Source organism: Eschscholzia californica, unplaced genomic scaffold (genome assembly GCF_041429995.1).
Source record: "Eschscholzia californica isolate CP2 unplaced genomic scaffold, dmEscCali1.0.p SCAF_1, whole genome shotgun sequence".
NCBI lineage: Eukaryota > Viridiplantae > Streptophyta > Magnoliopsida > Ranunculales > Papaveraceae > Eschscholzia > Eschscholzia californica.
Window position 1 is genome coordinate 7,417,478 of NW_028238198.1, and position 139,877 is coordinate 7,557,354.

Genomic DNA, 139,877 nt, shown 5'->3' on the forward strand with positions numbered 1-139,877 from the left:
TTTTTTATTGGGTTATTTCCCTAATGGCCCCCTACTTTGTGACCAGTTTCCCGCCTGGCCCCCTACTTTACAAGAAATACCCATATGGCCCACTTCCGTTATAACACCGTTACTCTCTTTCCTCCATCTCCTTTCTCTCTCTGCCATGTCACGCCACATCATCTGTAACGCCACCTCATCACCTTCTCCGACAGAAGTCGCCGGCCGGCCAAATTTCCGGCCGGCGACCTTCAAACCAAAAAAAAAGAAAAAAAAAATTCTTTTCTCTTCTTCTTCTTCCTCTCTCCCTCTCTCCTATTTTCTCTCTCTTCTTCTTCTTCTTCCTCTCTCTCTCTCTCCTATTTTCTCTCTCTTCTTCTTCTTCCTCTCTCTCTCTCATCTTCTTCCTCTCCCTCTCTCTTCCCCTTTGTCCTCTCTCTCTCTCTCTACATACTCCGGCGAAGGGAAAACCCTTCGCCGGAGTACCTCGATCTGTTCAAGGAACAGACCGGGATCTGTTCAAGGAGCAGACCTTTGAAGGTCTGTTCCTTGAACAGACCGGGATCTGTTCCTTGAACAGACCGGGATCTGTTCCTTGAACAGACCGGGATCTGTTCCTTGAACAGACCGGGATCTGTTCCTTGAACAGACCGGGATCTGTTCAAGGAGCAGAGCTTCAAGGTCTGTTCCTTGAACAGACCGAGATCTGTTCAAGGAGCAGACCTTCAAGGTCTGCTCCTTGAACAGATCGAGGTACTCCGGCGAAGGGTTTTCCCTTCGCCGGAGTGTGTAGAGAGAGAGAGAGAGGAGAAAGGGGAAGAGAGAGAGAGGAAGAAGATGAGAGAGAGAGAGGAAGAAGAAGAAGAGAGAGAAAATAGGAGAGAGAGAGAGGAAGAAGAAGAGAAAAGAATTTTTTTTTTTTTTTTAGTTTGAAGGTCGCCGGCCGGAAATTTGGCCGGCCGACGACCTCTGCCGGAGAAGGTGATGAGGTGGCGTAACAGATGATGTGGCGTGACATGGCAGAGAGAGAGAAAAGAAATGGAGGAGAGAGAGTAACGGTGTTATAACAGAAGGGGCCATATGGGTATTTCTTGTAAAGTAGGGGGCCAGGCGGGAAGTTGGTCACAAAGTAGGGGGCCATTAGGGAAATAACCCTTTTTTATTTTCTTAGACTTCTTGGATTAAGGTAAAAAATTGAATTCAGGCCCAAGTCATCCAATGAGGGCATGAGAATAGGGGGTGACTCACAACCCTAGTACCTACTTTTCCAATCCATCTCCTCCTTTTTGGTTGTATTCTCTCTCTTATTATCTTTTCAACTGTCAGCTCTCTCTATATAAATATAAGTATTAAACTAATAACTACTCTTGTCTACTACCTTCGTTTCTTGTTATTAATAATAGAAATAGAGATTATTAATTAAATTGAAAGACCAAATTCGACTACGAAGATTTAGTTGATAATTGTGCTTTGAAAAATGCGAAGAGAAATTTTTTCAAAATAGAGATATTAATTGAATCATATAGTTCAAAATAGCCACGGAGATTCAATTCGTCCATGAAATATTTTCTTTTTATAGTTAGATCATGATTTTATGTTTATTATTCTATTTAAGAAAATTTGAATATGTAATAGGCGTCCGTTAGTATTTGTTATTCTATTTAAAAAATGTGGATATCTAATATGGCCAGTTAGTATTTTTGGCACCGGACCCCCAATTTCCCAGCCATGCCACTGACAGCCATACCTGAAAGAAATCAAATATTGAGTAATAATAATAAATGTATTATATTTTGTTTAATAAACTTTTTTATTATAAAAGTTTAACAATTTTATTTATTGTGTATTTATTATACAATATTATAAGTTTATTATTATTATAAACTTTTGTGAAGAATAAACGTTTTTATAAATTAAAAACTTTTGTTAAGAATTAATGTTTTTATAAATTAAAAGTTAATTTTTTTAAAACTTTTTTTTAAATTTAATCTTACTAAAGATTTATCTCAATTAAAAAAAATTATATTAATATTAATATAAATTAAGTTTTATCTTCATAAAACTTTTATAGATAAAATATATCTTAAAAAAGTATAAACTTAATTAAAATTGTATTTTGGTAATAATAAACTAATAAACTATCTATGTTTGTAGAGATAAAGTTTAATATTTAATTATTATTAATTTATTGTACAATGAAACTATAATAAAACTTATATTTTGAAGCTTTAAATTTTAAGTTTATAATTACGTACTTGAAACTATCTATGAAATGCTTAGCCTTTCGAAGTTGTTTGTATTGCTACCACTTTTTTCTTTACTTCTATCTCACTAGTCAGAATTATTCGGCTTCATTGGTATAAGAAACTGTGTATTTGTAATAGATTACCTCAGCCGGTGATTATACATTTTCCATCACCAAATATTTGAGGCACGAGATGAGTTAACTCTATCTTTTGAGCCATACCTAAAAGATATTAAACATTGAGTAATTAACAAAACTTAAACTTATCTGACAAAACGTTAATTCTTCACAAAAGTTTATATAATAATAAATGTATTATATTGTAGTTTGATAAAAAAAATTATTATAAAAGTTTAACAATTTTATTTATTGTGTATTTATTATAAAATATTATAAATTTATTATTATAAACTTTTGTGAAGAATTAATGTTTTTAAAAACTAAAAACTTTTGTGAAGAATTAACGTTTTTATAAATTAAAAGTTAATTTTTTTTTAATGTTTTTATAGATTTAATCTTACTAAAGATTTATCTCAATTTAAAAAAAATGTTATATTAATCTTAATATAAATTAAATTTATGATGATAAAATTTTATATTAATATTGATAAAATATATCTTAAAAAGTATAAACTTTATTAAAATTATATTTGGTAATAATTAATTAATAAACTATCTATATTTGTAGATATAAAGTTTAATAAAGTTAAGGTCGCGACTTTGGGGAATAAAGAAAATTCTCCGGGGAATAAAGACTAAAGGAGCATATTTACATTTTAGACAAAAAATTTACAAAGTTGTATCTTCCCCCCCCCCCCCCCCCCCCCCCCCCCAATCTTCATCTTCCACTAAGTTTATCTTCTTCTTCTCTCTAAAAACCCTAATCCAAGAAACCTAATAGTAGTACTACAAATCAGAATCCCGAATAAATCAAGAGAAGAAGATTGAGGAATTTAAAGACCAACGGGGTTCTTCTTCCATCAAATTCGTGTTGGAATGGATACTAAATCATTGTCAGTCAACTCACCCAATTTTGATATAATATCACTTTGTAGGTTTCAAACAAATTGGATTTTTGAAGGTGTATGAATATTACTTCTAAATCTCAATTTGTAACCCTAATCCAAGAAACCTAATAGTAGTACTACAAATCAGAATCCCGAATAAATCAAGAGAAGAAGATTGAGGAATTTAGAGACCAACGGGGTTCTTCTTCCATCAAATTCGTGTTGGAATAGATACTAAATCATTGTCAATCAACTCACCCAATTTTGATATAACATCACTTTGTAGGTTTCAAACTAATTGGATTTTTGAAGGTGTATGAATATTACTTCTAAAACTCAATTTGTAACCCTAATTCCTCAATCTTCTTCTCTTGATTTATTAGGAATTTTGATTTGTAGTACTATTATTGAGTTTCTTGGATTAGGGTTTTTAGAGAGAAGAATAAGAAGATAAACTTAATGGAAGATGAAGATGAAGATTAGGGGGCAAGATACAACTCTGTAAATTTTTGGGTTAAAAGTAAATATGCTCTCTTAGTCTTTATTCCCCGGAAAATTTTCTTTATTCCCCAAAGCCGTGGCCTAAAGTTAATTATTTAATTATTATACAATTGAACTATAATAAAACTTATACTTTAAAATCGTTATAATAAAAGAGTATATTGTAGTTTAATAAACTCTTTTATTATAAAACCTTAACAGTTTTATTTATTATATATTTATTGTACAATATTATAGTATACTAGGTATAACCCGTGCCCATAGACGGGCATTAGTGATAAATCACCAAAAATTATTACAAAAAATTTATATAAATTACTCATACGAAAAAAAATTGCTTAATTATTAGGTAAAGATGTCTCTAAAATAAATAAAAATTATACGTATTTTAGCATCAATATTATTATACAAATCACCAATAACCCATGAAAATTTTCAAACAACAAACACAACCAATTTTGATAGCAAGACTAAATTAAAGTAAAATCAAAATCTGAATAAGGAGATTATCAACTCAGAAATGCTACTACTCTGTTCCACAAATTCAAGCCGAATATGTTTTCCACACAATTGACCTTGACAGAAACATTCAATTGGAGCATTTATCTTCAATGCGTAGACACATATCAAATTGCCTAAACTCACAACCGAACCTGACATATCACAATTACAGTGAAAAAGTACGTCGTTGGCTCATGCAAAACATCTATGATGCTATGCTTCGACAAACTAAAAGAAGATTATCTTTCACCGTTAAAGCATGTTTCTTCTCACTTTTCAGCTGACGACATAGGAAAAAAAAATCTGCAATAGCATATATACTTCAAACAAAAATGATAAAAACAATAACATCGATTTTGAATATCAAGTAGTATTTCAAAAACATTTGTATCCACACATAGATGAGTTAACTGCTAACACCAATGAGAAGATGTTCAACTCATAGTCCTATGAGGTTGAGAATTTGAGATGGTGAAATGAAACACCCAATGCTTTACTTGCGATTATTGGGTTAAATTTATGTGGAATGTTGTTTCCGTAAGGAAATTCTCAAATGTAAAAAAATAATATATAAAAATAAACCCATTTACATTTCTAACTAAAAAAACTACAATAGAAGTTAAAAATTTGATTGAAACTACTTGCCAAACGTCAAAAGTTGAAGTCATAATTAAGTGTGGATCATCAATCTGATCAGTCCAGCCGTCCAAGCCTACTGTACATGAACGAAAGAAATTAAAAGACTAACACGCTTATATCAAAAGGTAAAATCAACACGTATCCACTTGAAATCATAAGGTAAAGCTCGAGCCTACTGTCAACAGATGATATGGGTTTTCTTTTTTATTTGTAGCGAAAAATGAAAAGATATGAATCCATTCCCTGACGTGGAAATGCAGAATGATGACATTACCTTCACCATAAGCCATGATAGCTCTGGGTACCACTTATCCATTTATCAACAACATACATCAAAAACTCGTGAACGATAAGTACGTGAAATATGTATGATCTCAATGAAGAAAAGAAGATATCTTTGAAATTTTAGTTTCCTTGATTTCTTGTACAACAACCAGCACACCTATATATAGTGTGTTCTCAAGGATTTACAAGATCTCAATGAGATATATATGGATACAAATAATACCATAAGGATTTACAAGATGTCAATGAGATATATATATGGATACAAATAATACCATAAACTAAAGAGATAAGATTGACAGCAGGCAAGGATAATATATCTTGCTAATTCAAATTTTAAATCCTTCAGTTACTCCTTCATACGTTATCACCCACCCTCAAGCTGAACTTCCGGATCGTGAAGTGAGAGTTTGGAGCAAAGAAACTGATGTCGAGATTTAATTAATCCTTTTGTGAATATATCAGCAATTTGATGGTGTGTAGGAATGTAGACAACACGAAGTGCCCCTCTTGTAATTCTTTCACGAACAAAGTGATAATCCAGTTCTATATGTTTCGTTCGTGAATGTAAAATAGGATTATGTGCCATGTAAGTGGCACTTATGTTGTCACAATGCAAGGTTGGGGGAGATTTCATAGTAACACCCAAATCTCGTAAAAGAAATTGTATCCATGCAATTTCAGCCGTGGCAACTGCCATGGCTCTATACTCGGCTTCTGTACTTGATTTTGAAACTGTGGGTTGTTTCTTTGAAGACCATGCAATGAGATGAGAACCCAAATATACACAATGACCTGAAATAGATCTTCTTGTATCTGGATCTCCTGCCCAGTCAGCGTCTGAGTATGCATTAATTTTTGGCTCAAAACCTTGCACTTGTAAGTCAGACTTTGTACTAAAGAAGAGACCGCGACCCAAAGTTCCTTTCAAGTATCTGAAAATTCGCTTAAGAGCTGCATAATGTGTATGTGTAGGAGAATTCATAAATTGACAAACTTGATTGACCGAATATGTGATATCAGGTCTCGTTAAAGACAAATATTGTAGACCTCCTACCAAGGATCGGTATTGTGTAACATCAGAATATCGTTCTCCATGAATCGACATTTTTGTTCCACAGACACTTGGTGTTGAAACAGGTTTGGACTGTAACAGATCCAATTTATTTAATAACTCAATGGTATACCTTGTTTGTGTTAAATAAAGACCTTGATCTGTTCTTTTGATTTCCATACCCAAAAACTGATGCATATCTCCTAAATCAGTCATAGAGAATTGTCGGTGAAGCTTTGATATTAACTCGGAAATTATAGTGGAATTTGAGCCAGTAATCAAAATGTCATCAACATAAAGTAATAAAATTGTTACCGAGTTTGGAGACTGTAGAGTGAATAAAGAGCTGTCAGATTTTGATGGTAAGAAACCCAACTCCCGAAGATAAGTGGTGAAGCGATGAAACCAGGCTCGAGGAGCCTGTTTAAGGCCGTATAGAGATTTGTGCAAACGGCATACATGATCTGGATAGTTTTTGTCTACAAATCCAATTGGTTGATGCATATACACCTCCTTATCAAGAAAACCATGTAGGAAGGCATTTTTAACATCTAATTGTTTGATAATCCATCTTGAAGTTACTGCTAAGCTGAGTACTATACGAATTGTCACTGGTTTGACAACTGGTGAAAATGTTTCATCGTAATCAAGATCATATTGTTGTGAGTAACCCTTCGCTACAAGTCGGGCTTTGAAACGATCAACTGTACCATCACTCTTTTGTTTTACACGATAAACCCATTTACACCCAACTATATTCACAGAGGGATTTCTTGGAACTAAAGACCAAGTTATGTTTTGTAAAAGTGCATTAAATTCTTCAGCCATAGTCGTACACCATTTAGGATCCTTACTAGCTTCTGTAAAATTTTGTGGTTCAATTGGTAAAGCAGACAAAGAAGATAGCAGTGCAAATGAGACAGGATGCTTCGTAGCAATCATGGAGTTAATGATTTTGGGTTTAGAAATATCTGCCTTTGACCTTGTTACCATTTGATGTGTTGCCTGGATCGGTTCAGCAGAAACATGGTCCTCCGTAGATACTGGTAAAGGGTGCTGAATATCATTGCTCAATTGATTAATTTCTTCTTGATTTTGTGAAGTTGAAGAATTTTGATGTGCATCACTTATAATAGGTTTTGCTATTGATAGTGTTGGTTCTAATAAAATTGGAGAGTGGGGGGTTTCTAGGAACACCCATTTGGGAGCATCAGACACTGTGACTTCTTTCTTCGTGTTATAAAGGTCAGGTAAAGCAAAAGGAAATAAATATTCATCAAACACGGCATCTCGTGATATATAAATTCTTGAAGATTTAGGTTCTAAACACTTATAGTCTTTGTGTACCTCACTATATCCAATAAAAACACATGGCAAAATCTTATATTCTAATTTATTTTTCCGATATGGTGTTAAAAGAGGATAGCATCTACACCCAAATACTTTCAAAAATTCATAATTGGGGTTCCGATTATATAAAACAAAGTACGGAGTTTTATTTTTCAAAACCGGGGTTGGCATCTATTTATCAAATAAGTGGCAGTACTAAAGGCCTCATGCCAAAATGATTTTGGTAAATGACTTTGATGCAAAAGTGCTAATCCAGTTTCAACGACATGTCGGATTTTCCTTTCAGCCACTCCATTTTGTTGTGGAGTGTGAGAACATGAAAACTGATGAGAGATACCATTTTCAATAAGATAATTTTGAAAAGATTTTGAATTGAATTCCCCACCACCATCACTCTGAAGTGTATGGATTTTGTGATTAAAACGATTTTCAATTAATTTCTGAAAATTTTTGAAACACTCGTGAACCTGAGATTTTTCTTTTAAAAAATATAACCATGTATGTCGTGTATAATCATCAACTAATATCAGAAAATACCGAAAACCCGAATTAGAAGTCACAGGTGCAGGGCCCCACAAATCTGAATGTATTTTTGCTAAAGGTGCATTAGCTCGAGAAGTGGATAAAGAGTATGGTAGTCGGTGGTGTTTTGCAAGAACACAACTATCACAAACACCAACATTTTTAGAAAATTGAGAAGTATTATTATTCAAATTGATAAGAGAAAATGCTCGAACATGAGGATGGCCTAATCGTAAATGCCATACATTTATTTTTGTTCCTAAAAAACCTGAATGTAACTTCCTAACAGATTTATTGAAATTGGAAAGAGCAGATGCCGAACATTGATATAAACCCCCTTTATTAGGACCTTGAAGGACCCGTTTCCCTGTTTGCCGATCCTGCACAAAGAACCAATCACGATAAAAAACAACATAACAGTCAAGATCCTTTGTTAATTGAGAAACAGACAGTAAATTTTTCGTAATTGATGGTACATGAAAGACGTTCTTTAAGGTTATAGATTGGCCAGGAGAACCAAGTTTAACATTACCAATATTTTGCACGGGCAATAGGGATCCATTTCCAATAGCGACTTGATTTGGACCATAATACGGATCCATATTTGCCATTATGGAGGAATCATTTGTCATATGATTTGATGCTCCAGAGTCTGCATAGTAATTAGGATCTAAAGGAGTCTCATTTGGTTGATATGCGGCAAATGATTGAGGTATATCATTAGGCTGAAAATTCATATCTCCACGATGATAACAGTAAAGAGCCAAGTGCCCTGGACGACCACAAATTTGGCATATAATTTGTTGAGAGTTAGATTGAGTTGGAGAGTCAATGAGTGAACGTTGAGAAGGGTTCTTAGAGTTGTACCAATTTTGTGAGTTTGCCCCACCATACTTACCACGACCTCGGCCGCCTCTGCCTCGATTTGTAAAGTGTCCACCACGACCTCCTCCTTGTGAAGGATAGGACGGACGAAGTTGTTGATTTACCTGAGTTGGTGTTTTGGCTATTAAAGCAGTGGACTGAATTGAAGAAGATTGAGATTGTTGTTGAATCAAGCGCATCTCCTGTGTAAATAGTAATGGTAATGGTTGAAGTTGTGCAAAGGTTGGCAAATTTTCTCGAGTCTCAATTGCCGTAACAAATGCAGCATAATCTTATCCCAATCCTCTTAAAGTGTGTAACACTAGTTCAATATCAGGAACGGGAGAATGGGAGGCAGCAATGGCATCCGCGATTTCTTTGATTTTCCCTACATAGTCGGACATGGAAAGAGATTGGTTTTGTATAGTTTGAAGATGGAGTAGAAGTTGTGACTTACGCGCCGTGTTCTGGGCTGAAAATGTCGATTCTAGATATGCAATGTAGTCCTTTGCAGTATTGAATTCTGGAGTTTGAGAAAGAACTGAAGCAGATAGAGTTGTGTTAATCCAACTGATCAATGTCTGATCAATACGAGTCCACTGTGAAAAAGTTGGATTAGGACGTTCTAGACTTGTAACTGGATCGATAATAAAAGGGGCAGGAGCTACTGCATTTGAGTCGATATGACTGTAAAGATCCTGTGATTTTAGGATTGGAAAAATCTGCTTCCTCCATGTCAAATAATTTGTGTGATCAAGCTTGATTGACACCAAAGGGACCAAGTTGGTTAATGAGGGATAGTGTTGAGTTGGCAAAGTAGATGGAGATGGGTTAGTGGTTGTTGAAGATGTTGGATTAACGGAAGCCATTTTAGAAGAAAACTAATGAAATATTAAGAGGAAAAAAATTTTAAAGAGAAGAACCAAGAGCTCGTGATACCATGAAGAAAAGAAGATATCTTTGAAATTTTAGTTTCCTTGATTTCTTGTACAACCAGCACACCTATATATAGTGTGTTATCAAGGATTTACAAGATCTCAATGAGATATATATGGATACAAATAATACCATAAGGATTTACAAGATGTCAATGAGATATATATGGATACAAATAATACCATAAACTAAAGAGATAAGATTGGCAGCAGGCAAGGATAATATATCTTGCTAATTCAAATTTTAAATCCTTCAGTTACTCCTTCATACGTTATCACTCAACTGGTATAACATATAAGCTATCGTAAAGACTAAATAATTAATCTATGGTAGCAATGAAAAGAGAACCGTAAGTATTGAAGAAAATAATTGTCACCTTTTCATCTAGTAGGAATTCCACCAATGATTAAAAAACAGTCAAAATATAAACGTTAAGACGGAAAAAAATTGCAAGAGAGATAAGGAGAAAAAAAATCTCGACTTAAACAGGACATTATGAACCATACATCCATTTTGTGGAGTTCAAAGAGAAGATTGTAATCTTGATTCTACAATATCCCATTCAACTATGTAAGACACAATGAGAAATTAACCTGAAAAGACAAAAAACACAACAAGATAGGAAGCCTTAACTTCATGACTTACCTTCGTTTAGCCAAATGCACTGTAATGAAGCCAGAGAAAGAGAGTAGAAAAACAGTGATTAAGATATTCCTTTCACCGACAATGTTCATCTTTCAAAAGTAAGAGTGACGCATTTCTATTACGTAACAGAATACTTTTAAAAGAAGAAACTCTGTTGTTTGAAATATGTATGGTGCTTTTAAACAAGTGAAACAAAGGCAAAACCTGAATTGATTAATATAATTTCAATAAACCATATTTTGTGATAAAAGAGAACCATCATTAAACACTCCCTACACATAACTCTCATCAAACACAATCCAAAATAATAATCCACGACAAATTATGTTCATTAGGGAAATATTATCGTTCGCAAAGAAAAGTCAATCAAATACAACTTAATTAAAAGTTGAATGTGGACAATAGGTCTAGTCTTATTCGTTAGAATCTTAAGGTTAGGAAATATGATTGGTTAACAGCTCATAACTTAAACAAGTAGAAGAGTATGGTTGGTCTTTTTCTAACTTTTTAGTCAATTGGACGGAAAATCACTGTCTAAGCTTGTTATTGTATAAGTTCTCTTTGGATTTGAAAACGACTTACATGCTACAAGGGTCTCTCTTTTCTAGTAGGCCAAGTGGCCAACTACTCTCTATCTCTAATATTTTAAAGTTGGCAAATAATTAGGGTTAGGTTACTAAGAATTACGGTAATTCAACTTTTTAATACTATCTCCAGTGACAATTAACTAATCTATGATTAAGGGTCAATTTTACTTTCTAATTGAATCCGTTCATCATTCTAATTTCACTTTGCCATGATGCCTTTTAGCTAAACCATTATTTAACTTTCCCCAAGGTAATGGTTGAAGTTTACAACTCGACAAACACAATTGATTTTAGTTTGATCTTCATTATTTTTCTACCTGTTTTGAGTAACTATTTCAATAAACTTTTCAGTCCTTAAAGTAGAAGGCTTACTTTAAGGACTTGAAAAGTCATTATTTTTCTCCATTCCCTGATGTGGAAATGCAGAATAATGGCATTACCTTCACCATAACCCATGATAGCTCTGAGTACCACTTATCCATTTATCAACAACATACATCAAAAACTCGTGAACGATAAGTACGTGAAATCTGTACGATCTCAACTGGTATAATATATAAGCTATCGTAAAGACTAAATAATCAATCTATGGTAGCAATGAAAAGAGAACCGTAAGTATTGAAGAAAATAATTGTCACCTTTTCATCTAGTAGGAATTCCACCAATGATGAAAAAACAGTGAAAATATAACGTTAAGAGGAAAAAAATTTGCAAGAGAGATAAGGAGAAAAAAAATCTCGACTTAAACAGGACATTATGAACCATACATCCATTTTTTGGAGTTCAAAGAGAAGATTGTAATCTTGATTCTACAATATCCCATTCAACTATGTAAGACACAATGAGAAATTAACCTGAAAAGACAAAAAACACAACAAGATTGGAAGCCTTAACTTCATGACTTACCTTCGTTTAGCCAAATGCACTGTAATGAAGCCAAAGAAAGAGAGTAGAAAAACAGTAATTAAGATATTCCTTTCGCTGACAATGTCCATCTTTCAAGAGTAAGAGTGACGCCTTTCTATTACGTAATAGAATTGTTTTAAAATAAGAAACGTGCAATCATTTCAAAATTCACTCTTCCGCAAAATTGAAATTCACAGAATACTCGGGTCACAAATGAGGTAGCATTACTTTTCGAAAGTTAAATGATGTGAATAATTATGTGAATGAAAGGGATATATATTAGTGTTACCATCTTTGATTCATTAAATCTATATATTATGCGTCTCCTTCATATCTTTGAATCTCACCAATATGATTCTGACAGACTGACACACCTACAAGCAAAACAACAGGTAAAATATTCACACTAGAACAGAGAGCAAACAACAGAGTTTATTTTTCTACGCGACAAAATTTTAAGCATTCCTAATTGCAACCATAACCATAACTTTGTTTCGCTCTTTTGTTATAAAAATAGTGAGATCCATCACCAGGAAAACAATAAACCTCATAAAGATGTGAGCATTAGGACTACCCCACTTAGAGTGCAATACGATAGAAATATCTAGACCATGAATTTAGTTAGGGCTTAAGTTACAAATGAGCATTTATAATATTTTCAGCAAATAGAGAAGTACTTAGTAAAAGGTCCAACAAATTGTTATGATGGAATAAATAGTAAGATTCAACTCCTTTAAATAAGAAAGACAAGTAAAAATCTAAACCAACCCTAGAATGTTGCACTTCCATTATTGGTTTCTTCACGTAAATCCAGTTTCAGCATAAGTTTCTGTAGGAAAAAAAAAACACAAACAGTTAATGAGCAATACTAAATTGAAACAATTCAAGCTTATAAAAACTAAATCAATTAAAACCCCGACGAAAAGAAATCCAAGAAAACAGTGCATAACGATTGATATTAAATGTACGAATTGATTCTGGACAAAAAATATTTTCTTACCTTGATGCTACAATATGGATGGGCCATGCCCATTGAGTCCATATGGCTTCACCTAAGCTAGGCTTCCATGTATAATTGAAGTTAGATATGTCAATCTATGTCTCCTAAGTCCTACCTATACTTGCCCCACCAAATAAAATTAGTAAACAAGTAGGGCAACATAAATCTCTTCTTCTTATGAAGAGCTGAGGACACTACTTACCAACGGTAGGGCTATTTTCCGGTCCTCGTGTATAACTAACTCGTTAATTCAACCCCTTACATTGTCGTCCAACGTGTTGTTTGGGTTTTTTTATTCCCGAAGTTTTTAATCACTCTCTAATCTTTTCTTTTTCTGAATTTCTCTCCTTCCTTTTTTACAGTGGTGCTCTGAAAAATACTGATTTGGTTGGAGGGCATAAAGCATCATAAAGAATTCTAATGGAAATTCGATGTAGGGAGCTATTTTTCTAAAGCCCAAAAGAATCTTCTTCATCTTCAACTTCAACACCACCAGGATCACCATGTTTCTCTCTCCCTCTATGCACATTTCCCTCACTTTCCCGTCTCTATCTCTCTCCCCCTATATCTCTATCTTTCCCTCCTTGTTCTGTCAGAGAGCACCAAAATTTTGAAATATTATGGTGCTTAAACAAACGAAATAAAGGCAAAACCTAAATTGATTAATATAATTTCAATAAACCATATTTTGTGATAAAAGAGAACCATCACTAAACACTCCCTACACATAACTCTCATCAAACACAATCCAAAATAATAATCCACGTCAAATTATGTTCATTAGGAAAATATTATCGTACGCAAAGAAAAGTCAATCAAATACAACTTAATTAAAAGTTGAATGTGGAAAATAGGTCTAGTCTTATTCATTAGAACCTTAGGGTTAGGAAATATGATTGGTTAACAGCTCATAACTTAAACAAGTAGAAGAGTACGGTTGGTCTTTTTCTAACTTTTTAGTCAATTGGACGGAAAATCACTGTCTAAGCTTGTATTGTATAAGTTCTCTTTGGATTTGAAAACGACTTACATGCTACAAGGGTCTCTCTTTTCTAGTAGGCCAAGTGGCCAACTACTCTTTTTTTTTTTTTTTTTTTTTTGTTGAAAGGCCAACTACTCTCTATCTCTAATATTTTAAAGTTGGCAAATAATTAGGGTTAGATTACTAAGAATTACCGTAATTCAACTTTTTAATACTATCTCCAGTGACAATTAACTAATTTATGATTAAGGGTCAATTTTACTTTCTAATTGAATCCGTTCATCATTCTAATTTCATTTTGCCATGATGCCTCTTAGCTAAACCATTATTTAACTTGCCCCATGGTAATGGTTGAAGTTTACAACTCAGACAAACACAATTGATTTTAGTTTGGTCCGTCATTATTTTTCTACCTGTTTTGAGTAACTATTTCAATAAACTTTTCAGCCCTTAAAGTAGAAGGCTTACTTTCAACAAAAGAAAAAAAAAAAAGTAGAAAACTTAAAATTATGAATTGTTACTCCACCGTTATGCGTTGTTATCAATTTCACTTCCTAAGATGGCCTAAAGATGGGCAACAGTTTCTCAATCGGCTACGAGCCACTCTTAGAGCATCTCCAATGCAACACTCAATCTTAGAAACTCTGAGTGTCACCTAAGATTTTTAAAAAATTTTCTTAAAATTCATCTCCAATGCAACACTCTATTTGGATCTCTAAGATGACGTGTCGAGGGTGGAATAGAAATATCTCTAAGTTTTAGAGTGTCCTCTTGAGATATCTCTAATTATCCAACTCATCAATATTTGATTGTCAACCAATAGAAATCGAGTCTTCTATATTTATAAAATAACTAATTATTTATTAATAAAAATAACTATGCCACATAAGTAAATAAGATAAGTTTAGAGTTTTTCATTGGAGACAAAAAAAAAAATGAGGACCTCTATTAAAGTCATCTAGGAGTGAGAATCTCACTTGAAACTTGACACATAGGATGAGTAGAGATTTTTGTGAGTTTTGCATTGGAGATGCTCTTAGTCTTTATATTTTATACCCCTTTTCTTTATTGGTCTCAGGCTTAGCTGCCTTTCATAAGCCGTCATTATCTTGGCTCGCTCATATCGACTATGGTCCAAAATCGATGAAGAATATCTATTGTATTAAGTTCAAAAGAAGAACAACTAAAGAGAACAAAAGTATGTAGTTGATTGTGACATCAAGTAAGATTCTACTGTAGTATATTTTTTTCCTTTTCCGCTTTGCTTTTTTCAAGCGTGCATGGATAATCTCTAGAAATAATTATTAGGTTTTTGCTTTTTGTTAAATCCAACTTGTATATTATTACGCTCGTATTTATTCAACACAAAATCAGTCAAATTTAGTAGTATAAAAAATTTTATATTTATTAGAGCATGAGATATTTTTGGAATTCGAACTATTTTCTAGTTCATTGATTTTTTTTTTTTGGAAGACGACTACGGTCTATCTAAGTACATCGTGATATGCTCACTTAAACACTAACAAGATATTTGGCATTTGATACAACATAGATGTGATAAGTTCGATAACCGCCCACTTAAACACTAACAAGACCGGACCTATAGCCACCTTCTTTGGGATTCGAACTTGTGACCTCCAGGAGGTTCTAGAGTTTATATCAACACCTTGAAACCACTTGGGCTATCAACTGTTGACAACTGATTTTTGTTATAGGAAGTACGTAGCTCTAAGGAAACCAGCAAAGGAAAACATCAAAATTTGAGAGTGCCCACAAGAAATATGTCACTGCTTGTGGAGGAGTTGGACCAGTTCACGGGCGGAGCCGCGGAGGTATGTGAAGACTCTTGGTAATTTTTGCAAGAGAGTTGGGGTAGTTTAGGTTTTTAGCCTGATGAAAAAAATTTCCCCTGATTTGTGGCGGGAAAGAGAAAGGGAAGTTCTCCGAAATCGAGAGCAAGCAAAGAGCATCCGAGAGTTCTAGGGTTTTTAATCTCCACTTTCTCTTAAGGAGTTCTAGTGAGGGGTTATTTAATCATCTTCAATCGAAGATCTGAGCAACTAGGGTTTTTTGGTTTTATCTTAAATCTTCACTTTCTCAAGGATTTGGTTAGTAACTTTCTCATGTTTGATGTTTCTAAAATCTTCAATTTTCACTTTGTTTTATCAAAAGACTCGTGGAGGTTAATGATCCTTATTATTCCATGTTATAGATATAATTTTACTTCCCCTTTAATGAAATTAATCTTCTCTTTTTGAGAATTATAGTGTATTGGATAAGTTTTAGGATTTCAGGTTGTAGTCTTGTAGACCAACTGTTTGATGAAATTTCTCTTACTTTATTATAATGATCTCGATGTACTTTATTAAATTTTATAATAAGTTTAATTATTATTTAACAGTCCGAATGGAAGTGTCTATACCACTATTTAGTGTGAGAAAGGAGCTAACCATAGGCCGGTGCTATATATGGCAACTCCCATTGAGTGGGTCACTTGTCGAATGGGGGCGACCGCATCAGCTTCGTAGTTCGTCTCTTTTTCTGACTAAATAACATTTGTCTCTTTTTGAGGCTAAATAACATTTATCTTATGCCTAGTTACATACTTACATTTCCTAACGGCCTAACCCCTATCGTTAAAGATTTTTCCGTGGTGGAAAACTGATTTTCCTTGATGTATTTGAAAATCGTGTATTCAGTGTTTCTTTTTTCCACTCATTCTCGTCGCTCTCGCGCGCTACCCTCTCTAGGCACAATTGTCTATTTCTCAGTCGAGACTACTTTAAAAAGTTTTACCCTCCAAAATTTTGAATAACTTATCTATTTTTAGTTTAGGGTTTTGCAGGAGCAGGACTACCAATGGCGATTGAATGCCTCGTTTTAGGTCAAAATCTCTCCCTAGTTCCTCCCAATATATTATGTTTGTTTGTGTATTTCTCTTCTTAAGCATTAATTTCTTCACCAAGTTGTTGATAATTGTCATTAACAGGAGCTGGTCAAGAAGTTGGAAAGAGTTGTGTAGTGGTTTCAATTGGCGGGAAGAGGATCATGTTCGATTGTGGTATGCATATGGGGTATCTTGATCACCGACGATATCCAGATTTTTCTCTCATTTCCAAATCCGGTGATTTTAATGATGCCCTCACATGTATCATCATCACTCATTTGTAAGCAAACTATTAGTAGTACCCTTATTGGTTTTATTCATCGATTTGTTTGTTTAGTTAATTCGAGTTCGGATATCAAATTAGACTTTGATTATGATTTTTGCAGTCACTTGGATCATGTTGGAGCTCTTGCCTACTTTACTGAGGTCTGCGGGTATAATGGGCCAATCTACATGACTGTAAGTTGTTAAAAAACCCCTCTATTGAATGTTTCTTCTACTTTTATCGACTTCTTTCCTTACAGCTTCAGCTTCTTTCATTAAAATTTGTCCATTAAAACAGATGGTAACTTTAGTGGTGGTAACAACTACTATGGCTGGTTAGAATAATTTATGGATATTGTATGGTTAGACAATTTGAGTTGGTAGATATTATTTGTTATGAAAGAACTTAGTTGGTTATGGTGGGTTACTCAGTGAAATGATGCTTACTTGAAGTATCTGGATATCATAAGCATAGTGTAATGGTCGTAGGAGTTAGGACTATAACATATAATGTCAATTATATGATACTCTTTTGCCTATCGTTTTACCATGGAATAACACAAGCACTTTGAATGTGTAATCTTTGCAGTCACGAGTCACAAGCACTTGTAGCTCTTGAGAGTTAAGATGTAGACCTGTAGAGTAGGTACATGAAGAGATGTCCTATACAAGAAATATGTGCCTATGTTCTGTCAATTTGAGAGGCAGGATTCTATAGGCCTTTTTTATTAGGAATCGAGTTGTGTAATTAAGAAACTCATCCTAGGTTTAGTAGTTGACACCCATAGTAGCATATAATGTACTTGCCAATGTTTTAATATACGTTTTACTCCTCAAGGCGGTTTGCTCTTGCAAGGCGGCGCCTGGATGCGTAAACTATTTTTTGATAAGGAAAATGATATCAATCATGTAAAACAAAGCATAGTTTTTCTACTTTTACCATAATATAAAGTCCCAAGTGTTTAATAAACAAAAATAATACAAATGCCTTAAAGCGTATCCCTTGAAAGAGTTATAAAATATAGGTACTTGTGCTATCAAAGCATATTATATATATGGTCATATTGTTATTAAGTAGAGCGTGGTTTCCTTTGAGTAATATCAAATATAGATAATGTGTGGTATAGGCATCTGTCGCCTTATGTAGCTTGTGTTATACAAAATACTAGATAACTGTAACGATATGCAGTTCCAGGTGGCGACTTTGTTTATTTTTTTTAATAGAAAAATCATTTAGGATGATGATGGAAACATGGGGATTGTTTATTTTTTCACACTAGCTCTTTCATTTTATCTTCCTATTGAAAACTTTGCTTCTTCTATAGTACCCGACCAAGGCCTTGGCTCCTTTGATGCTGGAAGATTACAGAAAAGTGATGGTAGATCGAAGAGGAGAGCAAGAACAATTTACTTCTGATCATATCATGGACTGTATGAAGAAAGGTAAGCTTGAAACTTTTTATATGTTCATAATTCTGGTGTTTGATAATATCAACATTGTTAAGTTTATTTTCTTTTTCTCCATGGAATACTCGTTGACGTTCTTTTTCAGTTACCCGAAATGCTCATTTTGCTATTTTAATATTCTATTGTATTGATGATATAGTAGGAGTCTCTACTTAAGAGGATGATTTATCATTTATCCTCCATAAGTCATTTATTTCCTCGAGACAAGCCAGCAGATTAGTCGCATTGGTTTCTCTCTATAAAATTTTCATATGGTTACGTTGGCTGATGTTGGACTTTGGTCTAGGATGTCGGGTGTAACTACTGGATGGAAAATCTCTCAATGCTTACTTGTTTATGCAGGATAAGAAGAAAATCTAAATATTGATGGCTGTGAACTTAAGTACTTAGCTTGCTTTTGTTGGCAAGGTTTTTTGGTAAATACGTTGTTCGGTGAAAACTAATCATGCGTGAGACATGATATGCGAAAAAAGTTGTTTGAATGTTTGTTCAATCAATATTTTTTTTTGAAAACTTAGAATGAATATATTATTGAAATAAAATAGCTATGTACATAGGGAAGGGAGGCTATAGGTGATCTTTCACGACATCCAAGCCTCCCAATTAACTACTACATCCAAGTAAGTAACATTCTTAAACTTATCAATTCTCCTAATCCAGGAATAGATGACACCCTTGACATCTTCAATGTCAACCAAAGAGTTCATATTCTTTTCCTTAAAGATTTTACTATTCCTGTCATGCCAAATACTCCAAACAATGGCAGCTGGGATTATCTGCCAAACCTCCTTTCTATGCTTCCTTTTAGCCAAACCATCCCACTGAGTTATCATATTATGAATGGAGTCCGGGTGACACCACTGAGTTTCCAACAGCCTAGTAAAGTAGTTCCAGATACCAGCTGCCACCCTACAATGGAGGAATAGGTGGTCAGCCGATTCCTCCTCTTCCTTACAAAGGATGCATCTGTTAGGAACTTGGAAGCCCCTTCTTTTCAACGCATCCACAGTGGGAACTTTCTGTACTAGAATGGCCCAAATGAAGAACCCCACTCTTGGTGGAATAGCCTTAATCCAAGCAGATTTGGATACGCAAGGCTCTAGAATGGTACCATCTATATCCAACCTTCTATAACAGTTGGCAACTGTCAAAGGGTCACTCTCCCCATTGCACCAAACTCGAGAGTCCGGCTCATCTGAAAAATTAGCTTCTTGAAGGATTTGCAACAGGTGGACATATTGCTGCAACTCCCAATCATTAAGGTTTCTCCTGAGGATAATATCCCAGGATTGGCTGTCAATATTATACATCTCTGCCACAGAAGCCAAGGGCCTGACTGCCACTCCAAAGATATCCGGGAAGCTTATACTTAAGCTATTCGACCCAATCCACTTATCCGTCCAAAATTTGATTTTTCTTCCATCCCCCAGGACCCATTTAGTGATAATATGAAAGTCCTTCAAGTGTGCCACTATTCCTTTCCAAACCCCACATCCAAAAGATGTGTTCTTGCATTTTCTAATCCAAAGGTCACAGCTCGAACCATACTTACTATATATAACCTTTTGCCATAACTGGTTTCTCTCCTGATCCATCCTCCAAAGCCATTTAGTGAGGAGTGCTTGATTCATGTATTTTAAATTTTTCACTCCCATGCCTCCCTTACTTCTGCTAGTGCGAACCTGGTTCCAGTTCACCCAGTGCATACTCTTACCACCAGTAGTTTTGTTCCATAGAAAAGAGCACATTTTACTATCAATAATCTTCAACACTCCTTTTGGTATAGAAAAGAGGGATAAGTAGTATGTGGGTAGGGCCTGGAGGACTGATTTCAACAAAGTTATTTTCCCCCCTTTTGATAGTAATTGACCCTTCCAGGCAGCTAGCCTTTTGTTAATCCTCTCTATTATAGGATCCCACAGCTTTTTGGATTTGTAGCTTTCACCCAGAGGCAGTCCCAGGTAGGTGGTGGGAAGGGAACCCACTTGGCAACCAAACTCCTTAATCATGTCTTGACTCATATTATCCTCATCTACCTTGGTAGCACTATAGATGAGAGAAATGCGGGAATTGGAAGATTCTAATTGATTATTCTGCATGTTACCATCGGACAGCTATCCAAGTTCCTTGCTGTTATGCTAATTTGTTAATTCACTAATTTGCTTCAACATAATGTGGTGGTTGCCTTTGTCTATTTGCTTGCAGTTACAGCTGTTGATTTGAAGCAGACTATTCAGGTTGATAAAGATCTTCAAATCCGTGCATACTATGCAGGACATGTATGTGTTTTACACCTTTGGTCCGTTCCCTACTTTTCCAATAGCCATGCTATCTAGTCAAAGAATGTTTTAGTTGAGCTTCTAGTCAATGATTCTGACTCATGTAAGAAGAGGTCCACATGTTTGTCGTAGCCGAACAGCCACTAATTACGTATCAGTGCATTCCACACTAGGCTTCACCATTTAGCAACTTTTGTATGTACAAAATGGTTCTCCGAGTTCTAACTTTAATAATTAATCATCAATTTGTCACTTAAGTTATGCTGGAAGTTCTTATAACTATTTACAGTTTTATAAATGAAAAGGAGAAAAGAAGCACGATATAGGTTTGTGTACTGCTTCTCTCAAAGCAGGATTTTTGTCCGTTAATGTATTTTTTGACCCCATACATTTGTATTTGTCATAGGTACTTGGGGCTGCAATGTTTTATGCAAAGGTTGGAGATAGTGCTATAGTCTATACAGGGGATTATAATATGACACCTGATAGACATCTTGGAGCGGCTCAAATAGACAGATTACAGTTGGACCTCGTCATAACAGAGTAAAGACAAGAACCTATCTTAAATGGCTATTCCGTGTGTGTTTGATTGAGATATTACTTGTTTCTATTTTAGATATACCTAGTTTCTGAACGAGGTGGTTATTTATTTGTTAGGAGACTACAATGTTACTGCTTTGGTCCTTGTATTTGCAAAATTCTTTTCTTCTTGTCTTTGTATTTGGGAGTTGATATAGACAATTCATCCAGTTAGATATGCAATTTCAAGCTCACCCTTCTCAGTTGTAGTAAAACCAGTGAACATCACATGATTTTTCTGTTTACCACATTACTTAGATCAGTTTCAGACTTTGGGACTGCCGAGAATGGCTACCATAGTAGATATGGCTGCAGGTTTGATTTTTTTGTTAGAGCTGTATATGTTTCAAATATTAAAGCTAGTAAACATTTACGATTAGTTTATATAATTCAAAGCCAATTTATTTATATTATGACTTAATCAAAGCTGGACAAGCCTCAAGTTTGTTTAACTGTTTGACATGTGCGACCCTGTGAGAGATGTTCACTTCAGCCTGAATTCCAATATTTAATATAAGAAAGACTCTGAGAAAGATGAATGTTGGTTCTTAAAGCCGGAATGGTACATTTATGGATTTAATTTGTTTATATTTACCCCCTCTTTTTTCCCTTCTGCTAGCTAATTAGCTCTCTAAATCCTCATAATTGTACGCTTTCCCATCTATAGATGGACTTAGAATTATTATTTTGAATGTCTGCTAACTTGATGTAGAGGATTTTCACTTTCCGATCTATATCATTTTCAGTAATTTTTTCTTTCCTTATGTGAAGGTCCACATATGCGACAACAATAAGGGATTCAAAATATGCTCGTGAGAGGGAATTTCTTAAAGCTGTATGTAATCACATCTACAAAATAACCATTTGTTTCTGTTTTATGTAGTGTGTTCATCTTAGTTTTAAAGTAGTAAAGTTATTTTCTCTTATATCAGATCTGGTTCTAGTGTTTATGCCACAATATAGCAATGCATTATGCAATATCACATTTCCTCATACACAGTAACTGTTTCTTAAAAGGTATATTGGGCAATGGAGCAAGCTATCAGGAAATTGTCTGACATATCTTAGTTATATTTGAGGGTATGTTAAGATTTTTTAGTTATGCTAATTTAAAGTCATGGTTCTGTAAGTGGTCCACTGTACTTGAACTTCTGGGACTATATAATGATAAGGAGGCTTTCAATGTAGTTAGTACTTATACTTGAGCTATACTAGTTTATAAAGTGATATGATGGTCTTTATTGACCTTAAATGGAAATCATGTTGGCTGTTGAGTGACAAGTAAGAAGGTACTTTGAATTTACGAGCTTATGTACCACCATGCTGTCAATATCTCAAGTATTACACATATACTGGCCATCATGACCACACTAAGCATATCGACATCAAGGCCTAGTAGAAGAGCCCCACAATCATATCAATTGTAGTTACTGGCTTACTGCCCAAACAAGTAACAATACGTAGAAGCCGTCATTGAGATAGATTTTGGAGTCGTTCTTAGATGGTTCTGGAGTTTTCTGTTGTGGGACAGGTCAGAGTTAAGCCTTCAACTCCACATGTTTTTATGAAGTTATAAATGAGTGATAGGGAGTTCGAAAGTCCCAATCTGACTTAAGAACTCTTTCTCTCCCACAACATTATGGATCCTGACTGCTTTTTTGGTTACATTTTCTATTTGTTTAAATAACTTAACTTAGACAAAATTTTAGGAGGTGGGCAGGAGAGATCTACTGAGTTGTTATTATTCTATATATAAAACAAGTTTTGTTTCGCATATATATTTATATATTTCTTATGTATATATATTCTACATTTGCTTGTTTCGTAACATAGTTACATTTTATTGGTTCTTAGGTTCACAAGTGTGTTGCTGGTGGAGGAAAGGTGTTAATTCCGACATTTGCTTTGGGACGGGCCCAGGTAATTGCCGATGCTACAATCTTTGTCCGAGTTTAGGAATTTCGTTCACTTTGAATTTTTTTCATACAAAAGAATTTTGTTTCTTGTTTGATATGGAGGTGGTTTTTACTGCTATCTTGTCAGTGCATGGACATCTATAGATTCTTAATTTCTCTCATGTGTCATTATTTTACCATTTCTTTAAAGCTGGTTTTTCGTCAACGATGAATTAATCATTCTGAATTCTCGTGTTTTGTGAAGTAGGAGCTATGCATACTATTGGATGACTATTGGGAGCGGATGAATCTGAACATTCCTATCTATTTCTCTGCTGGTATGCTTGTTGAGAGTTACTGATCTTTGCCTTTTCAAATGCTACCTTTATTTCTAGCTGCTTTGTTAAATGCTGTGTAACATGGATATTCTCCTTTTAAATTTTTGCCTTATCGAATACCATGATGATACTAGGATACTCTTATCTGGTAGTCTTGTCAGATACTCGAAGCACCTCTATAGCTATAAGATTCTGAATGGACATGACTTCATCGGTACATATGTATGCGCTTGCACATAATCCTCTTACCAGCATAAAATGCAATTCCACATTTCACGTCTTCTGCATATAACTTAAAAATGGTTTGTCATATATGTACAACCGTGTAAGTGTACTCGTCTTCTCCACTAGGTTGTTCTTGACCATCTTTTTTTTTTGTAAAGAAAGATAAGAATCTATATATAAATAACGAGCAAAAACATACAGGTTTAAAGCTAAACCCAAAGAACTAAACCAAAACCAAAACCCAATAAGGAAACTTCATGCTTAAAGTATTGGTCAGGTTTATAATGTGTCAGTCATTGTCTCCCAACGAGTGAATGCCTTAAGGGCATACCTTGTATCCACTTCCGCTTCTTTCACCAAAAGAAAAGAAGAGTTAGGCAGTTTGATCTGATATTAGTCTTATAGTAGTACTCCTTAGCCCTATTTTTTCCTTCCCACAGCCTATCTTGGTGTCAGAGGAACACCCAAAAAGTGAAAACTCAGTAGGTGTCAAGTGACACTACTGAGATTACACAGAGAGATCCAAAAAGTTACATTTTCCATATGACTCAGTAGGTGTGAATAATTAATGACGTTTCAGGTTTGACGATTCAAGCGAATATGTATTATAAAATGCTAATTGGGTGGACCAGCCAGAAAATTAAAGATTCATATGCCACACAGAATCCATTTGACTTTAAGCATGGTAATTTTACATCGTTTATCCACTTCTTTCATCATTGAATAATACAATAACCTAATCTTTTGTTTGTCTGTCTTCACTCGTCACTGTTCTTATTTTGTCTCGTTATGGGCTCTGCAGTTTGCAGTTTTGAGCGTTCTCTTATAAATGCTCCTGGACCTTGTGTCCTCTTTGCCACACCTGGGATGATAAGTGGTGGATTTTCACTTGAAGTTTTCAAGCAGTGGGCTCCATCAGAAACGAATCTTATAACTCTTCCTGGGTATATTCCTGCCGCTGCCTTTAACTGTTTATTATGTTCAAGACTCGTAATTTGGTATAATATAGGTATTACGATATCAGAAACAATCCTTAACAGGAAGCAGTATCAGTTTCTCACTCTATTTAGTAACTCATACAAACTGCATCAAATTGCATCACTACTCTATATCAAATGAAATCACCCTGCCCTGTTTTTTACTTAAAAGTAAGTATAGAATGTTTTTGTTACTTGATTGATGTCTCTATTTTGAATTTTATTAACTTGAACTGCAATGAGTCCCAGTCAAGTCCTTGAAATGTAATTAGCCAATTACCTGGAGAGTCCGAAATTTAGAGTCAATGGTTACTAACTTTCTTTTTGGTCAAGATACTATTCGCAAGTTACTTTCCACAATTCCAGGATAATAGGTGTCGTTTTATAGGACTTTATGAGTAAATGATAATTATTTTTTCTTTCGTTCAGGTATTGTGTTGCAGGAACAATAGGACATAAGTTGATGTCTGGTAGGCAGACAAAAATAAATGTGGACAAGGATACTCAAGTTGATGTTCGCTGCCAGGTTAATAACTTACTATTGATTACTTACTGTTTTTTGTTCTCTTCGGCATCATTTTCAATCAAACTCCGGTTGAAGCAAAACTAGGAATTAGCATGTGAAGATATGGATGATTGAATTACTTAAGTCATAAGACAACAGAAGGGCTTGTATGTCATTGAAGTAAAGCAAACTTGACTAGTCCCCTGAAAGACATAAAATTGCTTGGTGTAATATTAAATGCTGCCTGCAGTCTATTAGTTATAATTCCTTCTGATCAAAATAAATTAGCATTTTGATTATCCACACTACACGACTTGCACCTTTATAGTTGTTTATATAAGAAAATTTGCAGTATCTGATGTATACGAGGATTTTAATCAAGTACTTATACAATTTTGACTGGCTTGTTTCTCTATACATGTGTTATTTTTTCACTTCTAATGTGGTCTATATGATTTTCTTCGTTTTGATTAGTGACTTCTAAGTAAATTTTGTGTGTTGTAGATTCATCAGCTGTCATTTAGTCCACATACAGATGCCAAAGGTATTATGGATCTTCTCAAATTCCTCTCTCCAAAGCACGTAATACTTGTTCATGGCGAAAAGCCAAAGATGGTAACACTGAAAGGGAGAATACAGTCTGAATTGCAAATTCCTTGCTATGATCCTGCAAATAATGAAACTGTTCGCATTTCTTCGACTGAATATGTGAAAATAGATGCTTCCGAAACTTTTATCCAGAACTTCTTATATCCGAAGGTTGACTGCCTTAAAGGAAGTGAGAAAAGCAGCGTGGGTTCAGAACGAAAAAGCACAATCACCAGTTTCTTACCAATGAAGCACGTAACAGAGAAAACTGACTGTGAAGGGGTTCTGATAATGGATAAAACTAAAAGAGCTAAGGCAGTGCACCAACATGAACTCTTGCCATTACTGGGAGTTGAAGAGCACAAAATTCAGTTTGCTTATTGTTTTCAAGTTAGAGAGATTAGTTTGGTACCTTCTCCTAAATCAGATGCTTCATCAAATCCTTTAGCAATAAATTCCGACTCGACTTTCATAGGGAATGAGCTACCTTCATTAGAAAGACATCCTTCGCTTCACCAATTATTTCTGAAACTTTCTAGTGCTGATATTGGAGTAAAAATACAAGAATGTTCAGACCATTTAGAACTAGAATCATTTCATGTTTATCTCTGTGAAGATAACAACTGCCCTTACAAAGTCAAGGAATCTTCAGATGGAAATTCCGTAGTAAATTTTTGCTGCAAATGGTCATTAGCTGATGAAAAGTTGGCATGGAGAGTGATTTCAATCATGAAAGGTTCGGGTCTGAGTACAGTTCAGGAACGTTCGTCAATCAGTTAACATGGGAAGAAGGTATCGAGTAAGCTCCAATTTTGACACTAATAAAGAGGGCTACTAACTTATCATATATAGCTTTTCTTTTCGCCTTTGAGTTCGACAAGTTCCAAGTGACAACTCAAATGAGCTTCATTTTTATTTTGCCCACTTGTAAACTTGATAATTCTGATAATTTTAAGTAGCGGGTTTAGGTTAAAATTTTTGAAAGGCTAATTTAATGTAAGCTTACAACCTTTGTTTTATCCGCGTTATTGTTTCAGAATTTGGTGAGATCGGGTTTCACTTCACAAGAAAGAATAGAATTCTGTTTTTGGAAGTCCAATTTCGTATTTTGTCGGTGGTGTGTCACGAATTTGATCATTCCTTGGGTTCTCTTATGATAAGCTCTGTTCTTGTCAATTTGATCATGGTGCTTTTTGAGCTTCTTGTTAGATAAGATTAGTTCCCATGTGATTTTATTAACAAAAGAGTAGGCTATGTGGTCTTATCATGAAGTGATGTTATACAATGAAAGAAAGTGACTTTTGAATGCAACACTCGTAATATAGATACCGACTTGATTTCCTAGATACATGGAGTTATCGACACCATAAGTTTTTGACAAATTTAGATATATAGTAAATACACATATGAAAGGACCATACTATGGGCATGCACCAAATCCTATTTGTATTCTAAGGTATAGTTTTGTGGATGGATCTTTGAACTGGTTTTCTACTTTGGTAAGGTTGAAAAGTTAAAAAAAAAGAATGAGAATTTGGTAATGGATGACTCATGAATTTGACATTAGCTCTGCAAAAAGTTCACGTTTCTTTTTAACTTCAAATTTAAATTAGGCATGTTATCCATTTATAGCAGATAGTCCAAACTTCATATTCTTTGCTACAACTACACTCTCCGACCTTCAGATAACCACCACCACCTCCGCCACGGCGCCACTACTACATGGCGGTTGCCTGGCTGCTCATGCATAAATCACCAGCCGGCCACACTACAACCACCATATGGCAAGTGGCAACACCACACCCTCTGCGTGCTACTTAGCCAACCTACCGACTAGGTCGTGCTCGAAATTTTGTGAATATGTCTGGTGTGTTTGCTACAAGTTCCTCTTGAACCCAACCTACCTACTCTGGGCCGTGCTCGAAATGATATAAAGAAAGGTATTTAGCTCATGGATCTGTGCCTAAATTTCGCCACATGTGTTTTTTATTATCTCCAGTATAGAGTTGGTTGTGTAAAAGTAATTTCGCAACCAGACAATAGAAGAGGACATGTGTGAAATTCACTTTTGTTGAGTGGTAGCACATTTGTTTCCGCACAAGATAATATAGTTTAAAGTCTTAACCACCAATCAAAAAGTAAAAGGAAAAAACTTATTACAATAAACGACAACTGATGTTCAGATTATATATATACTAACATAATAGCAAGAGCTTCTGCATACAAAGTTTCAAATTCTTTCACTGACAAATGTACGTATCTAACCTTTTTAATTTATAAGGTATTTTGCCGACAACCTTTTTTTCCTTTTAAATTAATTTTTACTTTTGTATTCAACATGCCATTAATACTTTAGATAAAGTGAAACAAAGTAAAATAAAAAGAAGGGGAAAACAAAGAAATTATGCACGTTTAACTTGGGCCGGCCCTAGATGACTAATAGGCCCATGCATATGTCGATGCGACCCACCACTCGGTCTTGGTTCGACCACGTCATTTATTGCCCTACAAACTGCGGGATACTGTAACCAAGTCCGATTTGAACCCGACTTCCTCCCGAGATTCTTTCCTCCCTTCAACTTTGAACGATTTCCAGACCCAGTGACCGATTCATGTCTTAACTCACCATTTTTGCTATCCTCTATCAAATACTCTAACTGCCACAATATTCTTTCAGTCTCATACTTGTCAAGTAATGAATTATCCATTCGATTCTGACTCATTAATGGTTTCAATTCATGGTTCGTTTCGTTTGTTCTAGTTGATTCGAGCTTGAATCGTGTTGGTTTAATGGGTTGTTGAGTTCTAGTACTATTGGGATCGGATTCTTGAATCGGTTTAACATTGTCTGATCCAGACTTGTGTTGGTACCATGCCCATGCTGCTGATTTTACGATGGCGAATTCGTCATCACCTTCTGTAGTTCTTGAAATATTCTTTCTCTCCATTGATGAATGAAGTTTAGAGTGAGAAACTCTATTGAAAAAGTTTAGAGTGTTTATCTTTCAAGTAGTTGTTTGTGTTGTTTTTAAAGAAAAAAAAAGTTAGTTTTGTGTGTCAATCATCACCATTAGGTACTGTCATTTTTTCAAGGAAACATAGAATAAATACGAAAATTGTCGTGATCAACTGAAAATTGAAAATACTCATCATAATAAATTCAAAATCTATGATAAATTGGTAACAATTTCATTCAAATAGGATCCGCAACTAGAAAAATTGTACCCACGAATCCAAGATTGGTAAACTTTGAAACCACGAGGGACTCTGAAATTTTTGGGGATCAATCCACACCAGTGGCCTAGAACTCCTTATACATTAGATGGTATAATATTGAAGATTAGGTGACATTGTATTATCAGATTAAATTAGACATTGAAGAAAGTGGCCCACCATGTCCAAGAAAGTTTAATTTTTTTGTGAAAAGTGTGGTCTCAAATATTTGTGAGAAAAATAAGTAGAAAGACTCAACTCATACATCTTCCTTTCCTTACTATTAATATGAGGTCTTATCCTAACATAGGTAGACTTTGTCTTATTAGAACCATTCTATATAGGTTTGATAGATAGTAAACCGACGTGGAAAAACAATTTTTTGGGAGCAGTTTCAACATGAAGGGTTCAAGCAGTTACAAATAAACCGACACATTTTGATGTAGATTGTTGCGGAAGCATAAAAGTAATGGAATCCACCATTATAATAATGATAAAATACGTAAATAAACTGATAAAATATGTAAATAAACTGATAAAGTAAAGAACAAAACGATAAACCTGATTAATAATAAACTCGATTGATAATATTCTCTGATCTGAATAACAAGGACATACCTGACTTCCTTTTATAGGAACTTAGAAACTTCTAGATAGATCCAAATTCGAATTCCTAAATATCAAAGATACTCAAATATAGAAACTTCTAAACCTAGACTTAGTAGGAAATACCAAAACATGGAAACTCCTAAAACTCTAACCCTAATGGACTCGGTCATGAGGCCCTCTAACTAGTTCGGCCGTGAGGCCCATCTTGATGGTCTCCATCACATTTGGAGCAGTTACAAGTGTATTTTTCAAGATTATACTTAGTAGGTTTCATAGTCGATCTTTTCATGATTGTGATTCGTGGAGAGGAGAAGATAGACTTCGCATATGGTTCGTACATGAACATCACCGAAGATCTGGGTCAAAACTCAAAAGAATACAATCAAACGACGGGAATTTACTAAGTAATCTCTTCATCGGATTGGAATTGATACTTGTATCATCATCTTAGTACTTCTAATTTTCAATTTTATTTGTATAATATTATTCTATGTTGTCGACCTTTAGGTTCTTTAACTCTCGATCTTTAGGATCTCTTTTGTCAATTTTTAGGGTTTTTTTGAGTTTGTGTCTGGTCAATTTTTTTCCCTTCACGAGACACTTTACATTCGAAAGTTCTATGAACATGTCTTATGTAACTCTCATGTACTTCTCAAAGGAATAACAATTATCATCTATGTAACTTTGTGATTGTATCAATTATGAATGAAATATGGTTTCGCTTGGTTTCAAAAAAAAAGTAAGATATTCATACACCAAATTTATAACTCACTATAACATGATGTCATGTCTTACTTTTTTAAGGTTAGTTTGCGAAAGGGTCGCACATAAGTACCGTATTTTGCGGAAGGGGCATGACCGTTTATTATTTTGCAAAAGGGTCATGGACTAGGATTGACCGTTAAATAAATGTTAGATTTAACTTCACGTTAGATGAAAAGTTAACGCCGTTATGTAGATGTAACGGTGTTACCTCAAGTAAATCCGATGAACGCTATTCCTCCACATAGATGGCTAAAATCTATTGATAACACGAAAATAACTTATTCAGTTTAGCTTCTTTCCTTTTTATTTCTTCAACCTTTGATTTTCACCCGATAATGAATTTGGTTATACTTTAAGTAGTTTGAATATTTTGACGAACGAGTTACAAACCATATCTATACTTTTAATCAAAATTTGGTTTCTGGTCAATCTTAATGTATGTGGAATGTGTACTTATTTAAGTTTTTATATATGAAGTTATTAAAAAAAAAAATGGAGTCAACAAGACACAAAAAATGAATGTCGTACACTTTAGATGACTGCACTGGATCTGTAAGTGACTACAATGCAGTGTAGTGGCACAACATTAGGGCATTGTTGTGCAGAAAATGACCAATTTATTAACCATTTTCATGGGATCATTTTGTTTGATCTGATAATTTAGAAGAAATTCGAAGTTACCTGAGTTCTTAATAGAAGTAGCTAAGAAATCTAGAAAAATAATAGTGAAGGTCATAATTTGTTACTTTCACGAATTAGTGTCAAAATTGTATGAAGTTTACTTAAATATAACCTTAAGTTTTTAAGTAATGTAGTTAGAACTAAGATCATCTCCAATGCAAAACTCATAAAAATCTCTATTCGTCCTATGTGTCAAGTTCCAATTGAGATTCTCACTCCTAGATGGCTTTAATAGAGATCGTCATTTTTTTTTGTCTCCAATGCAAAACTCTAAACTTATCTTATTTACTTATGTGGCATAGTTAATTTTGTTAATAAATAATTAGTTATTTTAGAAAATATAGAAGACTCGATTTCTATTGTTGAAAATCAAATATTGATGAGTTGGACAATTAGAGATATCTCAAGAGGACACTCTATTTTTAGAGTGTCATCTTGAGATATCTCTATTCCACCCTCGACACATCATCGTAGAGATCCAAATAGAGTGTTGAATTGGAGAGGAGTTTTAAGAAAAAACTCTAAAAATCTTAGGTGGCACTCAGAGTTTCTAAGATTGAGTATTGCATTGGAGATGCTCTAACGGTGTTAAAACTCACGGCGTTAAATTTAACTGGCCAATCCTAGTCCACGACCCCTTTACAAAATAATAAACGACCATGTTCCTTTCACAAAATCCGGTACTTATGTACGACCCTTTTGCAAAATAACCCATTTTATTATGGGACCGTGTTTAAAAAAATAAAGACTTATTATATACATGGTGTAATATTTTCGTAACAATAATTGTTTCTTTGATATATATTAACCCATGTCTACAATTGGGATCTTGGTTATAGAATCAAACATTAACAATCCACTAAGGTGCATTTTTCTTCGTAACGGTATATACCTAATAAAAGCGGTTTAAACCTTGCTCTATTACTTAATTAGGTCGAACATTTCAATAAAAGAAAGTATTTGGATGGTTCACAAACAATAGCACTAAAATGAAATGTATTAAATTGAATACAATAAGGATTGAATTTGATTATATATGATTTTAGTTGATCATAATGTTAGGTCCGCCAAATAGGTTAGTTTGATGCTTGAGTTGATATAGATATCACAAACGGTCCCTATTAGGCAACCAAACCACATCCTCCCCTTATTTGGTAACATACAAATTTAATCAAAATACAGAACCAGTTTGTATGGATACCTTAGTGAGGTATGTGTCTTCAAATTTCGAAAACCAAAAGGGCAAAAGGCTAGACGTAGGGTATAGGTGGAATCAGACAGAACCTTTTCTAAGTCCAGCGGTTTAGTTTGGTTTCAACTTTCTCTTTTTCAAAATGATCGAATGGGCAGATCCTAGTCTCCTAGAGGACTTATAGGCCTATGTCGAAGCAACCCACTTAGTCTGGGTTTGACCACGTACATCGTCCTTCAACCTACATACAGCAGCATAGCAGAGATCGGGATGCTTTTTGAACTTTAGTGCCACTAATACTCCCTTTGCGTTACAGCAATTATCGGAGTCTAATGCATATTTTTTCGAACTAAATGGGTGACAAGTATGCCTGAGCCGAGTATTGACTGGCCTCTGGGTTCGGGCGGGAACCATCGGGTAGCGAGCTTTTGAACCATATTCCTACCCCTAGGATGACTATAAGGATCATCTTTAGTAGGTATGTAGTATTATCAAAATTGAATGAGAGTGGCCCAACTTGTCCTACGAAAATAAGTTCACTTTTTAGGTGAAAATTTTGGTCTTCCGTTGACTACACAAGAGACAATTGATCACGTTTGGAGTCCGGGCTAGTCTATTTTAATTGTTGATTTCACATTTTTTTTTTCTCGCACATCTAGAAGGAATGTGCACTATGCATAAAATCACATATCTAAATATGTACTTTTAGAAGAATACAATATATTGTAGTAATAATGAGATAGTGATAAAAATTCAATGAGCCAAAACGAGGATGTTGTTGGATAAGCTCATGACTTAGTGACCTCTTTTTCACTTATTGGGTGGGTTTCACTAATCGAAACGATGACACGAGTGCTTCAATTTCAAGCTAAAGTTTACATTAAAACAATTCCATTTATGTGTAAAATATTAAAGGCATGTTATTTGTTAAGACTTTTTTACTATATCTTTTTTTGTTCCGGACATCTAAAAATCTCAGAATTTATAAGCGTTCTTACGCATAAGTGTTTAAAACTTTAAATATTCCGAAACTTTAAATTTTTAAAACTTTTAAAGGTCTTGGACATTAAAAGTCTTAGATCATTAAGTTCTGAAACTTTTTTATTAAAATTTTGAAGATCCTAAACTTTTTGTTAGAACTTTAAAGGGTCCGTTTTAAATCTAAACCGTTCGTATTCATAGCTTAGATTAAAGCGAAAGTTATATTATAAGAGTTAAACTTTAAATACTAGTTATTTACTTCTCTTCTTTATCTTCACCAGACACCACCATTAAAATTTTAAATGATTAAAAGGAAAGTTCTATTTACTTAAAAACTTTAAATATTAAAACGAAAGTGATATACTTTAAATATTAACTTTTAATATTAAAACTTTTAAGATTAAAAATTTAGATATTAAAACTTTTAAGATTAAAACTTTTAAGATTAAAACTTTAAATATTAAAATTTTTATGATTAAAACTTTAAACACTACAACTTTTAAGATTAAAACTTTAAACATTAAAACGTTTAAGATTAAAACTTTAAAATTTCAAATTATTCTTGAATGTAGAAGTTTTTTTTATGAAGGTGATGAAACTTTACATATGGTATATGAAAAATATTTTTGTAATTTACAGAATTTAAAATGAACTATAAATATCTGGTTGAAATACTCAACCACCCGCTTTTCTTCGATGGCATCTTAGCGTGTATTTGCCCGAATGTGGTTGAAATACTAAATCACCCACTGTTTTTTGACGATGTAATGTGGATTGAGTTCCTTTCTAAATTTTAGATTTTTTAAGTGTATCAAATTTGACGTATATGATCAATAGAATGATTCATTTAAAAACTATGACTACATTTTATTAAATCGTTTTTGTTCTAAACCTCTAAAGATCTCAGAATTTATAAGCGTTCTGACACACAAGTGTTTAAAACTTTAAAGATTCTAAAAATTTACTGTTTTCAAACTTTTAAAATATTGGACATTAAAAGTCTTAGACCATTAAGTTCTGAAAAAAATTTATTAAAATTTTGAAGATCCTGAATTTTTTGTTAAAACTTTAAAGGGTCCGTTTTAAATCTAAACCGCCCAAACTTATAGCATAGATTAAAACGAAAGTTATATTATTTTAAAATTTAAACTTTAAATATTAGTTGTTTATTTCTTTTCTTTATCTTCACCAAACACCACCATTATTTTAAGATTAAAACTTTAAATAATTAAAAAGAAAGTTCTATTTACTTAAAAACTTTAAATATTAAAACGAAAGTTATATACTTTAAATATTAAATTATTTTAAGATTAAAATAAGATTAAAGCTTTAAATGCTAAAACTTTTAAGATTAAAATTTTAAACATTAAAACTTTAAATAATTAAAACGAAAATTACATTTACTTAAAAACTTTAAATATTGAAACGAAAGTTATATTATTTTAAGATTAAAATTTTAAATAATTGAGAAGTAAAGAGTACATATGTTGTTACTTGTTAGGATTAAAATTTATGAGTAAATTTGTCTCGAAAAGTTCCTGGGCCAGATCTTTAATCAAAAGTTCTTAATTTTTCATAAAAAATGAATAACGCGTTCTTTGAAAGTTCTTAAAAAATGTTGGAAACCAATAACACTAAACTTTGAAGTTTTTAAAAAAAGATCTAAACGAATAATGAATAACATTAAAATTCTTAAATAAAGGTCTAAGCAATTACACAAAACTTCGAAGTTCTTAAAAAAAGTCGAAACCAATAACACTAAACTTCAAAGGTCTTAACAACTTTAAAGATCTGATAAAAGTTCCGAGTGAATAACCCCCACTATGAGTTAAAGTTAATAGTAGTATAAAATGATAAATGAGCTAGCTAAAAGTTAGGTAATTCTACATCTAAGTCGAATAAAGAAAGTATCCTTCCTTACATTAAACTCCTCACACATAGTTTACCTTACCGAAATCAACTCGAAAAACGTCAGCTAAGCCACAAATCAAGGGCTATAAACTGATCTGCCTATACAATGACATCAAACTCATACTACTAGGCAGGGGCGGGCCCACATAGGGGTCATGGGGGCACGTGCCCCACAATCCTAATGTGGGTCATTTATTTCGTCTCTTAAACAAAATCCTCGTCTAGCGCAGGCGGTAAAAGACTTGACTGGTTAAGTTACATAACTAAAGTCATGGGATCAATTCCTATACGCCACCATTTTTTCTAAAATTTCTACTACTCAGCGTTGAATGAAAGACTTTTTTGGTTTAAAATGACTGCTTAATTTGGTTCTTACTAATTTGGCTAATTCAATTTTGACCTCCTCAAAATGATTGACTTATTAAAATAGTCTAGCAGAGATGATAAATTTTCTACTGACCTCTAACAAATTAATCTCGTTGGATTTTTCTTTGACTTGTATTTTGGAATTCAAAATTATCTTTTCTTTGTGTCTGTCAGATTTGTCATAGTAAACATGTTATTAAAAGGAAAACTATATTTTCATCTTTTCTTCCATTACGATCACTTCCTCTTCATCGTCTCCTCCATCGTTTTATCTTAAATCACCACTGTCTCTTCATTTTTCTCTCCCTTTCTTTGTTTTCTATTTTAATATTTTTTGGGAATCTAGTTGGAGGAAAGATACCCGAACCACATTGGTGAGAAAATTAAAAATATAGTTTGTTATACGTCAAAATTAACATGAAATATCTTAATTATAACTAAATTTTTTCGATAATTTGCTTTTTGATTCTTACCTAATCGTATATTATGAAATTATTTCATTAACTCTAATAAAAAATTGTCCTCACAAATAAACATTTCTGGCTTCGCCGATGTTAGTAGGCAAGACTAGGGTGTGAATCGAGCCGAACAAACAATCGGCAAACAAGTACCTTAACGGTCCGGGCGAAACAAACCCATTTATAACTTGAGCGGCCATTGTGGAATTATCCATGCACATATGTATTGGAACTCCCAAAGTCTAATCAGTTATCGATATTGTCTCTGCTTTGACCACCCCGGACCCAAGTCCACATGTACGGAGTTTTGTTCTTGGCGAAGGCACCACGAGCCTACCTAAAAGGCCTCAGTACTCTCTAAGCTTAAGCTTACACCTGTAGCTTAGGCTCCAAACACTCTCGCGAGCGATGTGGGACTATCACAACCCCCACCCTCAGCGAAGAGTCGTCCTTGACTTCGATACCACTTTCTAACACCCCCAATCCCCAACAGTTATCGATATTGTCCCCGTTTTAGACACCTCACACTCGTGGAGCCTTCGCCAAGAACAAAACTCCCTACCTGTGTGAGGTGCCTAGGCTCGCGACTTGGGGCGTCACATGTATTCTTCAGCCATTAGATGCCCATGTACTCTTCATGTTCGGGCGGCTTACGGACGGATCTAGGCTCGCTGACTTTTCCCACCCCTAGGCAAGAGCAGCTTTATTTGAACTTTGCAGGCATATCTAGGACGGGTTTGTTCACGAGAGACGAGCATCAGATTGGACACTCTAGTGAGCCTATTCCGAGTCCGGCCCATGATTACTTGTCGTGTGGGCTCAGAGTAAGCCCGAATCTGGCTTTGTGTTACTCCCAACTAGGGGTGGGATTTTGGTCCGGAAACTCGGAATCCGTCCACGACCGCCCGAGTCCGAAGCGTCCGTGACCGTCCGTTGCCGGAATCGGTTTGCACCCGCCCGACCGAAAGAGCTTAAGCGGACGGACGCGGGCATAGGTCCTTACCCGGTGGTCTGACCGAATCTGCCCACTTATATTGCCCGCCTGACCGAATCAGTCCATACCCGTTCGTTTATCCTACCTGTTATACCCGCCCGCCTATATGATTGATTTTAAGCCTTTAGATTTGTAGGATTAGCTACAACCGTTAGATTCAAGAGTAAAAATATATAACCCTAGGACTCACTTTTCTCAATCTTATCTTCACTTCTCTACTTATCTAGTCTCTCTCTCCTCCAAAATCTCAATATCTCATCAGTAACCCTTGAATCTACAATACACCGTAGAATCCACAATGCACCGATGGTAATCCATGTGAAGAAGAATACAACCGATCGTAATCCATGAGAAATTTCAATGATTATCTTTTAATTTTGTATTCATATACTTTTTGGAATTGTAAAGTGTGAGTTTAGAAAGTTGTATTTAGTTACTAAACATTTTTAATTTCGGATAAACTTTTTTTATTTGTTCATTAGTAATCGGTGTCCGACCGACTGATACTCGGTTTGCCCGACTACAAAACGGTCACGGACGGGCACTATGTTAGAGAAAAATCCGAAATGCCCGCCCGTTTTGTCGGGATGTCCGAATGGACACTTAAGACTTATGCCCGTTCCGCCCGTTCCGCCCGGACCGATTGACTTAGTGTCCATTTCCCGCCCACCCGAACCGATTCCCACCCCTACTCCCAACCGATGACTCAATCTGCCATTCAACGCCCAATCCAAAAGCCAAAAAGTAGAGAGAGAGAGATAAAATTACGAAGAAGAAGAAGCCCTAAAACGTTCTTCATGTAAAAATACTACTAGTAATTCTCTGCAATTTCGTATTAACAATGGCGGAAACATCGATTTCCATATCCGAGGCTTCTGAGCCTCTTATCCGATCAAGGCAGAACGATAACGGAACCGGAGGAGATTCATCATCTAGGAGGACAAGCAGGCTATCTCTCCTTCTCGGACGTGCTTCTGGTCGTCGTGGAGCTTCAAATCTAGTGAGAGAAACAGCAGCGATGCAACTTGAAGAGAGACGTGCTGATTGGGGTTATTCCAAGCCTGTTGTTGCCCTAGATATTATGTGGAATCTTGCTTTTACTATTGTTTCTATTGTTATGATCGCTTCTACCTTGAAAGAAAGACCTAATACTCCAATTAGGGTTTGGATCTTGGGATATGCTTTACAGTGTCTTGTACATGTAACTATGGTTTGGTTGGAGTATAGGAGAAGAAGTTTGAGGAGGAGGAATAGAAATGTTGAAGATGGAACTAGAACATCAGATTCTGATGTTAATGATAGCGAGGAGGATGAAGGTGTTGATTCTGATGGATTTCGATCTGGAAATCGTTCTAGGTAAGTTAATTTCAATTAGTATAATTCAAATTATCAAATCCATCATAGTTAAATTGCTATTGAATCCAATTTAGTACAACTCTTTCATAGTGTTAGGGAGTCTTCTAAATTTAGACCATTTTCTTAGCTCCTTAAAATTTGGGATATTTGGTAGTGATGGGATCAGTAGGAAGCTAGGTAAAACCCCTTGGTTGTCCCTTAATATCAAAGTATCGATTTTGATTAGGTAATAACATGAAGTGGTTACGCTTAGTTATACTGGGTTCCATGGTTTCCTAAGAATTAGAACTTAAAATGAAGAGGGTGTGATGATATCTGTATGTTAATTGAGGGAGGTAGATGAATTATTACCTGGGCTGTGTATGTAGATTGGGATGCCAATTCATCATGAAAGACACTTTGTGCACTAACGACACCTTCAACTTCAAATAAAAACAAACAAATTATAGTCTTTTTGAATTTTGAGTTGATAAATGACCTTGTTGGGATTAAATAGATTCCGAGTGAGAACACAATGATTACAAGGTAGTAGATTGACAACCTGACTGATACGCTAACAAAATGTTTATGCAAGATGTTAAACACGCACATGGGATTAGAGAAAGATCGAAAAACGTAGTAGATGTAAGACATTTACAAATTTTACATGAACTTATCTTCAATTTTCTTATTGTTCGATAAACAAGTATACAGTTATCACTGCCTTAACGACTCCCAAGATTGTTATCCTTGTGTTTGGAAATGGGAACTCAAGTTCCTTGGCCACTAGAAGAGTAAAAGAGAGGAAAAAGTGGTCTCGAGGAGGTCCAGTTTCAAAACTTCTTTCTTTCTTATTGTTCCTCAGATGACTATTATCTATAGTCTAACATGTCACTGTATGTTTCATGTACTATGTTATAAGATATTCGATCTTCCTATTACTTGTCATGGCTTTTACTCTTGAGGGACTTAAACAGCACACAATACTAAAAAAAACTTAGGACCAAACTGATAGTTGATACTTCAGTGACTGTAAGTGATTCTCCACTTCTAATTATCCATTCCTGTCGTGAATTCATTCTCCAGCATTGCTAAGCGATGTGAATCCGTTAACACAATGGCATCCTTCTTATGGTGGATTGTGGGATTCTACTGGGTTGTCTCTGGTGGCGAAATCCTCTTGCAGAATGCTCCACGTCTATACTGGTACGTGCCTTACACTGAGAACTTTCCAGAAGAACTCCATTTGGTTAACAAATCTATCTAATTTATTGTTGTAGTTTAACTAAAACTTCGACATAGAAATCCTCAGTTTTGGCTACTCACTTAATGTGTTCTTTTATATGCTCTGTGAATAAAATGAACTGATTGAATATTTTTTTCACCAGTAGGGGAAAAGGAAAACCTTTATTCTCATATGGCATGTTACACCATGCTGAAAGTACCTAAATAGTAGAGTCCCACATTTATATAGTCTATTTTGGTGTTAACAAGAAATGCACCGTAATGAATTTATGCAGGCTTGCTGTAGTATTTCTGGCGTTCGATGTGTGTTTTGCCATCTTTTGTGTCGCTTTGGCATGTGTGATTGGGATTGCTCTCTGCTGCTGTTTGCCTTGCATCATTGCAATTCTTTATGCTGTAGCAGGCCAGGTATGAAATTGGATTAAGACCAACTGCCTCCGATGCTATCAAAGAGTTGGAAAAGATTTGCCCTTTAAACATCTAATTCTTTTTAACAAAACAGGAAGGTGCATCAGAAGCAGATCTTAGTATGCTTGCAAGATATAAATTCCAGATCTCCAACAATGAGGAAAAAGCTATTGAAGGAGGAAAGATGATTCCAATAGCAGTGCCTGTCGAAGAATCGGTAGATGAACGAGTTCTTTCACCCGAAGACGCGGTAATGTTATTGTTCGGCTATTTCATTTGGTCTGAAACTCCGATAACTAAATAAAAGTGAACTAGGGGAACTCGTTTCCATCACGGAAGACAATATCTCTTTCAATATCTGTAATTAGTATATAACCTAACTTTCTTATTTATTAATACAGGAATGTTGCATCTGTCTGACTTCTTACGATGATGGGGTTGAGCTTAGTGGACTCCCTTGCAACCATCATTTCCACGAAACATGCATTGTTAAATGGCTGAAGATAAATGCGTCTTGTCCACTCTGCAAGTATAACATTCTCAAGGGAAGCAATGAAACTTTCTGAAGGATAGAAAGAGGAAACCCTAAATTATCAGTATATGTATGTATCTATGTACATAAGATTACATCAAATCAGGTAATCTGAAAACATATTTGAACATTAACATATACAAGAGTGTGCATTCTCTCTCAACTAAATTTTTTTGCTTCATCTCCATTTTGTTTTTTCCTCTCAAAATTGACATATATAACTTCAAGTGTAAAAGAGTATGAAACAAGTGTTTTTTTCCTTCATAGATTTATATATATGGTTGTGAAATGTATGTGTAGAATAAAAGATCAATTGTTTTCTCTAGTAGCTTACAGACAAAAAGAAAATTAACTGTCACTCAGATGAAGAGCGCTACAATGTCTTATAGTTGGCCTTAAAATCTTATTTTGATGGATCGACTGCACATTTTTGAACCTTTGGTTCAACAGAACGATCGATAAAAAAAAATGTGGTCAGAAAGATATCAATTGAACTATTGAGTTAAACTCTGAAGAGGTGGATCGATGGATAAAATACTTGTTCTTTTATGAAATATAAATATTGTAGTCTTGTTATGTATGCAAACTAAACAAGTATTTTATACACTTAACGCAATTGCATATAGAGCCGCGCATATAGAGCCGATAGTGGTATTTGCCTATATATTACAGAAGTAAAATGTCACTCTAATGTAGTGTCCACATTGAGTTTACATTAACGGAGTGCCATTGCTGGTATAAGGGCGGACTTTGTCTTGCATTGTACGTGAGGGTCTTACCAGAGTGATTCACTACTTTTAAGATTTATCTCATGTAATATAGGTGTTAAAATAAAGGAAAACTACATCCTCTTAAAGTCTATTAGGACAATGGTTGGTATATGACTTCCAAAAATTCATGTCTCAAATCGGGTTTAGTAGTTATCCAATTCATGAATCTTATTACATTTACAGATTAGTGAGGTATATCAATGCCAAAATCTATCTTCCTAGAGTAGCCCACTTAGTTTTTTGTTTTTGGAGCATCTATCGAGCCACAAAGGAAATGTTTATTAGATAGGGGATCCTGGAGTTCAAAATCCTTGCTTAGAAATTACTCCTCTAAGCATAATGTTTTCGAAATTTAAATTCTTTACCGAAAAATCCACCCACCCTCAGGCTCAATTATCAATCTAAGGAGAGTATTATCGGGGTTTCTGCACAATTTAATCAGAAAGTAAAGAAATTATTGGTTAATATTTTGATCTACAAATTTCTCTCACTCAATGCTATTGTCTGCTAATGTACACATCAAAACCTGTGGTAATGATCCAGTTACAACATTTTCAGATAATTACTAAAAGATATAACTTAATCTCCATCAAAACTGCCCAAACTTTAGCGTTCATAACTCTAACCTAGATTCTGTTTGCTCCAAAAGGCAAGTATGACCCTCAAGGATAACATCTGTCTAGAGAACTTCGAGAAATGTATAAATAACCCTTCAACATGTTCAGTTTTTCAGTAATGATTGGCTTTCTGCGACGTAATTGCTGTCCACCTCGTCTTCCTTGAATGAAACACTTGATAATCGTCGAGCTAACTCAGTATGTAGGTAATGTCCTCCCTGTACAATTGATTCACATAAAATTTTGAGACAAAAGCTGAGGATCTAAAACTCAATTTTGATTATTGGCTTTGTTTCGACTTTCGACAAAATTTTCTGGCGATATAAAGAGTCACTTCATTTTTCTAGAGTAATTTTAGTAAAGTTTCTTGTGCTAATGGAGAAGTCATTTCTATTACTTCACTATGGAGGAGCCTATCTCGCTACGTTTGCTTGCTTTAATGTTTCTCTTCCATTGTTAAGCAACATGGGAAGTGAAATTGTGAAAGAAAAAAATAGAACATGAAAAAGAGGAAAGACATTACCTTATAAGCAACAATATGTGCAACAGGAAGACCTTGATTACCATTTTGCGCAATAAGAGAAAGATCACCCACAAGATCTAAAACTTTGTGACGACAAGGTTCATCATGGAATCTTAATGGAGGATTTAACCAACCTTTACTGGTACTGAAAAGTAATAATTGAAGTAAATAACCGTATAATTGTATAAACATAAGGAATAGCTAAGAAACACTAAAAGATAAATAGAGATAATTCAGGAACTTTCTACGAAATAATAAAATGGAAGGAGATATACAGAGAACTGTCTTAGACTTCGGAAAATTTTGTGACAAGGGACAAGAAAAACAGCAATGGTACCTTCTCTAGTACCAAATGCCTGTAGATATATTTCAGTGCTAAAGAATTTGAACTTGAGCGAGTAATCGTATCTTCTGTACTTTTCATGTTACGAATGAATACGAAATAATAGATCTGGATAGAGCGATATGAAAGCTTAATGTAATATGCTTGAAACATTAAGATTAGTTTGAGCATGGGACCTCATTGATGGTGTTAACATAGTTCTTTGCTGTCAGGCAAAACATGATGGAATGATATCTCAGGCGGTGTTTTAGAATAACAAATAGTGTTGGTGATCGAGATTCGCAGTTCTAAAGCTAAGCTCTGCATGGAGTCACCAACACAGAATCTCTTTTCTAATCAAGCATGGGATACTACAGAAGTCGAATAAAACAAAGTCTTGTGGATGTTGAAATACATACAACTAGGGTGTTTGGGTCCAACAATGGATAAGGCACAAAACACTCATCAAGGAGAGACCAACTCCAGTAGTCTCATAGCACAACTACTAGAACCCAACCAGCATTTTTTGGGGGACCTCGCAAATTGATCCATATGGCAGGCACTTACACAGCTACGTGTAGATGATGAAGCATGAATATTAAGCATACAATAAACCCAATAATGATAAAAGATAATAAAAATTCTTAGCCGAGTGCAGACAGCCTACAGCCAGCAATGCAAATGTATAGCATATCATCTAAAATGACAAGCTGAACAGTCATCTGACGATGTAGGAAGCATCTCACCTACAAACAATGGCATTTTCTGCTGATCCACCCTTAATGAGTCCAGCTTCACGCAGTTTCTCCACCTTCAATAATTTATCACATGGAAAAAGGTGTAAGCATCATGCTAGAAGCAAACTAATAGCCTAACCCCTCCTACATTGTTTGAATCAGAAAAAGGGACGTTATAGAATAAGTTCAAGATTTCTGTAAAGGGTGGATATGCGTTGAAAGTGCCCTTGTCAAGTGGTTGAGCTTCTCAACTACAGAGAGTTGAGATCAACTAGTTAGTTATGAAAGATAGAGACAATTGTTTTTCTTGGCAAAGGAGAGTTGTGTACAAAAAGTTGGGTACGCTGAAGTTGCATCTTCATTCTTCATTAATTCCTGCTTCTTGTTTCTTTAATGGATAAACTAACCAATCAGGGAGAAGAAATATAATAAATGGGATCAAAAGATTTAGATAATGGATAAGAATGAAGAATGTTTACAAAGTTGTGCGAACTCGAAGAAGGAATGCAAGAAACACAAGGAGATTTATGAGTTGAGAGATTCCTACAAGTTCTATCGTATGCAGTTTCATACACTGCTTGAGTTGGAAGGCCTACATACAGATAATTTTTTGGCAGACTTTCAATGTGAACTATTATTATGGAGTACATTTCCTAAAGATCAAAAGTGAGAAACTGCTTAACCCATTCAAGATTAAAAGTTAGTGGTGAAACAGATGTTCCTAGCTTACCCACTTTTGCCCATAAAAATCCAACCTGCGAAGTTAATATTATAATATTCATATGGACAATGTACACCCTTATCCCAACCAAATTCCTTCCTACCTGTTTTTAGTTATTCTCCCTGTTACATGTCTAGAAATGTTCAACCATAGAATGCTTAGACATATCTGTCTGATGGAGGTTAGAAATGCACCTCTTCATAAATGCAGAATGTTCTTGAAGAAGCGATTTCCTTCTTGTAGAAAGAAGACTCATGCATCGGAATAGAAGAGAACCATTGAGAACCAATAGCTGGCACCTGCAAGAATAGTTTACTTAGTTGTCTATATCTAATGAACTCACGTAGTCCCCTGCCTGTGTGTCCTATTCCTTCGAAACCATCTGACCAACCATCTTTAGCGTTAAAGTCATACAAAGAAATGTGACCAATTATTCATTCCAATGTGAAGTCAACCTTTTCTTTTTTGATAATTATAAATTGAGCATACTCTGTATAAGATTGACTTCATATATGAGAATATGCAACTATAAAAGAAGTTAAGCACAACTGATAAAGCAAGACAGGTGTACCTGGGGGAAGTGTATCCCGTAACTGATACAGACATTTGGGGAAGGAAAAGCAGCTACAAACGAATCATTCTTCCAAACATGAACAGGTTCCCGAAGAAAAGGTGCCAATTTCTCCATGCTATTGCCATCACCATCCTCGGAAATAGATAAGCCAGCTTTCTCTATTGCCTCCACCCATTCTTTTGCTGACCCATCTAGCAAAGGAACCTGTATATCAGTTACTAAGAGGCATCCATTACTCTATCGTTCTACATATTTAACACAGGCTGGACTCCACAATTTGTCATCTCAGACTGTACTTGAAAAACCTAATAGTAACTAGCAAGATGAACATATAATACTGTAAATCCGTGTTCCTGTTCAGGTTGTTACGAACAATTCAGGCTGACATCTCCAATATCCAATGTACCAACTACCAATAATTCACAAAGAATTTGATTCCCAATTATTGAAAAGTTATTAGATAACCACCCCCATTTTCTTAAGAATTAGAGATACATCTTGAAGTTACTCCTCAACAATCTATGAATTAGGTAAATCACAAAAACATGAACATAGCATGACAAAAATTCCATCAAGTATAAGCCTGCTATTACTTGTGTTTAGAATATTTTCATTTGAAAGTAAAAAACATCTACCATAAGGACATGCAATTTTGAACGCATTAATATGAAGATAGATAAGCAATAAAAACTTAGAATTTCTCAAATTCAAACTTCTAATACTTTGCTTCCACGAGTGATCCACATCGTTCAATAGGAAGGTGGTTTCTCTAATTCCAAAGTAAGGGTTCTTGAGACTTATGTCAAATTCAAATGATGCAATACTTGATTGAGAGTATTTTCATCTATCACATAACAGTTTTTTGTTTTGGGTTTTTGATAAATTGGGGATTTTTATCTGGTTTTAATATAAATGTAAAGAAATGTCTATTTGCACTAAATCATTGAAGAGTCATGTCAAATTCAGAGAAAAATCATTCACTTCTAAATTTAACTATCTAAAAGGATTTGGGCAAAATAATTCCGGTTTCAAATTATTGTTATTTGGGGAATCAAAAACAGGTCTTTGGGCATTAATAATCAACAGTTCCAATGTGAAACAGTACTTATCTGATAAAGAAATTTGTCTATTGGATTTCAATAAATATATATATATATATATATATATATATATATATATATATATATATATATATACCTCATCAGCTCCAACAATTTCAATTCTGCAATTATCAACTCCCATTGCTTCCAGAGCTGAAAGCAAGTGTTCGACTGTCCGAACCCTAATTCCTTGTTTGGACAAAGATGTGCATAGAAGTGTTTCGGTGACGAAATCAATTGATGCAGGGATCTTGATAGGGGGATTACCACACATAAAGAATCTTCCTTCCCCAGCCATGGCTGGAAATAGTTTTACAGTTGAAGAAGCACCTGAATGAAGTGTCTTCCCTGACTTTTCAAATTCAGATGCTAGTGTTTGTTGAAGCTTTCCTGTCTGCAACAAGAATCAAAATAACAAGACATATGAGAGAGAGAGGTTGTAGAGAGAGAAAGAGAGAGAGAAAATGGTTGTAGAGAGAGAAAGAGAGAGAGAAAATGGTTGTAGAGAGAGAAAGAGAAAGTACTGGTTTCCATGAGATGGAAGAGGAAGATCGGAGAGACTTCAAGAAAGTGGAGCGACTCATGTTGTTGTAGTAGCGGGGAAGAAGTGAGAAAATGAGAGTGAGATTTTTATAATCTTCACTCTTTTCTTTAGGCAGTGTTTGGTTTGTCAATTACTTTTATGATCTCGAATAACAAAAAAACCGCCATATATATATATATCATCTTCTCTCTATTCTGGCGAAAAAGAGGACCTCCTTGCCTGGTCTTCAACACGAAGGCGAAGTAACCCTTCTTTCGTCTCTTCCCACATTTTCTTCTCGCCCCAAAATTTAATATTCTCCACAACTAAAGCACTATCCTGTTTAGGAGGGCTTTCATCTTGTTATTAATTCTAGTTTGGTTGCTATAAATTATTTCTTATAGCTTCATAAATGTATGACAGTTTGTTTTAACTCTTCATTTTGTTTACCTTCCAATTTTGTCCTCTACTATGTCTTTCTCCCCTCTGTCTCCACCCAAAGGTGTTTCGGGTCCAAAATGGCCGCGTGATCAAATATCTTATGTTTTAGATTTTGAGCGTTACTTTCAAAATAATAATTAGTTTTCAAACATCTTTAGAATATGATTTAAGTTAATAATTTTGTGGCTAAAATTTGGATCATATACAACACGTCAAGTGTTCAGCCCTTCCCATACATAGTCCCAATTTTTAATTTCGTTTGGGACTTCCAAATATTGGGCCGACCTTAAATCTTCGTCCACAACCACCATCAGCAGTCTAATTTTTCTCAGGAAATTGCTATACAAATTAAAAAGCAAGAAATCCCAAAATCAAAAATAGTAAATAATGAGGGAGATAGTGTTGCTTGAGAATATTTAGTTTTTACATGTAAGACAACCAATGGATATCTATATCATAAAACACAAACACATTGGTTACGACGAGGACAAAATTAATGCTCGTAAATGAAGTCTATTACAGGCTGATTAGGCATATGATTTGCTGACTAGGACAAAGACAATGAAGTTCAACAAAAATCAAAAAAGGACAAAGACAAGGATAAATCATGATCTCCATTCATGAATCAACATGTATCTCATTAGTAATGAACCTATTAAACTTCTCAACTAACGATTTAGAAAGATAAACAATTCGTATTGATCTCAATTGTTGAGTCAACATGTATCTCATTTAAAAGGGAATTATACAAGAATAACAAGGACACACGCGCACACACACACATATATATATGGCCTTCCCCTGATTTACAGAACTAACTCCACTGACGAGGGATCGCGTGCTAGGAAGTGAGAACGGAGGGCCTTTGCGGGAGAAATTGGGTCATACTCGGACCACCCAATTTTGATGAATGAGCAAATCGTTATTTTGATGAATGAGCAAATCATTTTGTAAAATGCCCGGCAACTAATTGGCCGAGTAGCCGGACTAAAGAAACTCGCTAGTAGCTAATTAGTCATATCATATTTCTTACAAATAAGAATTTTTTTCTTTAGAACTTGAGAACAAAACTTGAAAGCCAGAGAAACATAATAGAATAAAATCCCCAGTTTTCCTCTTTGATTATTTTCTGCTCAGATCGAATAAATTGATTAATGGAAATAATATTTGAAACAGAGCCATCTAGGATGGCCTTGGGCTAGATCAAACAACCAGGTATACAAAAGGTGTTGTTGCATATTGACTACGGCCTTCCATTGAATACATAGTGTACAAACTTCCATCGAACACTACGATTTTCAAGATCATAGAGTAGAAACAAAAGTAACTTGGATGACCGGAAACTTGTTTTAGAACAGTGTGTGTATGGCACACCAAATTCAAACAGTAAACAGAACTCTTCTCTTCTTCTAAAAGACTAGGAAAACAGAACACATGAAACCACAGCTTCGAAACAAACATTCCATGCTAACAATTATATGAGATCTGATAGAAAAGAGAGAAGAAAACCAGTGTTCCTAATGTAATTGGTGTGATGTAAAAGAAAAAAGTTATACCCTAAAAAAGAACGAAACAAACAACGAAAAAGAAAGCCAGCACAGCGTGCATACCCATCTCCAGACTGAGCGGAATAACTAGAACTTCTCTTTCTTGTCTGTCTACCAACAAACGTACTTCGATGAACATCTTATCTACCTCACTTGCCCTTCCGAGTCACATGCTTCCTCCCAATCATCTACTACTTCAGACACCACATTTTCTTCGGCAATGCCATCTCCTGGTTTCGATTCCTGATTGAAGGATCTAGGTTCTGTAGAGGATGAACTACTTCCAACCTGATGATTGCTTTGGTTCCCAAAACCACCAGATGATGATTTCAAGGTTAAATTCGAAAATGGAGTTGAATCATGGACTAAAACAGTATATCGATTCGTTGAAGCAGAAATAGGAGCTTCCTTCATTTTCCATGCAGAATCCGGAACATCCCTTGCACCACGACCTAAGTCTTGAACACCCCATGAATCGTCAGCCCAGCAAGATTCTTGTACAACAGCCTTCTTCCAAGGATTATTAGTCCTTAAAACCCCCCCTCCTGATCCTCCATCTTTAGCAATTCCAGTTCCCCCCACCCAAGCATTTGGTCCTGGGACACTGTTCTTAACTACAGACGCACCTTGATAGGCCGACCCGTGATCTAATCTTCTCATAGCAGTTGCCGCACGAGCAGGATCACTAAATACGGCTAAAGCATTTTTGTCATTCAACCAGACCAATTCACATTCACCACCAAATCGTAGGACCAATGCACTTACTTCTGCTTCTCTTGGTAGATCAAGAAGAGCCACCACAAGCCTCTGATCCATATCAATTGAAGGATCAAAAGCCGGTGGATTTGACGATAAAGCAGAACCCTTGAAACCGATAATTCGAAGTGGAGCTTTGGATTTCGGCGTCACATGAACCACTAGGAACCGTTTCGGCTCCCATCCTGCTGCGTGGACTGAAAGCTTCCATCTCTCTGCAATTTGTCGAACTGCATCTCTTTTCTCCTTCGACATTGGGATGAAAACATGCACCTTTAAACCGTTTGAGTTACTTCCCCTACTCTTGCCAAGAACTAAAAACTTGAACCTGTCTTCTAAAGCCCATACCCACTTCGGCTCTCTCCTACATAGATCTTTAAGCAAGTCCGGAAAACTGTTTTCACCAAAATGAAGAGCATCCAGATTTGTTGGGGTAATATCGAACGCATCTGCTAGAACCCGTTTCCGTTCAACCTTTGCACAATCTCCATCACATACTAACTTTCTCTGTCCAAGAGGGGTTTTCTTACCATTTGCTTCAATGGGCTGAAGCGGAACTGGCAATTTCTGAATAATAGAAGCTTCAAATACAGTATCACAGGCAAAACCACCATTGCTACCTCCAGCACCACAAGGAACTTTAGTAGTTATCCTCCCGCATGAACAAGTGATAGTCACAGGGAAATCGCATCTTAGATCAGGACAAGGAGACCCAGGGTGACAAGAAGCAGTGCAAGTGTGCCTGCAGTCTCTTCTTGGAGCACCACAAACCTGAGAACAAGAGGACTTTGCACCAGAAACAGATACGCACGACGAATCACATGGAGGTGGATGACAAGTTCTCCCACAAGCGTGCATTCCACATTGCCGGGTTTTTCCACATAACTGGTTGCATCGAATTTCCTTTGACCCGCAAGGAATATTTCGCAGAACAACATGCCCTCCTGTGCATTCTTTCGCCACAGGAACTGAACAAGGTGGGCAATCCCCAAAATGGCAGCCATGAGCGGACGAATGACCACAAGGCTGAGGCACAGAACATGGGTACTGGCACGAGGGAGGAGGAGTACCACAGGGCAGTGGAGGAGGAAGAGAAGTTTTCCCACAAGCACAAGTTAGATCAGTGAAGATAGTTTCCAGACAAGGTGAACAATGGCCACTATGACAGAGAGATTCACAAAAATGTTGCCCGCATCTTAGCTTCTTCCCACAGATCATAGAACACAAATGTGGATCCCATTCACCAGAAAGCATATAATCAGAGTTAGAGATGGGACAGCACCTCTCGCTGCATCTATGCCTACCACAACTTTTCTTTCTCCCACAAGGCTTCTCACAACAGAACTTACCATTCTCTCTGGTTGTCATGTGGCACACGCTTTTCCGTGAAGAAGACCCACAACGACATTTTTGATCAACCATAAGTAAACAACTGGGACACTTACCAACATGACATATCTCCTTACATCGATGAATCTTACAAGGTAGAAGCATGCCACAGATGTTACTGCAAGTAGGAATAGGATCCGTACAACATACCCTTTTACTCTTTATTTTCGTTTTACCACAAGGGCAGTTCTTAATCTTGCATGGCATCAATTCACAGTCCCCACATTGCCCTGGATGACAAGTATCTCCACAAGTATGATTTCCACAAACAAGGGTCTTTGAGCAAACTGAATTACACGAGAAAACACCGTCATTCTCTATCAATTTTCCTTTAACTGACATTTCACCACAGAGAACAACCTCCATTTTCTTCTTGCAGAAACAAGAAGCATTTGTAGGAACCACACAAGGTTCACAAGGTCCTGTGTGACAAACTTTCCTGCACTGATGCCTTCCACAATCGAGAAACTTCTCACATTGCAGACCACACGTAAGCACAGACTTTCGAACAGAGCATCTCGTTGTGATCATTTTCTTCCCACAAGGACATGAACGAGGAGGAGCAAAGGCTTTGCAAGGAGGACAAGGACCTGGGTGACACTGCAATACACACAAATGAGGGCAGCGGTCACCACCGTCCAGCTCGGGTTGCATCTGTCTCTCCACTGACCTACCACAAGGCTCACCACATGAGTGTGGTGTCAAATACAAATCTGAAGGTGGGTCTGGCCTCTTTCCGCAGAAACAAACATATCGGATATCCTTAGGAGCTAGTAACTGAACAGACTGACAACCAGGGCAACGCCAATTCAATCCCTGATTCTTCTCCGCCATCAAATCCGCAGAGGTAGGTGCTCGAGCCCATTTCTTGATACAATTGAGATGGAAAATCGAGTAACAACTCGAACAAGACCAAATTGGAGCTGATCTGCGAACCATATCATAACAAATCATACATTCAACAGTCCCTTTCGCAAGCTTCACTTGGATTTCTTGAACAAGTTGTGGAAGAAGATTAGAATCTAAATTCTTATGCACCTGATTTTTCCCACGATCATTCTGTTTTCTAGGGTTCAAAGGTCGTGGACCGATATTTCTCTGATGAACAAAATTCCCACCTCTTGGTCGAATCTCCATATGCGGTGGATGATAATTGGAATTCCCACCACCATTTCTCATAAAAGAATTCAAATAAGCATACCCATTTGGATCCAAATTAGGAGTCGGTTGCTGAGGAGGAGTTTCAAGAATCGGAGTGGATAATCCACCAATAACACCACCACCTCCTCTAGGAACCCAAGCTTGACGATTATTACTATTTGGACGAACAGGATATCTAGGTCCCTCCCTACGATCGGTACGAAGTTGAAGGCTCATTATCTGATAATGAGAGGGAATCCTAAAAAGAAAGAAAGAAAAAGAAAACCCTAACCCTGAATTATTTGTTCTTTGTTCCAAATTCAAAACAATAATATATAAAACTGATATGAAAAACTAGAAGGCAGATAGATGAAACCCTAATCCTAGAACTCAGAAATTAATTTTCGATAAAACAAGAAAGAAAAGTGAAGTACCTGAATAATGAGAGAACTTGTGAGAGAGAACCAACTCGATAATTGACTCAAAGCTCTCTTTCTTTCTTTCTTTCTTTCTTTCCAAGGTAGAGAGAGAGAGAGAGAGAGAGAGAGAGAGAGAGAGAGAGAGACGGAGGTATTTTGGTGATGAAAGGGGAAGTTTTAATGAGAGAGAAATATATTTGGCGGTGGGCGGTATTCAAAGTCGGTACGCCACAAGAGAAGGCTTGAGATCCAAACTAGGGTTGTGACGGGCCAAGTGAAGGTGGTTAAGGGTCCGTTTGAAACCCGTGAAAAAAGAGTGGGAAAATCTAATTTCCTGAGAAAATCGATTTCCACTGTTTGGTTCAAACCAAAACGTGGGAAAATCGAATTCGTGGGGGAAAAAAGGTTGGAAAAACTTCAAATATATTTTACCACAAACAAGGTGGGAAAACGGTTTTCTCATTACTTGGAAAACACGGTTGTTCCAGTCCCGACTCCCTCTCTTTCTTTCTTTCTTTCTCTCGATCGTCTTCTCTCTCTAGAACCTGGTTCTTCATTTTATTTTCAGATTGAAGTTCTTCAAGTAAACGAAGTTCTCCAGATCGAAATAGCAGGTTAGATTTTTCCCCTAATTGCTACTCATTTACCTGCTAGTTTGCCAGAATAATTAGGTCAGATTTCCCCTTTAATTTGCTTATTTTGACTACTACCTGCCAAATTTTCTTTTCAAAATGGGTTTTCATAGTTATCTGGTTCTGAAATTTTGTGGGTATTTAGGGTACTTAAACTGTAAATCATGAACAAAATGGTGGGTGAATCGATTGTACGACCCCACTTCATTAACAGGCATTAAGTTGATTCAAACTTCTTGTTCATAACCCCACTTTATGAACAAGAAGTTTGTTCAAATTGCTAATCATTTTGAAATGCAGAATGAAGTCCTATTGATGAAGTTTAGTTTACTTTGATGCTATCTTAGCAATTGTATCACCAACACTTTGGATATGAAAGTAAGAACTTTGTTTCTTGTTTGAGCTCCAATTGAGATGCACAAGCACATATTGAATGTAACATCGAACTTTTTTTAGATCCAATGGAGACTTACCGTTGTTCGTCTCTTGGATAGGTTTACAAGTTGGTAAACCTTCCAATCATTCAGAAATACCCATGAAAGTTATCTCCTTTATTGGTAGGTTTAGTGATATCTTCTTGAGAGAAACCACCATTACATCTACAACTTATCAAAAGAGAGTTTCTGTCTATATACAAAACTGAGATCCGGAATGCTCCATAAAACAGGTTGAAAAACCCGAACAAGAGAGGGAGATTTTTCCAACTGAAAAAGTTTGTTGCAAGGAGACAAGAGATCTCTTAGATTTTTCTTCCATCTTTCAACTTAAGATTCTAGCTTATTACATGTACAATTCCGTCTTCTTCTCCTTATTTGATTTTACAAATGAAGTGGTGAGTCTAGTTAGAGATGGTAGTTTCGTCGACAGAGAATGAGAGAACATGTTCGCTCCCATCCGTCAAGTATATGACAAAAGCCTTGGAGAAGAAGGTGAGAAAAAGAGAAGGAGACAAAAAAAAAGTACACTTTTAATAGAAAACCAACCCGTTCTGTTCATTAGGATGAAATGTTTTAGCTTGTCAAATATGAGGGCTAAATTAACCCAATTGTTCACATATTGGGGCCTCAAAACGAAATTAACCCATTATATTAGTAAAGGATTTATTTTCTTCAATCTAAAGTCACCGAGAACCCTCATCTTTTTCTCCTTTCAGCCTGGATTTATCGTCTCTGTAAGTTCAGTGTGCCCTAAAATCCCTTGTAATCTCCATGTTTCAATCTGTATATCTTATAGAATACTAGTTTTCGAGACCATTGTTAATGGTAACTAGTTCGAACTCAAACTAATAAACTGTTGCTGGTTTTATTTGTTTCTAGGTGTAAAAGTTACTAATCAGAGATGGTTCAACAATCTACAATGGATATTCCTTCAAAAGTAGGGTTTAACTTCGATTTGTGTGTTAGAAACGAAATGCTCTCGAAGAAAGGTCTTCATCCACCTTCTTACCGTAAGACTGGAACTACAATCGTAGGTCTGGTTTTCAAGGTAACTTTTTTTTTAACTTGCTTTGTTCGTTAATTTGTGTTTACCTTTTGGATCGGGTTTCAATTGGAGCTCTCTGAGCTAATGTTTGTATTGTGAACTAATAACCTACAACAATCACACTTGCGTCCTCTTGGTGTGCTAGAAATCAATTTTTCTTTCAATGGTTTATGAAAGGTTAGGTTTGTTTTTGTAAGTTGAAGTGATGAATTATGAACTTACTATCCTCGACATCAAAAGATTACACTTATTGATGGCTCCAGAATATATGTGTAGCGCAATAAGTTAGATTAGTGGATTTACCTTCTTCGGTTTAGTGATTGTTAATCGTCAGTTTTATGAATGGCCGCTGTTACTTGGGTCAGTTAGGGCTCTTGGTTGAGAGTCTCGACTCTTGAGACTATGGGAAGAAAAGTTAGACAAGTAGTTTGTTGGGTGTGTGATGATGCATAAGCTGTTGTGGTGGAACACGTTGTGTAATTAGATGTCAAATAGGAATTTGTGCGTAGTAAGTCAAGAATTTGGATGTCATTATAGGGAAATGTTGATAAAACGGAGAAGAAAAAAGATATATAGTGGGTTAATGAATGGTTATTCTTAGAGAGTGAAGAGTAACCATTCAGACCTGTTCGCACCTTCTCATACAGAACACTAACATTGGAATTTTTGTTGCAAATTATCCATATAGGGTTATTACAAAAGGTCAATACAACTGATTCATATCGGGTTCACCTATACTACTAAAGAATGAGCTTCCATAAATATAACCTGAAGGCGTCTATGTAACTTAGAGAAAGAACAAGTGACATACTGCTAACAGAATCATGCTAATACCGTAAAGGTCCAACAATGTCATGCATTTCGTTGTGTTTCCAGAACAACTGGCATTAGGCTCAGTCCCATGAATAGATAGTATCTATGTTTAAGAAAATGTTTTACTGTTTTTACACCTCAATGCAGTTGTCTTTGACAATGGGTGTGGTGCCTCGAGGTGGTAAAGAGGTGTAGCTTCAATTTCATGTATTTTGATGTAGTAATAGTATTTTATTCTATTAATAGTATATTTTCTTGAATTTATTTCTAGGACTCCAAAAAATTAGTTTTTTAATAGTAAAAAGTTAAAGGATATGAATGTTTTTTTGTCACTTCTACCCGTTTAACTACCTCTACAAGTTAAAGAAAACACAGGAACTCACAATAAAACCTAGGCGTAATTCCTGATCCAGTACAACTATACTTCGACTCGAGGCATCTGCAACTCTGCGCATCTTATGTGCCTATTTAGTCTTAGTATATAAAACATTTGTGTAGTGTTACTCTTTGATGATGCTTAAAGTATATAAAGATGTTATACAATTAGCCTTGAAGACAAAACTCAGTAGAAGCTTGTGACTGTTGCCTTTTCAGAAATCTTTAAGGTGCGAAACAGACTTCCAGTTTAGTTTTAACTTTTTTGTGTAGACTCGTTTGTCTGACTTATTGCAAACCATTTGTTGTACTGATGGGCAGGAATATATTTGTATGTGCTGTCTCTCTTTCTGGATGACCATTTACCTTTGTATTAGTCATATGAAATAATCTTTAGAACATATAATGGTTTTATTGTGCTTGAATCTTCCTGAGAAAGTAGATAAAAAGAACTCTCTCGGAACTAATGTTTTTGGCATTCTGTTTCTAGTATTATGTGCCAAGTATTCTTAGTAAAATTTAAGTTGTACTTATTAATTCTTGTCCTAATTGGGTTGTGCAATGCGGGGCATTAATCATGTGTATATGATGATTCATAGCTCATCATTTGACTAAGTTCTTGAAGTTTCAATTATTTATGCCCATGTTTTCTGAACTTTTTTCCTCAGGATGGTGTTATTCTTGGGGCAGATACGAGGGCTACTGAAGGTCCCATTGTCTGCGATAAAAATTGTGAGAAAATTCACTACATGGCTCCAAACATTTATTGTTGTGGAGCAGGAACTGCAGCTGATACAGAAGCGGTGACAGGTACTCCGTCTCTCTCTAATGATGTTCTAGGTCCTCACCATGTGGCAGCAATTAATTGAAAGAAAATGCGCTTTCTGGCTCCAAGCTATCTATGTTCAGTATGAAAAACAATATTTTCTTTTTAGCTATGACCTCAAAAGTGCTTCTTTTTCAGACATGGTCAGCTCCCAACTCGAGCTACACCGACATGCAACTGGACGTGAATCAAGGGTTGTAACAGCTCTTACGCTTCTAAAGTCTCACCTTTTTAAGTAAGTTTTAGTGTTTTACTGGGTTTTTGGTCGACGATCTTGACAAAGTGTTTAAGCAAACAAACATGGAGAATACTAAACATTTGAAATTTTGAACTCTTGTCTAGATACCAAGGTCATGTAAGTGCTGCTTTGGTGCTTGGAGGAGTTGATGTAACTGGACCTCATTTGCATACTGTAAGTCAAACTACTTAAAAAAATATTGAGAAGTCAATCGGTTTGGATATTTTATTTTATCGAACATGTTAGATATTCTGAGCTAAATCGTCTCATCCTTCTGTGTAGATCTATCCTCATGGTTCCACTGATACTCTTCCATATGCGACAATGGGTTCTGGTTCATTGGCTGCTATGGCAATGTTTGAATCGAAGTACAAGGAAGGCCTAACAGTAAGTTGGCTAGCTGCTATTTGGTTATGCACTTGTCTAAACTCTAGAATCTAGATGACTGCATTTGCTGCTAATTCTGACTTTACACTATCTCTCACTTATTACCACTTGAACGATATCTATCGTTCCTTTTCTTTCTGCATCCTTACTGTTGGACATGCACGAGATCTTAAATAGTTTCTCATAATAATTACAGTGAAGTACTCGCCGTTAGTCTTCGGTTTGCAAAGAAAATTAGAATTTTGGTTTTTTGTACTTGCTTTCCGAATGACCTCTATTAGTTTGGAGTCCTATGTTTTTTTACTGTTTTCTTGCAGAGGGAAGAAGGTATTAAACTTGTAACTGAGGCTGTATGCTCAGGTATTTTCAATGATCTCGGAAGTGGTAGCAACGTTGATGTCTGTGTGATAACCAAGGTATGTATGTCGATCTCCTACTGAATAAAAACTTGTCTTGGCACTCGGTCGTCTGATTAACGCTTGCTATTTCAGGGGGGCAAGGAGTACCTGAGGAATCATCTCTCTCCAAACCCTCGTACTTACACAAGTTCGAAGGGTTACTCTTTCACGAAGGGTCAGACTGGTTAGTAACTTATCGCCCCCATTATCTGTCACTTCTTGTTTTCTCATTTCTAAGTCGAAGTAGAGATTTTTGTTGTTCTTGTAGTTTACTTGATTTGTGCACGTATTAAGTAGTGAAGTTGATTTAATTATTCAACTTAAAAATGGTAATGCTAAAATCGCATATATGATGTGGTCCATTCTGTTTGAGACCTAAATCTTGAAGTCCTGTGAGTGGACCATCACCACAGCTCAGTAGAACTTCAGGGATTCCCGTTCATAGATTTAAGGTTTCAAAGTACTTGACCTAAGTTCTACAATCGTTAGATCATTTGATTTTTGATTTTATGTTTGCAGAGGTTCTCTCAACTACGGTAAAGCTGTTGAAAGAGAGAGATGTTGTGGTTGAAGGAGGCGACGCTATGGAAGAGTGAGACTTGCCTTCTCATATGAGAAGCCGGTTGATGAGCGTGGAATTTGGATTTAATGTTTAGAGGAACTATGAAGTAGTTATAAATACTCTATTCACGAATCCAATATTTGATAATCTCAGGATAAATATTTTTCTGTTTGGTTGGTTGCTTCATTACCAGAATCATCTAAAATATATTTTCATCTATTTCACAGTGGCTGAATCTTGAGACCCACTTGTGCCCTAGTCTTTTGTTCAGGTCCCCAAATGTTATTTTATCCTCATTGCGCTCCCCCTGAGCGGCTGAGCCTAAGCACAGCTAGCTACGATAGATTGTTATTGCTATTCTTTTCTACACATCTCAGAAGATATTAACTCGAAACGAAATCTCAGATATTAACTCAACATCAAATCCTCTGAAAAGTGGATGTGTACAATTGGGCATGCACTGCTTGACATCACTACAATAGTACCATTTCGATTAGTTCGTCATTTCCAATAGTATAATATAATAGGTTGGAACAACACTAGTACAGCAAACAATCACTGCATTTTTAAGGGAGAAAAAAAAGTCAAAAAACATCCTAAACTCACTCAAAGTTCCCAACATCGTTACACTCAGTCACCATACTAACAATTTTGAATAAAACAATTCAAATTACTGTAAGGATTCTCTAATTCTAGCACTGATTTTTGATGATTTTGGCGATGAAATATGATTATGAAGACCCACCAAATACCTGCAGATAACATCCATAATGGAGTCAGTGAGATCGAAATCAGAAATCTGTGAGTGGTTAAGAAATGTTTTCAGAAATACTAATAATCAGAAGGTTACCCCAGCCAAGATGTCTTTAGACAACTGAGATTTTCTCTGGGTTGATGTATTTCCGACTGGTTTTGTTTGCGGGAATTGGCGAATAACCTTTGGTTCTGGTATCACAACTTGAGACTCAGAATTCAGGTCTAATTCTTTTTTCTGCTTCTGTAAATATAAAGTGTAGAATTGAAATCTTTTAGAAAATCTGCAGGTCTATATAAAAACAGTACCGAAATGCAAGAGTAAAATCGGATAAAACATACCTTCACCAAACGATCCTGTATTTCACTCAAGGCACGAGATTTCTCGACCTTTGACATGTAGGAATCCCGCTCTCTCTTGGCAGCCGATAATGCCATTGTTAGTTTCTGCTCCCGAACTGCGTGCTTGTAAGCTGCATTAATAACGTCCAAAGCGATTAGTTTTTCTGACATACATCCTTTGGTTAACACAAAAAATCAGGTGATGCTTACCAGTTTCTTCCGTCAGATCATCCCATTTGAATTTACTTAGATACTTGATGTTCCAAATGTCGTAAAAGAATGACGACTTCTTCTTGCCACCTTGATTTTAGGAAAAATCATGACAATGTAACATCACAAAAAAGTACAATGCCCATTTCGCCACAAAATTCATGTAAAAAAGCATTAAAATATGAAGGTGCAGAACTGCAATTTCAGAAATACAAACCTATTTGTTCCCCATTTAACATATCGGCCACCCTTTTTGCAACATTTTTCTTTGTGAACTCAACCCACCTACACACATGATAGATCGTCACAAACAAATAAGAAACTAAAAAATGTAATTAACAAGACATAAGAATATTTGGAAAAATAGAAGATACACAAAAAAGTGAAAGACTGTAAGATAGTTCATACTACAAGCAAATGGAAGAATCGGGTATGTGGTATTCATTAACATAGTATTTCAGTGTACATACCCTTCTGAAAACACTTGACCTCGAAAACCAACTGCCTGCTTACGCTTCACTTGAACAGCCGCTTCTGTCAAGAAGAAAAGCACTTATTTTCTTATTTGGTTAACAACAATCAGAAAGCCGTCTTGGTTGATAGCATTCACAGAGAGGCTCGTAAAGAGTTCAAACTATATATGCAATATAACAGAATGAAGGTTATAGATTAGTTACTTTGTGGAGCAAGATAAATCCTTTCGATTTCCCCATACTGAGAAAGAATCTGACGGAGATTTGTCGGGTCCATACGAGGAGGAATCCGGCTTAAATAGCAAACTCCTCGTTTATCAGCAGCACTAGAAGCAACTTCCTTCAATATAAGTTTCTTCTTTTTGTTAAGACGAACTTCCACTTTTTTACTATTAGCTACTATATCACCATATTCTTCCTCTTGTGAGCTGGTTTCACTTTCATTTAGCTCTTTCTCGGTCATCTGAAATAGTGAAAACAAATTCGGAACAGTCATCCAAAATTCACTACCAAACTACAGGGAGCTTATTGATGAATGACGATGAAAACAAAAATTGCAATCATAGCTACAAAAACATTCAAATTGCAATTTTGAACTAATAACAATTCCGAGTTCTTATAATTTCAAGATATATACCAAGAAACAGTGAAGATTTGTTCACAAGCAACGGGCACAAGTTCGAAGTAAAATGAGCTCGAAAATCAAAAAGGGGGACTAGTGACAGGTCGGATTTTATAGGATTATATACATATGACTGACATTTGTGTGTTTTGGAGGAATTGAAATTGGAACAAGCCAACTTACTTCTTATAAGGTTTAGGGTTTCTCCTAAGTAGCTTCAGTCGCCTGTTTTCTTACTTTCTCTCTCTAGCTTTCTTGTATGTTTTAACAAATCTAGGGAACCGACTAGCTTGAGATGAAGGACAGTTAAAATTAAGAAAAGGGTATCTTAGCTGTTCTTCCAGAATCAATAATACATTAATTAAGAACAAAACTCTTCCAGTTCATTAGATGAATGAGGGAAAAAAAAAAAAAACATACCTTGAAAATCAGACGATGGGAGTTCCAGTTTTTTATGATGAGACGGAGGAGGGTAAACAATAACCTGATGTTAACAGTAAAATTGATTAGTCTAAAAGACTCTTATCTATGGAGAGTAGTAAATTAGGGTTTTGATTGAAAATATATGCAGATTGAAATTAGTGTTTGAGGGTTTCGGAAACACTAAACTTACAGAGAAAAGAAGAAGAGGGAGTTCACGAATCAGGTTATAGCCTAAGGCCTAAGGCCTAAGGCCTAAGCCCTAAGCCGATTGCTGTTGTATCTTTCGACCTCGGTCAGTCGGGTCGGGGGGTCCACGGATAGCTAAAACCCATTAATAAAACTGAAAAAAAGAAACGCCGCTGCCGGGGATCGAACCCGGGTCACCCGCGTGACAGGCGGGAATACTTACCACTATACTACAACGACTTTGTTGCAACAAGTTATCGATATCACTTTAATAACCACTACTGTAAAGGATTAATTCTCATGCATTTCCGAATGTTTAAGAGTAAGTCAGTCCAACCACTATAATATTATTGCTACTTATCTTATACCGATTGGGAATATAAGTAGTCAATAAGGTAATAAATAATTTTAGATTTGAAGTTTTCAAAAAGAAAAAGTTCCAAAAATTAGAAGATGTTGATTTAGTCTGGGTATGTCACAAGACACCCGAGATTAAAGGCCCAACACTAATTCAGTGTCTCGACTGAGTCTCGTCCCAGGGAGGACCGAGACTCGATATTCTCAGCCAAGACCAACTACATAGTTGTCTCCTGATTACTCTACTGGTATACTAGACCTGTTTCAGATACTTCATATCTACCCTTTTGACAACCTCTAGAAGTTAAAGAAAAACAAAAGATGTTATTACAACATCGAGGCGTAAATTCTGATGCGGTATACATATATTTTGCCTCGAGGGGTACGCCTCGACGGACATTTTATGTGCCTTTCTAAACATAGTAATGACATACTACCTGCAAAAATTATACTTATTATTCTTATCATGTTAGTTATCCATGTACTATTCTTATCATGTTAGGTATCCATGTACTTGGTGTGCATAGAACAGTTTAAATTTCTCCCTTAATACGTAGTCATGTTTTTGCCACACGACTTAGAGGTGATTGCTTTACAAAGGAGTTCGGTATGACTTCACTAATACTTCTCACGATCCTCTTAGAGTTGCATTATTTTCTTGTGCTATAAAAACTTCACGGGTTGCTTGAAGCTGATTTGGTATATTGTGGGTTTGGCTTGCAGAATGGACTTGATACCAAGGTGGAGAAATCAAGGAAACAAATGAAAGAAAGGAAGAATAGAGCCAAGAAAATCTGAGGAGTGAAAAAGGTCTGCTTGGAAGCAGGGACCTTTCGTAGTTGAATCGTTTTTAAATAGTTCTCGTTCAAAACAGGAACCTTAAGGGACTAAAATCAGAATTAAGTTCATAAACCAGGAGCTATTTAATGGGAACTCTTCATTTAACTTCTCTTCTGATACAAAATGAAAATCTTCTATGCCTAACAATTCAAATTTGTTATTATCATACATTCCATTGATTTGGACTCTGAGATTCATTGGAAATACCAATAAAACTCCAAAACTTCAAAAATGATGGACAAAACTGAAACTTCTGACCCACTGTGTCATCATCTCCGCGTAGAATTCAGCATGTTCCTGCTTCCCCAATAACGAATTCCAAGTCATTAGACCAAGTTAAGGTCCAAAAGGCGAAAATTTCAAATAAACCATGGCTGGCAAATATATACAACGACAAGCAATCTGACTACTAAAATGTGATTCTCATAATTAAACTAGCACAATATAACAAGCAGAAATATACCTTAACAGCTACTATAACAACTGCTACACCGTTAAGACAGGATTGATGAAAGAGGTTTCTTGCATCGTCAGGGGTAATTGATGGAACAACTCTTGGTAGGACGTCCGCGACTAGAAACCAGCAGGAACGAATAACCAAAAGTTTAAGTAAAACGAGTACTTGAATCTAAAAAACATGGTATAACTATTGTAAATGCTGAAGATGATCTGTTGGACTGCTACCTATATCTCGGCAGTCCACAGGCGGCCAAAGCCCAAAACAAAGATACTCGACCAGGCCAAGCAAACCGATGACAATTGTAGTACTCATATTCCCAATACTCCGCAAAAAATATTGTAAGAGGAAGTACCTAATTTTTCGGTATGGAGTTTGTCATCAATTAAAAGAACCTTGTAACCATCTCCAGTCCCAACAATTCTCTTGTTTCTGAGCCAATCCCATATCACCACCTACAGTTAAACATAACTATTTCAATGTGAACTAGCATTTCTTTTCAAGAAACACAGAGAATACAAATGGAGTTATAGTCTTGTTTCTAAGCCATCCCATATCACCCACCTCTTGCGGGGCGACAAAGTGGTGGAGAAAAATACACGAAGTTGCCATTAATATTATCTGCCAACCGAAGTTATTCGGCATTAAAAGAACCCGAGGTTGATGAACGGTACCCTGATCTTGAATTGGCAGAGCCAATTCAGGATGGAGAAACAAGCATCAAATGATACATTCTGTCGGCTTTTCAGCCTTACACATGCATCCTTACTAGGTCTGATACTCCTTCCAAAAGGTCGAGTTTTGGTATGAATATCAATAATCGGGCATAGGAACCGGTAAGCCGTGACATAGCTTCTGGATCTGTCGGAGGATTCGTTGTCAAGTACGGACCTGGTTTTTTGCTAAAGAAAGCTGTCTGGACCTTCGTCGTCAAAGCAAATGACACTTTCCGGTCCACAAAGTCTACCTAATGGTGTCTTTCTTAATTTATGAAGCATAACTAGCTGAATCGATCGGTCAATTCTCAAGAAGACTGTTCTCTTCGCAGATGTGCAAGAAGATTCGTACAAGAAGAAGCAACTTGTGGATAAAGATTGCATGCTCTATCATTCGGGGTCGGGCTATACGAAAATTAGGGAACGACTGCATTTTTGCATTTTTAAGAAAGAGAACGACACGGGGAAGCCAGTGGCCATGGTCATTCTAAGATTCCAAGTCCAGTTTCAGAGGCGATATCTAATTCGACAAGCGACATTCCTTTCTCTTTAGGCAGTTCCATACTTAAATGTTAAATACAACTCAAAATTGGTGGGTGGTAACCTAAATGGAAACCTATACAGGTTCTAACTAGAAAGTACACAAAATATTCAATGTCAACCCAAAAAACAATGGGTTAATTCCGTTTTGGCCCCCGATTTGTGACCAACTCGCCGTTTTAGCCCCAATAAGTGTCCGACAGTTCGTTTTGGCCCCAATTTCCTGTTTGGCCCCCACATATTTTTATAAACTTCCCCGTTCTACCCTTATGGCAATTTCGTAATTTAAATGTTGTTATTTCTCTTTGTCCACCTCACCGAACAATTTCCTTTCTCTCTCTTCATGTCTCTCTCTCCCTCCTCTTTCTCAGTAACTTTTATTTCTCTCTCTCTCTCTCTTCAACTTGATTCTCTCTCTTCTTTCCACCAGAATAACTTTCATCTTCGTCCACAACCTCTACCATCCACCATCTCTTCTCATCTTTTCCCAAAAAAATTCAAAACTAAAAAGCTTTTGCCCAAATTATTTAAGTCTAGATCGTGGAGAAACCTCCAAATTACCAACATCAAACATAAACAATAATCTAAATAAAATACAACTATACCATTCTACATCTCCTTCGTACCCACCGGAAAATTAGCCTGAGTTATGCACACACCGAGACCCATTCCTTCAAAAATTTAATAAAATGCTAAAGCTGTGAGCAGCAAATGTTTAATCATGCACAAATTTTTAGAAATTCATGTTACCCCAATAATCAATGAGTAAAATATTATCCCAATTTCTAGAACATGAGAAGCCAATTTCTGTTTCAATATCATAATTGATTCTTCTTCATCATCATTTTGATGTGAAAAATTAGGATCTTGTAATTTCTTCATCTTTGGTGATGCTCTTGTTTTTGTTCTCTTCTTCTTTAGTAGATGTTGTAGATCCCTCTTTCTCTTGTTCTTCACTGGAAATATTACCATATTCACTTTGTTGTTTCATATCACCTATGTATCTTGTTGGATCTGTTGTTCCCGATAGTTGTTGGTAATCTTTTGGGCTTCAATCTATGGTAGTTGCATAGACGAAGAACAAAATCTCCCAAAATACAAAACGAAATGGAAAACACAGTTTCTGTGCTAGTAAAAACCCTAATTCGCAAAGGATGGTGTTTAAGAAACACATAAGAAATCAATGATCTAATTCAAACCCCTATATCTATAATAAGCAGCAAAGTTCTACCGATTCCAATGAGTCGGAGCTTCTCTTGAACTTGTTGTTCTTCTCCTTTTGTTTTTTCACCCCCTTTTGATTTTCATTGTTATTCTCCTTCATTATCCAAAGATTAATATCCAAAGATGAATAGACCGATGAGGATCGATTGAAGATGGTTGAAATTAGTAAGAGCGATTTGAGAAGAAAAGATCCATTGGGACTAGAATTAGGAAACAACCATGTTATCCAAAATCGATAAACGGTTTAGGTAAGAGATTTGTGGTTTTGTTATAGTGGGTTACAATGGAGGTATAGGTGGCAGTGGTTCGTTATTATCACAAACTCAGATTTAGGATGGGATTTCTCTCACTTTAATCAATAGTGGAGATAGTGGTTCACAGTGAGTGACCATGATGGCACAAAAAGAAATGAAATCTCTCCCTTTGTGAACCCATCACTTTTGAAGGATTTTGATGGTGGTGGCTCTACCCTACTTCAGTTCAAATTTAGGATAGAAAGCGGTGTGGTGGAGAGGGTAATGGTTGATGAATAGGGGTTGTAGTTGAGAGAAGAGAGAGAAATAAAAGTGAGAGAAGAGAGATAAATAAATGTGGAATTATTAGGGTGAGGTGGACAAACACAAAAAGAAAAAAAAGTTTAATTACAGAATTGCCATGAGGGTAGAATGGGGAGGCTTTAAAAAAATTTGGGGGCCAAAATGAACTGCCGGACACTTATGGGAGCCAAAACGGTGAGTTGGTCACAAATTGGGGGCCAAAACGGAATTAACCCAAAAACCATTTTGGAGGTTAATACGGAGTATAAAGAATTAAATGTACCATCAATCAATTTTATACACGATAAGAACATGGGTAGACAATAATCAATCAATTTTATACAAGATAAGAACATGGGTAGACAAGAATCAATCAATTCTTTTGAATGCATAATATCCATTAAAGAGCTTAAGAACTGAATATGTGGTAAAAAGAATAGTATTAAAGATGACATCTTTTTTGTATTACCTTCTTGGGTTTGGGGAGAAAGATCGAACTGTGGAGCTTCAAAATTAGGGCGTTCCAAGATACCAGCACCACCACCACCACCACCTTGATTCAAAATGCATTGATATAGCTAACTGTTTAATGGTTCTCTTTACAGGAAAGGACTTGAGATTAGTTTGTTTGGGAAGAAGAGGCAATGAGAATTGCCCTGGTTTTGTTAGAGAGAAGAATGCTGTTGTTATACTTTCACAAACTGCCATTTCTTTAGGTTTTTCTTTGGGAGAGAAAAAAGAAAGTTGAGGGGATAAAAAGGGTTCTAGGTTTCTTGAAATGGGGAAGACAGCAATTATCTTGAAAGAGAACAGAGACGCAAATGGAACTCTAGGGTTTTTGGAGTTAAACCTACTCGAAAGTCAAACAGTCAACAAGGACTCCATGGCCCAATGGATAAGGCGCTGGTCTACGAAACCAGAGATTCTGGGTTCGATCCCCAGTGGAGTCGATTTAAGTGGAGTGTAGTTCTCTTTCTCTCGGAATATATGAGCGCATTTTGCAAGATAAACTGTACACGGTATCACGTTCCTAACCTTTTAACACCGCATTCTGAACAAAACTTCGATGTTTCTCTCAAATATGGAGCTCCACATTCATCACAAAACTTTGCAGGACTCGCAACCTAGAACAGTATGAAAAATGGATAATGTGGGTCAGTAGAGGAAGCCAAAAAAAAAAAGGGAGAAAAACTCTAATTCAAATATATGGCCTATTCTAGAACAAAGTAAGAAGAAGATTGATCTCTTTGCTTCTTAATGCATAAGATAAATCAGCCCCGAACTCGATTTCATCTGTTTATTGATTAAAACTCCAGAGAGGGTTTTTAGCTGATGAGTGTCAAAAAACAGGGAAAGAAATGCTTGTAAATGTTGAAAATTCCTCACCGATACATGCATGCGGCCTCCAATATGACCGCCGGGTAGGGTTTGCAAGCAAGTCAAGTGTTGAGCCACAGTCGAGAGTTGATGTGTATGAGAGATGTCAGGCAAGTGCGATTGAGAGAAGTGAGATGTATGTTGATTCTGCTGATGCAAGGATTTATGGTTGGTTTGTTGCAAGTGATGAAACTGTGGTTGGTGTAAAAGAGATTGAATGTGATGTTTCCCTTGAGGTTGTTGTTGTTTCGTGGAAGCAGGACAAGTAAAGCATATAAGTTTACTTCTTTCAACATTTAAATTAGCTATACGTTTAGAAGGTAAATGAGTTCAGCATTGAAAATACGAAACCTAAATGAGCTCGGAGACGAGAATCTTACTTCATTAAGAGGACGAAACCCTAGAGTAGAAGCCATTATAGGAGAACGGTCCGAACCAGAGAATGGTTGGGTAAAAAACATGGGGACACAACGAAAGGCTCGATTATGCACGTGCTATGTGGCTTGACTATCACAAAATATTGAAACGGGTGGAATTGATTTTTTGATGAACAAAATCTCAATGAGTAGGTCTCTTAACCACTCAGCTTCTTTTCTCGTTGCCGCTAATGCTATGAATTCGGATTCCATAGTTGAATGAGTTATACAAGTTTGTTTGTTGGATCCCCAAGAAATTGCTCCACCACCAAAAGTAAATATCCAACCCATGGTTGACTTTTTATCATCTCCACTAGATATCTAACTTGCATCTGAATATCCTTCCAAAATTTCACATTTTTTTGAATATTGTAGGTTTAAATCTTTAGTCTTTTTAAGATAACCTAAAACTCTTTTGATTGCATCCCAATGTGCAATAATTGGGTTACTTGTATATCTACTTAATTTACTTACAACATATGCTATATCTGGTCTTGTGCATTGTGTCACATCCATAAGACTTCCGATAACACTTGCATACTCAAGTTGAGCAACCGCTCTTTCACTATTTTGAATTAATTTGATACTTGGATCAAATGGGGTATTAGTCTCTTTTATATTAAGATGACTAAATTTGTTAAGTACTTTTTCAATATAATGAGATTGACATAGAGAATAACCCCCACTATTTTTCTTAATTTTTATACCCAAAATAGTGTCAACTTCTCCAAGATCTTTCGTTTTAAAAGTAGAATACAAAAATATCTTAGTTTCTATAATGCCTTCTAGTTTATTATAAATTAGTAACATATCATCAACATACAAACAAATAATAATTGTATATCTATCACAAGTTTTGAAATACAAACATTTATCGGCATTATTATGTTTAAACCCATTTAAAGTAATAACACTATCAAATTTATTATGTCATTGTTTAGAAGCTTGTTTTAAACCATATAAAGATTTTTCAAGTTTGCATACTTTATTTTCATTTCCTTGAAGAATAAATCCTTCTGGTTGTTCCATATAGACCTCCCCATTAAGGTCTCCATTTAAGAATGCGGTTTTTACGTCCATTTGATGCACATGAAGGTTATGAATAGATGCAATAGCAAACATTAATCTAATAAAAGTAATTCTAGCTACTGGTGCATATGTATCAAAATAATCTATTCCTTCTTTTCGTCGAAAACCTTTGGCTACTAATCTAGCCTTAAATGTTTGAAGTGTGCCATTGGTATGGTATTTCTTTTTAAATACCCATTTAGAACCAATTGCTTTTGAACCGGGTGGTAAATCAACTAATTTCCAAGTATGGTATTTCTTTTTAATCCAAACCTAAATCTTTTTCTTTTCTTATTTTTTGACTTTTTCAAGGTTCATTCGGAAGTTCATGAATTTTTGAAGATATCTCATTTTGAGACTTATTTTGATGAACATCTATTTGAGAATTATTATCACTAGATAACAAGTCTTCAAAAAATTCTACTTCTCTTGATTCAATTACAACATTAGACTCTAAATCCAAGAGTCTATATGTCTTGCTATTTTGTGAATATCCAATAAACATACACTTTATAGCCCTAACCTCCAACTTAGTCCTTTTAGGATTAGTAGTTCTACAATAGGCAAGACACCCCCACACTTTAAAATAGTTAATGTTTGATTTTTTTCCTCTCCAAATTTCTTATGGAGATATTATTATTAATTTTATTTTCCATAGTACATAGTTTTACCATTCCATGACAAGAATAATCTGTCCCAACAAATACATCATTTTTAGACAAAATTAATTTGCCCGATTCATACACCGACTTTATTCCAGGTTTTGTCAATAAGTCCCCACTTACTAGGTTTCTATTCATATCAGGAACATGAAGTACATTTGATAAAGTAATTTTCTTTTCCGATGTGAATACAAGTTCATATTACCTTTACCAAATACTTTAGAACGCATTTCATTTCCCATTTGAATTTCTTGACCATCATTTATTGAATCATAAGTTTTGAATATTAATCTATCATATGATATATGAACCGTGGCACATGTCATCCTAGAACATTTTCATGAATTGCATTGATTTCGCTTAAAACTGCAACAAACTCTTCATTTATTGCCTTTGTCTCTTGCATTTGTTCCTTACGAAATTTACAATCTCGAGCATAATGTCCCACTTTTCCACACACAAAACAACCTTTAGGTTTCTTAATGGCTTGGAAAGTCTTTTTAAATTTTCCTTGAACCCTCTTCGAACCCGAAAATTTTTCTTTATTCTTCTTGGGATGATTTGATTTTTTCACCATGTTGGCTTTAGCTATGTCAATATCATTCTCCACCTTGTTGTCTCTTGACCTTGATTCTTCTTCTATCCGAAGATGTTTTTGGATTTTCACCAATGTAAAATCTTCGGATTTGTGAAGAATCTTATTCCAATAGTTTTTCCAACTTGGTGGTAATTTTGCTAGAATTCCACCAACTTGAAAAGATTCAGGAATGTCAATTTTGACAACTCTCATTTTATTCACAATAATTTGTAATTCATGAATTTGGGGTAAAATAGGTTTATCATCAAACATCTTAAAATCAAAATATTTAGAAATAAGAAATTTTTTCGTACCTTCTTCCTCAGCCTTATATTTAAATTCAAGAGCATTCCAAATATCTTTTGAAGAACGATTATCAGTATAGAGATCATACAGTCGATCAGACAGAGCATTTAAAATATGACCTCTACAAATAAGTTCATCTTCTTCTCTCTTCTTTCTTTCATCCTTCAATTCATTAGTGTCTTCTTCACTTGGTTCAGGAATGGATTTCAGTGTAGGGTCAAGAATATAGAACACTTTCAGAGCAGTTAAAAGAAATTTCAATTTGTTCTTGAACAGACCTTCTCCGGCGAAGGGGTTTTCCGGCCGGCGACTTTGGTCGGGGAAGAGAGGAGTGACTTGGAGAGAGAGAGGTGATGTGGAGAGAGAGATGAATTGGAGAGAGAGAGAGACATAAGTTGTAGAGAGAGAGAGGTGAGTTGGAGAGAGAGGTGAGTTGGAGAGATATGTGTGGTGGAGAGAGAGAGGTGAGTTGGAGAGAGAGGTGATGTGGAGAGATATGTGTGGTGGAGAGAGAAGTGAGGTGGAATTGAAGTGGTTTTTTTAGTTAATTCCTATATGGCCCCCTACTTTGTGACCAGCTTCCTTTATGACTCCTTTTTTTTCGTAAATTCAAATATAGCCCCCTATTTTCAATTAAATGTCATTACTACCCTTCTTAATTCTAAATTTAAAACATTAAAAAAAATTATTTCCACCTCACCCCTCTCTCTTTCCACCTCATATCTCTCTACAACTCATCCCTCTCTCTCTCTCCAATTCACCTCCCTCTCTCTCCAACTCACCTCTCTCTCTCCAACTCACCTCTCTCTTCTCCGACAAGATCGTCGGTCGGTTTTCGGCCGACGACCTTCAAACTTAAAAAAAAAATATCTCTCTCTCTCTCTAAATTTTTTTTTAAAATCTCTCCACTCTCTCTCTAAAAACTCCGGCGAAGGGATTTCCCTTTGCCAGAGTTTTTAGAGAGGGAGAGTGGAGAGATTTTAAAAAAAATAGAAAGAGAGGGGAGAGAGATTTATTTTTTTAGGTTTGAAGGTCGTCGGCCGGAAAATCTTCCGGCCGGCGACCTTGCCGGAGTAGAGAGAGGTGAGTTGGAGAGAGAGGGGTGAGTTGTAGAGAGAGATGAGGTGGAAAGAGAGAGAGGGGTGAGGTGGAAATAACTTTTTGTTAATGTTTTAAATTTGGGTTAATTCCGTTTTGGCCCCCGATTTGTGACCAACTGGCCGTTTTGGCCCCGAATTGTGTCCGGCAGTTCGTTTTGGCCCAAAAAATTCCTAAATGGCCCCAAATTTTTTCAACCTCCCAATTCTACCCCCCTGGCATTTCTGTAATTATTATTTTTTTCTTTTTCTTTGTCCACCTCGTCTAACAATCACCACATCACTCTGTCCACCTCACCCTTCTTCTCCGGCGAAAAGTTGCCGGTCGGAATAAAAAATTCCGGTCGGCCACCTTTACAAAAAAAAAATTCTTCATCTTCTTCATTTCTCTCTCTTCTTTATCTCCTTCTTTCTCTCTCTTCTTCATCTCCTTCTTTCTCTCTCTTCTTCTTTATCTCTTCTTCCTCTTTCTCTCTCTAACCCCTCTCTCTCTCTAACTCCTCTCTCTCTCTCTCAATATAACTACAGAGGGGTTAGAGAGAGAGAGGTTAGAGAGAGAGAGAGAGAGAGAGGGGTTAGAGAGAGAGAGTGAGGGGTTAGAGAGAGAGAAAGGGGTTAGAGAGAGAGGGGTTAGAGAGAGGGGTTAGAGAGAGAGATAGAGGGGTTAGAGAGAGAGGAAGAAGAGATAAAGAAGAAGAAGAGAGAGAAAGAAGGAAATGAAGAAGAGAGAGAAATGAAGAAGATGAAGAATTATTATTTTTTTGGTAAAGGTGGCCGGCCGGAATTTTTTTTCCGGCCGGCAACCTTTCGCCGGAGAAGAAGGGTGAGGTGGACAGAGTGATGTGGTGATTGTTAGATGAGGTGGACAAAGAAAAAGAAAAAAAAATAATTACAGAAATGTCACGGGGGTAGAATTGGGAGGTTGAAAAAATTTGGGGCCATTTAGGAATTTTTTGGAGCCAAAACGAACAGCCGGACACAACTCGGGGCAAAACGGCCAGTTGGTCACAAATCGGGGGCCAAAACGGAATTAACCCTTTAAATTTAGAATTAAGAAGGGTAGTAATGACATTTACTTGAAAATAGGGGGCCATATTTGAATTTACGAAAAAAAAATGGCCATAAAGGAAGCTGGTCACAAAATAGGGGGTCATATAGGAATTAACTCTTTGTTTTTATGTTGAAAAAATATTTATAAGAAGGGTAATTAAGACATTTACATCAAAAAAGTGGGTCAAATTTGAATTTACAGAAAATAGGGGGCCATAAAGGAAGCTGGTCACGAAGTAGAGGTCCAAATAGGAATTAACTCAATTAAAAAGTTAGTAAACATAAATTGAAATTAAAATATTATTTTTCAAAGTAAAGCATTCAAATTAATCAACTTTACATAATAAATTGTTCATTTTTTCCAACAATTCAAAGAGAGAAAGAAGAAGAGAAAAACACTATATGGGAGGCTAATTCATTAGTTAAACTAGGTTTACAAGATAACAAATATATAGTGACAATAAAATACTTAAAGACCATTAAAGGGCAAAATACTAAACTAACCCCTAACTATTATATATATTATTCTAACAAGGATCACCTTTCTTCTTTTGTGAAGAATTAACACTTCCCACTCATTAATCAAGCTATGTGTCGGAGGCACGGGTTAATCTAGTAACTTTATAAATTATAAATTTGTAACGTTCTATAAATTTAATCTTATTAAAGATTTATCTCCATTTAAAAAAATATATTAATCTTAATAAAAACTAAATTTTATAATGATAAAAATTTATATTAATATTGATAAACATATGTCTTAACAAAAGTATAAACTTTATTAAAATTGTACTCTAGTAATAATTAATTAATAAACTATATATATTTGGACAGAGATAAAGTTTAATAAAGTTTATTATTTAATTATTATTAATATATTGTACAATGAAACGATAATAAAACTTATACTTTGAAACTTTAAATTTTAAGTTCGAAAATACTTATTTAAACATATCTATGAAATACTTAGTCTACTCTCATTTCTTGGTGCCTTCAAATAGATATTCAACCAGTTTCTTTACATGAAAGTATCCTTCAAACAATATAGATTTGTATTCTTCTTGAACTCTTGAAGAGTAGAGAAATATTCTTCAAATGTTATGTGTAAAGCTCTATCAGCTTCACTGATAAAGAGACCTCTATCTTCTAATATATTTGTACATTTCTAACCAATGTTTATAGATTTAATTATTATTAATTAATTGTAAAATAAAACTTTAATAAAACTTATAATTTAATTGTTTTAATAAAAGAGTCCATTGTATTATATTGTAGTTTAATAAGCTTTTTTATTATAAAATTTTAATAATTTTATTTATTGTGTATTTATCATACAATATTATAAATTTATTATTATTAAAAACTTTTGTGAAGAATTAACGTTTTTATAAATTTAAAGTTAACTTTTTTAATATTTTTATATTAATTTTAATAAAAATTAAATTTTATGATGATAAAAATTATATTAATACTTATAAAAATATATCTTAAAAAAATATTAACTTTATTACCATTATACTTTGGTAATAATTAATTAATAAACTATCTATATTTATACAGATAAAGTTTAATAAAGTTAATTATTTAATTATTAAATAATTAAACTATAATAAAACTTATACCTTAAAATTGTTTTAATAAAAGAGTATATTATAGTTTAATAAACTTTTTTATTATAAAATTTAACAATTGTATTTAGAATTTTTGGGCTTATAGCCCAAAAAACGGGTCCAAATAGGACATTTAGTCCTCTCTAATCCTATAAAGGGTTTCAAAACCAAAAAAATAATACAAATGGATATCTAGTCCATTTGGTGTCATCTAGAGAAAACACAAATCCCTATAATACATATTAATTTATAATACCTATACTAACCTTTTTTATATATAAAATCTGATTTACATTCTAAAATCCAAAATATCTTTTTCCATTTTTATCTCCCACCTTTCTCTCTCCAATCACGTTTATAAACATAGTAACCGTGATCTTCATTATCTTTAGTAACCGAAATCTGCTTATTTTCTCTCTCTCTCTCTAAATCAGAATCGTTTGATAATCATCCATTAATCTCAGAAATCTTGTTTCTTCTTCGTTAGAGCAGCTGAAATCATCTTCTTCGTCGTTTATCAGGTAAGACACATTACAGAAGTCATTTTTCGTTCCATTGGAACAGATTCTGAATCAGATTTAATATTGTTTTTCAAGTAATGTTAAAGGTTTTGATTTCTTCTTTTCCGTTTAATGTTTTTCATCTTCATCTTGAACTTTGTTCATGAATTTCATTATAATTGAATTTCTCTCTGTATCATCTAATCAAATCTTCATCATTATTCAGTATTTTCTCTCTCTAAGATTCACAACCGATTTTATTATGTTAATGTTAAATCCGTCTTTACTGAAGATAATGCGATTAAGAAGTGTTTGTATCTATGTATTTTGTTACTTTTTAGTAGTTTTAGGTTACAGATTTTTAGATCATTTCTTCAAATCTTCATCAAGGTTTTCGTACAATTTTTTATGCAGAGAAGATCTCGTAAGATTTGTTATAACTGAATGCAAACGATATATAATTTAACATAAATTACGGATCGTTTACGATAAATTACATATCATTTTTTATCCAGAGTAGATCTAGTACGATTTGGTTGTAACAGAATGTAAACGATATATAATTTACACGACATTACAGGATGTTTACTGAACATAACACATACATAACGCAAACGTCTTTTGTACGATGTTTTTATAACAGAATGTAAAATATACGTATTTTGTTACAAATTATACATACTTTATAAATAATATCAAAATCATCTTATAAATCTGCATAAATTATATATAATTTATTCAACATTACGCGTACTTTTTCCTCAAAACAGTTGTCGTTTATAGTACAATAAATGTTCCAAAAATTATATGTAATTTATTGCACTTTATATATATTTTTTCACATAACAATGACCTTGTGATTCGAACTAACGTTATGTTTGTCTTCTAACACATTATGAAGTTTAACAAACAGTATGCACATTATAAACGACAACTGTTTCTAGTAAATTATATGTTTTGTTAACAAATGTATATGTTTTCTTTTTGCAGTTTTGTTGTTACTTATAGAATTTCCTACTGAAGTTGGTCATTTGTTTCCTGGTGGTGCAAAATCATTTGGATATGCTCTTCGACAATATAGTGTAAATGTTGTTTGTCCTGCTCAAGACTACATATGCTCTTCGACAATATAGTGTAAACGATGTTTTTGTAACAGAATGTAAACGATGTGTAATGTAAAAGAAATTATGTGTAATGTAATAGAAATTATGTGTAATTTACTGAACAAGACCCAACTACATTTGATAAATTACATTGTATACTTGACTAATGATGGTTTCTTCGTCATAAATAATACATAATTTACGTATTTGTTTCATAATTTTTATTCGATGTGTTTTATGTATGAGTAAAAATGAAAACAAATGCTGCTTTAATGTTCCCAGAAAAATATACTATTTCCAAAACTGAAAGTTAAGTGAGAGAAAGTGATATATATGTTTTGTATATTAACCCCCAAATCACGCTAAATTGATCCTAGATTGATTCGGATAATAGGAAAGAGAAAATTTGATTTCCAAATCTGTTTAGAGGAGAGAGAAATTATGATTTGTTTCTATCCATTTTTTTCTAATAAATCTCCATATTTTTGGCTAATAAATCTCCATATTAAATCTGTAAAGAAGAGAGAGAAAATTGATTTGGGAAAGTTTAGATTTTGTTTCTAAACAGATTATAGAAGAGAGAGAAATTTTCGTGAGAATCTAACCGTTTTTTCCTAAATTTATCCTTAAATCAAGGTACATTAAACCGTTTGAAATTTTTGTGCATTAAAATCCCGTGAAAAACGACTGGGACATGGAAGGAATTATGTGATATATATTAAGAGTTTTTAGTCCCAAGAGCAAAAGGACTAAAAATCCATTTTTTGGGAAGATTGGACCCTAAACCGTTTTTGAACATTATTTTGGGCCATATACCCACGGACCCTTGTATTTATTATGTATTTATTGTACAATATTTTAGTTATACTAGTTATAGCCCGTGCCCGAAGTAGTGATAAATCACCAAAAAATATTACAAAAAATTTATATAATGTACTCATACGGAAAAAAAAATGGGAGGATGGATTTTAAGCCCAAATCGAATGATCAATGGGTCTAGAGCCCAAAGATAATCTGAAATAGAAAATAAATTCACTTAGAGTAAATTACATGTCTAACTTTTGATTTTTTATTAATACCTAACCTATCCTAAGTTTAAAAAAAACTCAAATTAATGATTAACTAAATTATTTCCTCAAAGAAGAAATTTTCTTCCACAACAATAGTTTCTTTTTCCGTTTATCGTAATGACCACTTTTAGTTATACTTTTTTTTTATACAGATTTGGTTAACATAATATAATTCCAAGAGAATTGTGTCAGAATAAATAAGATGCTAGAGAAATATAAGTATGGCAGGAGAATCAATGAAATGCTAGAGAAACATAATTTAAGGCATGTGCAGGAGAATCAGTGCAATGCTAGAGAAATATTAAAAATTTGGTTAACATAATATAATTTCAGACAAATTTTGTTAGAATCAATAAGATGCTAGAGAAGTATAATTATTGCAGGAGAATAAAGAAATTCTAGAGAAAAAAATGGTCCTTCTTAAAAAAAATTAGAATGTTGTTAGAATCAATGAGATGCTAGAGAAATGCAATCATAATTTCAGAAGAATTTATTTTTATAAGTATATTATTGAACTTTTTAAATAAACAAAATGCTAGAAAAAATTTGAGAATTCTGCTATATATAAGAATGTTGTTAGAATCAATAAGACGCTACCGAAATAATAAAATAATTATTAACCTACTTCTAACATATTCATAACAGATGCTAATAGAATCAAGAAAATGCTAGTAAAAATGTAAAATACTGAAAATGTAGCAAAAACAAAATCAACTTATATTTTTTTATGAGAACAAGATTATAGTGATAGAGTTATCAAAATTCATTGTGTACGAAAAAGTGTTACATTTTAAGTTTGTTGTTATAATAAAATAATTTTTGAGTTAATTCCTATATGACCCCCTACTTTATGACCAGCTTCCTTTATGGCCCCCTGTTTTTCGTAAATTCAAATATGACCTCATATTTTCAAGTAAACGTCATAATTGCCCTTCCTATTCATAATTTTTCAAAATAAAATTAAATACATTCCACCTCTATCTCCACCTCACCTCTATCTCTACCTCACATCTCTCTCCACCTCACCTCTCTCTCTCCACCTTTCTTTCTCTCTCTTAACCTTTCTTTCTTTCTCTCTCTTTCTCTCTCTTTCTTTCTTTCTCTCTCTCTCCACCTCTCCCTCTCTGTCTTCTCCGGCAAGGTCGCCGATTGGAATTTTTCCGGTCGGCGACCTTTAAAAAAAAACACCTCACCTTTCTTTTTCTCTCTCTCCACCTTTCTTTCTTTCTCCCTCTCTCTCCACCTTTCTTTCTCTCTCTCTCTTTCCACCTCTCTCTCTCTCCACCTCTCCCTCTCCCTCTCTACCTCTCTGTCTTCTCCGGCAAGGTCGCCGGCCGAAAAAATTTCGATCGACGACCTTGCCGGAGAAGACATAGAGGGGGAGAGAGAGAAAGAAAGGTGAAGAGAGAGTTGGAAAGAGAGAGAGAGAGAGAGAGGTGAGGTGGAATGTATTTAATTTTATTTTGAAAAATTATGAATATGAAGGACAATTATGACATTTACTTGAAAATAGGGGGTCATATTTGAATTTACGAAAAACAGGGGACCATAAAGGAAGCTGGTCATAAAGTAAGGGGTCATATAGGAATTAACTCATAATTTTTAACAAGATTTTAAGTTTAATCGACATGTATACAATTTTCTTAATGATTTCCAAGGAAAAATATGTTTTAGAGATGGAAATATCGAGGTAGAGACAAAAAGCCAATCACAAATTTACAATTTCTTTAAGTTCGAAGAACATAAAGTTAGAGAGAGAAGAACTCGTTTTAGGTAAATAACTATTATTTTGGTAGGTTACTTTAGATAAATATAAGTTTTGAAAATAAATATTGACAATAAATATCTAATATAAATATTTCTCTTAAAATTTATGGAAAGAATAAATGTATTAACTCAACCACTAAAAACCTTTAGTTTATCTAGGGTTAAATATATATTTATAAGAGGTAAGAATGGAGGAAATAAATGGCTTGATACATGGGGTCCACTAAGTAGTAAATTTTTGGATTGATTTTTATTTTCTGTTTATTTTGATTTTATATTATTTATTAATTTAGGAGTGGATATATGAATAATCCTATTTTTGGACCTTAGACTCAAAAATCGAAAAAAAAAATTGCCTAATTATTTGGTAAAGATGTCTCTAAAATAAATAAAAATTATACGTATTTTAGCATCAATACTACAACTATACAAATCAGATCCTAATGCACCAATAACCCATGAAAATTTTCAAACAACAAACACAACCAATTTTGATAGCAAAACTAAATTAACGTAAAATCAAAATCTGAAAAGGAGATTATCAACTCACAAATGCTACTACTCTGTTCAGCAAATTCAAGCCGAATATGTTTTCCACACAGTTGACCTTGACATAAACTTTCAATTGGAGCATTTATCTTCAATGCTTAAACACAGATCAAATTGCCTAAACTCACAACTGAACTTGACATATCACAATAACAATAAAAAGGTAAGTCGTTGGCTCGTCGTAAGACATCTTTGCCGCTATGCTCCGACAAACTAAAAGAAGATTATCTTTCACTGTCAAAGCATGTTTCTTCTCACTTTTCAGGTGACGACATAGGAAAAAAAAATCTGCGATAACATATATATTCAAACAAAAATGATAAAACAATAACATCGATTTTAAATATCAAGTAGTATTTTAGAAACATTTGTATCCCATACAGATGAGTTAACTGCTAACACCAAGGAGGAGATTTTCAACTCCTACGAGGTTGAGAATTTGAGATGGTGAAATGAAACACCCAATGCTTTACTTCCAATTATTGGATTAAATTTATGTGGAATGTTGTTTCCTTAAAGGAATTCTCAAATGTAAAAAGAATATAAAAATATAAAACCGTTACATTTCTAACTAAAAAAACTGCCAATAGAAGTCAAAAATTAATGTGAACCAACTGGAACTACTTGCCAAATGTCAAAAGTTGAAGTCATAAGTAAGTGTGGATCATCAATCAGATCAGTCCAACTGTCCAAGTCTACTCTACTTTACATGAACGAAAGAAATTAAAAGACTAAGGTGCTTATATCAAAAGGTAAAATCAACACGTATCACTTGAAGTCATAAGTTAAGGCTTCCAATCGTGTTGTGTTTTTTGTCTTTTCAAGTTAATTTCTCATTGTGTTTTACATAGTTGAATGGGACATTGTAGAATCAAGATTAGAATCTTCTCTTTAAACTCCACAAAATGGATGTATGGTTCATAATGTCCTGTTTAAGTCTGAGATTTTTTTCTCCTCATCTCTCTTGCAAATTTTTTTCCCTCTTACCGTTATATTTTCACAGTTTGGCTCGATACCAAGGTGGAGAAATCAAAGAAACAAATGAAAGAAAGGAAGAATAGAGCCAAGAAAATCCGAGGAGTGAAAAAGGTCAGTTTTAAAACAGGAATCTCACTTTATAAGTTTCAAATTTGTTATTATCATACATTCCATTGATTTGGACTCTTTGAGTTTAATTGGAAATACCAATAAAACTCCAAAACTACAAAAATGATGGACAAAACTGAAACTTCTGCCATCTTAAATGGCATTTGAATCTGATTCAATTGCTGCGGATAGTCCCCACTGTGTCATCATCTCTGCGTAGAATTCAGCATGTTCCTGCTTCCCCAATAACGAATTCCAAGTCATTAGACCAAGTTAAGGTCCAAAAGGCGAAAATTTCAAATAAACCATGGGTGGCAAGTATATACAACGAAAAGCAATCTGACTACTAAAATGTGATTCTCATAATTAAACTAGCACAATATAATAAGCAGAAGAATACCTTAACAGCTACTATAACAACTGCTACACCGTTAAGACAGGATTGATGAAAGAGGTTTCTTGCATCGTCAGGTGTAATTGATGGAACAACTCTTGGTAGGACGTCCGCTACTAGAAACCAGCAGGAATGAATAACCAAAAGTTTAAGTAAAACGAGTACTTGAATCTATAAAACATGGTATAACTATTGTAAATGCTGAAGATGATCTGTTGGACTGCTACCTAGATCTCGGCAGCCCACAGGTGGCCAAAGCCCAAAACAAAGATACTCGACCAGGCCAAGCAAACCGATGACAATTGTAATATTCATATTCTCAATACTCGGTAAAAAATATTGTAAGAGGAAGTACCTAATTTTTCGGTATGGCGTTTGTCATCAATTAGAAGAACCTTGTAACCATCTCCAGTCCCAACAATTCTCTTGTTTCTAAGCCATCCCATATCACCACCTACAATCAAACATAACTATTTCGATGTGAACTGGCATTTCTTCTCAAGAAACACAGAGAATACAAATGGAGTTATAGTTTTAGAATAGATTTTGAAACAAGAAGTTCTGATTTTGAAGGGAAAAAAATGTTAGAATTAGGAACCTCTTGCGGGACACAAAGTGGTGGCGAAAAATACACGAAGTTGCCACTAATATTATCTGCCAACCAAAGTTAATCGGCATTAAAAGAACCCGAGGTTGATGAGCCGTACCCTGATCTTGAAAAGAATGGTGAAACAAGCATCAAATGATACATTCTGTCGGCTTTTCAGCCTTACAGATGCATCTTACTAGGTCAGACCGTCAGATACTCCTTCCAAAAAATTGAGTTTTTGGTATGAATATCAATAATCGGGCATAGGAACCGGTAAGCCGTGACATAGCTTCTGGATCTGTCGGAGGATTTGTTGTCAAGTACGGACCTGGTTTTTTCGTTAAAGAAAGCTGTCTGGTCCTTCGTCGTCAAAGCAAATGACACTTTCCGGTCCACAAAGTCTACCTAATGGTGTGTTTCTTAATTTATGAAGCATAACTAATTGAATTGATCGGACAATGAAGACTCCTCTCTCCGCAGATGTGCAAGAAGATTCGTATAAGAAGCAACTTCTGGATAAAGATTGCATGCTCTATCATTCGGGGCCGGGCTATAACAAAATTAGGGAACGACTGCATTTTTGCATTTTTAAGAAAGAGAACGGAGACACGGGGAAGCCAGTGGCCATGGTCATTCTAAGATTACAAGTTCAACTTCAGAGGTGATATCTAATTCGACAATCGACATTCCTTTCTCTCTAGGCAGTTCAAGACTTAAATGTTAAATACAAGTCAAAATTTGTGGGTGGTAACCTAAATGCAAACCTATACAGATTCAAACCAGAAACTACACAATTTCTTCAATGTCAACCCAAAAAACAGATTTTCGAGGTTATTACTATTGAGAATTAAATGTACCATCAATTTTATACTACAAGATAAGAACATGGGTAGACAAGAATCAATCAATTCTTTTGAATGCATGATATCCATTAAAGAACCTAAGAACTGAATATGTGGTAAAAAGAAAAGGATTAAATTCAAGAAAGTAAAAAAGATGACATCTTTTTGTTTATTACCTTCTTGGGTTTGGGGAGAAAGATCAAATTGGGGAGCTTCAAAATTAGGGCGTTCCAAGATACCAGCACCACCACCACCTTTACTGGGTAATCCTGGAAAACTTGATTCAAAATGCATTGATATAGCTAACTGTTTAATGGTTCTCTTTACAGGAAAGGACTTGAGATTAGTTTGTTTGGGAAGAAGAGGCAACGAGAATTGCCCTGGTTTTGTTAGAGAGAATGCTGTTGTTATACTTTCACAAACTGCCATTTCTTTAGGTTTTCTTTGGGAGAGAAAAAAGAACGTTGAGAGGATAAAAAGGGTTCTAGGTTTCTTGAAATGGGGAAGACAGCAATTATCTTGAAAGAGAACAGAGACACAAATGGAACTCTAGGGTTTATGGAGTTAAACCTAGCCGGAAGTCAACAGTCAACAATGACTCCATGGCCCAATGGATAAGGCGCTGGTCTACGAAACCAGAGATTCTGGGTTCGATCCCCAGTGGAGTCGAATTTCTTTTGTTCTTTTTTTCTTTTACTTCGCTCGTTACTCGTTAGTATTATCTTTTAAGGCTATGTTTGGCACATTAATAGACCAGAAGTGTTCTAACAAAGAGTGTGATTCTCTTTCTCAGTCAGTCCTTACGGACAAATTTAATCTCTATCGATTCTTTTTCATATCAAATCAACAATAACATTGACTTTCGTTGGAGTTGAATAGAATAGCAATTTAATAAGGTATTGCAGTGTTAAGTTTGTGGTCATCCAACTCAAAACCAATTGGCAATGAGTGGAGAGGACCTATACTTTATATTCTTGATTGCTAGTTACTCATTCTCCAATGTGGGACTATTCTCACAAGTATGAATTGCATCACATTATACTAGTCCTTCTTTGGACTTTAACAAATATGGATCGTTGTAAACCTGAAAGTATAGTTAAGACTCTAAGGGGTTTCTGATTAATCGATGATACCCACCATCACAATCACCACATGTTAATATAAGCACATTTTGCAAGGTTCCAAGGCCAATAACCAAAAAAGATGAAAACAAAAAATATCACATTTGTAGATTAAAAACAACCCGATAAAACCGAACTTATTTTCCACAAAAATAAGGGTAGGAAGTTTATCACATTTCACCTCCTTACACTCGAGAATGCAAATACAACCATTTCCGAAACAAGGATAAAAAACAGAGATCTAGACAAGCTTGAAATATTATCAAACCACTAAAAGTGCTTTTAACAACAAGGCTCTAAAACAATCCAAATATTTACAGTTAACTAAGAAAATAAAGTACAACGGAGCTGCTATTTAGTCGGATAAACTGTACACGGTATCACGTTCCTAACCTTTTAACACCGCATTCTGAACAAAACTTCGACGTTTCTCTCAAATATGGAGCTCCACATTCATCACAAAACTTTGCAGGACTCGCAGCCTACAATAGTATGAAAATGGATAATGTGGGTCAGTAGAGGAAACCAAAAAAAAAGGAGAAAAACTCTAATTCAAATATATGGCCTATTCTAGAACAAAGTAAGAAGATTGATCTCTTCGCTTGTTAATGCATAAGATAAATCAGCCCCGAACTCGATTTCATCTGTTTATTGATTAAAACTCAATGGGGTTTTTAGCTGATAAGTGTCACAAAACAGGGAAAGAAATGGTTGTAAATATTGAAAATTCTTTACCAATACATGCATGCGACCTCCAATATGGCCGCTGGGTAGGGTAAGGGTTTGCAAGCAAGTCAAGTGTTGAGACGCAGTCGAGAGTTGATGTGTATGAGAGATGTCAGGCAAGTGCGATTGAGAGAAGTGAGACGTATGTTGATTCTGCTGATGCAAGGGTTGATGGTTGGTTTGTTGCAAGAGATGAAACTGCGGTTGGTGTGAAAGAGATTGAATGTGATGTTTCCCTTGCGGCTGCTGCTGATTCGTGGAAGCATGACAAGTAAAAGAATATACGTTTACTTCTTTCAACATTTAAAATAGCTATATGTTTAGAAGCTAAATAAGTTCACAATTGAAAAAATGAAACCTAAATGAGCTCGGAGACGACAATCTTACTTCATTAAGAGGACGGAACCCTAGCGTAGAAGCCATTATAGGAGAATTGTCCGCACCAGAGAATGGCTGAGTAAGAAAAATGGGGATGCACAACAAAAAGCTTGATTATCAACAGAAGAACAAATCAAAAAGAAAACAAAATAACCTTCTTGAATTAATTATAAAAGCAGACAAGGCAATTGGGTATGTACATAGAGCATAAAATCTTACCTGCAATCCAGTGATGTTAGATGCTGAATGTGATGAAACACGTCTAAATTTATGCCTAGGCGAGTAAAACTTATAGTCCCGAGCAGAAACAGCCATTTCGTTACGACCTGTTAACCGTTTGAACCTGGAATTCATGTGATTGTCACAACATTGGACGATTATTAAATTCTGAATCAAAATCTGATCCAATTATCACTAAAAATTACTTACAAACTACACGAGCAAACTCCTAAGTCCTAACTTACCACTCAACATCTTCAACTGGCACGTTATTTGGTTTTTCAACAATCACCAATCCATTTACAACTACAAAGCGAACCCTTTTCTCTTCTTGTATTACTAGCTCTGGAAATTTTGTCCTTGTTTCAAGAGAAGTTGCAAGTTCTCTCCTTTTAAAAGTGCATGGCCCTAACAAGAATAGATATATGAGTCAATAAAAAGTAAGCGACAGTCAAAAATATTAACTTTTATTACTTACCGACAATAACGTACAATTTGTTATACCTTTTTTCGGAAATTTCTTTGCTAATTTTCTGTACAACCCACCAGATGCTTCGAGAGCAACACCAATGGTCTTTTCACGAATCCCGGTCATAGAAGCAAGTCTTATATTCACGTTATCTACTAAAGTCTCGTATAAATTTGCCACGTACATCAATGGCAACGCAAAAGTTGGATCACCTTCATATTGAGTTTCTGTCATTTTCCTCTTGTTAAGTTTGTCTTCCCCGTTTTGTCCATTGTAATCGGGCTCAGAATCAGCCACTTCAATTACGTGCTCGTTGATAAAATTATCCACTATAATTTGTAAAAATCTTGCTCGTGTGGTTTCAATTGGTGATACGTCTGTTTTAAAGATGGTTAATATTCATCAGATTCATGCCTCAAATGAACTAAAATGAATAAATAACCGACTTATTTGACATGGGAGTTACCATCAGAAGTCAGAATGTCATAGGGAGTCCTCGAAGACCCACTATTTTCAAGGGTAGATCGATCCTCGACCACTCCAACACCATGAAGTGGTGGTAGTGAATTTCTATATGATTCATGTATGCAATCCTGTAAACGATAACTCGATAAATAAACAATCAAATTATCAACTACAACTGCATAAAAATCACCCCTTATGTTTCTTTCTTGAGTTTAAATGGTTTTCTATTGAAAAACAAAAACAGGTGAAATTCAGAATTCCCAATTCAATTCTAAATGAAAGCTATATAGAGAAAAATTGAATTTAGTTTAAACTTCAAACTTACAACAGAATTCGATTCATCTTCGTTATCTAAGCTATCTTCAGTAACAGCATCATGATCAACATCACTTATTCCTTCAATCTCACCAGGTCTACTACCATCAACAGTATTAAGATCATGTAATGAACTCCCTAAATATGAATTTGCTGATCTTAGATTGTAATGCTGAACAGGAACCCTTGTTCCCATTTAAACCAACCAGAAACCCTAAATCCAACAACAACAACAACAACAAAAAAGAACATTTCAACAAAAACTATAGTCATGTAAATTTGAAGTAGAAAAGTAAACCCTAAGTGATAGGCAGTGAAGAAATTTGGGTAATTTGTAGCCATTGAAGTGAATTGTGGGGAAGAAGTAGAAACCCTGAAAGTAAAGTGAGAATTTTGGAATTTGAAAATTTTGGGGGAAACCAAAGCTGAAACCATACCTGAGCTTTTACCAGACAAAACAAGTCTCCAAGCCTCGTTCAGAACTCCCGCACCTAATAATCTCCCCGGAGCTCTTGCTTTACTTCAAGTAGTTGGCTGGCACGTGTGAGTAACCATACTTATTTTCTATTTGGGTTAATCACCATTTGGGTGACCAACTCACCTAGTTGGCCCCATTTTGCCCCCCTTTAGTTTTTTTTTTTTTTTTTTTGTTAAGGGCCCCCCTTTAGTTGGAACTTGAGTTTGTTTTCATTCTCCAACTGTCTATTAATGTTGCGTGAAAATGTCACATTTATTAACATGCATGAAGCTAGACATGGATTTCGAAATAACACGAAGCAAAACATCACTTTTTCCTCTCACGTGAAGATTAAGTGCAAATCAGAAAGTAGAAAAAATCAAGATCAAAATCTTATGGAATCAAATGAAACCCAAAGAGAGGAAAAGGATAGAAAAGAACCTAGCAAAATCAGAAGGAAACATAAAGCAAAATAGTCTAAAAGACATCTTGGTCATGTGAAGAATCAAAAGTGTCCGCGGGCATTTTGGTCAGTTGGCTTATCAACGGAAAAGAGAAAAACTTCAGAAAGTTAGGGCTTATATAGGCAAAAATCGAACCAAACGTGTCAAAGAGAAAATTAGGAAGCATTTTGGTCATTTTGAGAAATTAGATAAAGAGGCATCACATGAACAAGCCCAAAAATTCCTAAGATAAAACCCAAGTTCAAGCCCAAGACAAAAGAAACCATAAAAGGAGAAAAGAGAGAAATAAGAAGGGGGTCCTCCAGCCCTCTTTGCTGGCCTAAGAGGGGAGTAGCTCGACCCAGTTGCTGCTGCTCTTAGGCACAGGCGCACGGCCAAGAGAAAGCACCCGGCAGGACCTTGTACTTCTTCAGAGCAAGTGATAGAAACTTCACTCAGAGAAAATCTGTTTGTAAATGAAAAATATATCTCAGACTAACAAAACAATAAAGTATGCATGGAAATTGGATCAGCCTGTTTAGTTGCCAAAATTTTGGTACATTGGATGATCTAAAGCATTCCTCAAGTGATTTGTTACGAAAGAATATCCGTGTCAATCGCGGACTTTATACAAACTTATTTTGCTAAGTTCAGAAGTTCGAAATGAACAATGCTTGACCAGACATTGAAAAAACAAAACAAAAAACTACTGCCATGTCATCCATGTAGAGAACTCGAAGGACATTTAACTATAATCTAATGCATTTTGCTCCAAGATCAACAATTCATACACATAGTAACACCTAATATTTTTTTTTCGGGTGTTCATTTGGAGTTTGTTAACATTTTTCCCCATAAAACTTACCGGTCTATCACACCTACAAGAAAATCATAGACCATGCCAAGAATTCTAATAAAAAGCAAATGATACAAGAACTTGACAAATAGCGTAATATGGTTCTCAAAATCAACAAAAACTTAACCATCAAAGGAATGAAATGCTGCAATAAAATTGTATAAAAATGAAACCGCGTTGTTTTGTATTGAGGTTACTTGCTTATTCTCATCCTGCAGAACAATTACGAGGTTAAGATAGGAAAAAACTAATCTCTGTTAGTATTCCAAATGGAAAATCCCACTACATGGCACGATACAAAGAAGATGGGTACTTAGACAATCGTTCCGAGTTGAAAGAGAAACATAGGAAAAGGAATGGACATGATATCGATATATTTAGTTGAGTTTGTTTTCAAACTTCTTCACCACTTTGATTTTCTGCACCATCTAAAGCCTTCAAACTTTCGGCCAACATTCTTTCCCTGTTCTGAGCTTGTCTTTCTACACCAACCATCCACAAACCTGCAACATGTAGTTCTCTAAGAAACTTAGCAGACGACAAATGGATGAAGCGCGTTTATATATATATATATATATTCATCTTAAGGAAATAGAAGTAGGAAGCTTTGTACCTACACCGCTACCAAGAGCACAAAACCACAAAACTCTCATGGACCATTTATCCCCAACCACACCTCTTCCCATCTTCACTTCTGCAAAACAATAGCAAGATATAGAGCAAGATTAACTAACATAGAAAGGCACGAGACTTTTGACTAAATGGCGGGTCACACATACGAGTAGATTCTACGTTAAAATGTAAACATGAACTTAAGTAGCTACTTGCTTCAGCAATGGAACTCATACAAGTGAAATAACTCTTTTCCTTCAAAAAAAAAAAGCATAAACCAAAATTCATGGATTCTGCATAATGCTCTTCAGAAGAACTGAAGACAAAAAAGAGCGTTGAAGTTGAAATGGAGCGGAGATAAAATCAAAAGTTTATTTTCTTAAACATTATGATTCGGACACTAGTCTCTCGAATATCTCAGTAAGGATATATATATATTGTTACTACTTCCCCAGAGCGAGCTTCGTTTATAAGCAAATGTTTATGTCACGCTAGTCAACCAATGACACACAACATGAAATAGAGAGTGAAGGTTCAGATGTCTGTTGTATTCATCACTCCGTTATCATAACAAACTGTTAAACTAAAATGTATTCAGGTGAAGGACTGATAAAGAGCAGTCTATTGGAGAAACCCTTGATCTCAAATTATACACAAGACACACTAAAAGTTCTTACAATCTAGATTTATCAATGAACACTCAAATCATAATTACCCATTGATCCCACAAATATAAAGCACTAATTTTTGGTATTTTGAGCATCTTAGCTACTACTATTCTCAGTATCTAGATTCATAATGGCTCTTGAGATGAAAACCAAATCAAATTGAAGTTTTTTACACAACCCAAGAGGCAATTTACTACAGAAATCAAACAATATCCCTAAACCATCTGACCACTTTTATACTAAATCTTAACAAGTCTAGAGAAATTGAAATACTCAGTAGCATTAATCTCTAGTTATAGAATTGGTGTAAGGTTTAATGGGGATGCACAATTTGTCACATCATTAATTCCCTCAGATCCAGACTAATCCACCAATTTGTATTAATTTAGAAAATGTGAATAAAAGAAGACATCTATGAATAAAATTTTATAATGATTATTCCCAAAAACTAATCTAACAAATGGTAGTAAAGGGATACTAGAATGATTGCTTGATTTGAATCTTAAAAAAAAATAGATGATTAAAAGAAGAATATACCTTGGGTAGTTTCTTGAATTCTTCTTGAAAATCTTAATCAAACCCAACCAGATGAAGAAGACTAGAAGAGATCAAGAGAAAGATATCTCATAAACCCTAGGCAGGTCGGAGAGTCAACATGAATTAAATCCAATGGCTTTGTAACGTGATTAATAAGTTTCATTCGTCAAGCTTTCATAGCTCAGTTGGTTAGAGCACCCGTTTAGTAAGCGGGAGGTCATGAGTTCAACTCTCATTGAAAGCATTCTTTTCTCTTTTTCTTATTCATTTTCTGAAAAGCTTAAGTTTGATATTGCCCTAAAACTTTTCTTCTCTTTTTTAACTTGGTGAGTTCATCATCATGCTAGAATTTCCCACTCTAAATCCAAAGTAAGTTGTATTAAATTTGTGGCATCCCACTCAAAACTAATGGACAATGATTGGAGAGGAAATAGACATTATATTCTTCGTTGCGAAATTTTCTTTCTCGTTTGTGGGACTATTCTCACACGCCCCCTCAAGTGTGGCGTTCTTTGAACCTAGACGTGTTTCTTTTTCTTTTCGAGTAACGTAGAGTACGTGTAGTTTTTAAGTCTATCACGTGTGGGCTTAGCTCTGATACCATGTTAAGTTTGTGGTCATCTAACTCAAAATCAATTGACAATGAGTGGAGAGGACGTAGACATTATATTCTTGGTTGTTAGATACTCTTTCTCCCTTGTGGGACTATTCTCACATTACAATTGTTTAACTAAACTATTTAATGGTATGAAAAATGTATCTTTTTGTTCGAAATAATGTTGATTAAAAATAGTTATTCGCTTGACAATAAAAGATATATTTTCTATAAAATAATAATAAATTTGGAAAAACAAAATATTTTTTTTATTGTAAAGTCTTTTACGATAAATAAAAATACACACTTCTGTCCACAAGCACGAGAAATTTTTTAACAGTGATGGTAATGTCCGACACGAGTCCCTACCGAATCCCGGCGGGCTGACGTGTCGGGCCAGGATCTAGAGAAGAGATTCTTTTCACTTTCTCTCTCTAGATCATGACCCGACATGTCATGCCGCTGGGATTCGGCAGGGACTCGTGTCGGGCATAGTCTCATTTTACTTTAAGGCAGAGAATTCGATCAAAATTCCCTCTAAACATGCAACAGCTTTGCTGCAGCTTTGCAACAACTTCCAAGAGAATTACGAAAAATATTAGATTTTTAACGAAACAGAATACAATCAATTAAGTTTTTAGCCATACAAAACAAATTTTAGATTTTTAACCAAACAAAATGCAATTTTTTTAACTTAAAAATAAAATAAAATCGGGTCTTCGGTCCAAATTTCTGTTTAAGACGTGTTGTGGTTAGTTATTCTTGTCTGATTTTGTTATCGAGCAAAAATTAGGTTGTATAGCATCGTCCTTATAATTCGAATCTTTGGAGGAAATGTACATCCATTGGCCCACAAGCCCATATATCTCTATTTGAGTTTTATTTCCTAGCTTTAATTGGTTTGGGCCTGTGAACAATATAGTAGGAGCCCCCTCAAAACTTCTGATTTGAATATCCCAAAGGTACCTAATAGCCCATGCAGTACATGTCAGAGAAGCCCAACCCATGCTAAATGCAGAAGGCGAACGGTTAAAGACTAAAGTTTTGAGAATTCGACTACGGTCTAGTTTAGTCGTTACACGCATTGATACATCATGAAGATGAAATAAGCACGATAACTGCCTAATTTAAGCCAAAAATGTAAGAGACCTAAAGCCCTCCAACAAAGATGCCTAAAAACCCGACAAATCGTTACATTATTTATAGCCTAAATTACATGGAATAAATCTTGATGGCAAACTGCTTCCACCAAGACTCGATCCCACGACCTCATGGACTTAAGAGGAGTGTCCAACCACTGCACCAAGGGCTAGTGGATAAAGACTAAAGTTTTGGAAAGTAAAAAATCCTCTCAATAACCAAAAGAAAAGAAAAATAAAAGTTTCGAGAAACAGTTTAATGATAGATTAAAAAGAATAAGTTTGGGTCGACTGAAGGCACTCACATGACCGTCGGGGACTCCCCAACTGTCATGTGAGCTCCTTTCTGACCACATCCAACGGCCAAATTCTTTTTTTCTGTTTTACAGAAAAATGTAATTAATTTTTCTTTTATCTTTTTATAAATCCAATGAGTTTTTGTTTTAAATCCAATAAGTTTTTTGTTTTTTTAGATCTACTTAGTTTTTGTTTTGAAAAAAAAAAATTCTTCGAAAATAGTTCACACACGTGATTCGCACGTACAACGGATCGCACAAAATTTTCTCATACCTACAAAAAATTCACACACGCGTTTTCCACATGCACAAATTGTAGGGCAAAACACAGACTGACATTGGAGCTGATTTTTGAAACTGAACTGAGACTTAAAATTTTGGATTGAAAAATAATTTTTTATGCGTAAATTGAACTGGCATTGAATGAATTTATTCATAATAGTGCTTTCTTCAAATGAATTTATTCATAATCGTTTTTGGCTTTTTACATGCATTAAGTTGTGGATTTAATAAACTAGGCCCTTTTATAGATGCTTATTGTTTGCAACTTATTTTACACCACTTGAAAATGTTGTATTCATCTATCTATGTTAGTCTAGGTATTCACCTATCTACGTTAGAGCATCTCCAATGCAAAACTCAAAAAAATCTCTATTCATCCTATGTGTCAAGTTGCAATTGAGATTCTCACTCCTAGGTGGCGTTAATAGAGATCCACAATATTTTTGTTTCTCCAATGCAAAACTCTAAACTTATCTTATTTACTTATGTGCATAGTTATTTTTGTAAATAAATAATTAGTTATTTTAGAAAATATAGAATACTCGATTTCTATTGGTTGAAAATCAAATATTGATGAGGTGGACAATTAGAGATATCTCAAGAGGACACTCTAGAAATAGAGTGTCCTCTTGAGATATCTCTATTCCACCCTCGACACGTCATCTTAGAGATCCAAATAGAGTGTTGCATTGGAGATGGTTTTTAAGAAAAAACTCTAAAAATCCTAAGTGGCACTCGGAGTTTCTAAGATTGAGTGTTGCATTGGAGATGCTCTTAGAGTGGGAACAACAACTCTTCTGTTACAACAATCTATCAAGTCATGACAAAATAGTGCTTTCTTCGAAGAGTCTTGACAAAATAGCATTTTTTTAAAATGAATTCATTCATAATCGGTTTTGGCCTTTTGCACGCACAAAAAGTTGTGGATTTAATAAAGTAGGACCCTTTTATAGTTGCTTTTGTTGTGCAACTTAATTTACATAGTTAGAAAATGTTGTATTCATCTCTCTACTTAGTCTAGGTATTTTTGAGGTATTTGCATGGGTTGAATTCGTATTATTTTGGAGTTTGCCGTTTATTTATTATGTTGTTTTGTCCCATGCTAACTAGTTTCTTGTTATCAGCAGGACGAGGTTAGCAAGGGACATGTGGGTCACGTGCTTCTACAATTAGAGATAGATTCGGGATTTTGATTTCGGGAGTGCGAAATTATATACGCAAATAAAAAAATTCACAAACACACACTACAGAAAACATTTCCGTTAAAGACAGACGAAAACTATCCTTAAAAAAGCAAGAAATCGCCCCTACTAATCGTTTGAGACGGTTTTATATATGTCGGCAATAATGGCATGGCTAACAAGTCCCGCTAATTAGTTTCTTGGGGAGGATCCAGGGGTGCGATCGCACACCCTGACACTCTCCTTGGATCTGTTCCTGCCCACAACTCAAAAATGGTTTCTCTTAAAATTAAGTTGAGCCCAAAAGAGATATTTGTTTTCATTTAAGTCTAATTACTAAAGTGGCTCATCAATTTTATAGAAAATTGATAAATGTGAAAAATTCTTAAGCATATGAATGGACACGTCAAGAAGTGGTCAGTCTCCAATTCTACAATTCTCCAACTCCAAACCTTCAATAATCTCTTAAACCCACACGCCACTTTAAACAATACTAAAGATTGGGATGAGAAGATCTAATTTCTTTAGCTATTCCCTTGCACTTGGTCGATTTTGTACTCCCTTCTTAGTTCATACTTTTTCTATTTAGATAACACTATAGAACTATAAAAGAAAAGCAATTTAAACAATCACTCATTTGGAGCTTGATATCTTATAATTATATTTATTTACTCTCTCTAAATTAAAGTATTTCATCTATCCCTATCTTCATTTTTTGCAAAATTATAATGATATTTATAAACTACATTCTAAAATATATTTTCGTATGTGTTACTTTATTTGTTCTACACAAGATTGATTAGTTTATGTGGTTCGTGCTTGATATTTACCTAGAAGCATCCAATGACAACATAAGGTTGCCATTAATTAATCTTGTATAAGAATGGTGAATGTTGATTTGCTAGCATCTATTGAGATTTGAGAAATATATATTTTATATAATTGATAAAGAGTTTATTCTTGCAACAACAGAAAAAAAAAAAAAAAAAGATAAAGAGCTTATTCTGCAATGATGTGAGAAGATAAAAACTCGTCTTGAACTACTATAGCTATGAGTATTTGATATTATTCGAATGAAAAGAATATGATTTTATTTCGCTATAAATATATTTCCTGGTCTCGCCACTGGACTTATCAATATTCAGTATTGCCCTTGTGTCATCTTTAAAAGTGATTTTTTGCTTCTTCTGTTTATAGCAGTGTTAAATGTCCTTATTTCTTTCGTTAACCGTAGTTTGTTCCCTTAGCTTTACGAGGACGACTACTTAATTTTAAAGGCCAAAATAGTTTTGTTGTTGCAGTTAAAGGCCAAAAGAATTAGTACAAGCTTATAATTTGACTTAACTATGGACCACTAGAGAAGCTATTGTCCTCTCTTTCTCTGTTCAACGACCAACCACTGAAAGTTCCCCATACAAAGTTATGTTGTTGTCACTTGTGTCACAAGTTTAGACACATACCCTAACATGGATAATGCCGATATGGTCACCATTCTGCCGCAACTCTCTTTCTATTTCTCTCTCCTCTTTTAATTCTTTCAAAAGTGATGAAGTAGTATATGTGTGATAGGAAAGAAAGTCTTGTGTGCTTTTATTCAGGTCAACGGACGGTTTGCAAACCCTAGACCAAATATGAACAAGTCCTACAAAACTTTTGCTTACTTACCAAGTAATATATTTGGGTAATTCACTTGATCCATCTTTTTGGGGTCCATGATGAAATAGGCTGGTTCAAATCAAGTTGGAATCCAATAACTATTTTTAAGAACTTTGATTCTTAATCGATAGCTGTGGATTTTTGTTAAACGATCTTAAATTATTCAAATCAGATCTCAGGATAATTGTTTTTGTCTTATTAGTCTGCTCGTCTGAATGGCGGACCCAAGATTGGCTTGGGGTATTAGAGTGAAAAATTAATTAAGTTTATTTAAGACCCATTGTCTAATATAATCTGAAATGATTATTTACCCACGACAAAGACAACTAAACAAACTGAATTAAGATTCAAATTCAGACACTATCCCTAATCTAGGTTCAATCTCCGAACCGTGATGGATTAGTCACGTCTAGCTTTGTAGTGAAAGAAAATCTTGAGAAGATACGCACCTCATATGGAATTTGATTCCTGGTTACCACAAAAAAAAATTCTTGAAAAGAATTTTGATCTTTACAATATATTATTAGTATATTATTCCTCCTTACCATTACAAAGTATATATAAGTAGGAAAACCCAATATAGAAAAGTTGAACTGAAGTCTATCTAATATATATCAGACTATTAAACGATATAAAAAGAAAAGTAATATCTGCCGACTTACTTGATTTGTCAAAGGTGATGATACTCTTGACCAAATATGAAAAAAGGAATCTAATGATACTACTCGACATCTTTGTGAAATATCACGTGCACCACATGTGAAACTCTTCTAATTAGTTAAAATTAAGTGTTAACTTTACGTCATTGCATATAAAAGTTCTCCATTAATTACCACTAATTAAATATTAGTTTTTTAATGTTATTTAACCTGACAAAAAATGTCAATAAACGAAGTTAATCGTTGATATTATAATAACGTCATGCTGACCTATGTGCAAAATTTACAGTGGATATTTGGGGTACATTTTGTTGGGTTAATTACCTTATTTTTTCCAAAGACAATAGGAGTTAGGTTTGCCTTCCCAAAAAAAAAAGGAGTTAGGTTTGGTTTTGTACTTTTTAAGTGAACTTGTGTAGACTTGGTTCTTTGATTGGTCAACTTTTCCGATAGAGAAACCCTCTTGCATTCTCACAATTGTCAACATTTCCTAATGTTGCTCTTTGGTTTCCTCTATTCTCTCTCTAAAACTAGTCACTTCTCTATTCACATCCAACCCCATATAAATCATACAAACCCCCACCCTCATTCAACAAACCTCATTTATCTTCCCACAACCTTGGAGTTGCTCCTATAATTTCTTCTTGTATTATTTCAATTTTAACATCTATTCATTCGTCCAAAGAACCATGTTGGATACAAAATCCATTTCAAACCCACCTCTCTTGCATCAATACAAAGCATTATTAGGTAACCCACCGAACCAAATTTGCACCAAAAAGTTTGATCAAAATGTAGGAAATATAAGGCAATGTGAACTTCCATTGATAGACCTTGGTTGTTTGACGAGTTTCAACGAAAGGGTAAAGCAAGAATGTGTGAAAGCAATGGCAAAAGCATCGTCCGAATGGGGATTCTTCCAAGTAGTGAATCATGGTATCAGTCAAGAACTTCTTGATGAAATGAGAAAAGAGCAAATTAAGGTTTTTAAGATGCCATTTGAGAAGAAAGGTAGTTGTGGATTTTTAAATGATTCATATAGATGGGGTAATCCAATGGCTACTTCTTGTAAGCAGTTTTCATGGTCTGAGGCTTTTCATCTACCCTTGACAAGGATTTCAAAGGAAGCTACTTTTGGAGAGTCTACTTCTCTAAGGTAGGAATCTTTCGCCCGTCACGTAAGATTATCGAAATACCCTCACTACCTTCCGGTAATCGAAGTAAAATACCTCTATAGTTGAAGTTGTTTAATGTATCAAAAGCCAATGAAAGTATCATGTTATTTCAAAGAAAAAAAATGGAAGTTGCTAATGTGAATAATAACTCAATTACTTGATGATGCAGGGAAGTGATGGAGAAATTTGCAGGAGCTATGTCTAAACTAGCTCGATTGCTTGCGCGAGTTTTAGCAGAAAATCTATGTCAATCTCAAACAATTTTTGATGAAATTTGCAATGACAGCACATGTTTTCTTCGGTTGAATCATTACCCAAAGTGTGATATTTCTCCTGAAATGATTGGTTTAATCCCTCATACGGATAGTGATTTTTTAACCATTCTTTACCAAGATGAAGTTGGTGGGTTGCAATTGATGAAAGATTCGAAATGGGTAGCAGTAAAACCACATCGAGGAGCTTTAATTGTCAATATTGGGGATCTTTTTCAGGTAATTATTTATCGAAAAGCAGTAAAAACAATGGTCATATTACTAGTGTCAAAATACATTTATCGAAACAACAATGTCGTAACAACTATTATCACGTATTTATACAGGCTTGGAGCAATAATGAATACAAAAGTGTGGAGCACAAAGTAGTTGTTAATGCTAAGATGGAGAGATACTCAATTGCTTACTTTCTTTGCCCTTCATACGACTCGATTATAGGAACTTGTAAGGAGCCTTCTCCTTACAAGAAATTCACTTTTGGAGAATTCAGAAAACAAGTTCAAGAAGATGTGAAGAAAACAGGACAGAAAGTTGGGCTACCCAGATTTCTCCTACAATAATAATTATACATACACATCTAGATCCGAATATGCTAATTCATTTTCATTAACAAATGTTTTTACACTCCAACCTAGTGATGACCCAAGAGATCGATTAGGGTAACAATTTCGAAAGAAACAACTCATTCTAAAGAAAAAAGTTGGGGCCTGGGGAATGAGGAAATTATCTTTACCAAAATGTAAGCCTCATCTCCTCCATGACACCACAAAAAGAGTTCTAGAGATACCGAGTACAAATTCACTGATATAACAGAATTAAAATCTGGGACTTTGTCAATCCATTGACCAATATATAGACTAACAATAACCATATATTGACAATATTTAAGTAGACAATACAAAAGGTCAGACATCTTATGTGGGCGTCAACAGTTGGTAGCTTAAGTGGTTTCAAGGTGTTGACATAAACTCCAGAAAGTTATGGAGGTCTCAAGTTCGAATTCCAACGGTGGAATCTTTGGTGTATCAATGCCAAATGTAATGACAATGGTTTGTTAATCGTAGTCAATTTCCAAAAAAAAAAACATCTTACATGATAAAGACAAATCTATCCCCTTCTTTGATGAAGAAGTAAAAGTTGCAAGTAATTTAATTAGAGTAATGGTGAAAGAAGAAAACAATTATGCTCCTTCGTTTACTTTTTTGTGAGGGATTTGGTTGTGGCATAAAGAAAACAACTGTGACGCAATGCCCGATTCAATCCCGACCAGGGTATATGGCCGACTAGGATTTAGAGAGAGAAAGTACTTAGCTTTCTCTCTCTAAATCTCAACCGGCCACATATCCCGGACGGAATAGTGACCGAACATTCTCTCATTTTGCTAAAGAAAACAACCGTGATGCATTGCCCGACCACTATCCCTACTCAACTCCAGCCGGGATATGTGGTCGGCTGGGATTCAGAGAGAAAAAGTACTTCGCTTTCTTTAGCAAATGAGAGAGAAAGTACTTAGCTTTCTCTCTCTAAATCTCAGTCGGACACATAAACCAGGCAAGATTGAGTCAAGATAGCGACCGGGTTTTCTTTTGCTAAAGAAAACAACCATGATGCAATGCCCGACCACTATCCCGACCGAGGTATGTGGTCGACTGGGATTTAGAAAGAGAATACTTTCTAAGTTAAATACTTTCTCTCTCTAAATCTCAACCGGCCACATACCCCAGCCGGGAGAGTGGTCGGGCATTCTTTCATTTTCCTAAAGAAAACAACTAGGATGAATGCCCGGCCCAATCCCGGTCGGGATATGTGGTCGTCTAAGATTTAGAGAGAGAAAGTACTTAAAACCTCAACCGACCACATACCCCGGGATTGGGCCAAGATAGTGGCCTGACATTCTCTCATTTTCCTAAAGAAAACAACTGTGATGCAATGCCCGGCCACTATCCCGACCACATACCCCGACAGGGATAGAGTCGAGATAGTGGTCGGGCAGTGAATTAGATGACTTATTTATTTTGGAATCCGAAAATTTTGCTTCATCTTCATCTCTCTCTTGTTGTTACTATTTCTTTGACTCTCATTCTTCCAACAATGAGGGACTTCCCTTAGCCGAAACTCAATTAATCTAAGGAGACTTATGATAATCATCCACTAAAACATATTTCGACGCCTGAAAGTTAGAAAAGATGGTCACTACCATGAATTATATGCTTCTAATTTATAAGAAACCAAGAGAAGATAAATAGGAGGGAGAAAAACGTACAATAAAAATTAGAGGAAAATACTAAGTGTACAGAAAAAGAGGAGCGAAAAACCAAAGAATCTAACTTTCAGAAAAGGAAAATACTAAGTGTACAAAAAATCTTTAGCAAAAAAAACGGTCCTGGTTCAAACTTTAAAAAACTTTGTTCTATTTTAACCTTTTAATGAAAATGAGTCGAAAAATTTGTAAATGTAGCACTCCCGGAGTCCCGGTTAGAAAAACAAAAAATACTCCTTAATTAAATCAAGTCTTTATATCGAGTGATTTTTAGGCTCCAAAACCGGGGTGCCATTTATCTTTAGATTAACTTGTCTTAATTTTGTGTGCGCGAATCAAATAGAATGCTTTGCTATGCTTAAGTGGGCAATTCAGGTTCATTTCTGTAGGCCTTCATCAAAATTGTCCCTTATATCGTATCATGTAATGTGTGGAGAGAAGTATAATCAAGATTTTGTTTTTATTTTTTATTCTTTTCCAGAATAATTGATACGTCGTCAAAATGTGATGAGCACGGTAACCGCCTAAGCTCAACCATAGATGAAAAAGGAAGGGCTGACTAGACATAAAACTTTTATATGAGCTTGGTGGTTAGCTTAGAATTATAAATTTTAGTAATTATAATCTCCCAATTTAATCTAATACTAGAATTAATAATTATATTAATTGTTTCATCTCCACTGATCTGATACTCCATGAAAAAGAGAAGTCCAGAACAGTTAAAGAGATGATATTTTCACTCTATGTCCATTAGCATTAAAAGTTAAAACATTTGCCCCTTTTCTTTAAAGAAGCTTTCCTAACTTTTCCAAGAATGGACAACAAACTCCTCAAACCTAATTAACCTACTATAATAGATTTATTCATATGGATCAGATTTCTGGCTTAATAGAATCTTTCTAACTAGAGAGAGAAACTATAATAATCGCACAGTTATAATCATTGTCGATAATTTGGGGAAAGTATCATCACCTCCATAATTATTATTTTTAATCTTCAAATCAATCAAAACAAATTAGTGAAAGAAATTGAAACTTTTTTATTTGTTATGATTTAAATGGATCAGAATACTGGCTTGGTAAATTTCTCTCTAGTGAGAGAAAATACAACAAATCGCACAGTATAATCATTGTCGATCATTTGGGGAAAGGATCATCATTTCCATTTCTTTCAAAATTAAAAACCTAAAGAACAAATTTTGAAAATAAAATTAAAAGTTTAATATGATGGATCAGAGTTCTGGCTTGATAGATTCTTTCTTTCTAGAGAGAGAAAATACAACAAACGCACAGTATAATCATTGTCGATCATCTGGGGAAAGGATCATCTCTTCCATCTTCATTAGTAAAGAAGAAAAATACAGTAAAAAAAGATGATATTGAAAAGAATGAAAAAAGAGAATTTCTCCAAATCTGGTAATCAAGCCAGTTTTTCTCGGCTTTTAAATTAGGGTTTCCAGACATGGAGATAAGTTAATATGGCGTCGTCTCATACTCAAACACTCATGAAATTAAGAGAGTTGGTAATCAGTAATCGACGCAGATCCAAATTAATTTAAAAAAGATTGGTGAGATTAAAACTGAAGGGATTGGAATGATAAGGAAGATTGAGAAATTAAAAATGGAGGAGGCAACTTCGGTTGATTGAGAAAGTGTAGGTTTAAGCGAGGTACTTATAGAGTTAGGGTTTTTTTTAACCCTAATAGATTAGCCGAAGACAGTGAAGCTGTTTACTTGATTGCTACGTGTACGGTGGATGTTTGTGGAGGCAGTCTAGCCCTAACCTTTTACAATTTAGGATTGGGAAATATTTTAGGCACGCACTATTTCTTACAAAGGCACGTACAATGAAGGACACAGAAGCCCAAGTCACATATTTGTAAAGAAGTACATTATTTGTACACACCACGCTAAAACAAATGGAAAATGACATATGGCACTCCCTCCCTGGTGAAGTGAACGACTGAGAAGAAGCGTTTCCAATACAATTTCTATCTTTGAAGACGGTCTACCATCATCTTTCTCATTTGTCTTTTTTTGTTCACTCTCTCCTCTTTTCTCTGTGACGAGACAAGAGAACGAGAAAGGTGAGTTGAGAGGATTAATGAGGGAGATTGTGGACGTATGAGATGGTGGTAGCAAGAGAGTAGTGGTGAATATGGTGGTTGCGATGGCAACAAGCAACTAAAATTAAGCGAGCAGATGGAGAGCATCTCCAATGCAACACTCAACAAAAATTCAATTATTTCATTGTGTCGAGTATGAATTGAGATTCTCTTTCACAGGTGACACTATTGACTTATTGAGATCTTCAATTCAAAATACTTTTCTAATGCAACACGGAAAAAACTCACCACGTACTTTAGATTTGCTCGTGTTTATTATTTTAATATATAAAATGATGACGTGGACCAATTGAGTACAACAATAAACCTCTTCTTTCTACATTATGAAATAAACAAGATAGAATATGAGAGAGGAAGAGGGAATACGAAGGACAGAAAGAATGTATTAATGTTTTTTTTTTGTTGAGAAATGTATTAATGGGTTTAAGTATTAAATGGAGAACCAAGGGATAAAATTGGAATAAAAAAAAAATAACTTTTCCCTAACAATTCTAGTAGTTAAAGATGCCAAAATGAGCCTATTGAACAAATTGAGGGGCAAAAATTGGAGGTTGGCCTTCCTCTCTATCCTTTGCTTCACTAATGGAAATGGGGAGGAAGATAGAGAAACATTATCTACCTCTCTAATGTTCACTCATGGTTTTGCCCCCAAATATCCAAGGGAATGCTATTATCTGGTATGCATGTTTGCTTCGGCAATTCAAATTGAAGATGTAAGTGACAGCGACAAAATATTCTTTAAGCTGAGAAGTTTTTGTCCTGTGAAGATCGGAAAGACAATAATCAAAATACTCTAAAGAAATAAAAATTTAGACATAAATGTACTTCATTGGATCAAACTAAATTATTAAAATCTACAACTTCCTCCCTAAAACTAGTTAGACTGGCATCTCAAACCATTTCAATAATACAATTCCCGTGAAAGATACGAGAACATGCCAATGTTTCATCTAGTTCTTCTAAACATACAACACAATTCTTATTGGTAATTGAATTTTCACCTTCGAAATTTTCTTTTCTAATGCTTCAATCACCAATGTAGAAGTGGGTACCGTTTTTGCTTCAAATTCTGTTATGGGTTAATAATCGATTCTCGGTCATACACAAGTATATTATGTACTTCGATTTCTATACACAATTCTATTTGTTTAGTGGCCCCTTGTTAATTTCACTATCACAAGAAGCAATACATTCGTTCAACAAAAAAAAAAAGCAATACATTCAAATATATCGCGTGAACCATAATCTTCATATTACAAGCTAGGGATGGGAATTATACCCGACTACCCGATGTCCACCATGGTTATTCGGGTCCGATAAGACCCGTGGACGCCCGCGCCCGAAGACGGGTACTACCCGCCCAACCCGAAGACTTTTCATGGGAGGCCTCGAGTAGAAAGCTCTGCCCGACACGCCGTCCATGCCCGAGCCCGTCACATTCACCCGATGTGTGCCTTTAGATACCCGCCATTTCTATGCCCATTATACACTAGGAATTTCAATGGCAGCCCACTTCATAGTATCCGTCAGATTTAGGGCTTTCATTTAAACAAGATATATACATCTTGAACACCACATTATTATTTGGAAACTTCTCATATGTCTCTCTAATTAGTTTTTTCTCTTAATCTTTAACCTTCTTTTATACGAAATACGAGTTCTACTTGTTCCATTTTCTTTGCATCTTCATCTGTACCCATGTTGTGTGGTCAAGTTTTTGAATCTTTTTGGTGTAAAGGAAGAAGTGAAAAAGAAGAAATGAACATATGAAGACAAGAAGAAGACACTAAAATCTGTGTTTGTATATACTTATTTTAGTTCAATCTATGTACAAGATCTGTGTAGATTATTCCATCTCAATCTCTACATATTTCTATTTGCTATATATATAGATCTGTAATAGTTCTCTGTCGTTTTGATGTAGATCTGTTTAGGTTTAGGTTATATATATCATTTTTGTTCATTTTCTTGTTGAATGGAATCTGATTATTTTGTGAAAATCTGACGATATTTTTTGGTATTTTTCTTTCATTATTATTTCAAAGTACCTGATACCCGGTGACCCGTTACCCGATTATTTTGGTGGGCTCGGGCGGGCTTTGAGCATAGCAAAGTTGTGAAATACCCGCCCGAATCCGCCCGACTACCCTAATAGCCAAAAAGAAAATCTACCCGACCCGCCCGAGCCCGACTCATCTCCACCCGTGGACGCCCATACCCGCCCCTAATCCAAGCCCGTGCGGTTTAGGGTTTCATTAATATGTTCCTGAAGCTTGTCTTCAGAATCCGGAGGTTCAAGACAGAGGTATTCAATTCTGGGTTCGCTTTTATATGTACGAACAGTTACTAACCTTTGTTCTCTTTCTCCTCCTTGTGATTGCATCATATTCCAGATATAACCTGCTGCTAAATGTTAAGAACTAAGTATTACTCTTCCTTTATTAACCCTAAATCATTTTTTCGTTCAATTCAAACTCAATCAAATCATGAATCAATTAATCTATCATTAAAACAATTAGTCCAAAATGGGAATTTCTCTAAAGCTTCTGAATTCTATACTAAGTTCTGCAACAATGGCTTCAAACCTGATAATTTCACCTTCCCTTACATTTTAAAAGCTATATCACAACTCAAATGTCCAATTTTAGGATTTCTAGTTCACAATCAAATAATTAAATCTGGGTTTGATTCTAATCTCTTTGTTGGTAATAGTTTAATCTTGAATTATGGAAAATTGGGTCATTTGGAAACTGTTCGTTACCTGTTTGATAAAATTCCTGATAGAAATATAGTTACTTGGACTGCAACCGTTTCAGCTTTCTCCCAGAATGGTCAATTTGACACTTCAATTGAATTGTTCAGAGACATGCTAAACTTAGGGATAAAACCCAATTCATTCACTATGGCTACTTTGCTTCCTATCTTCTCTTGTCCATATCAATCGACTCAAATTCATAGTTTCTTGATTAAACATGGGTTTGAATCAGATGTTTTTGTCTCCACAGCTTTGATAAATGTTTATTCAAAATGTGGTAATATCATTTCAGCACGTCGTGTTTTCGATGAAATGCGGGAGAGAAATTTAGTGTCTTGGAATGCAATTTGCTCAGGTTATAATCAGAGTGGAAATATGAAAGAATCACTTAAACTTTTCACAGAGATGCAGAAAGTTAGCAACTTTTGGCCGGATTCATTTTCGATTGTAACAGCACTATCTTGTTGTTCAAGCTTAGCTTCACTGAGAGAAGGAAAACAAATTCATGGTTACGTGTATAAAGCTAGTTTAGATAGATTAGTTCTTGTTTGTAATGGACTTATCGATATGTACGGGAAATGCGGGTTTCTAGAACTCGCTCAACTCATTTTCGATAAAATGCAGGACAGAGATGTGGGTTCATGGACTGCACTAATTACCTCCTATGGACTTCACGGGCAAGGCTCGAAAGCCATTGAAATCTTTGAGAGAATGAAAGAAGCTCGAAATGTGACTCCCAATTCTGTAACTTTTATGGCGGTTCTTACAGCATGTAGTCATTCTTGTCTAGTTGATGATGGGTTTAAGTACTTCAAATCTATGAATGATGAGTTCGGTGTAGAACCTAAAATGAAGCATTATGTATGTATGGTAGATATGCTCGGAAGGGCAGGATTACTGGTTGAAGCTATGGAGTTCATTAATGGAATGCCAATTCCAGCAGATTTCAGAGTCTGGGAAGCATTACTTGGTTCTGCCATAACTCAAGGAGACACGGAAGTAGCTGAAATTACTGCCAAAAATCTTATTGAATTAGAATCTGAAAATCCTGAATTTCGTGTGCAGTTAGCAAATATTTATGCAAATTCTAGTCGATGGGACGATGTTGCAAAAACACGAGGAAATTTGCAATCAATGAAGCTTCAAAAGAGCCCAGGACTAAGTTCAGTTCAGGTTTGATATATGAATAGCTGCACAATCAAGTCACTCTTCGGGGCAAGAACTCGTATCTTGTTGTCTTTGTAGCCAAACCTCCCACGAGTCCTCGGTGATAACTCCATCCTCCCTGAAGCAGTAGACATGGTACATAACTACAACAAACAAGTCTGTCATCCTTGCGGTCATCTATGTTGAAGTTCAAGTAGGCAGAGATCTTTCTTGGGACTTGTATAAATTCATAAACCATGTTCGACTTTAGTTTTCTTCCTCGTGCAAATTGTTTTGTTGATAGATTATCTACTTACTTTCTTCATTGCAGATCATGGAAGAACCAAATGTTCAATCTGATTCCATTCCGTCGTGGTTTGTGGAGAGGAAGCTCCAACGCTACTGCAATACTACACTTCATTTTTCTATAGAGTAAGATTTGAACCTTGGTCCTCTCTGGGGAGGGACTAGCATGTTACCACCCAACTAAATTGTCTGTTCCAGACTAAGTGCACAATGCACATTAAACGGCTCTGTCCGAAATATCAGTTTTTTTTTCTATGACAGGAATCCTATTATGGCCGTATGGGTAATTACCCAATATACCAAAAAGATGAAGGAAAATTTTATATGCACACGGCCATTTCCTAAACTAGGTCCAACCAGGCCAAGAAGGTACGCGTGTCGGACATTGGGGGATGCTAAAAACAAGGAGTCCTTTACAATTTTCCAATTTAATAAGGTAAAAAGTTGGGTCGAGAGACAATTAGCTCAATGTTCATATGTTTCATTCAAAGAATGCAATATAAGAAGAGTGCATGAGAATAGTCGGACATAGACAATAAAAAATCACAAGACCAAGAGAATAATATATACTTGATCTTTCTAGACTCATTACTAATCAATTTTGACTAGTACACCTAAAAACTTATTAAATATGACATTACACATAACTTTCTTCTCTCATTCATTAGGTCATTTACTTTTTCTCTCCCAATTCTAAGTTTTGTTTAGTCATTGTCAAAATGAAAGTGCAAAGAAATTGTGCATACTAAAAATTCATCCACTAACAAGCATCAAAATTTCATATATGTACATATGTGCAAGTATCTATCAGACACAATTGAAAATGTTCATGTTTCATGTCCCTAGAGTCAGAGGCAAACCAATAGTTAGGTAAGAAAAAATTTTGAGTGGAAACTAAAAGTGTGTAAGATAATGAAATATGCCTGCCACAAGCATATAACAATTTTATATTATAGAGAGAGACATATTCATTCTTTGGTGTTTCTTGTTTTTTTGCCAACTCCACCAAGAATAGCTATTAGAAGTTTGTGGAGCTTCCAAGATGGACGAGGCTCAATTTGAAGCCGCACAATAATGGTTAACTATGTCATTTACTCCATTTGTTAATGGTGCTTTATTCTTTTATGATATTCTTATTTATTTATTTATTTTGTTGCTTTCCCTTTTAACGCTGGGGTGTTCTTACGATCCACGTATATATATGATTGTAAGCCACAAATACGGTAAATATAATGATTTGGTATAATTTTCAAATTTGTTTTAAAAGTTTAATCAGATGATCTCTTTGTCTTTTTTATTCTCGCCTCTTAACTAACAAAACTTTTAGCTGGAACCGCCAAAACTAAACTTTAAACGAATAGCGAGATCTACATATTTTAGAAACTAAAGTCTCTTTTACTACTTGACTTCGAATAAATCGCGGATTAACCGACTGCATTTTATTCGTATAATTGTCGCTCTGTGCGTTCTTCAATCATTTCATAATTATATATATATATATATATCCAATATCTAATATGATTAGAATGACCATCACTGCTTAAGAGGGTAAATCCAATATTTAGTGATTCATTTCAAATTTTAGAGGGAATGCACGACTAGTGGATGATAGAATAATACCCATTCTATAGTTTATATAGATAAAATCTTTTCAGAACTGTAAATTTTTTTTCGCCTCCGCAAGTCAGTTTGTTCAAGAACATAGATACATTTTTTGCATATATAATATGAAAATATATCATAAATTGAATAATTCTATAATTGTTAGGGTCCGTGGGTATATAGCCCAAAATAATGTTCAAAAAGGGTTTAAGGTCCAATCTTCCCAAAACATGGATTTTTAGTCCTTTTACTCTTTGGTCAAAAAACCCTTACCATCTCTATTTTATTTCCAGTTATGTCCCAACTCTATTTACACGGAATTTCTAAATGTGGGGCCGAGCGAATCTTGGTAACGGTTAAATGAAGCTTGATTTTTGAATTATTTCCGTTTACAACAAAATCTCTTAATCGACTTTCTCTCTCATCAGTTGTATTGTTTAGTCAAAAATCACAACTTTCCCAAATTGAAACGCTCCAAAATCCTAACGAGAAAATTGAATCGCCATCTTCCAGAAGGTAAGAAACCGGCTTTATTCTTCAACTTTCTTAATCTTGCAAGATTCCGATTCAGTTGAAGAGGTATCATCGCCATTAAAACGAAAAAGCGATTCGTTTGGGTTTCGAACCATCATCACTTTCAGGTGAAAATCTATATAAAATCGAGTTTGCATGGTTATTTTTCATCATAAAGCAGTTTGTTTCAACGTTATGGTGAGATTTTGGATTGATTTTTATGATTTTTTTCTGTTGTGACATAGTTTCTGATGTTCAAAGCTTCGTCATAAATCAATTTTTAGAGATCTGTTTGATAAATTATGTTAATTTTTGTCTGATATAACTTAAACTACTGTAAAGTATGTATAATTTATTCACAAGTATCCGGGATTTACTATAGGATTCGGTAATTTTTGATAAATAACCAATGATAACAGCAAAAATTTAAAAATTTTCAATTGATTAAACCTTGTAATTTCTGATAGTGGTCATTTATATGAAGGAACTTATATTGTATACTGATATACAATAAGTATGTTTTACAATGGGATTTAATGATGTACAACAAATTATGATATACTAATGATAAAGTATAATTTTAAACGTTATACACCTAAACTGTAAATACGGTATTATGTATAATTTACAATAAATTATGCAAACTTTGTGAAAAATAATGAGACATTTATCACAAATAATGAAATCATGTTTCATTTCCATGTCTTTCAATATGAACATAGAATCGCATTTCAATGGTGCCCATCCATGCACTATCCATTTGCAATCTTCAACAGGACACACAACAGTAACACGCTTAAAATCATTCTTTATGAATTTGAAATCATGACCGGTGTTGATGCTATATTGCCTAGGAGCATATCAAAAAGCTTTTGCACCCCCAGGAAATAACTGTCCTGGTTCTGTAAATATCTTATCCCAACCATCTGATTTCAGTTTGATTTCCTTATTTTGATTTGATGATTATGCCTGGAACTCCATCTGTGATAACAAAGTGAGATAGATTAATTCAAATAAATTATATATACAAGCATATTATTTGCAGTAAATTATATGAACATTTGAATAAATTACATGTACTTTACAGAAAAGTACACAGGATTTACATATGTAAATCAAAGATGTTCTAATAATAAAACGAGAACTGTTTTGATATTAAATCATACATAATGTTCCATAAATTACGTATGATTTACACAAAATAATATAATGTTAATGTTATTCGTGAAAAATTTGCAGAACCAGAACATATATCATGTTCTCAATTTGATAAACATCGTAGGGAAAAGTTTATATAATTTACGTTACATTATGGTAATTTATTCTAAAGTATATATAATGTTAATTCTGTTATGAGTAACCGTGCGAAAGAATCACGTTTCATCAATCTGTACAGAAAAAAAATCAGATCTGAAGAAAATTTGAATATCATACTTTGCATAAACTCCAAATCTATTGATAACTGATATGACGATTGATTGCAAACAATAAGTAAACTCGATTTGTAAGATTTAGAAATGAAGTATTAATCTCATCAAGATCGTGATCATTAATACAAACTTTAGAGAGAGAAAGACAATAATAACTTTCTTGATCTGAAACAGAATCATCAAATAAGAAAATTGTTTACTTGATTAACAATTAAGATAATGATTTTGAATAGCTCTAATGATAATGAAAAAGTTAATGGAAGATTTTCAATCGAAACATAATCAGAAAACATAAAAATTTGATTTGAGTTTTACCTGAACTTAGAAACTCAGTTTTCTGTTTTAATGGAGAATAGTTTCAGAAGATGAAGATGTAGAGAGAGAGAAAGATAGGACGAGAAGATTTCGGTTACAAAGTTTTCTGTTTTAGTGGAGGATAGTTTTAGAAGATGAAGATGTAGAGAGAGAGAAAGATAGGACGAGAAGGTTTCGATTACAAATTTAAGGAAGATAACAATTTCTTTCTTCCTTTAGAGCCGGTAATTGAAGAGAGAAACAGGGAGATAAAAAAAGGAAACAAATATTGGTTGTTTTGAGCTTAAATTAGATCTTATATATATGGAAGGTTAGTTTAGGTATTATAAATTATTTGGTATTCTAGAGATTTGTGTTTTCTCTCTAGATGACACCAAATGGACTAGATATCTATTTGTATTATTTTTTTGGTTTTGAAACCCTTTATAGGATTAGAGAGGACTAAATGTCTTATTAGAGTCCGTTTTTTGGACTATAAACCCAAAAATTCTAATTGTTATCACAATGAAAAAAAGTAATAAAAGATATGTTTTGTCAGTGTAGATTGCACTTTAACTAGAAGTCAACCTGACATTCAACTATTACATAATAATTAAAAAGAAAGTGCATGATAAGTCTACAATTACAAAAGTGTGATACACCTAAGCAATTAGAAAGGTTGGTGACATTGTTTAAGAAATTGTGGACTACGTGTCAAACAAGGGGACGAGTCATCCTTCAAACTCAAATGTGTTTTTTTCAAAGAAAGCAAAAAAACTTTGGTCTTCTATGATGAAAATAAAAATCAAACAATTTGTTCCTTTTATCCAACTTTCGGTGAATTTCTACCCAAAGTGTAATGAATATTCTGAAAGACTGAAAAACGACCAAAATACTGAAACTAGTCCAATATCCATCCTTTCTCACGCATTGACGGAGTTAAACTAGGAACTTGATATCTCTCTAGATATGATTGTATAAAGGATCCAACCAAAATGAAGAACTAGATGCCCCAACTTTCAGCCACACCCTTAATAGCTTATGAAGTAAAAATTAGTTTCTACACAGGCTAGGGTAGTGTTATTTTTCCCTCATATGTAAGTTACACAATGCCTTTCATAAAAAAAAAAAGAGTTACACAATGAAGTGTCACTTTTCAATCATATGTTAGTGCTTTTTTTTTCGTACCAAATTTTAATGTTTTTAATTCTCCATGTCATAGAACGTCACAATATTTTAAGTACATCTCGCTTAGTGAATGATATATACATCTTTTCCTTGAGAAAACCTTGACCATCGTGCGTAGCCAGTCCACCGAAATTTAGGCGGAATTCATTAGATCTCAAGTTTCCAAGTCGAAAACGACAGTGATAGAAAATAGTGGAATAAATGTGGAGTACACAAGCATGACGCTCCCTCTAATGAATGCTGGTACTTAGCATTGACACTTGCTCATGTTCTTTAAATGTTGTATGGTACCTAAAAAACAGCTACATCTCCAACCCCACCACTGCATTCCCTTTGCCCTTTGAGGTATTCATCCAACTCACTTTAATTTAATCTACTTTTTGTCTACTTCTCCTAGTATTTTGTGGGGTTAGTTTGCTCGATCATACCTTGTATATGATCGGTATTTATTATTCCATCTTAGTCATGCACATGCAATAGTTAAATTGGTATGAAAATAATATCTGCACGGAAAAATCACAGATTTGTACAACACAATTTTACTTATTCATCAATGTACATTGCTTGTCACATCGCACACCTATTAGGGTTGGAGAATGATTCAAGCGGCGTGTCTGATTGACATAGTAATCTTTTTTTTGAGAAAGATGATCCATTCATAAACAGGTCATGCTAGGGCGATGGGCTGAAAAATAAGGCCAAATGGGACTTATTTTGGGGTGATTCGGTATATTGAGAAACTTTACATTGCATCAACCTTTGCGGGTGGTGTTTGATAGGCAACAAATGTGTTTATATGGAAATGTGTTTGTATCCACAAATTTCACACAAGTTGTTTCGTGAAGAAGACAAACGGATACTCCCTATAGAATTACTTACAAACCTCACCACCTTTGGTCATTTTTTGAGTTTTTAGGGATGTGAAAATAAATTACAACCCCACAATAGAAGTGAGCCCATTCTTTCGAAACTCTTCAATTTGAACGGAAATAAAAATGTGTTTGATAGACTTCATCTCCATAATATAAAAGTGGATTTTAGTTAGGTTAATTATGGACAATAATTATGCAATAAAAAACTGGAAGGACTAACTTAGGTGGAATCATAATCATCATTGGATCTGATCTCAGTTTCAATCTCGAAGTAAGCTTCTACAAAATCAACATATTATTGTCGCTCAAACACTTATACATCGATAACTAAGAAGATGTACATCATAAAAGCATGTGCATTTTAGAATTTTTGCAATAAAAATCGAAAAATAAAATCAAACAAAAGAAAAAAGAAAAAGTTAGACCCTCATTCCAAATTCTAAAATACCTTTTTGATCCAATCTCACAGCCGACCATTGAATTGAGATTGAGCCACGTTTACAATAACACTTTTCACCAAATTGAGAGTTCCACATAAGAAGTTGATAACCCTATCTTTCATTTGATTGGACTAAGATTTCCAGGTGTCACTTTTCATAGATTTCTTTGAACCTCCTTCATCTTCCCATTAGATTACAAACTTTCTTTTTTATTACAGTTAGACAAATGAGAAAGACTCTCACCAAGTGGGGAGGGTGAAGGTAAAAAACAAAGATAGAATAAAATTGAGAGACTGTGCTTCAATTCTCAAGTAACTTGGAAATTTTGTACTTCATTCATAATCCTCCTCATCTGTTTGATATAAAGCCTGTGAGAAAGAAAAGACTGTCAGTTGGGTTTTGGTTTTCAAAGCTTTACTGAAGGTCTGTAATTGGAAACCTTGATTTTATTATTGAGTTTTGTTATCAATTCCTGAACTTGGGTTGTTGTTTAATTCATCTTTCATTCAAGGGTTTTTGTGGGGTTTGATTAATTGTTAGTGAAAACCTTCAAAAGGTTTCTTTTAGAGGAGTTATTTGTGGGATGGTTTGATACTTGAGCTCCTTTTTGAAGTTGGGTTGTGATTAAAATTTGTTCTTTCTAAAGGGTTTTTGTGGTTTCTTAGGAAAATCTCTGACTTTGGGTAGTATCTCTGAATTTGATTTCGAGTTCTTATAATCTTTGAGTGGCTAATGAGAGTTTAGAAATCACTATAACAAGAGTTGAAAAGAGCATTTTAAAGATTGATGATGTCTTCTTCTTCTATGTTATGGATTGTTACTCCTTACAACATAGAGATCTCAAATTTCCTTTCTTATGGATTACCTGATAACTCAAGCTTCCTTCGAGCTCCAAGTTCAAGTTTTGATGGAAGAGTTAAAGGGAAGAAAAAACCGAGATTAAGTTCTTTATCTTTCAATTCAGATATGAAATATTCTTGCTTGGGAACGTCAAATAATGCTCGAAATATCTCGGTTGTATCTAGTTTGATAGCAAGTCCGACCGGAGAAATCGCTGTTTCTTCTGAACAAAGGGTCTACGATGTTGTGCTTAAACAAGCAGCTTTAGTCAAGGAACAACTGAGGTCAAACAGGGATATTGACCTGAAACCAGATATCATAGTTCCCGGGACTCTTAGTTTATTGAACGAAGCTTATGACAGATGTAGAGAAGTTTGTGCTGAATATGCCAAGACATTTTACTTGGGTTAGTCTTCATTCATCAATTCGTTTTTTACGTACTAGACTTCAATATTCTTATGCTTTCAATGGTTTTTTCAGGCACATTGCTCATGACTCCTGAGAGGCGAAAAGCGATTTGGGCCATCTATGGTGAGTTCACAAGTCCTTTCTATAGTTTGCTTAATCATACGTGAATTTGAGATGTTTAATGACTTATCTGAAATTCTGAATGTTAAGTTATCTAGGCTTAAGTGCGTATTTAACATTATTCTAGTTCCAAAATCGATCATCTTAATCACGTAACCTCGATAAAACCATATGACATGAAAACCCATTTCTTATTTCAGGGCTCACTCTCTAAAATAATACAAAAGATTGGTTTTGCCCTACTTAATAGTATCTCAAAAGCCAAATGCTTAGTTTAAACATTATATTAGCTTAATTTAAATTGATTCTCTCACTATTTTATTCTTTCGACACATGCTTCCCATTAAATTAGGCTTTGAAACATGTTAGTGACTAAGGTGGGGGGGACCCCTATCTTAAAATTTTCAAACTCAGCAAACACAATTGCTTGATATGGTATTTAATAGTTAATGTTGCCGACGTTTTGTTTCAGTCATCAAAGAAAATAATAGTAAAGAATGTTGTCCTGCTATCTAACTTAATTTCCACTAAAATTTGATAAAATCTTTGCCTCCTTTCACATGGTCTGATGAGCTAAAACCCATTTAAAACTTTTACGCCGTAACATAAACAAATATTCTTTTGATACCGTATCTCGTTGTTTTACCGTTTTTTATGTTTAGGCATCAATATATTCATATTTAACCTTATGGAGCCATCAGGGTGCGTCTGTATGTCTTAAATATTATTCCTCTATATCTAATTATTGATATGAGAGAGAGCTAAAACTTCTATATGAATGCGGCGCGATTAGAAGTGCTTGTCAATGACATATCCTACCTAGAAATTCAATTTTTTAGGACTTTAGGTTGATTTGTAACTCGCTGATGAATCATATCAAATAACAAAAGATAAAAGGTTGACAAAATATAAGTGTAAGATTGTGTAGTTGTGTCCAAATGCATTCAAAAGTGTCAAGGGTTTCATTCTGCATTGTTCAAAAGTTTGATTGCCATACTTCTTCTTCAGTTGCCAGTGGAACAAAACCACATTATTTTTCTCTTTATGCATCAATTCTGTTCGTATAGTGTTTCGGAATGTTACACAAGATCTTGGTATTTTCAACTGGAACGATCACTCAAAACCAGAGGCGGAACGCCCAAACTGCTAGTAGTCTATCACAGTCTAGTTTACTAAATTCACTTTACAAGGCCAAAGAGTCGTTTTCATTTTTGGGCTTATTTTATTTAGCTCAGGTAGATCTATCATTAGAGTAGCCTCTATAAATCGGGCCATTAGATACAAATTCCTGGTTCAGCCCCTGTTTAAAACGATATTTTGAACTCTGATCTCACGAGCTTCTTATTTGCGCAGTGTGGTGCAGGAGGACGGATGAGCTCGTCGATGGGCCTAATGCTTCACATATAACACCCAGAGCTTTGGACAGGTGGGAATCAAGACTCGAGGATGTTTTCGAGGGTCGTGCATATGATATGCTTGATGCAGCTTTATCTGATACAGTTGCCAGATTCCCAGTCGACATACAGGTATTCCTTCATTTTCGAAGTTAGCTTATTATACATATATCCAGTTTCTCTTCCAATTTGCTCGTGGTGTAAACCTTTTAAATGATTTCTCTTTCTTTAAGTAAATTTCTTTAATGCTTCTTTTTTACTAGGGTTAACTTTCCATTAACACTCTGAATCTGTAATTTTACAGCCATTCAGAGACATGATTGAAGGAATGAGAATGGATCTGAGGAAATCAAGATACAAGAACTTTGATGAACTCTATCTGTACTGTTATTATGTAGCAGGAACTGTTGGATTAATGAGTGTTCCTGTAATGGGAATTGAACCAGAATCTCAAGCAACGACGGAGAGTATCTATAGTGCTGCTTTGGCGTTAGGAATTGCAAATCAACTCACAAATATTCTTAGAGATGTCGGAGAAGAGTAAGTACTAAACTAAAAAAATTTACTCAATTATTGTATTCTCATCTGACTCAAGAGGCTCAAAATACCTCCACTTATCTTTGATTTGTTAAGAAAATCGGCAAAATTTACTCTCAATTATTGTATTCGACAGATTTGGATTTGACAAACGAAACCCACATTTACCTTGTTTCACTGCAGATATGAGTTTTACCTAGACATAATGAGTTTTAAATCGAAAATGATTTTTATATGAAAGATCAAATGGTTAGAAACTGAAATTTATCGTCTGTTTATTTGCTTCTTATCGACTTTTTTGATTCAGTGCAAGAAGAGGAAGAGTTTATCTACCACAGGATGAGCTAGCACAGGCAGGGCTTTCCGACGAAGACATATTCGCAGGCAAGGTAACTGATAAGTGGAGGAGTTTCATGAAAAAACAGATACAAAGAGCACGGATGTTCTTCGACGAAGCAGAGAAAGGAGTAACACAACTCAGCTCAGCGAGTAGATGGCCGGTAAGAACTAAGTAGTTTCTAAAGCTCATTTTAAACGTATTTTTTGGTTACACAAATCAATAAATGGCTCGATCCTTAATTTTGTTTGGTTTGGTATCCTATACAGGTGTGGGCATCTTTGTTACTGTATCGCCAAATACTGGACGAGATTGAAGCTAACGACTACAATAACTTCACTAAGAGAGCATATGTTAGCAAAGTGAAAAAGATAGTAGCATTGCCTGTCGCTTATGCAAGATCTATCGTCGGTGTTTCTAGATCGTCTCCCCTTGTAAAAACATGAAGACCTATACTATCAAAGAGTTAGTTAATAATGTGGGGGTTCTGTACAAAGAACAGAGAGAACACAAGGACAAATGATGACTAGATTTGTATATTAGAAACCTACTAGTATTCATGATTTATTGATGAATGGTGAATTACACTACCCATATGAATGAAATTGTTACCTAAGGTGACATATAAGCCCTGCATAATTGTGGATCTTGGTGAACAAATGAATAAGAAGAACATGGAGATCGAAAGACACACTTCTATCTCTTCTCAACATAACAAAAAACCATTTCTTTTAAGTTGTACGACGGCAAACTTAATATACTATCAGATCTTAGGGCCACACGTTATAACCAAATACGTAAATTCACTTTCATTGAGTCTGAGTTGGATGACGACAAGCTTAACACACAATGTACCCTTTATTAGAAAAACAACATCCCAACACATTTTTTGGATACACACTAATGATATGAAACAACTAAGGTGGCTTCACACAAACACCTCAACAAGATAGCTGCATGGCTTTATACACACCCAGCCCACCCCCTAGACAGTAGACACAAACACACACACAACATATATAGTTTAGGCATCTTCTTTGAGGAGCACTTGACAATCAAGATCTTTAGCCAGCTGCTCAAAGGAGGCATCTTCTTTGAGGAGCATCTGACAATCAAGGAGCATTGGACAATCAAGATCTTTGGCGAGCTGCTCAAAAGAGGCATCTTTTGTAAGGAGCATTTGACAATCAAGATCTCTGGTTGCCTGCTCAAAGAAGGTTAAATAACCTGTTGGGTCACAGACATCTTCATTTTTCTTCTCATATTCTAACTCCCATTTCACCATACTCCCCTTAACATGACCATCAACTTCTATTGGAGTAATAATAACTTTCGCCTCGAAACTTTTGAAATGGTCAAAAAGTACCCCTTCCATGACAACGTGATTCACCGATCTTTTCTCATCGTCACATGTTGTCTTCTCCTTCACGTAAATAGTTTTACCCTCTGCATTATTCATCTCATAATTTAGCAAAAACATTAAAAAAAATGTATTAGAGAAAAGTTATTTATAGAGGCATTGATTGGTTGGTTATATGATATTACCGTATACATAACGCCATAACTTGACAGGAGCTTCACGAGTTTCATTACCGCCTTCAAGAAGGTCGACGCTTTTGTAACTATTAGGAATAAGATGTGGTATTTTATGATAATCAACCTTCCACATCTTATAGAGGTCGTCAGCTAAGCACTCAATCTTGATTTCATTTTCAAGTTTCCCTATCATCTTGATTCTTCAAATGGTTTAGATATTGGTTTTATGATGAGAAGAATGGTGACAAATCGAGTTTATATAGGAAAAAAGTGAACATATATTGATGGTGTGACCTATTCCACATATATTTTGTGATAGTGGTAGGGAAGAAGCTTTCACAACAACTAATCCATTTGAAACCTTATGACCATTTGTTAGCCTCTTATTATCTAATGTAATCGTCTCTTTTGTTCATAATAGGGCTCACTATTGATATGATGATGTTTTTCTTTATATATATATATACATATTTTATTTTTGAGAATATGTAGTTCTAGAAGAAAAATTCGCAACAAAAAAAATAACATTATTTGATAAATGGTAAATAGTGATACACACATTCTTTTCATAGACACGATTAAATAACATTCGTAGTGTCATACATCAACCACGTTTATTATCTACGAACCTTAAGCTTAATATTACCAATAACCATTATATGCAATTTCTTTGCACGCATAATATATTCTTTACACGTGAATTGCAGTAGCGAGATCTTTCGTGATCTTTTCAGCTAGGATTAAATAGTTAGTGGGAGGAGGGATGTTTTCATTCATCTTCTCGTACGTCAATTCCCATTTCACCAAGCTTCCATCGACATGTCCATCAACTTCTTGTGGTGTAATAGTAATTTTGGATACAAAATTCTTGTAGAGTTCATAAAGCTCTCCACCTAAAATGGTGTGAGTTATACTTCTCTTTTCGTCGTCCATTGTTGTCCTCTCTGTCACATCTAAGTTCCTACCATCTACGTCCATTTGAAGAAGATCAAAGTATTAGATATACTAAAAGAAGGAAAAAAAAGAAAACGCCGAGAATAATCTCACATGAACAAATGATACTTACATGAGATGTTCGTTTTCCCATGAAATTTGACAACATGGGAAAGGAAGTTTCTAGATCTAGGCTCCCGCGTACTTAGGTCCTCTCTAATCTTTGTCAATTTGTTTCAAGTATTTAATCATATTACTTTTATATAAAAAACGATTCTAAATGACAAAGAGATCCTCAGCAGAAAAACCTATGGCAAGCCATACAAGATCATTTCCCTAGAACATCATGCTAAAACCAGAAAAAAATGATAAAAAAGACGAGGATGCAAATTCAAACTCTATAGACATCATACCAATTTCATAATGCCAAATCTTGATAGGGACAAGATCAGTTCCATGTTCGCCTTCAAGAATTTCGACGCTCTTGAAGATATGAGGAATATGTTTTGGGATTTCATGGACATCATTCTTCCACATATTGTAAAGTTTGTCAGCTGAGCATTTAACCTCGTTTTCTAACTCAAGTTTCTCAACCATCTTTGTTTCTTCTAAATTCTCTCTTGAAAATGCACAAAACAATTATATTGTCACTTGTTGTATGATCGAAAGAGTGATGAACCAATTTATATAGAAAAATTTAGGGGAACCACTCACTATAACACGTTAAGTAATGGTCCGACCAACTTTTTGTATGATCTATTTATGGAAAGAGGACACCCCAACTTTTTTTTTTAATGACATTGCCCATCTCCAAATTGTTTGTGAATGAAGTCATATGGCTACCAATCAATTGTAAAGAAGTCATGAAATTGAAAGAGGAAATAGGTAAATTTCATTATTCCAGTTAATCAATGGACAATAATATAGCCAAAGATAATTTATCATTGATAAAGATGAAGATATAGATTCCAAAAATAGGGAAGCACGAAAGCTAGGATCTCATTAAAAGGGCGTGGGCTCTGGGGCATCCTAACCACATGGAAAAAATCAACCTAACCTGTCATATGTCAATTAAGTACAACCCAGATAATGGCATCTAACATACAGTGTTGCTTTCAAAAAAAAAAAAACCACTTAAAGTAAGCTGATACTTGTGAAAAGGTTAAACCTTTGAATGATGAACACACTCGAGTATAACTGAGTGGAGATGAAGAAGATGATCGTCTCGGTTGATAACCGAGAGAGAGGGAGAATGGATGTTGGTCTCGGCTATAACCGAGAGGATAGGTGACAACTCTCGGGTGAAGCCGAGAGTGATGATATGGATACTCGGGTATAACCGAGAGAGAAGGATGGAGCTCTCGGTTATAACCGAGGATGATTGATGATGATCTCGGGTGAAACCGAGAGATGAAGATTGGTGAGCTGTTGATCGTGGAGAGAGAGAGAGATAGGTAAATACCTTGTTTATTAACACTACAACTTGCATTACAATATGTCTTGGTATGAGTATATATAGGTTTTACATGATAGAGTTTTAAATTATCAAAACTTATCTAAACTAATCTAAACTATAATCCTAATATCTAGTTGTAGTAGGATTCCTATTTGGACCAAGTCCACTCGGTTTGGCCGAGTGGAGTGGACCTTCCAACACTGCCCCTCAAGTTAGAGCGGGAATGGAAGTAACGCCTAACTTGCCAATTATGTTCTTGAACGGTTCTGCCCCAAGTGGCTTAGTGAAGATATCCGCTAACTGATTTTCTGTACTGGTGAAGCGTGTGGCAATGACGTTGTCTTTAATCTTTTCACGAACGATGTGGCAATCTATCTCAATGTGTTTTGTACGTTCGTGGAACACGGGATTATCAGCAATGTGGAGAGCGGCCCGATTGTCACAGTAAACTGTCATCGGGTCAGAGTGGTCGATTCCAAAATCAAGTAGTAAATACTTGAGCCATTGTAATTCGCATGTGAGGATGGCTAAAGCTCGATATTCTGCTTCTGCCGAAGATTTGGCAACTGTGGGTTGCTTCTTTATTCGGGCATAACAAAGACATCCGAATACACGTAAGTGTGAAAGATTCGGAGGAGAACCCATGAGGACTTCATGAGGTGATTTTCCATCAAGGATAGGTGTAGGTAACTTGTTAATGAGATAGACGGCGGTTAGAACGCATTCTCCCCAAAAGGAAAGAGGGAGATGAGCTTGAAGACGTAAGGATCGTGCCACTTCAAGAATGTGACGGTGTTTGCGCTCAACAACTCCGTTTTGTTGAGGTGTATAGGTACAACTACGTTGGTGGGAAATTCCTTTTTCAAGGAACCAACGTTGTAGAGAATTGTTCATAAATTCGGATCCGTTATCCGATCGAATTGTTTTAATGTTGCAATTGAATTGTGTGTGAACGTAATTAGAGAAATTCATAATTAACGTATTTGAGTCTGATTTGGAACTCATGAGAAATATCCAAGTACAACGTGAAAAATCGTCAACAAGGGTTAAAAAATAACGACACCCGGAGGTGGAGGGAACCGGAAAGGGACCCCATAAATCCATATGTACTATGTCAAAAATACTTGAAGAAGTAGTAGTACTATTTGGAAAAGGTAAGCGACTTTGTTTGGAAAGAGGACATAATTTGCACGGTACTTTATTTGATAAAAAATTAAATTTCATACATGGAAGTCTAGAATTAAAATATTGAAAACGTGAAAAAGATGGGTGGCCAAGACGACAATGCCATAAAACAAAAGACTAGAATTATCTCGAACTAAATTTGAAACTGAAAGGATGGGACGCTCCGTGCGAAGGAAGTAAAGGTCGTCATGAAGACTACCATGCCCAATCTCCGTCCTCGTTGTTCGGTCCTGAAAAAGACACAAATCACGGTCAAATAGGACGGTACAACGAAGTGATTTAGAAATCTGAGATATAGATATGAGATTAAATTGAAAAGAAGGAATGTGAAGAACATCCTGTAAATAAAATCTATTCGTAAATAGATGGTACCAATATGATCAACCTTGACTCGGGAGTCGTCCGGTAATCGGACATATAAATCCGGTGGTGCAAGGGAATAAGAAGAAAATCTTAAAAGATTTAAACAAATATGTTTAGCGGCTCCCGAATCAATAACCCATGGAGGATGAAAAGAAGAAGAGTACTTACCTGTGAGATTGATGAGGGGATCCTTGTTGGTGCCGTTAGAGTGGTCGGTTGATTGCCTATTTCGGTCCAATAATGCTAAAATACCTTGATATTGCTCATTAGTGAAAGATGACGCTGTAGGCATCCCCGAACCGTTATGGTTCATGGCCGAACCATTGCTGTCCATAACCGAGGCAGTCACGGCATCTTGTCGTGGTCGGTTCCTACCACGTTGACCATAATTGGGTGGATACCCATATAATTTGTAGCATGAGGAAACATCATGTCCATGAATTTTGCAATTTTCACAAAAGGGTCGAGGACGTTTAGTACGTTGTCTATTGGAACCATTGAATCGGTTATGTGAGTAATCGTTGGAACCAACGGCAAGGGCAGCAGTATTGGAGTCAACATTCATGGGAGTAACGAGATTTTGTTGAACCTCTTCTTGCTTGATAAGTGAATGTATTCGAAGAATTGAAGGGAAGGGTTCAATTAACAAGATTTGACTCCGAATTGATGAGAACCGGTCATTAAGACCTTGAAGAAATTCCATAGCTCTATCTTGGTTGGTTCTTTCAACCAAAGAGCGACCATGTCCACATATACAAGGCTCGGTGATTAGTAATGAATTGAGTTCATCTTGAAGAGCCTTGAGATGTGTAAAATACGTAGAAACGTCTAATTTCTTGTTTGAGACAAGAAATAGCTCTCTTTAATTGAAAGATTTTAGGAGCATTGGTTTGATGGAATCGATCAAAAAGATTCTTCCATATATCGGATGCCGTCTCATCATATAAGATAGATGATCGAAGAGGTGGGTCTACCGAATTAATAAGCCAACTAGAAACGAGATCGTTGCATCGTCCCCATTGTTCTAATTCATTAGGATCGGTGGGTTTATCGATGCTTCCGTCTACGAAACCTAGTTTGCCTTTTGCTCTTAAAGCTTTTGACATTCCTCGAGACCATGAGGAGTAATTATCACCGGTTAGAAGTGGTGTAATAAGAATAGTAGTAGGAGAATCCGAATGGTGAACATCAAACGGCCCACTATTGAGATTAGTGTGAATTTGAGAAGTTTCCGAAGTTTCGGGAGTAGTCGTGATTCAAGAGAAAAAAATTGAAGGCTCTTATACCATGTGAAAAGGTTAAACCTTTGAATGACGAACACACTCGAGTATAACTGAGTGGAGATGAAGAAGATGATCGTCTCGGTTAATAACCGAGAGAGAGGGAGAATGGATGTTGGTCTCGGCTATAACCGAGAGGATAGGTGACAACTCTCGGGTGAAGCCGAGAGTGATGATATGGATACTCGGGTATAACCGAGAGAGAAGGATGGAGCTCTCGGTTATAACCGAGGATGATTGATGATGATCTCGGGTGAAACCGAGAGATGAAGATTGGTGAGCTGTTGATCGTGTGAGAGAGAGAGAGAGAGAGAGATAGGTAAATACCTTGTTTATTAACACTACAACTTGTATTACAATATGTCTTGGTATGAGTATATATAGGTTTTACATGATAGAGTTTTAAATTATCAAAACTTATCTAAACTAATCTAAACTATAATCCTAATATCTAGTTGTAGTAGGATTCCTATTTGGACCAAGTCCACTCGGTTTGGCCGAGTGGAGTGGACCTTCCAACAATACTTAGAACAACTAATGCTGAATAGTGTTTGCTCTCTTTGTTTTAATACATTATAACTTAGAGACTGGACAAAACAACTAATCGACATTGTCAATCGGTTGTACATAAATTAGGCTTAATTTACATATGGGTAAAATAAATTGATGTAGACGCAACGAAATTAAAAAGTAGTGATAAATAATATTACGGTAGAAATCAAGATTAAAGTAGTGATATTGTTGACATAAATCCCAAAATCTTGGAGGTCACAGGTTCGGTTCCAGAAAAGATAGTTGGGTTCTTTAAACCATAATTTAGTTGGATTTTAGACCCGTTTTTGTAAGAGTTTAAATTTGACAGTTATCGTGCTTATCACATCTTTGACGTATCAACCACGAGTCGTTTGTATTGTTACTTGGATGAATAACAATGAAGGCTAGAGCCCTTTTACAATGGTCCAATGACCCTAGGGATTGTAAGAAATAGAAACTACAACTTCCCTAACCCAATATAACTTGAATATTGAAAAACCAAAAAATTGAAATAATTAAGGTTTGGTAGCAAAAAGTATAATTATTTTTGTTTGTGTTAGAAGTACATTTGCTATAACAATTTAAGAAATTATTAAAAATATATTTTTCAGATAAAAGTCAGAAACCTATTTGGTAACATAATTTACTTTTCTATTTTTTATACATCTTACTTCATCAAGACACTTGATTTTAATTTAATTTAGTTATATTTTGATGAGCATTGATAAGACAGAAGTGGGTGTGAATGTGGTCACGGTCGTGGTTGTACTGATAGAAGTGGTGGGTGCTGGGCCTCAGAAGTAAGGTGATGAACATGTGGTGGTTGTGGTTCCGATGTAGTGGACGAGGTAAAGTGGTATTGGTGGTTGCTACGTGGTGGTTGAGGTACTTTGGGTCATTGAAGTATATATGGTGGTAGTGGGGGAAGTGTGGTGGAGGTATGGTGGGGGTGGTGAAAGTACGGTGTGGGTGGTCGAGGTGAGTGATGGTGGTGGTGGTGAAGATATTCCAGTGGCGATGGTGGTGGAGGTGTCGTGCTGGTTGTTATGGTGGAAGTACAATTGTGGTGGGGGTGTAGTGCGGTGGAGGTTTTGTTGGGGTGATTGTAGAGATTTTGTTCTAGGTGAGTTTTGTTGGGGTGATTGTAGAGATTTTGTTCTAGGTGAGTTTTGTTGCGATGGAAAGGAGATATACAAGAAACAAAATTTGGTTAAGTTTTGTGTATAGGTCGAACTTACGCCGAAGTCATAAGCATATGTAATTTCTTAAGTTTGGATTAGAGATTTGACTTTGACCGTTAGTAGTTTTTTTTTTTGTTGAAAGTGACAGTTAAGTAGTTGATATAAGACTATTCTCACACTTAATCCATCCCATCTAGGGGTGGGATTAATGTCCAAATACCCGAATACCCCAAGCTCGATGCTTTCACCAGAACCTGTTGATGGCCACAAACGCTTGCACCCAAGCCTGGGCAGACCTCGCTTGGCCAGATTTAGCGAGCAAACTCGAAGCAATGGTACCTGTGGGCGCCCATCCCTGCTGGACACTCACTTCTTATCCCATCAAAGGGAAGTTTTATTTGAGGACTTTTCCTCATAAAACACACATGAAAATTGGCTGAAGGCTAGCAGAAGGGATGCACCTTCTGCAATAAGAGTGGACGCCTATAAAAACTTCCATTTTTTTTTATGTAGGGGTGGAAAACAAGCCGGTCCATGAAGCCCACCCATGTCTACTAAAGCTTTTGAAATGGATTATGTTGAGCTATGTGACTGTTAACAGTTGCCCCTGATAAATCCGCGTTATTGGACTAGTTGTAGATTCACAAGCTAAAATCCCACCTCTACTACAACAAACTTCGAAAATTCTATTAACCCCAACACTCCCAACTGATGTGGCGACGTCTCACTTAAGCGTGGAACAAATTGAGAGAGAATATGCTATATCCCCAAGTGAGACGTCGCGATAGGTCGCCACGTCAGTCGGAGGGCTGGGGAGGGAGCAAGTGGAGGGAGGAATAGAATTTTTGATCAAATATGCACCTCCCATAGAGGCATTTAATGAAATGACTTGACATAGGAAAATGACACTTCATCTACACTATGTGATACTTTCAACAAAAAAAAAAAATCTACACTATGTGATAGATTACTCTCTACTTGATGTCTAGTGTGTCTTCTTCCTTGGCTGTTCTCCTTAGCTCTTATTTTCGTTATTGAAGCTAATCACATTAATGTTGTTTTAACTAATGGTTATAACTGGTTGGTGCTTAATTAAAGAAATACATCGAATTTCAGGAGATCACATAAAGACCCCAAAATCTAAAAGAACCCTAAAAATGTCCATAGACAATGGGACACTTCTACTGAACCCTATCAATCGGGCAACAAGAGAAAAAGAAACCGTCCCATCTTGCTGGGTCAACACCCTCAAATAACTAGATCCAAGGGATTGCGTGTGGAGTTTTCTATATTTGTAATTAGTTTTTTTTTGTTGGAAGAAGCAAAATTGTTCATTAAGAAACAAAGTAATGGTAGCCGAGAATGCTACCAAAAACTCTTTGCAAAGATAAATGCTAATACATTGAAAGGCTTAAAGCCTAGATAAAGCATCCAATTACAAATAAAATCACTAAAGTTTGTGTTCTTGATCCATGATTGTTTGATTGCCCAATGGAGCACCAACCCCTTGATCTTAACAACTATGTTATCTATAGTTTCTTCTTTTTCATTTTCCGCTTCAAGCAGTCTAGTATATCTTTCACTCCAAATGGTCCAAATTGTAGATGGAAGGGTGCATAGGTTGATGAAACTCTTCCTATCTTTGTTTTTCTCGTGGTTCCATTCTCTAACAACTTGAGCAATTGATTGAGTAGAGTTAAGATGGATAGATAGTGTTAAAGAATTCCACACCTGCTTAGTGAAGGGGCAAAGGAGAAATAAATGATCTTGTGTTTCTTCATCTATCTTACATAAGGAGCATCAATTTGGAATAATCAACCCTTTCTTGATCATACTATCAGTTGTCGAATTTGAAGAATGTTCCAAAGCCCGAAAGAAGAAAGAGACTTTTGAAGAAATAACCTTATTCCAGTAGAATGTAGAAGTGATGACCACAGGGTGGCTTTCCATTTGTTCCAATGCTTGGTAGAGGGACCTAATCGTGAAGCCATCTTGGCGAGGGGTCTAAGTTTTTCCGTCTCTGTTGGAGTATAGAGCATTAGAGGCCTTTGTGGTCGCTTCAAGCATGGTCAATAAGTCAAGAATCTCTGATTCTTTTATAGGCCTGGTGAAGTGTAAATTCCATGAATCATCAAAAAAATTACTTCCCACATTATCTGAGACAGAAGTCTGCTTCTTTTTGGAAGCTCTCCAAAGAGATGAGCTAGTATTTCGTTCTAAAGACCCCTTTCTTCGTCCAATCATCAAACTAGAAATTAATCTTGTCTCCTCTGTTAATACGAAGCTTTGTTAGCTTTTGTAATTAGGGTTTTAATATTTGTATCTATATCTAAATGTTAAGTCCATGTTTGGAGTTCCATTATTTGATATTGGTGGTTGTGGGAAGGGTGATAATAAGTTGGTGAGGTTGTCTCCTCTTCAAAATTTGTCAATGTTAGTCAACCATATATTTGTATGGGACTAAAAGTGTTTTTCGATGTGGTCGTGTTTAAAAATCTTCCAGTCATGCTAGAGCTACCGGAAATCCATATGGATTTGTTTGTATTGTCACTTGGATGAATAACAATGAAGGCGAGAGCCCTTTTACAGTGGTCCAATGACCCTAGGGATTCCAAGAAATAGAAACTACAACTTTTCTAACCCAATATAAATTGAATTACTTTAGATAAAAGGTCAAAAAATGATTTTGGTAACATAATTTATTTTTCTATTTTTCTATTTCTTATCTCAAGGAGACACTTGATTTTATCTAATTCAGTTATGCTTTGACAATAATTGATACCGCAGAGGTAGTTGTGAATGTTGTGGTGGCCGTGGTTGAACCGATAGAAGTGGTAGGTGTTGGGGCTTCGGAGGTGAGGTGATGGACGTGTGGTGGTTGTGGTTGCGATGTAGTGGCTGTGATACTGTGGTAATGGCCGTTGCAATGTGGTGTTTGACGTACGCTGGATGATTGTCTGATTGAGGTACAAAGTCTGCCGTGAAAATATAGTGGTGGTGGTGGTTGAAATGTGGGGGTGGTTGAGGTGTGATCACGGACGGCCCAGGCCCAAAGCAGCTGCTGCTTTGGGCCTTAGTTAGTGCAAGGGCCCCAAATTCCCATATACTTAAAGGCACCAACAATAGGGAAAAAAAATCTAATTGGCTTATTTGTTTGCATGAAAAGTTTTGAATACAAATGAGGTTCTTTTTATAGTGGGGCCGACCCCAAAAGTTAATTAGCTAGTCTAAGTGTCGTTTGACAATCAAAAGTAAAAGTACTATCGCTTTAAAAAAAAATTCAAATTTTTTTTTGACAAATATGTTACTTATAAGTAAAAAAAGTAAAAAAGTTAGTTTGGTAACTCAATTTACTTTTGATCATTTTATTTTTCTTTCTCATAGAGATACTTGATTTTAATTTGAATTTATTTATGATTTCCACAATTACTCTTGTATACGAAGTAGTGGTGATATTGATAGTAGTGGTGGTGCCATGAAGGTATGGTTATGGGGTGTGGTGGTGGTTGAGGTTTGATGGTGGTGGTGGTAGAGAGGTATGATGGTGACAGCGGTGATGATGGAGGTATGATGTTGGCGATGGTGGTGGAAGTACGATGGCGGTGATGGTGGAAATACGGTGGTGGTGGTGGATAAGGTATGTGAGTGATAGCTACGGAGTTATGGTGGTGTGGTATGGTGATGGTGGTAAAGGTGGTGGATAAGATATGTAGGTGGTAACGATGGAGATACCGTGGTGGTGGTGAAGGTATGGCGGTGGTGTCAGTGAGAGTACTGCGGTGGTGGTGAAGGTACTGTGGCGGTGGTGAAGGTACAACGATGGTAGTGGTGGTGGAGCTACGAGGTGGTTGTTGTCGAGGTGTGGTGGTGGTGGTACGAAGGTGGTGGTGGTAGTTGAGGTAGGGTGGTGGGGTAGGTGCGATGCTTGTTGTGGTGGTGGTGGTGGTGGTGAGAGTAGAATGGTATGGTAGAAGTTTAGTTGTGGTAGTGGAGCGGAGACAGACAAAAAAAATTCGTCAACAAAAATTCATGCATGTTTACTTTGAAGTCAAAAGCTAAAAGTTTTAACTTAAAAAAAAAAGTCAAATTTTAACTTAAATGAAGTCGATAATTTTTGCGTACCAAACTAACTTTTGACTTTTCTACTTAAATAAGCAAAAAAGTAACTTATTTTAGTGTTGCCAAACGACACCTAACCCTAGTTCATCATCTTTCCAGACGGACACGACCACTATAACAAGGCAAATATTTTATAACAAGGTAAATAAGTCAAACTTAATAATGTTTGTAGTATTTTTCTGTCTCTAAAACTCTTGCTACTATGTCTTTCAAAATTTTTGTTGCTGCTGCTCTCTCTGTTAGGGCAACATTGTTTTTAAGTGGGTGATCGGGGAAATAAGAAAAGTATTTGAGGTCCAAAATTCTAAAGGGTGGAAAAAAAAGAGAGCCAAACACACCCCTCCCTTGTTGTCAGCAGAGAGTCGTCAACCGGCGACGGCCGGCAACAACTCCCTCTCTTTTTTTTCTCTCTGTCCATCCCTTTCGTGCTTCTCTGTCTTTCTTTCTTTAAGTTCCGGCGAAAGGGGTGAGCCCCTTCGCAGGAACCATTTGTCTGAAAACCAGACGGAGGTTGCCTCGTTTAGATTTGAAAGATCCAGACGAGTTTTAGGCAAAGGGGAGAGCCCCTTCGTCGGAACTTACAAATCACTAATAAAACAGGGAGAAGAGAAAAGGAAGATGGAAGAAAAGAAAGAAAGAGAAAGAGAGTAAGAAGATACGAATTTGGTGGTGGCCAGCGTTAATGGTGGATGTCGCCGGAGTGTGGTGGGGGTCGCCGGAATTTTAGTTTTTTTTTGTTGAAAAGCCGGAATTTTAATTGAGGAAGAAGAAGCTGAAAGGTTGAAGTGTTTGGAGGAAATAAAATGTGTCCAGAACTTTTTGTTTCCACTTAAAATTTCTATTTCCACCAAAAATTTTGTACCCGAGATAATTTTCTTATTTCCTATATGATCCACCTTGTTTTTATTCTCCACCAGTTTTACATGTATTTGTTTTCTTATTTTTATTGATTTAAAATTGATGATTATATTTTACGGTAGCTCTATTTAAAAGTTAAAACTAATCAATTTCAATTCTATCATGGAACAATAAGGGTTCGTCTCTTTTTATTTGTTATTAAAATTAGACCATAACAAATAACAATTACATAGTCTTAATGTAATTGTTAGTTGATAATTGTTATATACTTATATCCGACTTTTAATTACACATTTTTGGTTATCTACTTTGTAATTGTTAAATTGTACTATTCAATTAGACTATACGTGTATAATTAGTAATTTTGTACTTCAAAAAACAAAAAGAATATTTTCGAAATATATTTAGCTAATTCTATATGAACATTGGATGCATCTCTTATTTAGTATACAAGTTCAGGTTTACGCTTTTTTAGTCATGCTACTGATGATACAAATATATTTGTTACGACAAATAGTTTATTTTTTAACAATTAGTATATGGGTGTGATGGTTGTGGAAGTATCATGTGGGGTGGTGTATGTTAATGAGGTTGATAATTGACAACTAATGACAGAGAAGCTTGGAGTTGTTGTGAAAAATAAAGGAGGGAAGAAGAAAGATAATGGAAATATATTAACCAAGAGATTGTATACAAGAAGAACTAGAGTTGCATTCATATGTTTGTAGAGAATTTCTCTACTTTGGTACATTGGTATATTGAGTACTATGATACATTGGTTTGATCCATCTTCTTCATTAGCAAGTAACCTCTTTATATAGGCATTTAGCTAGATGAGTTACATATCCAATAGGCACACAATAATGAAGCTTGAATACAAAGTAATGGTGGAAAACCTATGGTGGTGGGAGTTACAATTGGTGGTGGTCATCCACCATAAATCTAATATTTATAACACTCCCCCTGGATGTCCACCACATCAGAAATTGTCTCATTAAAACCTTACTAGAAAAACCTAATGGGACAAAACCATAGTGAAGGAAAAAGAGTACAAATTCTTTGTTCATGTACATCTTTTATGTACACATAATCTGCCTCATTAAAACCTTGTTAAGAAAAACTCCGTGGGAAAAAAAATCTTAACGAAGGAAAAAGAGTATAGTGTGAAAATATAGTATGCAGTGTTTTCATAAACTTGCTCCCACTCGTGAAGTTGTTCAACCTTCTATGGTCAGCTTCCTTTTGACATATATACACAAAAATACAATAAGTACCATTTGACATTCCATGTTGCATCCATATAATGCTTCAAAGTTTATGCACACTTAAGATTGAAGTTTGTTAAATCCTCCAGGGATTTCAGTTGAACTCACTTTTTAAGTGATACGTATTTGTCATATACATTGATAAGATAATTATAATATTTTTTAAAATAAATGTACTAATCACATTTCAATGTGCATTATAAATTTTATGCACAATCCTCCTCACACACATAATAGGTGTTAAACTCATCATTCGATGACAAGTTGTCTCGCCAAAACCTTGTCAGGAAAATCCAACGGGACACAACCTGAACGAAGGAAAAAAGACTACAACTTTTAAACAAATTATAACGATTTTCAATACGCATAGTTGCCTCGTTGAAACCTTGACAAGGAAAACCCGATGGGACAAAACCTTGACCAAGGAAAAAGAGTACAACGCGATTGACATTTTATATATGAATGATGGTTGTTTTCTAAAACCACATTACAACACACATAATGTATTGTCTGTACTATATTAGGTACTTCAAGACCTGAATTTTCATGACATATGATAAGTTAAAGACAATATGAGTTGCTTTGAAGCTTATAGCCGTTTATCATTTCAAAATATGTTCATTTTCAAGATTTTCTTTACTCGAATAATCTTTTTCAATACTCTACTGTCAAACTTTGATAAACTCTTCAGGATCACAATAGGATTTATAAATACTTCATAATATAATTCGGAGATTTGTAATTCATATTGAAATTTTATAAGTGGACGTCAAATCCTTTATAGATTAAAGGACATTTCTTACACATGTCTACTTTATTACCTTCGGGGTAATTCTTAATTGGTGCTTCGACTTCATGTCTGAAGACTTAATTATTTTGTAAGAAAATCCACAAGTAATGAAGTATCTCGTCAAAAGTTGACCAATATTACTTAGAGTAATTCCGGATCAATATGCTCCCAGTAGCTACTATATTCAGAAATACATCGTCTGAAATGATTTATTTGATTTTTCAAATTTTCACAGCATACATAGTTCAGTGATCTCATATATGTGCCTTTGTAAAAGGTCGGTGCCTCTTTTTACACATATCCTCTTCAGGAGATTTTATTAGGAATATGAATCACATTCATTTCTAATTTGATAGCCTCTTCAGGAGGAAAATTGTTCCTTCAGTGCCAAGGAGTATATGTCACTTTGATCAATTCTGATCATTTTCCATTACCTTTATCTGGATATAAGCATATTAAGCTCTGAAAAATATTAATATCTCGAGGTCGCAAGTTTTCCGTACATTGATTTCAAATGAGAAAAACTCGATCATTTTGAAGTATTTTACGACATTGAATATAGGACTTCCTCCCCCTAATGTCGATCGTTTTTCGTCTTATTTATGAGCTCATACTTCAAGGATGTGACAAAGACGAAAGAAAAATCAATTGTTTCAGGAAAATTATGATTTCTATTTTCATATCATATGATTTGTAGAACTAAAATTGTTATCTAATCACAACTTCAGGTGTGAGCAATTTGTTCTAATCACAACTTCAAGTGTGATTGATTACATGTGAGATATATCGTCTTCATGTGATTTTTTTCTATTAAAATTCATCATCACTTTCTCTTTGGTTATACAACTTCAGGTGTAATTTGCAAGAGGATGTCATCATCGTTCAAAGAGGTGAAAAACAAATATCACCATTACTTGAATAGATATTCTGGATTTCCACTTAATATATGATGAGAAAATTTTGCAATATAAGTGCAACCAAGATTGTGATATTTTCTTTTCCATTTTTTTTTCACAAAAATTGGTCGTCTTACACGATGAAGAACTCTTTCAAATTTGATCAGACTATATTTTGATATAGTAAAGTGATATTTAAAATTTTGCAACTTCATTTGGAAATTTGAACTTAGTGTCATATTTTCCTTACAACAACTTCAATTGTAATCTCTTAAAAATCGATGGAAAATAATTTCAATACTGAAACTACCAATATTTGTCATTCTTCAGGAATGCATAGATAATTTTATTTTTCAAGGGTTTACCCTTTTTAGTGATAATTAACCAACTCATAGGGGATATATATTTTCATCCTTAGAGATTATTTACTCTAGTAATTCTTTTAAAATTTTCTAGATTTGAAGAAGTATATACGCCAAACTTCTGGTATGGTAATCTCATATACATAGATTGTCACCAAAATCTTATGGTTAAATATGAAATAATCCATCATTCTTGACATTTATCAGATATACACTTGCATATAAAACTAAAAATGAGTTATCAGAATGATATCAATTTACTTTGGAGGAATAATTTACCTTGACCTTACCATTATCATCTATGTAATTCTCATATCTTTTTGATATAGTTTATTATGTCTCAACAAACATAATATCAATGGTTAGAGATAAATAAGAATAATAAGAAAGTTTGAATGTACAACAAAGAAATATCCAAATACCTTTTGACTTACCAATAAGAATTGATCAACTTGCCAATATTTTATTTGTTTATGTTTTGCTCAAGGTGGTGGATAATTTCTTCCTCCCTTTGATAATAGGCACACAATAATGGAGCTTGAATACAAAGTAATGGTGGAAAACCTATGGTGGTGGGAGTTACAATTGGTGGTGGTCATCCACCATAAATCTAATATTTATAACAGGAGCCAAATAAATTGTGTTTATTATGATTTTTTGTTTGGGAAGTTTGAAAAGGGCCGCACACTCTCTTTGATTTGGTAACATGATGTGACTGCTTTTGGTTAGAGACATCCCAAAACTGAAGGTTACGGATCGATCATTCACTATAAATTTTGGCTCAAAATGTATCGAATTCAATTGTGGTGTCTTGTGTAGAAATTGATCGACTCGAGTTAGATTTTGTTATAAAAGTCGGTCCAAAGTCGGTAGGGTTGAACTAGAAGATCCGTTCGAACCCACTAAATTTGGAATAAGTGGAACGATTTTAAGTCAAACGAATAGACGGAGTGCATGGTTTGAAAGGGACGCCTTTAAAACTTCTTTTTGAATTTTATTTCACTGAAATTTCGCAAAACGTTTCTTAAATTTAGATTAAATACACGAAATCACACTTACAACTTTTTCTTGCATAGTTTCTACAGATCTGAGAAATTTGGACCGAAATTGTTGAAAATTTCCACTGATATAATGGAAATTTCGATTGACGCAATAAAAATCTAGGAAGAAATTCGCAGAAACTAATACCAGATATATATCTCTTCTTTCATTTTGTTCATCTTAATTTCTTATAGATATCTCTTGATTTTTATGTTATTTGTTTTTTAATATTTTTTAAATCTATTTGAATTTTACACTCTCACTTAACTGCCTAAATTGATATTATTTTAGTAACACCCCTGATAAAATTGTGTAACTGATGATACCTTCTCAAACTAATATACTAGTTAATTTGTTAACTATTAATTATTTTCAGTAAGAATGTTATCTTTTGGGTGTTACAACTAAAAAGTTATTCAAGTTATCCCAGGACTTAACTGTGTAATAGTTAAAACTCTCTAAAACTAATAAATTCTATTAATCTGTTAGAAACACCATTATATGATTCATTATGGTTTAATAATCCTTTTATACATAATTACATTATGTTTTCTATTATTTATGTAGATTTGTAAGATTTCCTGATGCAGGGGCACCCGGCGTGGAGACTTTTTCCATGACCGAACCCGGTCATGGACCAACCGGCCAGAGAGAGTAGATTTAGGAAGTCCTTATTTTTAGTATGATTATTAGATAATTTAGGTTTAGGAAATTATGTTATTTTAATATTTCCAATAATTGGAAAGGTCCAGATTTGAGTCTAGTTATTTAGGCAGTTGCAGTATTTTAATTATTTAGGAAAATCTAATTCAAGTCTATCTAGGAAAGTCCAGAATCCTATAAAAGGATATCTAGTTTGTCTATTATTCACAGATTGAGAGAAAAACCCCTTTGAAGTTTTAATAAAGTTGAGTATTTAGAGTTATTTGATCTTTATTTTCATTGTTCTTATTTAGTTATTTCATCTCTTTAATTCCGCTGCGTTTCTACATCAAGTGGTATCTAGAGCCAGAATTTTTTTTTCTTCATCACCATGATTAACACTACTATCACCGCTACACCAACTAAGGAGAAAACACCAACCTTTTCATCTGAATGGGACAACATTAAAGAAGGGTTATCTGCAGGTAAAAAGTTGGAAGAAGGTTTCATGGAGTACAAGAAGGAAACAACAGAAAAATTCGAACGAATCGATAAACGTTTCGATCAACTCAGCGATTCCATCAACAATCTTTCAAAACAACTCAAAGGTATGTGTATCAATCAACCCTCTTCCCACACTTCAAACCCGTTATCTATCGGTTCCAATACACCACCAATCCTCACAACCACTTCACTCCCTAACCGGTTTTCACCTATAAGCTTCCCTACCGATACCACCATACCCCTATTCGGTCACACGATTAGCAACCCTTGCCCAATTACACCTCCACCCTTCATCACAAACAACCCAACGACTCCTACAGTAAAACCAACAACATACCCCTCCTATAACATTCCACACTCAACCGCTCCCCTCACCCCACAACCATCATCATTATCCTTCACCAATTCCACCATAAACCAAAACCGACCACAAACCGAACCCTACCTACTAACCGAACATCACCACTATTCGACATCACCCGACCACCGTATCCCAACCAACAACCACCACACAAACAGTGGACACCAACAACAATCCCAACCTATCGGTCCCTCACGTCCTTCACCAACGTACCTCGAACCTCAAACCCAAAACCCGTTCACCCGAACCGACACCCATCCTCTATACCAACCACATCCCTACCTCCCAAACAAACAACCCGACAACCAACCATATCAACTCCGAGAACTCCCACACACCAATCGACCCCAAGCTACTGAACCAGCCTTACCGTATCATCTCCAAACCGATCCCCACCCAACTCCACTTAACCGAGACCCATACCAACCGATCACCCAAAACCGAGAGACCAACCTAACCCTTACCCATACCCGAGAACCAACCACACCATTCCACCGTACAAACACCCAAACCCAACGACAACCGATTGTTTTTCAAACCCCTAAAACCAATCTCGAACACCACCATCAACAAACCGAAACCGATTGTCCCCATCCAAACTCATCTTACCGTATTCGAATGGAAGTACCATCATATGATGGTTCAATAAATATCGAAGATTTCTTAGATTACGTCTCACGACTCGAGATCTTCTTTGATGTTATGCAAGTGGAAGGTCCTGAACAGGTACGTTGTGTTACTGGTTATTTATCTAAAACTGCTCTGACTTGGTGGAAACAGGAATCCGAAAATAGACGTTTATCACAACTACCTCCTATCTCTTCTTGGTTAGAGCTTAAACCATTGATGTTATCCCGATTCCTCCCTCCGGACTATGAGAATCAATTGTGTGTTGATTATTTGCGTTGCCGTCAAGGAAGACGTTCAGTTGAGGAATATGCTTCGGAATTCCAACGTCTAATCACAAGGCTTAATCTCCCCGATTCAGAATCAATGAAAGTGGAAAAATTCAAAGACGAACTTCGGAATGATATTAAGGATTTAGTTAATTTAAGGTCTTTCAATTCCGTATCTGAATGTATCAATGTAGCTCGATCTTTTGAATCAGATTCTCGTTCCATCTTTCGGGGACACAGTACTAAAAGTCAATCGGTAAGAACTTTACCGGATGAATTAGATCAACCAAAGCAATCAGAGGAGGGAACTAAATCAGTAGCTGAAAATCCTTATAAAAAACCTCCACCAGTAAAGTGTTATCGTTGTTATGAAACGGGACACTATTCTAATGCTTGCCCCTCTCGCGGTAAAGCAAATATTATAGAGAAGAAATCAGATTATGATTCGGATGAAGAACAGTTGGAACGTATTAACCTTACTCCAGATAACGGTGATCGTGTTATGTTACTAACTCGGAAAGTTCTTTTTACACCGTTCGGGAGGAATTTATCTCAACGAAAGAATTTGTTCGTTACACGGGGAACAGTACTGAATAAAGTGTGTACTATAGTAATTGACAATGGTTGTGTAGAAAATTTAATTTCTACAAAGCTTGTCAATTTCTTGGGTATTCCTACAATGATTAAGTCAAACCCGTATAAAACCGCTTGGATTCAGTCGGGTACTACTACACGGGTTGATCACATGTGTACTATTAATCTTTCTATTGGTTCTTCTTATTTGTCTACAGTTAATTGTGATGTCACCAATATGGATTTATGCCACATCATATTAGGACGACCATGGCAATCTGATGTTGATGCCACTTACCGTGGTCGTTTGAATGTTTATGAATTTCCGTGGAAAAAGAAGATCGTGACGTTATTGCCAATTGAAGATGGATCGGAGGAACTACATTCTCTTCACAAACGGTTCGGGACGAACCTCTTGAGGGAAGGGGATGCTGATGCAGGGGCACCCGGCGTGGAGACTTTTTCCATGACCGAACTCGGTCATGGACCAACCGGCCAGAGAGAGTAGATTTAGGAAGTCCTTATTTTTAGTATGATTATTAGATAATTTAGGTTTAGGAAATTATGTTATTTTAATATTTCCAATAATTGGAAAGGTCCAGATTTGAGTCTAGTTATTTAGGCAGTTGCAGTATTTTAATTATTTAGGAAAGTCTAATTCAAGTCTATCTAGGAAAGTCCAGAATCCTATAAAAGGATATCTAGTTTGTCTATTATTCACAGATTGAGAGAAAAACCCCTTTGAAGTTTTAATAAAGTTGAGTATTTAGAGTTATTTGATCTTTATTTTCATTGTCCTTATTTAGTTATTTCATCTCTTTAATTCCGCTGCGTTTCTACATAATTTCCACTATGACCGAAACTTTTTCCCTTTTGTTCGACCCAAATTTCCACCAAAATCCATTAACTCCTTGTTACACACCAACCTAGCTGAAGTTGTGGAGTCGTAGCAAGTAAAATAAAAATTAGGTTTTGTTGATTACGTGAGGAGACAGAAGGAGGAGAAAATGCCTTCCACAGGTTCATCTACAGATGCCATATTCAATCTGAATCATAATAACCCAAGAGTTAGGGACTTGAGATTAAGTCGTCGTCATATCTCTGTTAAAAATAACAAAATATTAATGAAATGACTTGACATAAGAAAATGACACTTCATCTACACTATATGACTGTTTACCCTTTACTTGACTGTCTAGAGTGTCTACTTCCTTGGCTGTTCTCTTCAGCTCTTATTTTCATTATTAAAGCCAGACACACTAATGTTGTTTAATAAATGGTTATAACTGGTTGGTAGAAATACACTAAATTCTAGAGACACATAAAGACACCAAAAATCTTAAAAAAAAACTCTGAACAAAGAGTCTGCATGCTAATCTGCAATTATTATTTTTAAAGGTCATTTATTGGGATGAAGTAGGGGTGTACTCGAACCGAGCCGAGTAGTAAGATGTGCAAGTTCGGTTAGTGTCTTTCACTGTGTAAGAAAAGAGAAATTGTATTGATTGTATTGATCCTCATAGCTATTACATAAGATCTTTATAAGGAGTAGTACAAGAGAAAAGTTTAAGCAATTGAGCAATGTGGGACTAACTATATATTCTAACATTCCCCCTCAAACGAATGACTTTTGCTAGTGAACAACTCATGAGTTCGCTAACAAATTGTAGATTTTGGACTTGCTTCATGCTATCTTGCTATCTTGTTTGCTATCTTGCTATCTTGTTTGCTATCTCGTTTGCGATCTTGGTTGCTATATTGGTTGCTATCTTGTTTGTTGTTGGCTCCATTGCTAGGTTGGCTCCATTGCTAGGTTGGCTCCATTGCCAGGTATTTGCTCTATTTAAAGAGAATTGTGTTCTCTATTTAAAGAGAAAGCGGACAATTATAACCCATTGTCCGGTTGTGGGCGGAGATATACTCCTTGCTTTCAATAGCGGACAATTATAACCCATTGTCCGGTTGTGGGCGGAGATATACTCCTTGCTTTCATTAGCCCTCACACTTATTACGCCATATAAAAAGCAAACCCTTGATCTTATTTATTCTTTTTCAACCACTAGCAATCACCATTCTTAATCTTTCTCACTTCCTCATTTATATTCTTTCTCTTATCTTCACCTCATTTGATCTTATAGAAAAAAAACTAAGGAACCAAGTAGATTACTAAAGGAACAAACATTTGAGAGTTCTCATGTTGGATATAAGAAGTATGAGCAAATCAACAAAGAGGATTAACTCTTTTGCCATAAAGGAACCCGCAAACGTGTTTTCAAACATCAAAAGAAAACCATCTTTGAGAATAAACATGATTTCTTTGATACATTCTATCAAACACTTCATGTGCATCATATTGGAAATCAAGATTTTGGACAACTATAAGTATAGTTTCAAGATAAACATGGGGTATATAACTATTCTAACAAGAAATCCATGAATTCTTTTCCCCCTCTCTAATAGCTTTCCAATTTATCTCAAGATATAACTTCATGGACCATGGATACACATAGATTTGATGTTGTGGAGGACTTGACATTTGAAATGCTTGAGATCATTGAAAAGTATATCATGTGATTTCTTCAACAAGTCACTCTTGTTTAGATCTTTCATCTTCTTGTTAATCTTCATCATCTTCAAATACTATTGAGAAAAGTATTGAAGAATGATTAGATCTCAACAATAGAAAAGAACTACTCTTATTGGAAAGAAAAAAAACACTAAACTTGAACTAAAAACCGATAAAAGCCCGACGGACGGTAGCCATTAATGGGACTACCGCCGCCGGCAAGCGGAAGACTCTATTGACTAACCCAAGAAAGAAACCTAGAAGCTCTTATACCATGTAAGAAAAGAGAAATTGTATTGATTGTATTGATCCTCATAGCTATTACATAAGATCTTTATAAGGAGTAGTACAAGAGAAAAGTTTAAGCAATTGAGCAATGTGGGACTAACTATATATTCTAACACACTGTTTGTTCAAGCTCGAATTTGGTCGAATAATTGTCCACTTTTTCGAGCTCGACTCGTATATGTTTGAAAAAGCTGGAACTCACATTGTTTTTAGTTCGTTCATCAAAATATTTTAATTAAAACAACCTCTTAAATTATCAAAATACTTCAATGATCATTTGTCACATACAACAATAGTGATTAATGATTCATATTCCAATAATCTTTTAATGGTTGATATTCCATATACGAGTTTCAATACAAATACATAATTATGTACTACATTATTAAAGACAGTATGTTAGACGAGTTGTTCACGAGTAGTTCGAGATACACTAAAGAATGATCAAGTTCGTACTCGTTAATCTTCGAATTGAACACGAACAATAGTCGAACCAAGTTCAAGCATCTCGTTAAATGTTCGACTCGGATACACCCCTAGGCTGAAGGCTTTAGGCTTTAAAAACTTGAGAACGGAAGGGTTTAAACTACTGCTACCAATTGAAATTATAGTGTGTTCAACAAAAAAAATGTAGAGATGTGTTAGACTGGTAGTGTATGGCCAGAAGATGTCCATAGACAATGGGACACTTCCACAGTTCCACTGAACCCCTATTAATCGGGCAACAAGATTGAGAAATGGTCGCATCATGCCAGGTCAACGTTCTCAAAATAAAACTTGATCCAACGGCTTGTCTATGGAGTTTCTGTATTTGTAATTATGGTTTCAATATTTGTATCTATATCTAAATGCAAAGTCCATAATATGGAGTTATATTATTTGATATTGGTTGTGGAATTGGCAGTGGTGGATTTAAGGTATTGGTTCAGGGAAGGCTATAATCTAAGGTTGTGTTTGTTTTTTTAAATGTGTCTGAATCTGAATTGGCTGAACTGAATTGACTGAATCTGAAATTAGCTGAATTATTTGTTGATTAGATGTTTGTTTTCTAAAATCTGAATCATTGGATCTGAATAAAGAATTGACAAATGTACCCTTCATCTATATGTTACACCAAACAGACCCTAGTGTTTGTTTGCCCTAATAAAATGTTAGAAAACTTAGGGTTTTCATCTTTAGTCAAAATATCAGGTTCTCTCTGCCTCTCTCCGCCTGAACTCTCTAGTCGGAACTATATCTGTTCTAAAACCTCTGTGGAAAACACTCGCCGGATCTCTCTCTCTCTGACCGGTGGGTAGGTCTCGTCGACCCTCTCTCTCTTTCTCTAACCAATCGAAAGTTTTCACTGGCTCTCGCCGGATCTCTGTCTCTCTAACCCTCTCGCGGATTTCTCTCCAACCCTCTCGCCGGAGCATCGCATAAAGAACAT

At 35.3% G+C, this 139,877-nt stretch overlaps 15 protein-coding genes, 1 long non-coding RNA gene, 7 other non-coding genes and 1 pseudogene across 42 annotated transcripts; 9 read left to right on the forward strand and 15 right to left on the reverse strand.

Moving 5' to 3' along the window:
- The first annotated feature begins 15,711 nt into the window (after positions 1–15,711).
- On the forward strand, positions 15,712–27,100 carry CPSF73-II (cleavage and polyadenylation specificity factor 73 kDa subunit-II). 6 transcript variants are annotated; one of them, XM_086639931.1, is made up of 14 exons: positions 15,712–16,111; positions 16,839–16,887; positions 16,993–17,170; positions 17,277–17,349; positions 18,480–18,597; positions 20,827–20,900; positions 21,307–21,443; positions 22,251–22,314; positions 23,334–23,399; positions 23,643–23,712; positions 24,518–24,622; positions 24,740–24,881; positions 25,344–25,440; positions 25,924–27,100. In XM_086639931.1, the coding sequence occupies exons 2-14, from the start codon at positions 16,863–16,865 to the stop codon at positions 26,785–26,787; spliced, it is 2,013 nt and encodes a 670-aa protein (XP_086496057.1). In that variant the 5' UTR covers positions 15,712–16,111; positions 16,839–16,862; the 3' UTR covers positions 26,788–27,100. The 6 variants fall into 6 exon arrangements, with proteins under 6 accessions (XP_086496057.1, XP_086496080.1, XP_086496070.1 ...); XM_086639954.1 differs by having other exon boundaries at positions 15,787–16,068; positions 16,834–16,887; XM_086639944.1 differs by having other exon boundaries at positions 15,787–16,068.
- On the reverse strand, positions 25,716–26,369 carry LOC147563709 (uncharacterized). The gene is made up of 2 exons (XR_015225120.1): positions 26,281–26,369; positions 25,716–26,086 (listed from the first exon to the last, which is right to left on the reverse strand). It is a non-coding gene; the product is annotated as an uncharacterized LOC147563709 (long non-coding RNA).
- A 10,767-nt stretch (positions 27,101–37,867) lies between the features above and the next one.
- LOC147563710 (E3 ubiquitin protein ligase RIE1-like) lies at positions 37,868–40,986 on the forward strand. Its single transcript, XM_086639968.1, has 5 exons — positions 37,868–38,533; positions 39,599–39,718; positions 40,033–40,165; positions 40,260–40,415; positions 40,567–40,986. Exons 1-5 carry the CDS (start codon positions 38,019–38,021, stop codon positions 40,729–40,731), a joined length of 1,089 nt encoding a protein of 362 aa, XP_086496094.1. The 5' UTR covers positions 37,868–38,018; the 3' UTR covers positions 40,732–40,986.
- Positions 40,987–41,863: 877 nt separating this feature from the next.
- Positions 41,864–46,952, reverse strand: LOC147563711 (putative UDP-3-O-acyl-N-acetylglucosamine deacetylase 1, mitochondrial). Of its 2 annotated transcripts, XM_086639978.1 has the most exons (7): positions 46,586–46,952; positions 46,159–46,455; positions 44,959–45,165; positions 44,582–44,686; positions 43,676–43,740; positions 42,608–42,752; positions 41,864–42,302 (listed from the first exon to the last, which is right to left on the reverse strand). In XM_086639978.1, the coding sequence occupies exons 1-7, from the start codon at positions 46,643–46,645 to the stop codon at positions 42,189–42,191; spliced, it is 993 nt and encodes a 330-aa protein (XP_086496104.1). In that variant the 5' UTR covers positions 46,646–46,952; the 3' UTR covers positions 41,864–42,188. The 2 variants fall into 2 exon arrangements, with proteins under 2 accessions (XP_086496104.1, XP_086496114.1); XM_086639988.1 differs by lacking the exon at positions 44,582–44,686.
- A 1,451-nt stretch (positions 46,953–48,403) lies between these two features.
- LOC147563712 (NF-X1-type zinc finger protein NFXL1-like) lies at positions 48,404–52,481 on the reverse strand. Its single transcript, XM_086640004.1, has 2 exons — positions 52,292–52,481; positions 48,404–52,116 (listed from the first exon to the last, which is right to left on the reverse strand). Exon 2 carries the CDS (start codon positions 52,092–52,094, stop codon positions 48,717–48,719), a length of 3,378 nt encoding a protein of 1,125 aa, XP_086496130.1. The 5' UTR covers positions 52,095–52,116; positions 52,292–52,481; the 3' UTR covers positions 48,404–48,716.
- LOC147563713 (proteasome subunit beta type-7-A-like) lies at positions 52,299–58,208 on the forward strand. 4 transcript variants are annotated; one of them, XM_086640019.1, is made up of 9 exons: positions 52,299–52,890; positions 54,234–54,393; positions 56,247–56,388; positions 56,543–56,639; positions 56,747–56,816; positions 56,925–57,029; positions 57,347–57,445; positions 57,521–57,611; positions 57,947–58,208. In XM_086640019.1, exons 2-9 carry the CDS (start codon positions 54,247–54,249, stop codon positions 58,021–58,023), a joined length of 828 nt encoding a protein of 275 aa, XP_086496145.1. In that variant the 5' UTR covers positions 52,299–52,890; positions 54,234–54,246; the 3' UTR covers positions 58,024–58,208. The 4 variants fall into 4 exon arrangements, with proteins under 4 accessions (XP_086496145.1, XP_086496140.1, XP_086496156.1 ...); XM_086640014.1 differs by having other exon boundaries at positions 52,499–52,890; positions 54,225–54,393; XM_086640030.1 differs by lacking the exon at positions 52,299–52,890 and adding an exon at positions 53,470–53,837 and having other exon boundaries at positions 54,225–54,393.
- Positions 58,209–58,372: 164 nt separating this feature from the next.
- Positions 58,373–61,107, reverse strand: LOC147563714 (RNA-binding (RRM/RBD/RNP motifs) family protein). Of its 2 annotated transcripts, XM_086640047.1 has the most exons (9): positions 61,003–61,107; positions 60,810–60,873; positions 59,972–60,230; positions 59,765–59,828; positions 59,512–59,579; positions 59,295–59,384; positions 59,085–59,215; positions 58,840–58,986; positions 58,373–58,741 (listed from the first exon to the last, which is right to left on the reverse strand). In XM_086640047.1, exons 3-9 carry the CDS (start codon positions 60,228–60,230, stop codon positions 58,721–58,723), a joined length of 780 nt encoding a protein of 259 aa, XP_086496173.1. In that variant the 5' UTR covers positions 60,810–60,873; positions 61,003–61,107; the 3' UTR covers positions 58,373–58,720. The 2 variants fall into 2 exon arrangements, with proteins under 2 accessions (XP_086496173.1, XP_086496164.1); XM_086640038.1 differs by lacking the exon at positions 61,003–61,107 and having other exon boundaries at positions 60,810–61,002.
- Positions 61,108–61,166: 59 nt separating this feature from the next.
- On the reverse strand, positions 61,167–61,238 carry TRNAD-GUC (transfer RNA aspartic acid (anticodon GUC)). The gene has a single exon. It is a non-coding gene; the product is annotated as a tRNA-Asp (tRNA).
- Positions 61,239–62,254: 1,016 nt separating this feature from the next.
- Positions 62,255–66,376, reverse strand: LOC147563717 (uncharacterized). Its single transcript, XM_086658041.1, has 5 exons — positions 66,371–66,376; positions 66,138–66,221; positions 63,008–63,107; positions 62,659–62,768; positions 62,255–62,492 (listed from the first exon to the last, which is right to left on the reverse strand). Exons 1-5 carry the CDS (start codon positions 66,374–66,376, stop codon positions 62,421–62,423), a joined length of 372 nt encoding a protein of 123 aa, XP_086514167.1. The 3' UTR covers positions 62,255–62,420.
- Positions 62,255–82,317, reverse strand: LOC147563716 (ATP-dependent Clp protease adapter protein CLPS2, chloroplastic-like). Of its 3 annotated transcripts, XM_086640063.1 has the most exons (5): positions 81,908–82,317; positions 80,656–80,754; positions 80,307–80,416; positions 80,025–80,140; positions 62,255–62,421 (listed from the first exon to the last, which is right to left on the reverse strand). In XM_086640063.1, exons 1-4 carry the CDS (start codon positions 82,158–82,160, stop codon positions 80,060–80,062), a joined length of 543 nt encoding a protein of 180 aa, XP_086496189.1. In that variant the 5' UTR covers positions 82,161–82,317; the 3' UTR covers positions 62,255–62,421; positions 80,025–80,059. The 3 variants fall into 3 exon arrangements, with proteins under 3 accessions (XP_086496189.1, XP_086496181.1, XP_086496196.1); XM_086640055.1 differs by lacking the exon at positions 62,255–62,421 and having other exon boundaries at positions 79,915–80,140; XM_086640070.1 differs by lacking the exon at positions 62,255–62,421 and having other exon boundaries at positions 79,915–80,140; positions 80,307–80,413; positions 81,908–82,308.
- On the forward strand, positions 66,546–66,618 carry TRNAR-ACG (transfer RNA arginine (anticodon ACG)). The gene has a single exon. It is a non-coding gene; the product is annotated as a tRNA-Arg (tRNA).
- Positions 69,514–70,359, reverse strand: LOC147563719 (uncharacterized; the record flags this gene model as incomplete). The annotated part of the gene is made up of 1 exon (XM_086658129.1): positions 69,514–70,359. A coding segment is annotated over one exon (846 nt), but the record flags the coding sequence as incomplete, so codon positions are not given.
- A 10-nt stretch (positions 82,318–82,327) lies between the features above and the next one.
- Positions 82,328–82,400, forward strand: TRNAR-ACG (transfer RNA arginine (anticodon ACG)). The gene has a single exon. It is a non-coding gene; the product is annotated as a tRNA-Arg (tRNA).
- Positions 82,401–82,980: 580 nt separating this feature from the next.
- On the reverse strand, positions 82,981–86,040 carry LOC147563721 (PPR containing protein). 2 transcript variants are annotated; one of them, XM_086640091.1, is made up of 9 exons: positions 85,862–86,040; positions 85,435–85,638; positions 85,111–85,237; positions 84,680–85,021; positions 84,421–84,583; positions 84,176–84,299; positions 83,966–84,031; positions 83,588–83,824; positions 82,981–83,334 (listed from the first exon to the last, which is right to left on the reverse strand). In XM_086640091.1, the coding sequence occupies exons 2-9, from the start codon at positions 85,618–85,620 to the stop codon at positions 83,233–83,235; spliced, it is 1,347 nt and encodes a 448-aa protein (XP_086496217.1). In that variant the 5' UTR covers positions 85,621–85,638; positions 85,862–86,040; the 3' UTR covers positions 82,981–83,232. The 2 variants fall into 2 exon arrangements, with proteins under 2 accessions (XP_086496217.1, XP_086496209.1); XM_086640083.1 differs by having other exon boundaries at positions 83,588–83,827; positions 85,862–85,956.
- A 1,283-nt stretch (positions 86,041–87,323) lies between these two features.
- On the reverse strand, positions 87,324–89,242 carry LOC147563722 (uncharacterized). 2 transcript variants are annotated; one of them, XM_086664999.1, is made up of 3 exons: positions 88,998–89,242; positions 87,794–87,874; positions 87,324–87,683 (listed from the first exon to the last, which is right to left on the reverse strand). In XM_086664999.1, the coding sequence occupies exons 2-3, from the start codon at positions 87,864–87,866 to the stop codon at positions 87,574–87,576; spliced, it is 183 nt and encodes a 60-aa protein (XP_086521125.1). In that variant the 5' UTR covers positions 87,867–87,874; positions 88,998–89,242; the 3' UTR covers positions 87,324–87,573. The 2 variants fall into 2 exon arrangements, with proteins under 2 accessions (XP_086521125.1, XP_086521134.1); XM_086665008.1 differs by having other exon boundaries at positions 87,794–87,866; positions 88,998–89,068.
- On the forward strand, positions 89,168–89,241 carry TRNAT-AGU (transfer RNA threonine (anticodon AGU)). The gene has a single exon. It is a non-coding gene; the product is annotated as a tRNA-Thr (tRNA).
- Positions 89,243–95,457: 6,215 nt separating the features above from the next.
- Positions 95,458–96,880, forward strand: LOC147563724 (gibberellin 2-beta-dioxygenase 6-like). The gene is made up of 3 exons (XM_086640104.1): positions 95,458–95,961; positions 96,150–96,471; positions 96,579–96,880. Exons 1-3 carry the CDS (start codon positions 95,495–95,497, stop codon positions 96,810–96,812), a joined length of 1,023 nt encoding a protein of 340 aa, XP_086496230.1. The 5' UTR covers positions 95,458–95,494; the 3' UTR covers positions 96,813–96,880.
- A 2,499-nt stretch (positions 96,881–99,379) lies between these two features.
- On the reverse strand, positions 99,380–99,490 carry LOC147563725 (small nucleolar RNA Z103). Its single transcript, XR_015231603.1, has one exon. It is a non-coding gene; the product is annotated as a small nucleolar RNA Z103 (small nucleolar RNA).
- Positions 99,491–99,569: 79 nt separating this feature from the next.
- On the reverse strand, positions 99,570–99,677 carry LOC147563726 (small nucleolar RNA Z103). The gene has a single exon (XR_015231596.1). It is a non-coding gene; the product is annotated as a small nucleolar RNA Z103 (small nucleolar RNA).
- Positions 99,678–99,738: 61 nt separating this feature from the next.
- On the reverse strand, positions 99,739–99,848 carry LOC147563727 (small nucleolar RNA Z103). The gene has a single exon (XR_015231597.1). It is a non-coding gene; the product is annotated as a small nucleolar RNA Z103 (small nucleolar RNA).
- Positions 99,849–101,591: 1,743 nt separating this feature from the next.
- LOC147563728 (pentatricopeptide repeat-containing protein CRR2, chloroplastic pseudogene) lies at positions 101,592–106,139 on the forward strand (annotated as a pseudogene). 5 transcript variants are annotated; one of them, XR_015225145.1, is made up of 4 exons: positions 101,592–101,733; positions 101,790–101,896; positions 102,872–104,752; positions 104,870–106,139. The product of XR_015225145.1 is annotated as a pentatricopeptide repeat-containing protein CRR2, chloroplastic pseudogene, transcript variant X3 (transcript). The 5 variants fall into 5 exon arrangements; XR_015225147.1 differs by having other exon boundaries at positions 101,647–101,896; positions 102,872–102,970; positions 103,596–104,752; XR_015225143.1 differs by having other exon boundaries at positions 102,872–106,139.
- A 4,929-nt stretch (positions 106,140–111,068) lies between these two features.
- PSY (PHYTOENE SYNTHASE) lies at positions 111,069–115,415 on the forward strand. The gene is made up of 6 exons (XM_086640150.1): positions 111,069–112,429; positions 112,504–112,554; positions 113,905–114,077; positions 114,250–114,485; positions 114,790–114,982; positions 115,089–115,415. Exons 1-6 carry the CDS (start codon positions 111,970–111,972, stop codon positions 115,263–115,265), a joined length of 1,290 nt encoding a protein of 429 aa, XP_086496276.1. The 5' UTR covers positions 111,069–111,969; the 3' UTR covers positions 115,266–115,415.
- A 198-nt stretch (positions 115,416–115,613) lies between these two features.
- On the reverse strand, positions 115,614–116,621 carry LOC147563730 (major latex protein 146-like). Its single transcript, XM_086640156.1, has 2 exons — positions 116,365–116,621; positions 115,614–116,265 (listed from the first exon to the last, which is right to left on the reverse strand). The coding sequence occupies exons 1-2, from the start codon at positions 116,546–116,548 to the stop codon at positions 115,844–115,846; spliced, it is 606 nt and encodes a 201-aa protein (XP_086496282.1). The 5' UTR covers positions 116,549–116,621; the 3' UTR covers positions 115,614–115,843.
- Positions 116,622–116,918: 297 nt separating this feature from the next.
- On the reverse strand, positions 116,919–117,957 carry LOC147563731 (major latex protein 146-like). The gene is made up of 2 exons (XM_086640164.1): positions 117,702–117,957; positions 116,919–117,323 (listed from the first exon to the last, which is right to left on the reverse strand). Exons 1-2 carry the CDS (start codon positions 117,883–117,885, stop codon positions 117,046–117,048), a joined length of 462 nt encoding a protein of 153 aa, XP_086496290.1. The 5' UTR covers positions 117,886–117,957; the 3' UTR covers positions 116,919–117,045.
- Positions 117,958–139,877: the final 21,920 nt, after the last annotated feature.

Excerpts from the sequence above, each read along its gene's own strand:
- CPSF73-II (XM_086639931.1), top strand. The coding sequence starts at position 16,863 with ATGGCGATTGAATGCCTCGTTTTAG. Across the intron at positions 23,713-24,517 it reads TCCTATCTATTTCTCTGCTG|GTTTGACGATTCAAGCGAAT; the intron begins GTATGCTTGTTG and ends ATGACGTTTCAG. Across the intron at positions 24,623-24,739 it reads TCCATTTGACTTTAAGCATG|TTTGCAGTTTTGAGCGTTCT; the intron begins GTAATTTTACAT and ends TGGGCTCTGCAG.
- LOC147563710 (XM_086639968.1), top strand. The coding sequence starts at position 38,019 with ATGGCGGAAACATCGATTTCCATATCCGAGGCTTCTGAGCCTCTTATC. Across the intron at positions 39,719-40,032 it reads AATGCTCCACGTCTATACTG|GCTTGCTGTAGTATTTCTGG; the intron begins GTACGTGCCTTA and ends GAATTTATGCAG. Across the intron at positions 40,166-40,259 it reads TTTATGCTGTAGCAGGCCAG|GAAGGTGCATCAGAAGCAGA; the intron begins GTATGAAATTGG and ends TTAACAAAACAG.
- LOC147563711 (XM_086639978.1), bottom strand. The coding sequence starts at position 46,645 with ATGAGTCGCTCCACTTTCTTGAAGTCTCTCCGATCTTCCTCTTCCATC. Across the intron at positions 44,687-44,958 it reads ACGGGATACACTTCCCCCAG|GTGCCAGCTATTGGTTCTCA; the intron begins GTACACCTGTCT and ends CTATTCTTGCAG. Across the intron at positions 42,303-42,607 it reads CACATATTGTTGCTTATAAG|GGAGGACATTACCTACATAC; the intron begins GTAATGTCTTTC and ends TCAATTGTACAG.
- LOC147563712 (XM_086640004.1), bottom strand. The coding sequence starts at position 52,094 with ATGAGCCTTCAACTTCGTACCGATCGTAGGGAGGGACCTAGATATCCT.
- LOC147563713 (XM_086640019.1), top strand. The coding sequence starts at position 54,247 with ATGGTTCAACAATCTACAATGGATATTCCTTCAAAAGTAGGGTTTAAC. Across the intron at positions 54,394-56,246 it reads TCGTAGGTCTGGTTTTCAAG|GATGGTGTTATTCTTGGGGC; the intron begins GTAACTTTTTTT and ends TTTTTTCCTCAG. Across the intron at positions 56,817-56,924 it reads CTGGACCTCATTTGCATACT|ATCTATCCTCATGGTTCCAC; the intron begins GTAAGTCAAACT and ends CCTTCTGTGTAG.
- LOC147563714 (XM_086640047.1), bottom strand. The coding sequence starts at position 60,230 with ATGACCGAGAAAGAGCTAAATGAAAGTGAAACCAGCTCACAAGAGGAA. Across the intron at positions 59,580-59,764 it reads GGTCAAGTGTTTTCAGAAGG|GTGGGTTGAGTTCACAAAGA; the intron begins GTATGTACACTG and ends TCATGTGTGTAG. Across the intron at positions 59,385-59,511 it reads GTTAAATGGGGAACAAATAG|GTGGCAAGAAGAAGTCGTCA; the intron begins GTTTGTATTTCT and ends CCTAAAATCAAG.
- LOC147563717 (XM_086658041.1), bottom strand. Across the intron at positions 62,769-63,007 it reads ACTCCATACCGAAAAATTAG|TCGCGGACGTCCTACCAAGA; the intron begins GTACTTCCTCTT and ends GCTGGTTTCTAG. Across the intron at positions 62,493-62,658 it reads TTGTTATAGTAGCTGTTAAG|GAACATGCTGAATTCTACGC; the intron begins GTATATTTCTGC and ends TTGGGGAAGCAG.
- LOC147563716 (XM_086640063.1), bottom strand. The coding sequence starts at position 82,160 with ATGGCAGTTTGTGAAAGTATAACAACAGCATTCTCTCTAACAAAACCA. Across the intron at positions 80,755-81,907 it reads TTCTCCCCAAACCCAAGAAG|GTGGTGATATGGGATGGCTT; the intron begins GTAATAAACAAA and ends GTTTGATTGTAG. Across the intron at positions 80,417-80,655 it reads ACGCCATACCGAAAAATTAG|TAGCGGACGTCCTACCAAGA; the intron begins GTACTTCCTCTT and ends GCTGGTTTCTAG.
- LOC147563721 (XM_086640083.1), bottom strand. The coding sequence starts at position 85,620 with ATGGGAACAAGGGTTCCTGTTCAGCATTACAATCTAAGATCAGCAAAT. Across the intron at positions 84,032-84,175 it reads CTAACATCACTGGATTGCAG|CCATTCTCTGGTGCGGACAA; the intron begins GTAAGATTTTAT and ends TTTCTTACTCAG. Across the intron at positions 83,828-83,965 it reads GGTTCCGTCCTCTTAATGAA|CAGCAGCCGCAAGGGAAACA; the intron begins GTAAGATTGTCG and ends TCCACGAATCAG.
- LOC147563722 (XM_086664999.1), bottom strand. The coding sequence starts at position 87,866 with ATGGGAAGAGGTGTGGTTGGGGATAAATGGTCCATGAGAGTTTTGTGG. Across the intron at positions 87,684-87,793 it reads TGCTCTTGGTAGCGGTGTAG|GTTTGTGGATGGTTGGTGTA; the intron begins GTACAAAGCTTC and ends TACATGTTGCAG.
- LOC147563724 (XM_086640104.1), top strand. The coding sequence starts at position 95,495 with ATGTTGGATACAAAATCCATTTCAAACCCACCTCTCTTGCATCAATAC. Across the intron at positions 95,962-96,149 it reads GGAGAGTCTACTTCTCTAAG|GGAAGTGATGGAGAAATTTG; the intron begins GTAGGAATCTTT and ends TTGATGATGCAG. Across the intron at positions 96,472-96,578 it reads ATATTGGGGATCTTTTTCAG|GCTTGGAGCAATAATGAATA; the intron begins GTAATTATTTAT and ends GTATTTATACAG.
- PSY (XM_086640150.1), top strand. The coding sequence starts at position 111,970 with ATGATGTCTTCTTCTTCTATGTTATGGATTGTTACTCCTTACAACATA. Across the intron at positions 112,430-112,503 it reads TGCCAAGACATTTTACTTGG|GCACATTGCTCATGACTCCT; the intron begins GTTAGTCTTCAT and ends TGGTTTTTTCAG. Across the intron at positions 114,486-114,789 it reads CTTAGAGATGTCGGAGAAGA|TGCAAGAAGAGGAAGAGTTT; the intron begins GTAAGTACTAAA and ends TTTTTGATTCAG.
- LOC147563730 (XM_086640156.1), bottom strand. The coding sequence starts at position 116,548 with ATGATAGGGAAACTTGAAAATGAAATCAAGATTGAGTGCTTAGCTGAC. Across the intron at positions 116,266-116,364 it reads GTTATGGCGTTATGTATACG|AGGGTAAAACTATTTACGTG; the intron begins GTAATATCATAT and ends TGAATAATGCAG.
- LOC147563731 (XM_086640164.1), bottom strand. The coding sequence starts at position 117,885 with ATGGTTGAGAAACTTGAGTTAGAAAACGAGGTTAAATGCTCAGCTGAC. Across the intron at positions 117,324-117,701 it reads GATTTGGCATTATGAAATTG|ATGGTAGGAACTTAGATGTG; the intron begins GTATGATGTCTA and ends AAATGGACGTAG.